This window comes from Eptatretus burgeri, chromosome 3 (assembly GCF_056783735.1).
Source record: "Eptatretus burgeri isolate ZD-2024b chromosome 3, Ebu_testis_v1, whole genome shotgun sequence".
Lineage (NCBI taxonomy): Eukaryota > Metazoa > Chordata > Myxini > Myxiniformes > Myxinidae > Eptatretus > Eptatretus burgeri.
Genome location: NC_140963.1, coordinates 110,119,035 through 110,263,213, shown reverse-complemented (window position 1 = coordinate 110,263,213; position 144,179 = coordinate 110,119,035). Strand labels below are relative to the sequence as shown.

At 43.0% G+C, this 144,179-nt stretch overlaps 4 protein-coding genes, 2 long non-coding RNA genes and 1 other non-coding gene across 10 annotated transcripts; 3 read left to right on the top strand and 4 right to left on the bottom strand.

Annotated features, from left to right (window-relative positions):
* Nucleotides 1-7,657: 7,657 nt before the first annotated feature.
* On the bottom strand, nt 7,658-9,642 carry LOC147030702 (uncharacterized). The gene is made up of 3 exons (XR_015055807.1): nt 9,473-9,642; nt 9,210-9,283; nt 7,658-8,242 (listed from the first exon to the last, which is right to left on the bottom strand). It is a non-coding gene; the product is annotated as an uncharacterized LOC147030702 (long non-coding RNA).
* Nucleotides 9,643-32,987: 23,345 nt separating this feature from the next.
* LOC147030701 (uncharacterized) lies at nt 32,988-48,056 on the bottom strand. Of its 3 annotated transcripts, XM_085872104.1 has the most exons (3): nt 33,990-34,058; nt 33,817-33,849; nt 32,988-33,736 (listed from the first exon to the last, which is right to left on the bottom strand). In XM_085872104.1, the coding sequence occupies exons 1-3, from the start codon at nt 33,995-33,997 to the stop codon at nt 33,154-33,156; spliced, it is 624 nt and encodes a 207-aa protein (XP_085728230.1). In that variant the 5' UTR covers nt 33,998-34,058; the 3' UTR covers nt 32,988-33,153. The 3 variants fall into 3 exon arrangements, 1 of the variants encoding a protein (XP_085728230.1); XR_015055806.1 differs by lacking the exons at nt 33,817-33,849; nt 33,990-34,058 and adding an exon at nt 47,921-48,056; XR_015055805.1 differs by lacking the exon at nt 33,817-33,849 and having other exon boundaries at nt 33,990-34,069.
* A 427-nt stretch (nt 48,057-48,483) lies between these two features.
* On the top strand, nt 48,484-63,883 carry LOC147030700 (uncharacterized). The gene is made up of 3 exons (XM_085872105.1): nt 48,484-48,737; nt 61,150-61,225; nt 63,193-63,883. The coding sequence occupies exons 1-3, from the start codon at nt 48,484-48,486 to the stop codon at nt 63,223-63,225; spliced, it is 363 nt and encodes a 120-aa protein (XP_085728231.1). The 3' UTR covers nt 63,226-63,883.
* An 18,553-nt stretch (nt 63,884-82,436) lies between these two features.
* On the bottom strand, nt 82,437-104,108 carry LOC147030697 (uncharacterized). 2 transcript variants are annotated; one of them, XR_015056475.1, is made up of 3 exons: nt 103,960-104,108; nt 101,564-101,641; nt 82,437-83,057 (listed from the first exon to the last, which is right to left on the bottom strand). It is a non-coding gene; the product is annotated as an uncharacterized LOC147030697 (long non-coding RNA). The 2 variants fall into 2 exon arrangements; XR_015056476.1 differs by lacking the exons at nt 101,564-101,641; nt 103,960-104,108 and adding an exon at nt 91,251-91,527.
* LOC147030699 (uncharacterized) lies at nt 94,786-95,845 on the top strand. Its single transcript, XM_085872103.1, has 2 exons — nt 94,786-94,876; nt 95,180-95,845. Exons 1-2 carry the CDS (start codon nt 94,866-94,868, stop codon nt 95,604-95,606), a joined length of 438 nt encoding a protein of 145 aa, XP_085728229.1. The 5' UTR covers nt 94,786-94,865; the 3' UTR covers nt 95,607-95,845.
* On the top strand, nt 103,699-103,771 carry TRNAR-UCG (transfer RNA arginine (anticodon UCG)). The gene has a single exon. It is a non-coding gene; the product is annotated as a tRNA-Arg (tRNA).
* A 6,483-nt stretch (nt 104,109-110,591) lies between the features above and the next one.
* LOC147030696 (homeobox protein DBX1-B-like) lies at nt 110,592-122,498 on the bottom strand. The gene is made up of 4 exons (XM_085875007.1): nt 122,154-122,498; nt 121,514-121,621; nt 119,830-120,020; nt 110,592-112,036 (listed from the first exon to the last, which is right to left on the bottom strand). Exons 1-4 carry the CDS (start codon nt 122,329-122,331, stop codon nt 111,839-111,841), a joined length of 675 nt encoding a protein of 224 aa, XP_085731133.1. The 5' UTR covers nt 122,332-122,498; the 3' UTR covers nt 110,592-111,838.
* Between the last annotated feature and the right edge of the window lie 21,681 nt (nt 122,499-144,179).

Here is a 144,179-nt window from a genome sequence, read left to right as displayed (position 1 = left end):
GTCGGACAACATCCACAAATGAAAATATAAATAAATGAAAAAAAAACATGAAAATAAATAAATGAAAAATCAAATGCAGGTGAGCGACCTGAGACAATGGGGAAACAGGTCATGTGCTGACACAATGTGTTACACATAGACAATGTGAAAGCACACTCCATTAGCATAATATATACATGTATTGGCAGTATAAGGGTGAATAAAATAAAAATTGGAATTAGACAGGTACCCGGATGCGTTGGAGATAGAGGGGCATTGGGTATTGGCAGGACTTGTCAGTAGCTTGTCTGTGGATGGGTAGTGGATTTTGGGTTTGATGCAGCACAGGCATGATGGGCCGAATAGCCTTCTCCTGCGCCAACTTTCCTTGCGTGGAAAACGTTCGAATAATACTCATAATAGTCTTGGAAGACTCCAAAACGTAAGTGTGTGTGTGTGTGTGTGTGTGTGTGTGTGTGTGTGTGTGTGTGTGTGTGTGTGTGTGTGTGTGTGTGTGTGTGTGTGTGTGTGTGTGTGTGTGTGTGTGTGTGTGTGTGTGTGTGTGTGTGTGTGTAGGGACTGTCAGACCCCGTGTATTCACAAGTCATAAATGTGACCTGCTATGACTTTCGTGCTTCGCGAATTAGCGATTTATTATTATTATGATTATTTTATGATTTTACACTTTAGGACTGCTCTCCAATATCCACCTGGGAAATTAGAAATCAGCCAACATCACAACATTACATAAAAAGGGGGGGGGGGGGAGATGTAACCCCTTAACTAAGGTCCAATTCAGTTGACAGAAAGTCATTCTTTTCTATAACAGCCTCATCTCAGATCATCAATTCAAATTCAGACCTGGTCACTCTACCTTGGACATGCTGCTTCCACTATCACAACAATGGTGGGGGCTCTCAATATCAGACATGAGATCAGGTTTGTCTCTCTGGACATATCTCGAGCTTTTGATCCAGTCTGGCATCCTGCCTTACTCTCCAAACTGTCTATCTATGGAATCAAAGGCCAACTCCACTCTTGGATTCCTGACTTCCCTCCCCTCTCGTAGACAACGCGTGGCTCTCAATGGAACCCTTTCATCTCCCCCCCTGTCAAGACTGCAGTACCTGAAGACAACGCCCTGATATTAGCGACATTTTTCAGGAACGTATCCCAAGCAAATAGAGGGGTCCGACATATATACATGGATATATATATATATATATATATATATATATATATATATATATATATATATATATATATATATGTTTGTTTGTTTTTCGTTGGTCGGTCTTGGCCTATTGCAAATGTCTTGTTCTGAGAACATTTTGCACACACTTAGGGCCTAAATGACAATGGTGCTAAAGTATCAGTGAAGTGGAATTCAGGAATAAAAATACAAAGATGTAACTGCCCACATACAGTGGGTTATAAATGCTGTTAACATTTCATTTTCTGCCTTCCCATGGGAAAACTCGATACGTTGGTCTGTATTGAAAAAAGTGAAACTCCTGAGTTTGATCACCGAACTTGTGCAAATCATTGGGTTTCTCTTGCGTTCAGGGTGGCTTTTAAATGTCCGTTTTTCAGTAGTACCAGTATTGTTATATGGAATGGGTACGTGCAGCGTAAATTTCCAATCGATATCTTGTAAAACAAAAACAAATTGTTGAAACATCTGGAAAGTTGATCAAACATGTTGTGCATAAACGTCTGCGTCGACAAATGTTTCGATCCTTGCAAACCTCATAGTTTGAAGAAAATTAGAATGTCGTCGACAAATCACAAATTTGTTCATATTGTTGTGTTGCTTTGCCTGTACGCAGGTGTTACGCATACAGGTGTGTGCCTTGGGACCTGCCACGAGTCCCACGGATTGTTTTCATCCATTTAAATGCTCAGTTAGACACCATTAGTGGTGATTAATCAGAGAAAACAAACGACAGTTTTATGGGCGATTCGCGTGACCAGCTGCTATTTTGTGCAGTTTACCTTTACCTTGAGAGGACCGTGAATGTTGTTAAGTCATTGCGCTGTATTGCGATGATTTCCTTGGGTGGAGCAGTTTGAAGTCGCACGATATTCACGTTTGTCTCATCACCATTTCACTGTTTCGAATCATTGCCCAATAACCATTGCCTAAAAGTGCCTAAGACCATTGCATCCACTTGTTAAGAGTCAGAAATGGGATGTCCACCATGATGGAGACGTGGGATAGCTCCAAGTTGTGGTCTGGTCCCTGGAGCCTCTGGAGTGGTGACCACTGTGGGGTCCTGGGAGAAAATCGTGGCGTCTGAGTCCGAAGGAGCTCAAGGCCTCTGATACACTTGTGATGACTGTGCGAAACATGAACGGTATTGGTGTACATCAGGCACAGCATCCATCCATCCTGTTGAATTCCATGGGAGGCATAAGCACCGTAAAGGTGTCACCCTGTTGAGAGGAAGATAAGGTCTTTGCATTGGCTCAGGTGTAGGCCAAATTGGCGTTTCATGGGTGTAAGAACCTCAATGAGGTAATGATAGGAGTGATCCTTGAGTATACCTCGAAGCATATCAAAGGGGAGAGAAGGTCAGCCATTCTTTCAGTAATATCATTGACGTTATTTTTTAGTCTTACAAAAGCCGAGTTGCTAGGATGATGAAGGGCTCAACCCAATTCCAACTGTGACCCTGCAGAGAAAGTAGTACTGTGTATTAACTAAATGGAAAGAATGATGGAAATGGAGAGCAATATCTAACTTTTGCGAAGATAACTTGCTAGCCCATTGCTGGCTAGACTACTTGGAGAGCTGCTCTCTTATGGTGTGTCATCCTACTTGGTTGGTATATTTGTCTGGACTCTCTACCCCTTCTCCTCTCTAGCATGTGTGAACCCTACTAGGAACTTAAGTGCCTGCTAACATAACACTTGGGGTCACAGAGACAAACAAGCTCCAACATTAAACATGCAGCTTTATGATAAGCCAAATACACAAACAGATTTGTAAACCTGCAGCTATACAAAGGAAAGAAAGCTATTATTGCAAGTTTAGTTTAGGTGGTCATACCTAAAGATGAGGAAACTGGAGTTCTTCCATGTATTCCAACCCTTCCATGCCTGACACATATACAGTAGGTCGTCATGATCTATCCAAACAGAGCACAAAGAGAGAAAGAGAGTCAGGATGCTTTTGCTGTTGCATGATTCTAGGTAGTCAGATTAACACGTGAACTTTGAAGTTAAGGTTCATGAATGAGGATTGAAGGCTGAGTGGGATTGCGACAGGAACAATTTTGAAGTACAATGAGGTGCAAGTCAATTTTGACGAATTCATCGTGTCATTTTCAAAGCATGATGATCATGATTTTTTTATTATGATCTTCAAAGTATTTATAGCTCTTCCATGAGGCTGGGCAATGTATACAAAAATGAAGTTCTTTCTGACTCAACTATTAAGATGTTGTCAGAAACAATAGATAAACCGAGGAAGAGATAAAACTAGGGAGAAAGCTTGGGCACTCGGTAGAGCGCATACCTCTGCCATGCAATGCCTGATCCACAAGAACATATCAAGCCCAATAAAATTTTGAGATATCATGCCATATATTATTTTTATGCTTTGTGTTGGCTTCATGGTAGGGTGGTGGGCTTGGGATCATAGGGTCCTGAGTTCAAATCCTGCTTGATCATTGACCTGTCCAGGATTGTGCCCAATAGTCAAGGAGACTGCTTCAGCAGCACCAATGCTTTGTACAAAGTATGATCCCAATGGATTTGGATCTTGTTTTTAAGCCCTATCTCTCAATGCTGAATAATCACTTAAAAAAAAAAATTGTCGAATCTGAATCTGGATTCAGATCTTCACCATTACCGAATCAATTCATCCTTGTCACCACCCAACCTGTCCACTAAGTTTCCTTTGAATCTGCCCACAACTTTTTGGATATCATGCTATATATTGGTTTAGCCCAATCTCTCAATGGTAAAGAACCACTTAAAAAATTATCAGATCCGGATGATTTGGATATTCACCAAATTTGAACTAGTTCTTCCTCATCGCACATCCAAAGTGACCACCAAGTTTCGTTTGAATCTGTTCACGACCTTTTGAGAAATCGTGTGATATATCGTTTTTGGCCCTATTTCTCAATGGCGAGGAATCACTTTAAATATTCTACTTGCTGGATCAGGATCCGGATCCGGATCTTCAACAAAATCTAATCATTTCGTGCTTGTCACATACCCAACCTCTCCACTGAATTTCATCTGAATTCATACAACCACTTTTTGAGATATCCTGCATGCAGACAAAGAAATAGACAAACAAACAAACAAGAAGACGTCATACAGAGCATTATACTTGCAAAATCCATAAAACAAATTTGACCTCAACAATAATTGGTGGTTGAATTCAGCGATCTGATAAGCAAATCCTCTTCAAATTTCAAGTCAATGAGATGAAAATTGAGGATTTCAGAAATACCTCCTAAGTTGATGACCTTGGGCCTATGTTGACCCTTTGTTCTATGTTGACCTCAAAGATAGTTCACTGGTTGAATTCAGTAACCTGAAATGTAAATCCTCTTGAAATTTCAAGTCAATCAGATGAAAATTGAGGATTTCAGAAATCCCACCTAAATTGCTGACCTTTGGCCTATGTTAACCTTTTGGCCAATGTTTACCTCAACAATAATTGGTGGTTGAATTCAGTAAGTTGATATGAAAATCCTGTTCAACTTTCTAGTCAATCGGATGAAAATTGAGGATTTTAGAAATTTGACAGATTTGTTGACCTTTTGACCTTTTGACCTCAAAAACAACAGACTTCTTGTCTATGACAAACTCTACCATGCGGTGAAGTTTCACCAAACAAACAGACAAACAAGACAAAAAAAACATGACGTCGTGCAGAGCACGATACTTGCAAAATGCACTCTCTTCTCCATCGGTTGCCACGAATACATCAAATTTTCCATTTCATTAAGGATACAATCTTAATCAAAGCTCAGGTCAATCGGATGAAAATTGATAGTTTTTTCAGATGAAATTTGATGATTTTAGAAGTTTGACCTTGAGTTGACCTTTGACCTCTTGACCTCAAAAATAGTTGCTTTCCCAATTCATCGTTGGACCATGCAAATCCTGTTCAACTTTCAAGTTAATAGAGTGTAAATTGACGATTTTTCAGATAAAAATTGATGATTTTAGACGTTTGACCTTGAGTTGACCTTTGACCTTTTACCTTTTGATCTTGCACAAGCGCAGTGCATGATGGCATGCACTTGCACCTCAATTTATTTTGCGATCTGATCTAAGATGGCCGACTGGTAGACTGGCAGCCATTTTAGTTGTAATAACTATTGGCTATCCCTTTAATTCTGTTCAGCAAAATTACTAAAACAATGGGGACTATGACATTTTGTCTGTTTTTTCTTGTATTATTTCAATTTAATTAGATACATGAACACTGGAGAATACAAATCACCTTTCTGACACTTTCAAAACCCTTTCTTTTAGTAGTACTTGATGCCTGGTGTTGGTTTAATGATTAGGGTGGCTGGTTTAGGATCTTCGGGTCCTCAGTTTGAGCCCCGTTGGTTGCTGAGTTAACACCAGGTGGGGTTCACTCAGCCTCTCATCCTTCTGAGGTTGGCGAAATGAGTACCAGTGAACTGGTATAGGGACACAGCATTAACAGCACAATGGCACTTCCAAGAAATGATAGCAAACCCGGCAGTCAATCTGCAATATGCAAGAACAGAGCAGCACTTGGAGATGCCCTGAGAGCAGAGTAATTTTGAGATTCAGCATTCATGTGGGGCAGAGAAACTGTGTGAAATTCTGCAGAGAAACAGACAAATATGCCGGCACCCAGTGCTGTTTGTTTTGTGCATCTTTTTTTTTTAATCAAAAATTGTTCCAAAATTGTAATTTTCTCCAGGAGGAGTTGGCAGAAGGTTTGTAATTGGGCAAATTCATGGATAAATCCTCAATGAGGACAAAAAAGATGCATCTCACTGGAGCATCATTAGCTCTGGACTGTTCCCGTTGACCCATCGTCTTTGTTTGTTTACCATCACGCCTGTTATTCAAACCTCACCAACACGACCATAGATCATGCTCGGAAACACAAAGCAAGAGTTTTAAGAGACTCTTCCCAAGTCCTTTTTCTCAACACTGCACGAAGTAAGGTGTTCTATGAACTCTACTTAGTTTTGCAACTCCCTTCCAGACTGTGCAAAACATTTACTGTTTCTGTGTTTTAGTTATTATCGCTGCAGATATAATAATCTGTTATTGATTTTGGTCTGTCATATAACTGCAGGTATAACAACCGGCAAAATGGGACTACCATCTTACGAGGGACAATACGCCATTCAAGTATCCTGTGTTGGAGTGATGTCCCATCCAGGACTGAGATTCTTTGCCAATGAAACTGCCTTGGAAACCCTATGTGCCTCATGGCATGAAAACAATGGTCATTATTACCTCCACCACCGACGGTGAAGGAGGTTATGTTTTCATCCCACTCTGTCTGTTTGTTTGTGTACAGGATATCTCAAAAAGTTGTCGACGGATCGAGATGAAATTATGTGCACAGGTTCGGTGTGTGACAAGGACGAACTGCTTCGATTTTGGTGAAGATCCAGAGCCGGATCCGACTACTAGAATTTTTTAAGTGATTCTTCACCATTGAGAGATAGGGCCAAAACTATATACAGTATAGCACGATATCTCAATCATTCGTGGACGTATTCGAACGAAACTTGGTGGACACGTTTGGGTGTGTCACAAGGACGAAGTGATTCGAGTTTGGTGAAGATCCGAATCCGGATCTGGATAAGAGAATTATTTAATTTTGTAAGTGATTCTTCACCATTTGAGAGATAGGGCCAAAAACGATATAGTATTATATAGTATGATATTTCAAAAATGTATTGGGCCCGATATGTTCTCGTGGATCAGGCATTACGTGGCAGAGGTATACGCTCTACCGAGTGCCCTTCGAGTTATTATTGTCGCTGCAAGTAGAACTAGAGTGATGTCGATAGAGTGCCATCGCAAATCCACATGCTTCTCACTGACAGCAAATTTGAAAAATGGCAAAAAGTTCCATGAGGAATGAAAATATCAAGTTTGATTTGTTTTGTTTTTTAAAATATTTTGTTTTGACCCTTATGGCTTTAACTCCCCACCCCCTCAGACATGAATGGGGGTCAAATCCCCCAAAATCGTTGCGTATTCCATGCATCCCATAATGTTGATGAAATATGCCGCGCAAAGTTTCATAAAATAAATGTTGTAATATGTGCCGCTAATTGCATTTTTTGGTATTTAACCTTTTGACCCTCCCAATGGGGTGGGGTCAAAACGATACTGCTCTCACACCTTGTTGCCATGTGGTGATCATAACTACCAAGTTTGGAGAATTTCTGCAAAGCCGTTTAGGAGGAGACAGTGTGATGGAAGGACAGACAGACAGACGAAGCAAATTACAATATCCCTCTGTTTTTTTTTTTAGCTTACCTGGAATATAGTTCAGGAGAGGTATTAGCATCGCACGGTGTCTGTCAGTCAGTCAGTCAGTCAGTCAGTCGGGTGGTGGGGGGGGGTGAGGAGAGAAGTGTACGTGTGGGTGGGAAATAGTCATAACAATAATGCAAAAAACTTGGACAGTTTTGTTTTTCCTTTTATTGCAAGTAAATGATGAACACAAAGTGCAGAAACAGAAGAGAGCGGGTGCTGTTTGTGAAGAACATATTGTGGGCGGTATTTATTCGATTAAATGGCAAAACATCAGAAAACGTGTTGGATCCATGAAGACCACAGAACCTTTAAGCTCCGTCACATTTAATGGCAGCAGCAGTGGTGGTGACAGCAACCGCCGTGGCCTCCCCAGCCACCGCCGTGGCCTCCCCAGCCACCGCCGTGGCCTCCATGGCCTCCACCAAGACCGCCGAAGCCACCTCCACCGAAGCCTCCACCGCATCCGTGGTGGTGATGGTCCACCTTGACGCAGTGCACGTGCTCGTGGCCGTGGCAATGACCGTGGGAAACGCAACCTCCGTGGTTCATGCAGTGACCGTGGTCGTGGCAGTGTTTGTGCCCGTGGCCGTGGTCGTGGCAGTGACCGTGCCCGTGTTCGTGGCAATGCTTGTGACCGTGGCAATGGTCGTGCTTATGGCAGGATGTGCAGCAACATCCGCAACCACCTGCCACTTCGGTCGCACCCTCGTCACGACGCTCAGGGACCGAGCTCGTTGGCATGTTTGCAAAACTGAAAATAAATTAATAATAAACATGACATAAACAAATACTTTGGAATCCTTCCTGTACAATCCCTTACGGTATAGTATGGATTGTACACTTATCCTAACGTATGTGATGTGAATTGTCAAGCCTTTAATAATCGGCCTCATATTAGCATCTCAGAAACACCTTGCAAGTTACGTTTGCATACATCACGTGACTATCTTTAGCTTCATGGTGGTTTGCTGGTGGGGGGGTAGGTGGATTTAGTAATTGTGGTTGTGGTGGAATTCATGACTGCAGAATGTTTCCTCTTCCTCTTCGAGTAAAAGCAGTCTGTGTTGGAATGTCAGACAATTGATTTCCCTTTTCAAGTTGGAGAATTTGTTGGCTTGCATATTGTGATCTCAGCTCATGCTCTCACTGACGTCGTTGCCATCATCTGTCTTCTTGTCATCAAAAACCACCTTCTTCTGGGATCAGCCGAGAGGACGGTTTTTGGCCCAGGTATTTTATCAACCGACTGGCCAGGTTTTCCACCAAGCATAACCACAAAGTAATTTGGCATCCATCAACTACAATGCTACAGCATACGGGACGCGGAGCGATGAACATCCATCGAAGGGGACGGAAAACCTCGGGATTGCAGCAACACCTCCGCCTGCGAAGCACCAATCTCACGGGTTATTAATGGGGTATGGAATCGAACCCACACTAGACAGCTCAGAGCTCTGCACAATCTTGATTTCAAGCATCGGCTGTACGTGTACGACGATATAAGTTACGAACTTATCTCTCCCTCTTATATCTCACAGTCAAGCAGCTGAGTCCATTACGATGTGTGTTAATGAATGAAATAATTTTACTCCATCAATATATAACTGGTGATGTGAGTCGTGAAAGTGCAGCACGTCATAATGTACTGTACAAACAATAATGTAAAATAAAAACATTTCAAACTGTGCTGTTACATATACCATTCGAGTAGACCTCACCTGGCCATTATTGTTCGAATTCTGAGGTTTTCCTTTTTTTCCTTGGTGTTGTGGTTCTCGCACCACGACGGACCCTTATATATGCAAAGACATATGAGGATAACCAACAACAGGGCATTTAAACGATTGCACTTTAATTGGAATTTAATGGAGATTTGTGACGCAATTCGGAAATATAACAACATCGTTAATAGCCGTCACAGATATTCCTCCTGTTTTTGTTCATCAATCATCTTTTGATCATATATTATGGTATACATTACCGATGACGTCTGATAGCAAAACCATGTGAACAACTTGTAATCAACAATATCCCCTCGAAAGATCTCGTGTGCGGATAAGGCAAGAAGTCAAAGGAAGAAAATTAAATTGGAACATACAATATTTCAATATCGTACACATGTCAGCTATAGGTATGAAAAGAAGCTACTGTCTGGACGGTGCACACCTTGTGACGTCATAATGGTACTCACGGAGTCGTTGGAGTTGATCGAAGTCACAAGTTCGATCTGATCTCCACCTTTGGGGTACTAGTATATGTACATATACTTTATACCATAGTTTGTAAAAAAAAAAAATAAAACAGTTGATTGCTTAACATAATTTATTTATACAATAAATCCTCATTGTCTATATCATTTGTAATCCATGTTTTAATTGTATTTGATACAGCCCAAACTTGCACCATGCTTCATACAATCCTAGTTCTATCAACGAGACAACGTACGTGTACAATAGTCTAAGTCAGTCTCTTCTATGAGTTGTACATTCGTAAATAAAATGTATTTTTCTTCCTAATGATGTTAACAGTCCTGATATGTGGGAAGAAATAAAGGTTGATGCGTCTTGGGCAGTATTACGATTATTATTATTGGTGAAAATTATTTGAACAACCCCTTGTCGGTGGAAGGGGGTTGAGAGTTCAATTCAGTGAAGATCTCAGAGCGATGATCTCAGATTGAAGATCAGAAGATATCAAAAAAATTATTGGCAAAGTTCTCGTCCCATCGGAATCTGATGGACATTTTTCAGGTGTGAGATTGGTCCACCTGTCCGAAACACCGTCTTTAAGTATGAAGACACGTGAGTGGCTGTACTCGTGCGCGTAGACGTGCGTAACGAGCTGGCACCAGACGGTGCACCCTGACGCCCTTTCCCCTTCTCAATCCCGTGGTGCTTGTCCAGATCGACGTTTCGGGACTACACGAAGGAATGCATAAACAAAAGGAATGAATTAGGGAATGAAAAAAGGAATGAATCAACTGACCGCGCAAGAAAGAAACGTGTCTGGAAACGTTCTTGTCGAGTCTCGTGTCTGCAAGCAATAATTGGACGTATTGAAATACAAGTAATTTGCGCTTTCATCTTGTGATGTAATTGCGGCGTGTTATTCCAATGTGCACGTTTTTCCAAACTGTATAAAAGGACATGGACGAAAGATTTTAAAGTTTGAAAAGAAAATTAAACTCAAGGACGGATCAACGCTCCACGATTGCCAGGTATCTATACTAACCTCTGCTGATATTTGAAAATGTACTTGTGTGCTATCATTCCCATGCAGGCTAATGTTAGGATTGGGGTGCCTCATAATTCATCATTGTGACGTCATAAGTAGTAGAACACATCAAGTGACGGCAATACTGCACTTTCAAAATGATGTAATCCGCCCCCAGAATGCTCGGTGTGCACGCGCAGAACCCCCTAGAAATAACGATCTTCGGGGCATGTGAACTGCTATCATGAATGCGCTGCAAGGATTGTTACATAAAATTGGCTCAAAGAGCTTCTAAAAGAAGTCGAAGATTCTTGGAAAGTTCCCGAGAGAAAGCTGGGCGGTGCCTCTGCAAAACCAGAGGGTTGTAGGGAGACACGGTATCTGGTTTGGGAGACACTGTATCGGTATTCAGAAACGGAGACACCACATCTAAATACTGGTGGGCACGTCATAGGTAGGGGCTTGTGAACGCACAGGGTATGTTTAATATCAACTTTTAAAATAAATACATTGTTTATTTGTTTCCAGCACTACAAGAGAAATGATGATACATTTTTTGCATCTATTGCTAAAAGGTGTGTGTGCGTGTGTGCGCACGCGTGTTTGTGTTATATTGACTGCCACCACTTGCGTGTTTTAATTTATAGGAAACGAGACGACCTGTGAACCGATTGGGTTCCCGTTGTAACAGCGGTTGATCAAAAAATCATTTCAAAAAAAAAGATAGCTCCAGCGTACTATACTGCTGAGGTTGTTTGCATTGATCAAATTATCACGAAGAGGACTTGACTGAATCGGGAATTGATTTTTAAATATTTTTTCCTTTACACGATTTGAACGAAACTTGACACTGCACACCGCAGGTGAATGGTCAGTAAGGTGGACTGAAAATTTTTGTGCTATCGTGTACCGTTTTGGCTGTATTTCGGGAACATACATACATACATACATACATACATACATACAAGATGAGAGTTTTAGTAATATACTACATGACCCGTGAACCCGTTGTGACAGCGGTTGATGAAAAAAATCATTTCAAGAAAAAAAAAGATAGCTCCAGCGAACTATACCGCTGAGGTTGTTTGCATTGATCAAATACTCCCGAAGAGTACTTGACTGAATCGGGAATTGATTTTTTAATAATTTTTTCGTTGCCCAATTTGAACGAAACTTGATACTGCACACAGCAGGAGAATGGTGAGTAAGTTTGCCCTAAAATTTTTGCGCCATTGCCCGATTTGAACGAAACTTGATACTGCACACAGCAGGAGAATGGTGAGTAAGTTTGCCCTAAAACTTTTGCGCCATTGCCCGATTTGAACGAAACTTGATACTGCACACAGCAGGAGAATGGTGAGTAAGTTTGCCCTAAAATTTTTGCGCCATCGTGTACCGTTTTGGCTGTATTTCGGGAACATACATCTGTACATACATACAAGATGAGAGTTTTAGTCATACATAGAGGATAGATAGATGGAAGGAACTCCTCTATTTCCGTGAATCCAATTTGCATCCCGGAACGCAACAATGATGTTTAACCATTTTGAAATTGCCACTCTTTTGTTTAAATGCCGAAAATTATGTTTAAAAGACGATTTGAAATACAGATTTCACGCAAGCAACGGCAAGTTAAAAGTGCCCGGAGAGCAGAACCGAGTCACTGAAAACGCAAACATACAGCACATGTGCAAAAGGCCTCGTTTCGCATTCATACATCATTTAGAGAGTCCTGAGTTCTCCATTCCTTTTGATAAAGTGCTTTATGTCAGAGTTAGGACTGCAATAAGGCAGGGATCTTTCAGTTCATGCCTGGTGTTGGCTTAATGGTTCGGGTAGTGGGCTTTGGATGTTAGTGTCCTGAGCTCAAATGCTGCATGGCTCTTGAAGTAATACCAGGTGGGGTTGACTTAGCCTGCCATCCTTCTGCAGTTGGCAAAATAAGTACCAGCTTGCTGGGATTACCTGTCCAGGATTGTGCCCAATAGCCCAGGAGACTGTTCTGGCAGCACTGATGCTCTGTACAGAGTATGGTCCTGATGGATGGATGGACCTTTCAGTCTGAGAGTAGTTACCTCTGTCAAAAAAGGTTATGTTTTCACCCCTATTTTCTTTTTGTCTGTCTGTCTGTTTGTTTATCTTTGAGCAGGATATCTCAAAAAGTTTTGGATAGATTCGGACAAAATTTGGTGAACAGGTTGGGTGTGTGACAAGGACGAATTTATTACGTTTTGGTGAAGATCTGGACCTGAATACTAGAATTTTATAAAGTAATTCTTCACCTAGAAACGATATATAGTACTGCAGGGTACAATATCAAAAAAAAGAGTTGTGCACGGGTTATGACAAAAAGAGCCTGATGAGTTATTTAGGTGACAAGAACCAGTCGATTAGACTTGGTTCTTGTCCAGATCCAGATCCAGCTTATCAGTGGGGTACAAACCGTAAACTGTTCAGCCTGATGGTCCTGGACTCTACCAAGTGGACTCTACCATGGACTCTACCAAGTGTCCAAGTTAATGCGTGGAATGCCCCCCCCCCACCCCCGAAAGGTCGTGGCAGCAGTGGCGTGGATAGGTTTAAATTTGAATTAGTAAATTTGAATTAGACAGATACCTCGAAGCATTGGAGATAGAGGGGTACAGGGATATTGGCAGGACTTTTGGTAACTTGTGTGTGGATGGATAAGAGTTTCTGGAGTAGGTGTAGTGCAGGCGTGGTGATCCAAATGGCCTCCTCCTGCTTCAAAGTTCCTTGTACGTCCTTATATGCCCATAATGCATTCACAGGAGGGGATTTCAATTCATTCGTGGAAAGGGAACCAAAAAGCCACAATTTTGGTTTCATCAGCTCATGCAGGAATAACCTCAGAGGAAAGAAGTTTGAATCATTTATGTTAAGAAATGCTTTTCAGGTTTCGTCGCATTTATTCCTTATCTTTACAGGTCTTGTGCGAAATCCTTTACTGCACGTAAGTTCAAGGATATGATTCGAATTATGATCCAAGTAATGCAAAGGGCAGGTTGTGAATGAGCACCTGGAACACTGGACCCTTCCATTCCATTGGGACCATACTTTGTGCAGAGCGTTGATGCTGCCTGAGCAGTCTCCTTGGCTATTGAACACAATCCTGGACACGTGGCCACTCCGACACAGGATACCAGCAAGTTGGCACTCATTTTGCCGACCTCGGAAGGATGACAGGCTGAATCAACCCCACCTGGTATTAATTAAACAGCTGAGTGAGATTTGAACTCAGGACCCGAGGATCCCAAGCCCACGACTCTCGCCATTAAGCCAACACCAGGCATACTGGATCCTGAAGGGAGTCAATGTGATTGTCCTATTCTTATAATTATTGTCATTATTATTGCCAATTATTATTAATTCAGTGTACACTTGAACAAGTATGATTATATAACCGAGTTTGTTTGCTTTATACAATTTCTGACTAATTACTTCTCTTTAATGATTAATTTTCTGGATAATAGTGATAATTCATAGTTTGTAATTTTTAGAGACGGTGCGACTCTCTTTGATGAGAACATTAGTATGAAAACTTTGGAATTAGGAAAGTTCATCAGGGGGAAACTTTCTCACCTATGGATCCCAGCATGTAGAAATTTTTCCATTCAGAAACATGATCCACAATGAGGAAACCTCTCCAGGTAAATCATTAGTTTTTGACACATGGTGCTAACAATTACCATATCCACCTTCAAAATCTACCTGAACAGAACTCATGAAGCTGCATTTAAGGATGCAGGAATCAGAGAATTCCATTACTTCATGAATCACTTTCCACATTTCACTTACTTACATCAGCAGTTAATGAATAATGATCATACCTGTATTGCCAGATGCATCTACCATTCTGTATTCAATATTACTACTACTTCTACCACTACTTCTTCTGTAATGACCCCAGTTAATTCCACCTCATTATGTTGTCGGCCATGGAAAGTTTTTGGCCCCAGCCTTTCACGAACTGGCCTGACATTCGACTGAATAAGGAAATTTGTAATTTGCTCATGGGAGATAGTGATAGCCCACCTACGCTTCATTAAACACACCGTGGGATCTTTAAAGTCCAACATCTATTACTCGCAGAAGGGACACCCGGCTTAACATCCATCAAAGGGATGGAATATTTTGTAATGCAACGCCCCACCTGCGAAGCACCAGATCCGTACATTAACAGTCGTCGGGTTGGGAATTGAACCCAGAATCTCCAGACAGCTCAGAGGTAAGTGTGCTTTGCATCTGCGGCAGCCTGACGAAGTTGTTGCAATTTTATTGTTCTGCACTTTATTATCTTTATTATAAGTGTTGGTTATAGCGACCCAGCCAAAATATTTAATCTATCTATCGACCCCGCCATACCACCTTCTATCCCCCCCCCCCCCCCCACATGAGCAAATTATGTCCATCTGGATCGAATGTGTATTTATTTCATTGGGATTTCATAACATATTCCATCTGTTGGTTGTGTCATAACTGAGGCTGGATATACAAAGGATACAGAGCTCTGGAGATTAGGGCAGGAATTAGAACTTGGCAGGGACACCAATGGGTACACAATGACCTACTCTTTTTGATTGGTATACAATCGCATTCTTTAACATCCATACATGAGTCTGGACAAAGGTCATAAAATACCCCGACGAGAACTCTGGGAAATAGTTAATAGCCATCACAGTTAGTCTTTGTCTCTCTTTCTCTCTTTCTCTCTTTCTCTCTTTCTCTCTTTCTCTCTTTCTCTCTTTCTCTCTTTCTCTCTTTCTCTCTTTCTCTCTTTCTCTCTTTCTCTCTTTCTCTCTCTCTCTCTCTCTCTCTCTCTCTCTCTCTCTCTCTCTCTCTTTCTCTCTCTCTCTCTCTCTCTGTCTCTCTCTGTCTCTCTCTGTCTCTCTCTGTCTCTCTGTCTATGTCTGTCTCTCTGTCTATGTCTGTCTCTCTGTCTATGTCTGTCTCTCTGTCTATGTCTATGTCTGTCTATGTCTCTCTGTCTATGTCTGTCTCTCTGTCTATGTCTGTCTATGTCTCTCTCTCTCTGTCTATGTCTCTCTGTCTATGTCTGTCTCTCTGTCTATGTCTGTCTCTCTGTCTATGTCTCTCTCTCTGTCTATGTCTCTCTCTCTGTCTATGTCTATGTCTCTGTCTATGTCTATGTCTCTGTCTATGTCTATGTCTCTGTCTCTGTCTCTCTCTCTGTCTCTTCTCTCATCTCCTTACTGGTCTTGGACCCTCTGCTCTTTCTGTGCTTTGTAAGGAATGTAATTAAGGAATTGTCGTTTATAGGATACTAGTATAAAAGCCCATCAAAAATGACAGCTTATAATTATTTTTATTCAAAATATTCAGAGACTGGAAGATATGATGTTTCGTCACAAGAAGCGTTATTTTAAAAACACTTCATGCACAAATGTGATCCTATTTTCTTTATCTTTTGGGATGTTTCATTTCAACAGTATAGCCTCATGAGCATGCCAAAGTCTGAAGCCTCGGTCTAGTGTCAGGTGTGCTTTTATCTTCTTTATTCATTAGACATCCTATGGATGTAAATGAACACTCATTTTACTCTGTGCCCATTACACATCACGTGCAGTGAGTTTCACCTCCCTGCGCCGTGTATTTATTATTTATTATCTTGCCAAAATGAAGTTTTTGCAAGATATGTTAGTCAGCCTGTATGTTTTTTTTTGTCTGTAATCACGTATAAAAAATTCTGCAGAGCACAGTTATCATTGGAAAATTTTATAACTTCGCATATCAGAGGCCTATAGAGGTCCCTTTCAGCGCATAAAATTTTTAAGGTCAAGGTCACTTTGTCGCAAATCAGGGGAGTCGACGAAACCCTTATTTTTTGAGTAATTTTGATCGGATCGTCTTCAAACTTCATGGGAATATAGTTCATGGTCTGGCGCTCAGCTGATTAATTTTTGGTGGCGATTGGCCTTGACCTTCATATGTTTGTTTTTTTTTTTGGTCTGCAATCACATATAAATCACTCTGCAGAGCACTTATCATTGGAAATTTTTGTAACTTCGCATATCAGAGGCCTATAGAGGTCCCTTTCAGCACATAAAATTTTGAAGGTCAAGGTCAAAGGTCAAGGTCACTTTGTCGCAAATCAGGGGAGTCGACGAAAGCCTTATTTTTTGAGTAATTTTAATCTAATCGTCTCCAAACTTTATGGGAATGTACAATATGGTCTGGCGCTCAGCTGTTTAGTTTTTGATGGCGATTGGCCTTGACCTTCATGGCTAGCGCCTGAGGTCAAACATATTTGACCCCAAGGTCAAATTTTCAAGTTTTAGGAACCATATCGTGTAGTACCTCAAATTGAACACCTCGATGAGTGCTTTCTAGATATGTGAAGCTTGAGACATTATGACGCAAACACATATTTTTCATGGTTACTCTGTAGAACAATTCTCATCGGAATCTCTCATAGGCAGATATTCCTCAAGGAGTCGCTCCTGGTGGATAGCAGCTCTTTTCACCTCAGTGTGACCTCAAAGAAGTCACACATGGTCACCTTTTGGCAAGATACGGGTCACCCTGCGGGTGACATAGGTTTATTTATTTATTTTTAATATTTCTGTATACCACCCTTGATGTCCAGTTGCAAGTCGCTGTCTGCAATTCCCATCGAAGAGACGTAATTACTCTGCTATGAAAAATATTTTTAGAGTTTTATTTATCCTGAAAAATAGACTGTAGTGAACACACAGTCATGTTAAAGGATTGGTCTTTGAAAGCGGACTTAACTCGTCCTTATGAAGGGGAGAGACAAATACACAAACACACACTGCGTTTGATGCAGGTAGATCAATTGAAGGCATGAATTCAGTCTAAAATAAATAAATAAATAACCCAGTCTTTTAAAAGCAGGACGAGACAACACCAATTACAGCAAGAGAAAAACACCTTCAGGCTGTTTCTTCATTAGAAATAATTATATTTTGTCCCATATGTGGCATTTTACTCTCAATTGCTCGACATAAAAGCAGCGACATACGACAAACCCTGCATAAAGACAAGGCGGGTGTGCTTCGAGCTGTTTTCCAGATAATTTCATCAAATATAGATAACAAAGTTACGAGCAACATTCCAGGTCAGTGTGGTTTCCTTTACTGGAGCCGACAGTCTGTGTTCTGTGTATTTCACTAGATACTTATTTTTTATCGTGATCTATGGCTTTTGAATGAATGAGCAGGTACATAATATCTGTCAGGTTAATGCCAAGGACATTAGTTGACACAAGGACAATTTAACACAATATATGGGATTTCATACCAGAACCCAGCATCATGATGTATTAAATGCTTCGGTGGGAATACAAAACGGGAAAACCCATCGTTATATATGTATATATATATATATATATATATATATATATATATATATATATATATATATATATATATATACATATACATATACATATACATATCTTCTTCTTCTTTCAGCTGCTCCCGTTCGGGGTCGCCACAGCGGATCATCCGTATGATCTGCATAGTGATTTGGCACATGTTTTACGCCGGATGCCCTTCCTGACGCAACCCTGGTCGCCTCTTACGACGCAGGGATATGGTACACCTATTTTAACCGGGGTATACACCGGCCCAGTATACTGGTACTCATTTCGCCGACCTCGGAAGGATGACAGGCTGAGTCAACCCCCTGGTGTATTAATTCAGTGGCCCAACGGGGCTTGAACTCAGGACCTTTTGGATCCCAAGCCGCTGCCCTAACCACTGCGCCAACACCAGGCTTTTTATATATATATATATATATATATATATATATATATATATATATATATATATATATATATATATATATATATATATATATATATATACATACACATATATATGCATAGACATATATGCATAGACATATATATATATATATATATATATATATACATACACATATATATGCATAGACATATATGCATAGACATATATATATATATGCATAGATATATATATATATATATATATGCATAGACACATATATATATATATATATATGCATAGACATATATATATATATATATATGCATAGACATATATATATATATATATATATATATATATATATATATATATATATATATATGTATGCATAGACATATATATATATATGCATAGACATATATATATATATATATATATATATATATATATATATATATATATATATATATATATATATATATATATATATATATATATATAGACATATATATAGACATATATATATATATATATAGACATATATATATATATATATATATATATATATATATATATATATATATATATATATATATAGACATATATATAGACATATATATATATATATATATATATATATATATATATATATATATATATATATATATATATATATATATATATATATATATATATATATATATATATATATATATATATATATATATATATATATATATATATATATATATATATATATATATATATATATATATATATATATATATATATATATATATATATATATATATATATATATATATATATATATATATATATATATATATATATATATATATATATATATATATATATATATATATATATATATATATATATATATATATATATATATATATATATATATATATATAGACATATATACACACACACACACACACACACACACACACACACACACACACACACACACACACACACACACACACACACACACACACACACACATATTTTCGATAAGGAAATGCAACCTGATGTCGAATTATAGTTTTGAACTGAATTGGAACAACAAATTCGATTTTTACTCTTGTCCTTAGAATTAGTCAAGCTGCTAATCCATTTAGAATACCATACAAAAAAACGTGAATATTGTTGCGGTATTCGCGCCCGCCGGCGTGCTAACGGCCACGTAACTCGAATCGCGGCACGTCGCCCACCGGACGGACAATCCAGTCGTGACCCTCTCGGACTAACGCCGGGAACCAGTCACGGGTGGACCTTTCGGTCTCACCGCGATCGAGCCAATCAGCCCCCGCGTGGGATAGGGTTGCTCGCCAAATTCGACCTACCTAAGTACCCACGCGGAGGGTAGACCGGGCGATCGCACCTCGCCGCAGGTCGACTTCGGACACGGGCCACTTAAGCGACCCGTTCCGTACTATCAGAATAACCGAGCGGTGTTATCGTCGACCTCGACGGTTCGATTAATTATCGGGCGTACTCAGCCCACTACCAACCCTTTACGTGAAGCAAGATGAGGGTTCAATGGGGGAAAAGACGAAGCGAAGCGGGAGAACAGTTCAACAATAAAGCACATTTATTCGCGGCACACGGGAAGCACACAAATACAATTCCACCAAATGCACACAAAAAAAAGAAAACACACTTCCATTTACACAAAAAGCAAATATAAAAGCGAAAACAATGCAGAGCTAATACCGACTACTGAGCACACGGCAACACTTATACAATTCTACTTCACAGACGGCGCCGACAACACATACCCAAAACCAAGGAAAAGAACATCCCCAAGAATGAGGCGGGCCTGAGGCCGAGACCGGGTCGCGCCTACCCGTCTGGTGATGAGACGCGGAGCGGCGATGGCCCCGCAACCCGCGGGCCTCGTGGACGGTGTCTGGTAGGGGGTGGGAACGGGGCCCCCTTGGTCGCACTATCTCAGCGCGGGGGGAAACAGGAGGGGGTTGCTGATGCTCGGGGTATAGAGGATCTTTATTATCCCTGGTGTGCGTCTCCACCTCGGCCAGGTCGCGCTGCCGGCCTCCCTCGGGCGTGCAGCTCCCGGCACCGACGCGAGCACCCCCTCGTCTGCCTTCGCCGTTGCCGCCTCTCCGCCTCTGGACTTTCCACCCTGGACTCCTCTTTGGGCTCTCCTCGTTGGACTCTCCGATCGACTCTCCCCTTCGCGACTCTCTTCAGCTTCTCCAGCTACTGCAGGCTTCGGGCTCCAGACTTCCACACTCTTCTCTCTCCGTTCCGACTCCTTCTCGTTTTGCTGACTGACGAACACCGTCCTTTTATCCCCCCATAGCTTCGCCTTTGACCCCCTCCCTTTGACCTTTCACCTCGCTCCCCATTGGCCCGAGAAAAAGTGGGCGTGAAGGCTTTTTGATCCACAAATTTGCATATATCGATCGTTCTGGAGGCGGGGCCAAATCGCCCCTCGCTCACCGATTGGACGGCAAAAAGTGGGCGTGTGTCGTTTTTGATCCGTTTTTGAAGCACAAAATCCGTGATTTTGTACACGTTGTTCAACGTGCGCTCTGCACGAATCCAACGCCGGTACCCACAGCGGGGCAAGAACGGTGGCGATGCTACGGTTGCGAGGTGTGACGGGAAGGTCGTGGCGGTTGTGGTGAAGCGGCGTTGTGGTTGGTGGTTGATGTTGTGGTTGTGGTGGTAATCATGGCGGTTGGTCCAAAATAAAGATAGTAAAAGAAAAACGGCTATCCTGAAGAGTCGCAGCTCGCATAAATGACATGTATTCCCACTAGACAACGGGTTCGGGCCTAACTACACATGCACTTACCGAGATACCTCACCTAAGGGACCTGAATGGTGGTTTGCGAATTTGGTAACCACAACAATATATTGAAGCTCAAAGGGAGTTTTGCAATGTCCTGTTTTGCTCTGTTTTCAATAGCAAGGTGGTGGCAGCACCAGTAGTTTTTTGGGGGTTGAAACACTGCAGGCTGCAGAAACGTTTCCTTTTTCAAGGCAGTTTATTGTCTTTACGATGTACACTTTACAATATGCTGAAAATTACTCCACTATTTTATGTTTCTCTCTAATCACACTGTCCCTTCTCTGCCACCTCTCCTAGATTTGCAAACATGGCGACGATCTCAGGTCCAATGCTCCATGAACAAAGTGGCATGGAAGTGGGCAGCTGCTGCTGCCATGGCCATGGACACGGTGGACACGGGGGACATGGGGGACATGGTGGTACTTTAGCTCATAATAAATCACATGAAAGCCATCAGCATCGGCATCATTACAAGGTGCAGCATAACCACTATGTGGACTGCCATCACGGAGGTGGTTGCGGTCACGGAGGCGGGTTTGGTCACGGAGGTGGTTCGGGTCACGGAGGCGGGTTTGGTCATGGAGGCTGGGGACATGGGCACGGTCACTGCTGTTGTCACTAGCAGTACCACTCCGATGACTCTTTCTTGCTCAAATCGACAAATAGAGGCACTTTCTTTACGATGCAACCCAATGACCAGGCTGCATAGCATGGTGGAGGGGCATTTTAAAAGACGATTGATTTTGTGCCTATAATATTACATACTGTCAATAAAGCATGTTGCAGTCACAAAGCGTTGTCGTCTTTGACGTTGTCGTTTCCTTCAAGGTCAAGTTTAAATAATTTCAAATGTTTGTGTGTGCATTTGTGTGTTTTTACGTTATTCTTTCATGGCCAAAACGTAGCACCGAGAGACTCCAAATTTTGTAAATCGGTACTTCAGAATCTGGGGCAACGTTTTAAGTGACCAATCGTTGGCCTTGACACCCATTTTCTGGCCACCGATGGTGGCTATAAAGTGTATATTGGGATGTGGGGTGAAACAATGCTGCCGCAGGCAAAAGGCAACCACCATTCGGCCCATAACTTCATGGCTTTTCATTGGCTAACACGTCCCGAAACCACAACAGGGAAAAGCTCGCCCAGCCGGGCAGCACCGGGTATTCCCCCCTTCTCACATCCCTGAGCAGCGCTGCCTATCCCCTGCTAGTGTGTATATCTACATATATTGACTCCTCCCAATGCTCTTCCAGCCAAAGAAGTTGCACAAAGCAACCACGAAAAGCTATGCAAGATAAGCCCCCTTTTTCTGCTTCAAACCCTTTCCAGAGTTCCTCCACAGCTGAAAAGACATTAACAAGTAGTCCATTCAAGAGAATCCCAATGCTCCACATCCCCTCAACTGCTGGACCGTTTTCATTGCTTGGTGAATAGTCAGTGACAGCACAGACAAAAACGAACACCACTGAGGATCTCAAGCAGGTACCACATGCAAATGTCAAAAAGCAGTCAACATAAACATGAAATAAAAAGGGTTGAACTTGGGTCCCCTTTTATGGTTGCTTTGTGCAACTTCGTTGGCTAGAAAAGCATGGGAGGAGTCAATATATTTATATAATCCAAACTAGCTGAGTTTACTTGATTAAGTGAGAGCTAATTGGTTATTTCCTCCCATCTCAGGTGAGCGATGTAAGTGGGTCTTTGTTTAATCAGTACTTGAAAAAAAACAAACTTTTTTGCCAAGTACGTTGGTCTGTCGCATTTGTCTGTCTGTCTGTGTTTGTCACACAATTTTTGTCCACAGTTTTCAAGCAATGGCTCTGAAATTTTTTGTTTATGTAGTTGACTGGCCAAGGACAGCAACGCTTCATTTTGGTGAAGACCCGAATCCGGATCCAGATCTGAGAATTTTTTAAGTGATTCTTCACCATTAAGAAATTGGGCCAAACGTATATATAGCACAATATCTCACAATATTATGGATGAATTTGGACGAAACTTAGTGATCAGGTTGGGTTTGTGACAAAGACAAAGCGATTCAATTTTCGTGAAGATCCGAATCTGGCTCCAGGTACGAGAATTATTTCATTTTTAAGTTATTCTTCACCAATAAGAGATGCGGTTAAAAACGATATTGCATGATTTCTCCAAAAGTTGTGGATGGATTGGCATTAAACTTGGTGGATATATGAGGAGTGTGACAAGGACGAATTGATTTAATTTAGTGAATATTCGAATCTGGATCCAGATACAAGAATTTTTCAAGTGATTTTTCACCATTGAGAGATTGGAACAAAACGATGTATAGCATATCTCAAAAAGTTGTTGACGAGTTATAACAAAACAAGGTGGATGATGTGGTTAGGTGACATTAACAAGCCGATTAGATTTTGGTTAAGGTCTGGATTCAGACCCGACCTCGAAGTGGGATAGAAAATGTAAACTGTTCAGCCTGGCAGAAGCATCAGCTCTACCGAGTGCCGTTACTTTTTGCCAAGTGTCACTCTGAGTGATTTTTCATTGATATGTTGACTGCTTTTGACATTTGCACGTGATACATGATTGGAAGCTGAAACCAGTCCAAAGCTGAGGGGGTGTGTGGTATTGGGATTCTCATGTACTGGATGTACTATTTGTGAATGCATTTACAGTTGTGGAGGAACTCTGGGAATGGTTTGAAACAGCAAAGGACTTACCTTGGGGTGCCTTTCATGGTTGCTTTATGCAACTTTTTCAGGTAGAAGAGCATGGGAAGAATCAATTTATTTATATAATCCTTGCCACCTGGGGTAATTGACTACGTGAGAGATAATTGGTTATTCCCTCCATTCACAGGTGAGATATGTGATTTGGTCCTTTGTTTTTCTTATATATTGTTACAGCCACCAGACCATGACAGTTTCCTGGTTGGAGTCCAGCATGTCGTGTTAAAACGACTGTCACAGTCACCCATTTCAAGGACCCCTTAGCGGATCCTCACATCGAAAACCGCGTTACCGTACAGGTTGGGATCCCTAAATCGGCCGAGCGTCGCACTGAAAGGCGATCACGTGACAGATCTAAATCTTCAGTCGAACAACCTCGTCAAGCGACACAAGTATCTCTAGTGGTGTCAACCACAATCAATTCGTCTTTAACAGGATTATTAGCTCCTGTTGGAGTTGGCTTGAAATTATGGATTTGTTTTCGATTTTCGTGTCCGTGCATGAGTGCGTGTGTGCGTGCATCCGCAACCATACCTCGGAGATGTATGACCAATTATATTCATACTTGGTAGAATGATAACAAATGATGGTATTCATATGCACATCATTTTGTTTCGCGATGTGATCAAAGATGGCCGACTGGAGGCCATTTTAGTCGTTGAAAAACCCGTCGTCGAACACGTCCTCAACCAATTCTCGGACATGCATTTACCGATCTTATTCAAACTTGGCACGCAGATCAAGAATAATTGCTTACATAAGCACGTCTCTTTTTTTTTTTTTCAGCATCATATCCAAGATGCCCGACTGGCAGCCATTTTGTTACTTAATGTGCCCCAACCATTTCTCAGACATACATGGTTCAATTTTATTCAAACTTGGCAAAAGCACAGGACATGATGGCATACATGTGCACCTCACTTTCTTTTGCAATCTGATCAAAGATAGCCGACTTGTAGACTGGCGGCCATTTTAGTTGGAAAAAACACAATGTTGAATTCGTCCTCAGCAATTTATCGGATATGCATTTACCGATGTTCTTGAAACTTGGCACACAGATAACAAATGCATGTATTTTTTTCGGGATCAAATACAAGATGGCCGACAGGCAGCCATTTCAGTTGTAAAAACCCTAATGTTGAACATGTCCTCAACCATTTCTCGAACATGTATTTACCGATCTTGTTCAAACTTGACACACAGATAACGAATGATGCATTGCATATGCACGTCATCATTCCTTGACATCAGATCCAAGATGGCCGACTGGTGCCCATTTTAGGTGTAAAAAAACCAATGGTGAAGACGTCCTCAACCATTTCTCGGACATGCATTTACTGATGTTGTTCAAACATGGTGCACGGATAATAAATGATGGCTTACATATGCGTGTCGTTTTTCTTCAACATTAAATCCAAGATGGCTGTTTGACAACCATTCTTGTTGTAAAAAGCCCGATGTCGAACACGTCCTCAACCATTTCTCGAACATGCATTTACCAATGTTTTTCAAATCTGGCACACAGATAAAGAATAATGGCTTACACAAGCTTGTCATTTCTTTTCAACATCGGATCCATGATGGCCGACTGGCGGCCATTTTGTTACTTAAATATTGTTCTGGGGCCGAATTTCGGCGGCGAGCACGACCGCTAGATGGAGCAGTACAGTCGGCTCCACCGAACACCCGGAATTTATAGGTCGTCACCCCGGATAACTCCGGAGCCGACGGGTCCCTCATCGAACTGAAGATTGCCAATAGGTCGACCGCGTGGGATCGGGTCGATTGCCAATTTCAATTTACCTAAATACCCACGTCATCCAAACTACCGGGGAAATTCACCCTCGGCGGAGCTCGAGCGGAATGAGCCATAATCGTGCTCAAACCGTGCGTAACCCAAGCGAATGGTTACCAAGATCCGTCGGTCCAAATGCACAATTTTCCACTTCCAAATTTCCCAACACGCACTGTGCTAACCCAATGAAAGAAACGTAGAAACGAGCTGAAACATTTAGCAGGGGATTTATCTATAATGGGGGGTGGGGGAGGTGGCGGGGGGGGGGAGGGAACACACAAAGAGCAGAGCTATCTGACTATAAGAAATGTAGTCAATGTACAAGCAAAAGCACTGAACAATTCTACTTAGACAAGACAGGCCCGCACACAGACATGCACACCCAAAAAGAAAATGGACCCGATGGGTCTTCAGTCGTTAAAGCCGGCCAGGGGTACCTGCCCCGCCTCGTGCGGTCACACCGACTCGAACCACCATGGTGGAACTCGAACCCACGACCCGAAGTCCACGACCACGACCGTCTGCAGAGCCCTCGTCGACAACCACTCACTGGCTTTGGATGCCAGGTTGGAAATGCCTGGACTGAGAATGTCCTCTCCCACCAGGAATGTCTCACACACGATCCTCGCTGCTTGGCAAAATGCCACGATCTCTCGAAATGGCGAACGCTCCTGCAACGAGCACACCGTCTTTCTCCTCGCTGGTCCAGACAACCACTTCTTCCTCAGGAAGGAGGGCTTCTTCTCCTGGCCACTCGCCTCCTCATTGGTCGGACCCATCGCGCGATTCCCTGGCTGTCCTCCATTGGACAGGCCCACGGTAGGCGGGGCAACTCCCACCGTTCTGGACGGAGTCCCGAGCAGAGGTGTTTTTGGCTCCGCCCACCTCTGGCCACGTGCATAATGGCGTCAGGATGGAGCGAAGGTGTTGTTGTAGTTGTTATAAGTGTAAAAATCCTATCTATAAAATAACTTCGCAGCGCATGCACACTTAATTCCCATTAGACATAGGAGAAAGGGAGCTATCTATCCACATTTACTTATCGAAATAACTGAGCTATGGGGACCTGAATGTTGAGTGATCATGGCTGCCAGATCCGTAACAATATGTCCCCATCAATTTCTCAGACATGCATGGTCCGATTATGTTCAAACTTGGCACAAGCATAGTACATGAAGGCAGACACATGCATTTCACTCTATTTTGTGATCTGATCAAAGTTGGCTGACTGGAACACTGGTGGCTATTTTAGTTGTACATAAATATGGGCTCGCCATTTAACGCCATACAGCAAGGGGGAAAATGGGGAAAATTCTGATCTTATGATCATAACGGTTTTGATCATAATTATTTGGACGTCTCAGTAATGCGAACTGTTGCACCACATTTTCGTATAATCTCGATCAAATTGCAGACATCGCATTGGGTATAAGGTAGTCGGTCCTGTCTTTGTACTGTAAATCACAAGGGAAACTAAAACGGCACTCAGTGGTACGCACATCTCCGCCTGGCTGAGCAGCTTATGTTTTGTATCGCACTGATGGTCCGGATCTGAATTAAAATCTAAACGCTTTGTTCTTGTCATCTCCCCAACTCATCCACCAAGTTTTGTCATAGCTCGTCCACAAATTTTTGAAATATTGTGCTATATATCATTTTTTTGGTCCTAGCTCTCAATGATGACGAAGAATCACTACAATCTTTTATGAAAAACTCTCGTATCCCCATAAGGATCCAGATATTCAGCAAATCTAATCAATTTATCCTTGCTACACACCCAAACTGTCCACGAAGTTTTGTTCGAATCCGTCCTTAACCCTTTGAGATATCGTGCTATACATAGTTATTTGGCCCTATCTCTCAATGGTAAAGAATCAGTTAAAAAGTTGTTGTATCCAGATCCGGATCCGGATCTTCACCAAAATCGAACCAATTCGTCCTCGTCACACACCCAACATACACCAACTTTCCACCACATCTATCAATATATTTTTTGAGATATTTTAATTATAGACAGACAGACAAACAGGGGTGGAAACATATCCTCCGTCCACAGGATTCTCCAGACTCTGGAGTCTTGACATTCACACACTATTCACAAAAAGATTCCTAAAATAAACACCAAGAATAAGTGTCATGAGCTGCTTTTGAAATTGTTCGGGGTTGGATTTGCCATCTTTGTTTAACTTCCCTTGAACACTTGGTCTACTTGGTGACTGCATGAGGACGACATTTTTTCAGCGATAAAATACCGAACATGAACTGCTGCTCCATCAGATCGATGCAAGACCTGTTTGGACCGTCTGCAGGCATTGGTTGGTGCATGTCAAAGATCCCACGGTATCCTTTGGGAAGAGTAGAGGAGCCATTGCAGGCCCCCTGGCCAAATTACAAATTCCTGGCCAAATCTTAAGGGGCACGACATTTATAACTGGGTTGAGAATCAAACCCAGGTAAGACAGCTTAAAGTTTAGTGTTTGGAATATTATTGTAATATTATCGTAGTATTATCCTGCCAGCTCTCTGTAATATTATTTTCTGCACATACTGTAGCTCCACTCTCGCATCTGCCTCAACGTTGTGAGTTGTCCAGAAGCTGGTGTTGGAGAATATAGACTGGTAAAGGGCCAAAATGATACTTGGCAGATGTATCTCAAAAACGTCTAGACAGATTCGAACAAAAACTTGGTGGACATGTTTGGAGTGTGACAAGGACGAATTGATTCGATTTTTGGTGAAGATCCGAATCCAGATCCGAATACAATAACTTTTTAATTATTGAAGTGATTCATCACCATTGAGAGATGTGGCTAAATCGATGTATGGCCTGATATTTCAAAACGTGGACGAGTAATGACAAAACTTGGTGGATGAATGGGTACAGTAGGTGACAAGAACAAGCCGATTCGATTTGGGTTAAGGTCCTGATTCAGATCCGGCTATCAGTGGGACACAAAATATACAATATTCAGCCTGGCAGAGGAATACGCTCTACCGAGTGCTGTTCTCGTTACCTGTACCACCGAAGGTGGACGAAGATTATGTTTTCACCCCTGTTTGTTTGTCTGTTTGTAACTTGCCAAATCGAAGATTTTTCAAGTGTATTGGTCAGTTGATTTTGTTATTCTGTCCGTTTGTTTATCAATCGCCTACAGGTCACAATTCCAAACTGATCTTCATGAAACTTTACCAAGTTGTGGAGGTAGTCTCAACTGAGAAGCCAATTGATTTTGATGTGAAAAGTCATCTTGAGGTCACATTTATAAAATCGTCATTTTTCATTCAATTGACTTGAAAGTTGAACAGAATTTGCACATTGCGTCACTGAATTGAAAAACCAACTATTTAAGGTCAAACGTTTAAAATCTTCTATTTTTTTAAAATCTGAAAACCAATACATTTTCATCTGATTAACTTGAAACTTAAGCAGCAATTGCATAGTGCATCACTGAATTTGGAAACCAACTATTGAAGGTCAAACGTTTAAAATCCTCTATTTTTTTAAAATCTGAAAACCAGTACATTTTCATCTGATTAACTTGAAACTTAAGCAGCAATTGCATAGTGCATCACTGAATTTGGAAACCAACTATTTAAGGTCAAACGTTTAAAATCCTCTATTTTTTTAAAATCTGAAAACCAGTACATTTTCATCTGTTTAACTTGAAACTTAAGCAGCAATTGCATAGTGCATCACTGAATTTGGAAACCAACCATTTAAGGTCAAACGTTTAAAATCCTCTATTTTTTTTAAAATCTGAAAACCAGTACATTTTCATCTGATTAACTTGAAACTTAAGCAGCAATTGCATAGTGCATCACTGAATTTGGAAACCAACTATTTAAGGTCAAACGTTTAAAATCCACTATTTTTTTTAATCTGAAAACCAGAAAATTTTCATCTGATTAACTTGAAAGTTAAGCAGCAATTTGCATAGTGCGTCACTGAATTTGGAAACCAACTATTTTTGAGGGCACAAAGTCAAAGGTCAACTCAAGGTGAAACTCCTAAAATCATCCACTTCAATCTGAAAATAATCAATTTTCATCAGATTGACCTGAACTTTGATTAAGGTTGTCAATTTTAATCTTAATGAAATAGACAATTTCATGTATCCATGGCAACCTTTGAAGAGGGGGTGGGATTTTGCACATAGTCATTGTCTTGTTACTTGCAAAATCGAAGATTTTTCAAGTGTATTGGTCAGTCGATTTTGTTATTGTCTTTTGGCCTGTTTGCTTGTTTGTTTGTTTGTTTGTGAACAGGATATCTCAAAACGTTATGGATGGATTTGGACGAAATTTGATGGAGAGCTTAGGGATATGACATGGACGAAATAATTAGATTTTGGTGAAGATCTGAATCCGGATCAGGACCCGAGAATTTTTTAATTGATTCTTCACCATTGGAATGATAGGGCTAAATGATATATAACAGGATATGTCAAAAAGTTATGGATGGATTCGGACGAAACTTAGTGGATAAGCTGGGTGACAATAACAAGCCAATTCGATTTTAGTTCAGGTCCAAATCCAGATCCAGCTTATCAGTGGATACAAAACATAAACTGTTCAGCCTGGCAGAGGTATGCACTCAACCGAGTGCTGTTCTCTTATTCAGCATGTTTTCAGTGACAAAATGGCATCATCTCAGGGTCAGTTCATATGGTTCAAAAGAAGGAAAACAAACATGGCAGTTCCACCCACACCCCAACTCATTACTCACCATCAGAATTTCCCACAATAAACATATTGTGGTGTCATTATATTTATAATGGGCACATTAGGAATGATTTACTTTCAATTGACTTTCTTTTGAAGTGATCGACATTGGTGGTTGTCCGTTTAAAATAGGTTTGCCATGTTTGCACTGACGTTTCAAGGTTGATTTATCATAAAAGGTCCACTGATGGAGGTACTCTGCAGATTGGGAAACGTATTTATGAACATCCTGCACCCATTTGTTGAAACACTGCACCTGCTTCAAGAAAGGGTTAATATTCAAGTGTGAACAGTAAGGAAAATTGACAAAGCACAAAAATGAGTTTTTTAAAAAAAAAGGTTTCTTCTTTTTGAACAGCCACAATTATTCTCACGTTCGTGTTGAGTTGGCTGGGGGTGGGGGAATTTTGGCCCAAGTTTCACAAACCAGCTGACCAGGCCTGACATTCAACTCAGTAATTAGGAGAGGATTTATCTCGAGGATGCAGGCTCGTTGCAAAGGACACCATGAGATCTTTTACGTCCACCAAGTAATGCCAGCAGACAGGACACCCAGTTTGACGTCCATCTGAAGGACAGTACACACATTGATGAATTGCTGTGCCTGTGAAGTAACGGGATGACAGATTATAGCTGCTTCAGGATTCAAGTGCACATACTGCACCTCTCAGCCATCCTGCCACCCCGTTTCTAAGCTTTTTGAGGTTCTGTATAAACTTACAAGTGTTCTTTTATACTTGCTTGCACGCTTCAGTGTCCGTCATCAACATCACCCTCACCTTTTGCTCCAGCACCACCCTCAGGTGTGCTGTCCAACTTGCTTCGCACATGCAACACCTGCCCTGGCACCTCGTTCACCAAAACATTCCGAGAATCAGTCCCATACTCTCTCTGTCTCTCCCTCTCTCTCCCACTCCCTCTCAGCCGCTACCCTCATTCAACTGCACTCAATTATACTGTAATCACCTCCTGCCTGGTGTCTCTCTCTCTCTCTCTCTCTCTCTCTCTCTCTCTCTCTCTCTCTCTCTCTCTCTCTCTCTCTCTCTCTCTCGTTGACTCCTTACAATCGATTCAAAACATCTCCACCAGGTGCAGTTCATCAGAGGACCACGTCCCTTCCTTCTTCTTTACCATTCACTCATGCACAACAGGATCATGGTGCAGAAGTAGCGCATTTGCCTTTGAGCTGTCCAGTCTGGATTAGATTCTCAACCCGAACAAAAGTTGTCAGATTGGTGCTTCCTATGCAGGGCATTGATTCTATCAATGAGCGTGCGTCCCTCGGATGGACCTTAAGCTGGGGACCCGTTTAACTGTTGCTGGTAGATGTCAAAGATTCTACTGGTGTCTAGAAGGAGCCAGGCACGCTTAACAAATTACAAATTGTGATCCTGATGTGCAGGGACACTGCATCGGCCACAGTGATGACACAACCAGCGGCTGAATTCGTCATTGATTCCAGGAGGTGGTCCAATTGTACATTTTCCAAAGACAACTGACCATTCACAGGTGAACCACATGTTACTAAATTGTGTTTTTTTTTTCATAATATCCACATTCTCCTTATTATCTCATCCCCTCTGCTGTGCCACTGTCTCCTTCCCTTTCGTTCCCTCCAGACACCTGTTGCACCCCATGAAGCACGCTGACACCTAAGGCATTGGCATGATAGCAAAAAGGACGATCACACTCACGAACGAGCAATTTGGATTGGGATTCGATTACTAATCTGATTCACCAGTTGAATCATTTTCAGAGACGCGGCTGTGAAGCTGATGCAGTGCCCCCAAAACATTCGGGAAGGATAATGAGCCAACACTTAACAGTTCGGTTCACTAGCGAATGCAATAGTTGGTTGGTCGCTAGACTACCGTTATTCTCAGGTTTTCCGTCTGTCTGTATGTATGTAATGGACAGCTCTGGAGGCCAGAGGAGCCAACCGATTTTGATGAAACTTGACTGGTAGCTTCATACCAGGATCTAGTTGTATGCTTTTGAGCACCGTTGCTATGGATGCCACCGTTGCCTAGCAACGGGACTTTGAAATTTTTGAAAAATCCTAAAAAAAAAATAAAAAATCGAAAATGCGCACTATAATCAACCTCTTTGTCAAAAAATTTCAGCCCGATCCGTCAAAAACTGTATGACTAGTATGCAATTATATAGCGACCACCCATGTCGCCTACCGGCTTGTTTAGACACTAGTCCATTTGAAGCAGGGCTTTTCGATACTAACTGATCCACTGCTCTGCCAAGGAAGCGCCGCGATGAGAGATCATCTTTGGATTGGGAATCGGACGCAGATGAGAGAAGTCAAAGGTGAGTACGCTACCTTTGAGCGATCTTGTCAACCTCTGCTGTTGCTGCTGGTGATGATCAAACCTCAATATAACACCATGATTATAAATCCACAAAATTAATAAACGATCAACAGAAAGTCAAGGAGGAAGCATGCATCATTTGTGCCATGTTTATTGAATCGTTATCAGGTACAGGGAGAGATTAGCAAAGCATTTCATAAGCCCCTCGTTCATCCCATAAAAGCAAAGCAAATAACTCTTGGTTTAGAGAATTTAGTTGTGGTGATACTAATGTAGTGTAGCACATCCCTTCACCTGGTATGAGCATGGTTTATTAGTGGCAGCAACACCCTCCCCATGAACCCCTACCTCCGTAACCTCCTGAGCCGCCGTAGCCACCCCATCCGTGGCCGTGACAACAGCATCCTCCACCCCAACCCCCGTGGCCCCAGCCGTTTCCCAAACCTAAGCCGTAGCCACCACCATATCCTCCTCCCCCGAAGCCTCCTCCCCCGAAGCCTCCTACTCCACATCCGTGGTGGTGATGGTCGACCTTGACGCAATGCACGTGTTCGTGCCCATGACAGTGACCATGGGAAACGCAACCCGAGTGGTTCATGCAGTGACCGTGGTCGTGGCAGTGGCAGTGCCCATGCCCATGGTCGTGGCAATGTCCGTGTCCGTGATCATGGCAGTGCTTGTGGCCGTGATTATGGCTATGACTATGGCTGCCACCATTTCCATATCCCCCATATCCAGAGCCTCCCTGACCATAGCCGTATCCGCCGCCATGCCCGAAGCCACCGTACCCTCCATGCCCGTGGCCATGTCCACAGGACCTACAGCAGCCGGCCAGCTCAGCACCACTTTCATCTCGCCGAGCAGGGCCCGGACTTTCTGAAGCACTTCCTTGCATACTGAAACATAAAACGGAAAACGTACAGACCTGGACCCACTTGCATCATCAATGAATTCATGAAACTGATATGTCTCAGACCTCTTGGAGATGTTGACGTGTGTTGCGCATGTCCTGTAATTTCACAAAGACAGGACGTACATGAGATGAGACGCACATCCATGACGTGCAAACCTACTTTCACAACTTCACTTCCTAATCTGTCACAAAGCTAATTAAATAACTAACATCAAGAAATTTCCCAGGTACCTTACCTTGCCATCGTGGGTATGTTCTTGTTCTCTATTCCAACTGAGTGTCGGTTTCAACTTAAAGCTCTCTCTCCTCTCTCTGCCCTTATATATATTGAACCGACGAGAGGTTGTGCTTGTCATTACTTCAATTATACGATGAAATTGGTTTGAAGCGTGATTTTTAAAGTTTACACAATTACATCAGTAGCACATACACGCCATTACTGTAAACACGAGTGCTGTTTGCATGCCAATTAATACGCCAAGATAATAACAAAAAACTGAGTTTTCATTGGAAATTCAACAACACATGCAACTATTCATGATTTTGAATTGTACGCAGTATTGTACACAGTTATAGTTTAGGATCTTATTACTTTTGCTGTGTGGATAAATATTATGGGATAACTCAGAGGTAACAAACTCGCTTTTGGCCATTCTCTTCTGGATTTGATTCCCGACACATCTATAAACTCTTATCCTATAGTATTGCACAGACAGGATGCTGTATCAATGAGTGTTCCATCGTCAGGTGGGACGTTTATCTGCATAGTGACCCGCTTGATAGTATCGATTGCAAGCATCGTTAAATATCCCACATGGTGTCTTCCACGAAGAGTAAACGAGTTTTCGCTGGCACAATGAAAAAAAATTGCAAATTTCTTCCTTGACTACCTTTTAAATTCATCTGTAAGTCACCCAATGTTAATCTTGCAATGAGACTGCTTTGACAACATGGAACCTCTCCTCGAGCATGTAGCACTTCATGTCAGACCGGATGAGGGACATTTGGAGCTGCCTTGATGATATTTCACCACGAATGTCTGCTCTGGGTGATATTGGCAGGCTTCTTCTCCAAGCTTGGTGGCAGCCTTCTTCTCCATTATTGGCAGCCGCCTTCTCCATTTCTGTTCACTTGCGAAATTGCTAACAGCTCGGGTTCATCCATATTCTCTTTGTGTGGGATCTCCCACACAGGGCAGGAGTTTCCCACACAAATACGATAACATTGAACTTATCTTATTTGTGTGGGAAAAGACAATATACGATCTTTAACGTCTCCAGCAATCAATGAAGGAGCGGTGAGGGGGAGGAGAGAGAGATATAAAGATAGACTAATATAGATGGAGATATAAATATAGATAGACTGATAGAGAAATAAATAGAGATAGACTGATAGATGCAAATATACCTGTATTTTGAGACATAATGATAGAGATATAGATATAAATCGAGATAGAGACATAAATAGATATTCTGATAGAGATAGAAAAATAAATAAATATAGAAATAGAGATATAATGAGAGATAGACATATAAATAGAGAAAAATAGAGATAGACTGATAGAGATAGATATATAAATACAAATAGACTGATAGATCTCAATGTATAAATAGAGATAGACTGTTAGAGATAGAGATATAAAGAGATAAACTAATAGAGATAAAGATATAGACTATTAGAGATAAAGATATAAATAGAGATGTAAATCGATATAGACTGATAGAGACGGAGATACAAATAGAGACAGAGATATAAATAGAGATAGAGATATGAATAGAGATAGACTGATAGAGCTCAAGATATACATAGAGCTCGAGACATACAGTGTCTATATAAAGTCTACACCTCCTTTCTTTTTTAATATCTTTGTTGGATAAGTGTCCACCCCTCTGAGTTAATAGCAATTGTAAATTAGCTCAAGTGTAACCAATCACCTTCAATATCACACACTAAGTTAATTGGCCTCCACCTGTGTTAAAGTATAGCGATTCTGCATATTTCAAAATAAAATCAGCTCTTCCTGTAAGTTTCCTCTGCTGGGTAGTGCATTTAACAGCAACGACTCAACCATGAGCACCAAGGAGCATTCAGCAGACCTCTGCGATAATGTGGAAAGGCACAGATCAGGGGATGGTTATAAACATATTTCAAAGGTGTTGAATATCCCTTGAATCACAGTTAAGGCATCACTACCAAGACCCTGTCTAGATCAGGCCATCCGTCCAGACCGGCTGACCAAGCAAGGAGGAGACTGATCAGAGAAGCCACCAAGAGGCCAATGCCAACTTTCAAAAAGCTACATGTCTTTATGGCATATACTGGTCACTGTGTACTTGTGACAACAATATCCCAAGCACTCAACGTGTCTGGCCTGTATAGGAGGGTGGAAATAAGGTGGCCATTACTCAAAAAAGGCCACCTTGAGTCCCATTTGAGGTATGCAAAAACCACTCTGGAGATTCTGAAGCCATGTAGCAAAATGTTTTGTGGTCTGACAAAACCAAGATGAAACTTTTTGGTCTAAATGCAAAACGTTACGTTTGGCACAAACCAAACACAGCATATCATCCAAAGAACACCATCCTTACTGTGAAGCATGGTGGTGGCAGAATCATGCTATGTGGATGTTTCACATCAGCAGGGACTGGGGGGCACTTGTCAGGATAGAAGGGAAAATGGATGAAGCAAAATACAGAAAGATCCTCGAAGAACACCTGCTGCCCTCTGCAAGAAAGCTGAGATTGCTATGGAAGCACACAGCCAAAGCTACACTGGAGTGGCTTAGGAACAAAAACATCAATGTCCTGATGTGGCCCAGTCAGAGCCCCGAGCGAAATCCATTCGAAAATCTGTGGCATAACTTGAAGATTGCTGTCGATCAACGCTCTCCCACACAATTTGACTGAACAGTTTTGTACAGAAGAATTTGCAAATATTGCCCAATCAAAGTGTACAAAAGTTGGTTGTGACCAATCCCAACACTCATAGCTGTAATTGCTCTCAAAGGTGCTTCCACCAAGTGTTAACTCAGAGGATGGACACTTATCCAACCAAGATATTCCAGTTTTGTATTTTTGATTAATTTTCTGAAACTTGTGGAATTTGTTTTTCACTTGGAAATTGTGGGTAACAACGTGTAAATAAAGGTGGAAAAATCTGATTTAATGCAATTTAATTCCAGGCTATAACAGAACAAAAGGTGAAAATTTTGAAAGGCGGTGTAGACTTTCTATAGGTACGGTAACATAGAGATAGACTCCTCGTACAGATGGACTGAGAGAGATAGACTGATGGAGAATATATATATATATATATATATATATATATATATATATATATATATATTAATGTGTTAGAAATAGAGATAGACTGATACAGACAGAGATATAAATAATGCCTCATGGTATTCTTGATTTGAACTCAGATCAGTAACTTTTTGAAGTCTCAATTAACCGTGAAGAGATCTCGACGCTGCTGACAATTTGCACAATTTATGTAATGGGATGAAACTCCTCCACAAACAATGATTTTTAAATGCATAATTAATCAGACCCATCCGAACCAGCTATAAAGGTGTTTACATTGGTGACTATGATTGGAAACTTGACTGACTTGGAAATTATATTCTGATATCGTTGAAAATATTCTTGAAAATAGAAAAAAAAAAAAGTGGAGTATGTACGTGTACGTACATTGTGTTTGTACGTACATTGTGTTTGTTTTTTCTTGTCCATTCATTCATCAGGACGTTATTTATTTATTACTCCGTGCGAGCGAAGCGAAAAGCACGGTTAAACAATTGGTTCTCTCTGTCTGTCTGTCTATCGACGTCAGTCTATGATCGAGGAACAACTTCATTTCAATTTAATTTTATATTTTGAACACCAGAATACGAATCGGAATATGGATCGGAACACGAACCTGCAGTTTAGCAATACTTTGGCTCTGAATTTGGCAAAATGTACAGAATCTTATCCCGATCGTGCATGCACACAGAAGTAAAGTAATTGTTTTCGTCTGTCTGCCTGGCAGTCAAACAAAATTGAAAAATTCCAAACAGGAAACTTGCTGCTTCTCGTGATGTCATAAAGGACACAAACAACAGGCACAAGGAACTAATTAAACGTGATAAATGAGGTGGTATAAAAGATTATGCATCAATGGTGGTAAAAATTCCAATCATTTCTTTTTTGTTTATTTTCTACAAGCTTTAAAACTTTTTTTTAATCCCAATTGAATTGCATACTTGGAAACTGTAGAACACAAATCGCCTTCACGGCACTTTCAAAAACCACCAGTTCCGCAGTACTTGGAAAAATAATTACGCTATATCATGCCTTGAGGGCAGAGTAACCACATGAGATCACTGACATTCAACATTCAGACAAATATGACGCTGCCCAGCACTGTTTCTTTCGTGCAAAATGCAAAGTAACAATTGAAAAGACCCTTCCCATGTCCTTTTCTCAAGACTGCGTTCTATGAAAGTGTAAAGAATAAAACAACTGTGAGTTCACGTGTACCATGTTGTTATTTTGAGCTCAACTCCTCTTTCACAAACTTTTTGACCTCCCTTAGTTCCCACCCCTTCCCCCACAACCCCACAAGTATATTAACTCAGGGTCATCCATCCTCTCTTTTTCCCACAAGCCACAATACACTTTACGTACAGATTGAGACTATTAAACTTGCTCCTGCAGTTCACAGTTCCATGTGTAATGAACATGTCTGATGTTGGCTTCATGATTAGGGTGGTGGGCTTGGGATCCTGGGATCCTGAGTTCAAATCCCACTTGACTGTTGAATAAATACCAGGTAGGGTTGACTCTGCCTGTCATCCTTCTGAGGTTGGCAAAATGAGTGCCAGCTTGCTGGTATCCTGTGTTGGAGTAGTGACCTGTCCAGGATTGTGCCCAATAGCTGAGGATACTGCTTCGGCAGCACCAATGCTCACACAGAGTGTGGTCCCAATGGATGGATGGCTAGATTGTTTGATGAATAAGTGCATGGTCTAACATAGAAGGATATCAATTAAAGAAGGCTGAATGATCTGTTTTGAAAATATGTTGTTGAAGAACGAAGCACAATACAAATCAAAATAAATTGCTGTGAAGAGTTAATACAATGTTATGTCAGGCCACAGACTTTCTGATCACCTTACACGTGAACTTTAATTTACATCACCTTTCAATTGTCTCCACCCTTCCCCCCTTAACACGTGCAGGAATACCAACGTCATTATTCCATTCTGTCGAGGTAATTAAATGACACACCGGTGAGTATTCATCTCCTGAAGGTTGTTTATGAAAGTTCAAGAAAATCACGACATACACATAAAGTTAACTTTTGCAGAGAACCAACTGAAAACAAACATGAAGTTTTATTGAGCGCATCGTTTATTTTGGACAAGTGTATAGAGCAACAAAAACACAGCGATGAAAAATCACTTCACTGCGTGGCTTAATTGAATATAATGATTAAATTAGAGGTGAGAAACTCTGAACGCAGTGTATATAACGCGCCTTAGCAGGTGAATTCATTTCAGGACGGAGTGTTTCCCCCTGGGTACCATCATCCGATCTACGCTTTACAGCAAGCTACATCAATGGCCAGGTATAACATGATCTTTCATCATTAGGATTCGTGTACAAGAGGTTTATTCAAGGATTTCGTGGAGAGAGCCACCAGGCAGACTGACTAACCATAAACATTTGGATGAGAACGAGCAGTGTACACACCTCCAGGTTCACCAGGAATATGATATTGGTTACACGATTTAAACACAATGGTTAATTCACATCGAACACTAATTTCATTCATTGATAATTTTTTTGGTGGAAACGCCATCCTTCAATTACAGCTTGAATTTCAAGGTCTCTTTTTATCGCCTGCAGTTTTCCCAACGTGCCGGCACGCTCAGGACCAGCACGCCGTGATGAGAGCGGTGCTGAGGTCGCCGGGGGCTGTTGCTGCACGACCTGCCATAAGCACGATCATTGCCATGGCAACAAGCATTGCCACGACCACGGCCATGGTCACTGTCACGACCACGGACATGGACACAGCCATTGCCATGAACACGGTCACTGTATGAGCCATGGTGGTTGCGTTTCCCACGGTCATAGTCACGGCCACGAGCATGTCCACTGTGTCCAGGTGGACCATCACCACCATGGGGGCTTAGGTGGTGGCTACGGTGGGAATGGTTTCGGTGGCGGTTTCGGTGGCGGCTACGGTGGGGGCTACGGTGGCTGGGGACATGGTGGCTGGGGTCACGGTGGGTGCTGCGGTCATGGTCATGGTAGGGGTGGTTTCGGTGGTGCAGGAGGTTATGGTGGCTGGGGTCATGGTGGTTGTTGTTGCTATTAAACATTCACAAGAAGGGAATTTAACTTGTTCTTCAGTTACCTTAATAATCCTGATCAATTGGAAAATGACTCAACAAAAATATTAAATAATTTTAAGGCAAGGGCATTCTTTTGATTTCATGTATTCATGTCTCAATAAATATCAATAAAGTCTTCTGCAAACAATTCAAGAATGAAGTATTATTTAATATCCTCCACACAGAGTCTGTCCTTCCACTTTTCTTGATTATCTCCCATGTTGAATTTGACATCATCATGAATGATAGAAGTAAAATGGAATTATCACGTGATGGGTCATATGATCACTACAAAACTATAAAGCAATAAAATTTCTCATTCTGCACCTGAAATTAGGACGGGCCAATTACCAGTCATATACAAAATTATGATATCTCTACTATAATGGAGCTAAGTGTTTGTTATCTCATCCTAGACAAGCGTCAATGGTCCACGGAACTCGGCTATATTGTACTTAGTATACATGACTGGATCGCTATACTTTTTGGCTCACCATCTGGAACGAATGAGCAAAAATTAGGAGTTGCTAAAGAGTGAATCGGAGGCTGCCGAGTATTAGCAATGCAGCCCGAGGTACATCACCAAACATGATTGGTCCAGTGCTATTGTTGTGGACCGGGGTTCGGCGGCGATAAACAACCACGAGGTGGAGCAGTGGAGTCGTCTCCCACCGAACACCCGGAATTTAGGTCGTGACTCTCGGACAACTCCGAAAGGTCACGGGTCACTTAGAGGACCATGGTCGCCAATATTTTGACTGCGTGGGGAAGAGTTAATTGCCTAATTTCAATGTACATAAATACCCACGTCGTCCAACTAATGGGGAAAACCACACCCTCGACCGACTTTGTCCGAATCGAGTCACTATCACCGACTCGGATCCAGCGTAACCGAGCGGAACTTACCAAAACTGCGTCGGACCAAATGAACAATTTACAGCACGAACGGCCTTAATAATTCTCAATACGCAGCTTGCTCGGCCAACGGAGGAAAGCACAGAAAACGAGCTGGTACATTTAACAAATACTTATTTACAATAATAAGACACAGTGCAGACTTAATCACGAATATAGGCAGGCAATGTATGATGAGCAAAAGCACTTAACAATTCCACTTAAAGACGGGGCCCACGGACACACACACACACACACACACACACACACACACACACACACACACACACACACACACACACACACACACACACACACACACACACACACACACACACACACACACACACACACACACACACACACAATAAATTGACCAGTGGGTCTTTAGTTCGGCCTTTCAGCTCGGAGGGAAGGTGAGCTGAGAGCAGGGGCCTATTCGGGAAACTCCCCGTCTCGTGCAGTTTCACCGGACCCGCACTTGTGGAGCTCGGAGTCCGTGATGGGAACGGTGATCCCAGCTCGAGCGCTCCAACGCAAACCACCACGACCCACGACCAGACCAAGCCGCACTCGCCACCAAGACCGCAGACTGAAATCGCCGCGATCCTGCAGAACACCACGCCCTGACCACCAAACCCCTCATCTTAAGGTGGGAGGGGTTTCTTTTCCTCGCCACTCACCTCCTGATTGGACGGTCGGTTGTCAGGCGACTCGGGGCGGCCCTTCATTGGTCGGGCCGAACACTCCATCTGGCTATGGCGGAGCCAGCCCCTGAGGTGACAAAACCTCCGCTCACATCTGTGGTCCCGAACACGTGCGTAATGGCGACCGGGTTGAGTGAGGGTGGTGTCGTTGTTGTTGTTGTTGTTGATGAGGATGTAATAAATCTGTCTATAAAAAAACTCGTAGCACACATGTAATTCCCATTAGAAAAAGGGGATGGATTCAAACTATAAACACATACTTATCGAAATAACTGAACTATGGGGACTCTGGCTGCTTGTGTGCACAAGGTTTCCAAATCCCTAACACTATCACATGCCTACCACAGAACAGACCAGTGATGGAAGATTTATGATATTGGCTGCTCTTCGAGCACCCTTATTCTGGACATTTCCATCTGTCTGTCCGCGAAACTTTGGTCAAGCCTCGGGACTAAACCACTCAACCGATTCCAATGAAATTTGGTAGGTAGGACTAATATTTCTGGGAATCGTGTGCTTTCGAATATGGGACCCCGGGCCCTAGCAACGGCCCTTAAAAGTGGTCAAAAAATCGAAAAAATATCAAAAAGAAATAAATCGAAAAATCGAAGCTTAGAGTTCTGTGCGCAATCTATCGAGCTCCCTTCATGCCAATTTGCAGCCCTAACAAAAAATATTTGTAGGAGGAAATAGGTTTTGGGCGAGTACATGTTGAACATTTCAGAAACGGTTAATTGCGAATATCTCTAAGAGAAAGAGTCTGATTTTGATGAAACTTGGGTGAAATGTGTACAATGTGGCGAGCATGTACACAAAAATGAATGGTTGCTATGCACACCTCCGTTGCTTAGCAACAGCTAAAATACTTTATCGTACATCGTACACTTATTGTGGACGGTACAAAAAAAAATCAATACCTCCGAAACTGGACCTCCGAGGGTCCTGTCTTTTTTTTGTGCCCAAGGAGAATGTCTTACAGCATCATATAAAAAATAAAATCTTTCGCGAATAGATCAATGGAATTACCAGGGCTGCCATTTGTTAGAGTCTCTTTGGAAACATGCCTGAAATTTCACAAGGCGGGTTTCTGGGCGCAAACTAAGAGGGCTGTGATAATCATATTTATTGTGCTAAGTTGATTGATAGCATGAACATGAATATCGGATAGTCACGTCGGCCAGCTTTCCATCGAGAGTGAGCAGCCATTTCGCTTTCTGGCTTGTCTGTATGTATGTCTGTCTATATGTATGTCTGTGTATATCCGCTCCTTACCCACTGGTTGGACAGTTAACCTGGTGTCACCGACAATTGTAACCTGAAATACTTAACCACAAGTACCCAAAGGACCCTGAGGACCTAAATGACCCCGAGAACCCAAAGAACCATGAAGACCCAAAATATCCTAAAGATCCTGAAAGACCCAAGATACCTTAAAGATCTTGAAAGACCCAAAAGACCTCAAAGACCCAAGAGACCCCAAGGACCAAAAAGATCATCAAGACCCAAAATATCCTAAAGAAGGTTTCCCTGAAGAAATACCCTGAAGACCCAAAAGACCCCACAGAGTCAAAATTTCTAAAAGACACTGAAAGGCCATGGAGACCCAAAAGACCTCAAAGACCCAAAAGACCTAAAACCTTAAAGACCCAAAAAACCCTAAAGACTCAAAAGACTTACAAGACCCCAAAGACCAATGTTACAAGAACCAAAATATCCCAAACACTGAGAAGACCCCAAAGACACAAACTTCCGGAAAAAAACTTTAAAGACCCCAGAGTCCTTGAAGACCCTTAAATAACCAAAAGACCCCAACAACTCAAAATACCTCAAAGACCCTTAAAGACCCCAATGACCCAAACACCCTTAAAACCCCAAAAGACCAAGAATACCTGAAAGACCAAAAAGATGCTAAAGAACCAAAAGATCCTGAATACCCAAAATACAAGAAAGACCAAGAAGACCCCGAAAATCTAAAAGACCCCGAATACCCAAAAGACCCAAAATACTGAAAAAAATCTTTAAAGATCCTGAAGACCCCGAAAATCTAAAAGACCCCGAATACCCAAAAGACCCAAAATACTGAAAAAAAATCTTTAAAGATCCTGAAGACCCTTAAAAAAACCAATAGACCACGAACACCAAAAATACCTAAAAGATACGTTAATGCCCCAAAGACCCAAAACACCTCAAAGACCCTTAAAACCCAAAATACCCCAGGTTACCAGCACAGGTTACCAGCAAGCTGGCACTCATTTTGCTGACCTCGGAAGGATGACAGACTGAGTTAACCCCACCTGGTATTAATTCAACAGGTGAGGGGGATTTGAACTCATGGCCCGAGGATCCCAAGCCTACCACACAAACCATTAAGCCAACACCAAGCATACCAAAGACCCCAAACACTCAGAAGACCAAAAATACCCAAAGATCTGAAAGACCTAAAGAGCTTGAGAAACCAAAACACCCAAAAGACCCCGAGTACCAAAAAGACCCTGAGGACCCCAAAGACCTAACATACCCAAGGACCCAGAGGATCCAAATGACCATGAGGATGCAAAAGACTATGAGGACCCAAAATACCTTGAGAACTCAAAATACCTAGAAGACCCAAAAGACCCAATAGGACAATCTGGAACCTATGGAAATTCTGCATCATGTAAAATGTGACTTCAGCTTGCCAACCACCCCCCCCCCCTTTTACACACACACACACACACACACACACACACACACACACACACACACACACACACACACACACACACACACACACACACACACACACACACACACACACACACACACACACACACACACACACACATCCCAAGTCCTCACCCCCCCCCCACCATCCAAACTGACCTCTCTCTGCCCTGCCCCGAGTACCATACCCAAACTCTGTGCTCTCCTCCCCCTTTCTTCAATCTTCTTCAATTCTTCAACCTTCAATTCTTCAACCCCATCCCAACTCAAAGTCTTCAACTCCCCCCACCCCCCATCCCAACCGCTCAAAAGCTTCATACCTCTCGATCCCAACTCTGTCCCCTCCTTGCCTCTGCTCCCCCAACCCAACTCTGCCATCCTCTCCCCTTTTCTTCTTCAAGTCTTCAACTGCCCCAAACCCAAGTACTCAACCCCCGTTTCCACACCCCAAGTCCTCAAATCACTCCCCCCTCCCAACATCTCAGTCTTCCTCTTCCAACTGCATGCATCCTCATCCCGAGCTCTCCGTCCTCCCCTCCCCATTTCTTGCTGTTCTTAACATTACACAAAGATACACAGGGAAATTTGGCGCATGAGAAGGCCATTCTGCCTATCATGTATGTGTATTGTGTATGCGTTGATCCTGTCCCCGTTTGCTAAGAACAATGTTAAAATTTAATAGTAACTAGCATAACCCGCGCTCTGCGCGACATGTTGGGGTGGGTGTGTTTGAGAAAGGAACTGATGCAGAGAATAAGTAGTAATTTTACTTTAATGCAGTAAGTGGAATACGATTTCACTGTTTCAGAACCATTTTATTTACTTTTTTTGTACCATGCACCTCATATGGTCTTTGAGATAATGTAAGCCGAATATCACGTGACTCGAGCGCAGAACAAAGTCGAAGATAGCGCGACACGAAACCACAAACTCAGAAATAATATACAAGATGGAACGTTAAATTCACAATCACTTCCCCCTTTCTTTCCTTATCCTAACGATAATTCACAGACTGGTGTTTGTGTGTTTGTTTATGTTTGTCCCGCTACTCCTTCTCCAGATGTGGACCGTTTACATCCAGACGAGCTACATAGGTTCAGCATGACCCCAATTAGTGCTGAAGGGTGTTTTTATTTTTGCTGGTGGTCTTGGGTGGGGGATAGAGGCAAATTGTCCAGTAAATGTGCTTCAAGTAGCACGGCCTCCAGATGGGGGGAGGGTATAACAAGACCACCATTTACAGGACAGTATTCCTGTCCCGACGTGCTCCTGTGCAGTGAGGTGTTTTGAATTATAAGCAGTAGGTTGGTTTTTACTTCATGCACATAACTTCATGGGTTTTGTTTTAAGATCATCGTGGAGGATCTCCAAGTCTTACTCACGTTGTTGTTCTTCATCTTCTTCTTGTGGACTTTTTCGTTTCACAGCCTACAGTTTTCATCAAAACTTCCTGAAACTTGGCATATATATATATATATATATATATATATATATATATATATATATATATATATATATATATATATATATATATATATATATATATATATATATATATATATATATATACACGCTGTGCAGACAGTAACCATCTCCGATTTTGAAAATTCCTCCCAGAAAAAAAAGTTATGACGTCAAAATATCTCCGCTAATGGAAATCGCCTAAAAAATTATCTCTGAAACTAGGCAAACTTTTTGAATTTTGTTTGCGGGAATCAAGCCGGGCAAATTAGCACAGATAATTTATGGCAAACCTGATATATCACAATGACGTCATATTCGTTTTTATGACGTCATCATTAAGACGACGAGGATCTTAGCTCATTTGAGGTTGTTTTTTTTAATTTTTTGTGTATACAGAGCTCTCAGTTGCCAAATAAAGGTATGCGTTAGAAGAACGTGTTGCATGTTTGGAACAAGATCGCCCATAGGGCCGGTACTCTGCTAGTGGAGTATCATAGTATAGGGCATGGGTATTGAGCAAAATCATTTTAATTCCAAGAAAGCAATATCTAGAAGGGCAAGGAATATACTGAAGTCCTCCAAGAGACTACTGCAGTTGTACATCCTAATGGTGACAAATCATTTTGACTGATGATCTCATAACAATCAACCTTGCCTAAATCATGTTTAAACTCGAATGACACGAGGTAGAGTCCATACCTCTGCCAGGTTGAACAGTTTACGATTTGAATGCGATTAATCTAATCGGCTTGTTTTTATTACCCACCCAACTCATCCAGAAAGTTTTCCAATAACCCGTCCACAACTTTTTGAGATATCATGATATACTGTATGCCGTTTTTGCCCCATCTCTCAATGGTGAAGAATGACTTGGGGAAAAAAAATAATTAAATTCTTCTTTCCAGATCCAGATCCATATCTTCACCAAAAATCGAATCATTTCGTCCTTGTCAAACACTCAATCTGTCCACCAAGTTTCTTCCAAAACCATTCATAAATGTTTGAGATCTGATCCTCACAGACAAACAAACAGACAGACAGATGTGTCAACATAACATCCGTCTACCTTCTGTGGCTCAGGTAATCATGGTGTGAAGAGAATCTTAGAGAAATCGTGCATCTTCCAGAATCCACGGAAATGATGAATCTCATTGTTCTTGGCACACGTTTGTCATTGGAACCCTTTTATCTTTATGCCGACCAAAAATCCCATGGAACATATTGTGCTCTGCCACAACTAGTTTAGCAGATTTTATATACATATATTGTTGTAGTATTCCCACCCGCCCGGCGTGCGAACGACCACGTTAACCAAGAGCAGCCGGTTCGCCCACCGAACGGACAATCCAGTCGCGACTTGCTCCAATGGCGTCAGAAACCAGTCACGGATGGGTTTTCAATCCCACCACAACCTTGTCCGTACCCTACCCGCGCTACAGGGTCTGATCGCCAAATATTCGATTTACCTAATTATTCGCGCAGGTAGGTTACCAAGAGGTTGTACCTCAACGGGACCGCTTGGAAACGAGCCGCTTAAGCAGCCCGCTTCCTTTTGGGATAACTGAGCGGGGTAATATCGCGCAGTCCCGTTGGACCCGATCACTTTACCGGGTATTTCAAAGCCAACTAATATTCCGCAATGCAAGATGGCATTTCAATGGGGGCATGGACCCAACGAACAGGTTTACATTTAAACCAGCACATTTATTTACTCTATGTCTGCAGGAACAATCATGCAGTCATTAAAAAACACCAACATGCACGTATACAGAACAAACAATGAATGCGGCACGGCACGTGGGCAAGACAAATCGCTACAACCGTCTATAAGTAATTATTAATGTACAGTCACTTACACAGTTTTACTTATGGGACTCGGCGCCACGATATTCATTCGAAAGAAAAGCAGGAAAAAGACTCCATCAAAGGCAATGGGGTCAGACTGGACCTCTTGGGTCTTTATGGCGTGGGACTTGGCAGACCGAACGAGTCCCACGAGACCGTTGCAGGTTACCTGCACCCTCGTGGTGTCTGGCTTGGGCGACCCGCGATGTCCCGTCCCCACAGCAGCTCGCGTAGCCGCGGTCGAGCTCGGGCCTTCCGTGCGGCAGGCGAGCTCTCTCCGGCTCTCTCCACACGAACGCGCTTGGGCGACCCGCGATGCTCCTTCCCCACGGCAGCTAACGTAGCCCCGGTCAAGCTCGGGCCTTGCCAAACGGCCGGGTGATTCGGGCCTCAGTCGGCAACTCGTTTGAGAGGAACGAACGGGTCTTTGCTCTCTTAGAGTTGATGCTCTGTAAGAACCCGTCCGTCCCTCAGTGATGCTCGAACTGCGCCGAAGCCCGATCACCTTGGACCGCCTGTCGCTGGCTGGCGAGCTCTCTCCGGCTCTCTCCACACGAACGCGCGGTTCCGCGCGACACAGCAGGCAAGGCCGCGCCTCCAGCTCGCGTCTCCTTGACGACGCCCGGACTCTCCACCGACTGCAAGCTCCAAGCTCCCGACTCCGCCACGAGCCCAGACTTCCACGCAGCTCCTTGGTTTCCGGCTTCCTCCCGACTCCCCGACCTCTCCAGAATGACTCAGACCAACCCGACTCAGACCGACCCAGCTCGAACGCGAGCTTGGCGCTCTGCTCGTCCTTTTATAGGGCTGGTGAGACGTGGTTTGGCCTCCGATCCTCGACCTCTGACCTCTGAGCGGAACCCGGACGTGCGCGAGATCACCAAGCTTGATCCGACGAGCAAACATCCCACGTCGGCCTGTAGCGGCGCCGCTCGATGCGGACTCGCTGTGGCTGGCGCAAAGATGGCGTCGTTTCGGAGACGAAGGTGAGGCGATGTTTGTGGTGTGGAGATGTTGACGGTTGCTGGCAAAGTGGTGAGGATGGCGTGGTTTGGTGAGAGGCAAGTGTGGTTGTGGTGGTGGAAGGCGGTTGGTCTGAAGCGGTTGTTGAGAGCGATGTTGGTGGTGGTGGTGGTGGTTGTTGTAAAGCGGTTGTTGAGAAAGATGCTGGTGGTGGACGTGGTTGGTCCAAAATAACGATAGTAAAGAATAACGGCTAACTCAAAGATCACAGCCCGGTTAACATGAATAGTTCACTTAAAACAACGGTGGGGAAATCTATCTGGACATGGACTTATCGGCCTAACTGATCTACGGACCTTTACGGTGTTCTGTCAATTTCCACAGCCGTAACAATATATACACACACACACACACACACAGACACACACACACACACACACACACACACACACACACACACACACACACACACACACACACACACACACACACACACACACGCAATGGTGAAGGTTCGTGTGAGAGATAACACACAGAACATATAACAAGGGGAGCAGGAGACAGGAGGGATAGGAGAAGGAAGTAGAAAACGGGCAAATAGACACATGAGGAGATCTGAAGAAGGGAGAGGGTTGGGGTGGAGCACACAGGGTAAACAAGATGGTCACTACAGGGACTTTCAGGAAGGAAAGCAGGGAATATGAAGGAAGTGGGTTTGGGGTGGATTAATGGGGGTAGAAAATATCATGGTTTTCAATGGGGGAAGATAAGAGATGGTGGTGAACAGCTGTTTTGAAGACCGGGAGGGAAGAGTGTGTGTGAGTTTGTTCCAAAGGTGGGAAAAAAGAGGAACGAAAGAATGAAGGTGAGCAGTGATTCTTGATTTTGGCAGACATAGCAGGGGGGGGGGGGGCTGGAGAAGAAATGGTAGAAGACAGAATGACCACCAACCTGCCTGTGATCAGAGAGTGAAAGACCCAACGACTCAGCCTCATCGTGGGAGATACCAATGATCTCAAAGATCATTCGAGATATCAATGATTCCCACAGCGTGAAGCAGAGAAAGTTGAGAGGCGGGAGCACCAGCCCAAAGGGGAGAGCAGCACTCCATCAGGCTGCAGATGAAAGCTTTGTACATAGTCAGGAGCTCAGGAGTGCTAAGGAAGTACTTTGCACAACGGAGGATGCCCAATCGGCGACTGGCTTTGGAGGCCAGCTTGGAGATGTGGCATTGCAAGGAAAGATCATAGCAGATAGTGAGGCCCAAAAGTTTGAATGAAAGGACCTCTTTAAGAGGATTGTTGGGGAAGTAGATGGGTGGGGGTTCCAAATGGTCCTTTCGGAGAGGCATAGTGAGAGTGTGACACTTGTCCGGATTGAAAGACATGTTCCACGTGTTGGACCTGTTTGTGATTTTACCCAGATCTGCAGTGAGCGACGAAGCTGCTGCTTGCCGTCTGAGGGATGACAGATGGTACAGCAGAGGGTGGAGTCATCAGCAAAGAGATAAAGAGGATTTTCCAGACAGTTGGAGAGATCATTGATGAAATCCAGAAAAAGAAGAGGGCCCAGAACGCTGCGTTATCGTTATAAATAAACCCCTGTTAAATGTTCCAGTTCGTTGTTCGTGCTTTCCTTCATTGGCCTAGCAAGGTGCGTATTGAGAAATAGTGCAGGTTGAGAAATAGTACATAAGAGAAATAGTATTGAGAACTCCAGCGTGGACAGGAAGAAGGGATGAGAGAACTCCATTAAGGGCCACACGTTGGCTACGACAGGAGAGGAAATCTGCGATCATGAGCGGAGATGGCCTTGGATACCATAGGAAGAGAGTTTGATGAGCAGGGTGGTTGCCAGACTGTGTCAAAAGATGAAACAAAACGTCAGAAACACAAACCGAAATCTGTAGCTTAAATTGCCGGTTGAGAGCTTGACATTATGGCTGTGTTTGATAATTTCAGGGTGAGAGAGGGAGATAAAAGAGACAGAGAGACAGAGAGACAGACATAGACAGAGAGACATAGACAGAGAGAGAGAGAGGGGGGAGAGAGAGAGAGAGAGAGAGAGAGAGAGAGAGAGAGAGAGAGAGAGAGAGAGAGAGAGAGAGAGAGAGAGAGAGAGAGAGAGAGAGAGAGAGAGAGAGAGAGAGAGAGAGAGAGAGAGGGAGAGAGAGACATAGACATAGACAGAGAGACAGAGAGACAGACAGAGAGACAGACAGACAGACAGACTCATCTCTCCAACTAATTAAGAATCATTAGCAAGTTTACAGATGGCCTCATTAAACCCATTTTCCTGAAAAAGTATTCAGTTAATCATTTTTATATGAAGAATATTCAAGTTGTCAGTTGTCATGTTGCACTGACAAGAACACTACCTTCCCCTCCCCTCATATTGCCTTCCCTTCCCCTGCCCTCACATTGCTTTGAATTTCCCTCCCCTTATGCTGCCTTACCTTCTCCTCACACTGCCTTCCCCTCTGCTCATGCTGCCTGCCCTTCCCCTCCCCTTATGCTGCCTTCCCTTCCCCTCGTGCTGCCTTCCCCTCCACTCAGGCAGCCCTCCCTTCCCTCTCCCTTCTGCTGCTTTGCCCTCCCCTCATGCTGCCTTCCCTTCCCCCATCCCTCCTAACTCCCACCTCCTTCCTCACTTCCCCTCCCCTTCTGGGGTGAAGGAGAGACATGGCTGGCTGGGTGGGGGCATGGCTTGGCCAGAAGCTTGGTGATTTGAGATGTTGTCTTCCCCCAGATTGTTATCAAGCATCTCCTACACCTCCGTACAATGCAATCACCTTTATCCCCAAGTGACCCCCACCCATGCTGGTGACATGGTTGGCCTCTTCTCCCCCAGCCGCTTTTGGTGCGTGTCACGGCCGCTGATTGGGGCGAAACCCTTTTTCCCCCAACTTCATGTCTTGTGGAATTATGACCAACAAGAGTGTGGTTAAGGATGACGCTTTCCCACCAAGATATAGTGCCTCAGGCCTTGCCAAATGCTAAAACGTCATATTTAAGACAGAAAACAGAAGTTAAGAACATTAAAAATGGGCTCGCAGGGATGTAGGTTTTTAGGCACAAACAATAAGGTGAGTTTGACGTCTCAAATTACACAAAATAGCGACGCGCATGTGACGTCACTTTTAATTACTTCTATGCTTATCCTAAACACTTAATAATGAAATAACTACACTCTATTGGGCAATACCCAGGTATGCAGTCCTGTCAATGAGGAAGGACCATCTGAATTATTGTCAGGTCAGGCCAGATTAGATCTGTGACTTAGTTCAGGTACCATGTAAACCTGTACTAACCTGTTCCATGGTCGGGTTGTCGGCGACTGAACCGTCTCACCCACCAGGTTTCCTGGTGAGGAGGGTGTTTGGATATGGACACCCAGCAGGGTTAAAAACAAAACCTGCCAAAGGGTCGAGGAGCTCCTTGTGAGCTAATGGCCATCCATATCTAGTGCCCAACTGTGTCTGCAGACGTCCTCCTACAGTTGCGTTACTTTTTTAGGAGGTTGGTGTCAAGATTTGCACTGTGGCCACCGTAAAAACCCTTCTCTCCACAAAAACACAAAAAAAAAACGCAAATAAAATTGAAAACCCACTCCGTGGGAGGACCTCCTATGCAGCTGCCCGACACAGGGTAGCTTACCGGGTGATAGGATTGGAGCAAAGCCTTTGTGTCCCCCACTCTTTGATGACATAAGGAAAACCACGGGGTAACCTTCCTGGGTCAGATTGTGGTCGTGTGTTTCGGGGTGGTGCTGAGGTGTTGTCCACCAGACGGCGGTCTCCTTGAGTTAAACTGGAATGTCCAATCCCCAAGAGAGGATGATCACCTCATAGAGGATGATTGGCACCACTTTAACGCTCCAACTGTAAGTCAGGACAGAAGCACTGTCCTGGGCAGTTGCTGCCTACAATGACTGCTGCACGTTTTGCCCCCGTGAACCTGTCTGATTCTGTCTGTCTTCACTCTCCTGTCATTCTCCTGCCAAAAACAACTTGAAGTGTTGAGAAGAGTACAGCAGCCTGGGGTTCCTCATTCCATGCCTGCTTTTTCATCTCACTTGTCCAATTCAGATTGCCTGACTGTTTAGTGTATAGACCAAACTTGGTGTCCAGTCTGCCAGCATTAGCTATCACTGCCACCAAAGGTGGACGGACGTTATGTTTTCACCAGTTTCTGTTTGTCTGTTTCTCTGTTTGTCTTTCTGTGAGCAGGATATCTCAGCAAGGTATGGACAGATTCAGACGAAATTTGGTGGACAGCTTGGGTGTGTGACAAGGACAAATTGATTAGATTTTTGTGAATATCTGGATCTGGATATGAGAATTTCGAAAGTGATTCTTCACCTTTGAGAGATTGGGCCAAAACGATATAAAGCACGATATCTCAAAAACTTGTTGACGGATTCGGCTGAAGCTCGTTGGATATGTTTGGTGGGTGACAAGGACGAATTGATTCAATTTTTGGTGATGATCCAGATCTGGATCCGGATACGAGACTTTTCTAATTTCTCAAGTGATTCTTCACCTTTGAGAGATGGGGCCAAAACGATATTGTTATGTTGGTGGGGTAGATGGAACTTCATAGTAAAGGTAGGATTGTATAGGGCAGCATGGTCCATGAACAGGTTGGAGACATTTTGATGTTGGTTTCGGGAAACTGTGAGCTGAAGTGTTACATGTCACCGCAAGGGGAGGGGGGGGGGTGGTGCTGTGTTAATTAGGTAGGGATTAAGGATAATTTGTATGTATGTGATTTCCCCATTTCCGATGTTTTTGCATTTCAAGACCGGTGATAAAATGGGAACTTGTCCTTAAAATAACAACCGAGCCAGATATTTGATACTAGTTCTGTGTTCTGTGCCCAATCTATCGAGCTCCCTTCATGCTAATTTGCAGCCCCAACAAAAAATATTTGTTGGAGGAGATAGGTTTTGGGCGAGTACATGTCGAACATTTCAGAAACGGTTAATTGCGAATATCTCTAAGAGAAAGAGCCTGATTTTGATGAAACTTGGGTGAAATGTGTACAATGTGGCTAGCATGTACACAACAATGAATGGTTGCTATGCACACCTCGGTTGCTTAGCAACAGCTAAAATACTTTATCGTACATCGTACACTTAATGTGGACTGTACAATAAAAACCAATACCTCTGAAACTGGACCTCCGAGGGACCTGTTTCTTTGTGCCCAAGGAGAATATCTTACAGCATCATATAAAAAAAAATAAAATCTTTAGCGAATAGATCAATGGAATTACCAGGGCTGCCATTTGTTAGAGTCTCTTTGGAAACATGCCTGAAATTTCACAAGGCAGGTTTCATGGCACAAGCTAAGAGGGCTGTGATAATCATATTTATTGTGCTAAATTGATTGAGAGCATGAACATGAATATCGGCTAGTCGCGTCGGCCAGCTTTCCATCGAGAGCGAGCAGCCATGTCGCCCACCGGCTTGTTTTAATAGATCGGAGTTCTATCAAAACAATACCAAAGAAGAAGAACGACCCTCCTATACAAAAAATATGGTCAGAAACAAACGACAACTCCCGCCCTGATATTTTGGGGCGGGTCTCGCAGAGCGGCGTAAACAGAAATGACGGTTACAAAAAGTATGGTGCAGAAAGAACGACAACTCTCACCCACCGATGTGCTGGGCAGCGCGCCGAGGGGGGAGGGGTTGAGTCATGCTGGAAGCGAGGCACACCCAAGAGAGATAAAAAGGAGTGAGAAGAGGACAGAACAGGGCAGAGTGAGCCAGCCAGCCAAGAGCAAGCCAGCCAGCCAGGAGCAAGCCAGCCAGCTAGGAGGGAGCCAGCGAGAAGGAGAGAGATTTTAAAAGGAGATTATCTTCACCGTCCACGTGGCCGTCCGCCCTGGTGCTCACCCTCATCCACCGCCTCCTCCTCCTCGATTCACATCAGCTGGGTTCGGCTGCGCTGGTCCGTCCGACGGAGACCCGGAGCTCCGGAAAGAAGGTGACGCCCAGCCGCGCGCTCGCGGCCAGGTAGCCTGCCTACCACGATCTGCAGCCCGACTATCCTGAGGGCTGGAGGTCCCATTAAAGACCATTGAGGTCCACTTCTGTCTGTGTGTGGGCGCCAGTCTTTAAGTAGTGAAACTGTTTAAGTGCTTTGTGCTGTATATATTTGCATTGCATTCTCAAATATTCAGTTTAATTCTTCCCTTGCGTGCTTCCCTCATTCCCCATTATTGCATTATAAATAAATCCCCATTTGTTGAATGTTCTCAGCTCGTCGTGTCCATTCTTCCATTGACTGAGCATGTCACGTGTTGGGAAGTGAGCAACCATTGCCGGAGGAACAAGGTAATCGGGACCGACGGAACTCGGCGATTAAACCGCTCAGGATCGCACACGGAACGAGCACGCCAAGCGGCTCGTTTTGTACAGGTGCCGTCGAGGGTGAATTTCCTCGGTAGATTCCCCGCGTGGACACTTAGGTATATAGAAACTTTGGCTATTCACACTATTCCACGCGGGTCTATCTATTGGCGAGTTCAGTCCAAAAGAAAGGACCCGTGCTCTTCGGACTTTTCCGAATAGTACGATCTGAATTCCGGGCGATCGGTTGAGCCGACTTGTGGCTCCCTCTGGCAGTCGTGTCGCGGCCGACTTCCCGGCCCCCCGCAACAATATAAGGATTGACCCCCATTTTTTGTCTGTAAAGTCATGGTTTGTGGAAGAACCAGAACATATAATAATGGATCAGGATGTAATAGAACAAAAAGAACAGTCGAAAGAGATTGAGAAACACACCAAAAGCAGGGTTGAGGGACAAAATAGAGGCAGACTTGGACAAATAATGGATGTGGTGAAGAAATAGGGCGAGGGACGGAAGCATGGGGTGGACAAGATGGATACAGAAGCTTTTCTGCTATATGAGGGTTGATCCCCAGCTTGTGTTTTTGATGTGTTGCTGGGAGATGGTGTTGTAACTTTTAGTATCTAGATAAGGGTAGTTAGTGTCCCTACTCTTTGTTCTCCCATGTCACAGGAGCTTTGTGAGAGAGAAGTGTAACACTGCACACCGTGTTGTGCCTGGCCATGTCACCCCTCCTCCACCCCTCATCCTGGGAAAGAAGAAGAGACTCTCCCCTCTGACGGCTGCCCAATTGTTGGAGAGTGAAGTGACACCGTTTGACGACGCTTTTGGACCATGACAAAAAACGTAGGGTATGACACTGTCACTACATGTGGGGCATTGGACCATTGCACCGTCACTAGACGTGGGGCAGCCTGGATTGGTGAGGAGGGCTGACATCTATGCCCAGGGATGAGGGCAGTGGAAAAGGGGGCATGCTCTCATGCATGTGAGGAGAAGCAGAAAGACTGAGAGAGAGAAGAGAGAGAGAGAGATATGGGGATGGCTCCATGGCTGGGCAGCTTGTGGCACATCTTACCATGTCTGCTAAACCTAAGAGACCTGCTAAAACCTTAAAGACCAAAGAGATTCTGGAGACCAAGAGTTTCTGCCTCCTTCATTGAAGCTCGCCCGTTTTCACCTGAATGCTCAGTGTGTGTGTGTGTGTGTGTGTGTGTGTGTGTGTGTGTGTGTGTGTGTGTGTGTGTGTGTGTGTGTGTGTGTGTGTGTGTGTGTGTGTGTGTGTGTGTGTGTGCGTGTGCGCGCCCTTTGGGAGTTTCGTTTTTTTTGTATTGATTGATGGTTTGTGATTATTTATATTTTTATCTTTGTTTGTCTCGTGTCTAAATAAAATGTATATTGATTTCCTCAGGCCTGCCTGTGTGTGTCCACCTGCCATTCTTCCTGCTCAAGAGACATTTGGAGCATTTTATAATCCTATTTTATAATCTTGCATGCGGTCTAAATTGGGATTGTTGCAATCCTGATAACGAGGGTTTCGACACACTTGTGAAAATACCACCATCTGAGGTTTTTCGTGGCAAATTTGGCCTTAAGCTGGCCATCTTATTGGCAGACGACCCCAGCGTGTTTGTCTCTATGCCAACATCGCTTGCGGTCTTCAGTCAAAAGGAAAATATCATTCCCTCGTCTTGTGAAGTTGTTTTATTTTGATCTATGTTTGTGACTGCCCTCACCATTGTTTTAAAAAAGTTTTGCATCCTGTATATTAAATAAGAAGTGAAGTAACGACACACAGCACACATCCTTTCCTTTGTATTACGTACCAGATTTTTTTTTTTTTGAAGCATTGAAGACAAACTTGTAAAATCATTCGCAGTTTATTGAATTTTTGCTTGTACATGTATAAAAAGTCTTTTAAAAAAAATAAAAAATCAAAGACATGCTACAGGTGTCTCCATCACGATTTCATGTTTGTCACAGCTTGCTCGTGCAGGAAGTAAACTGTTCTTCCAAAACTGTAGATGTGTCCAAAGGTCAGGCCTCAGCACTTTCTCTGGCAACTGTTGTGTCCACAGCCATGCCCATGTCCACAGGTGTGGTGATGATGGTCCACCTTGACGCAATGTTTGTGGTCATGTCCATGACAGTGTCCATGGGAAACACACCCACCATGATTCATGCAGTGCCCATGGTCATGGCAATGGCCATGGCAATGCCCGTGGTCGTGGCAATGGCAGTGTCCATGCTCGTGACAATGGCAGTGCTTGTTACAGTGGCAGTGCTCATGCTTATGGCAGCAGGTGTTGCAGCAGCAGTGGCTAGAGCATGGCTTGCAGCAGCAATGGCTGCTACAGCATGGCTTGCAGCAGTCGCTAGAGCATCCACCACAGCAGTGGTGGTTGCAGCATGGCTTACAGCAGTGGTTGCAGCAACTGGCGACATTAGTATCACTTTCGTTCCGGAGTCCAGGCCCAGAAGCGAGCATATTGTTTCCAAAACTGAAAAAACAAAATGTTAACAATAAATTAAATATACATATACTGTGTACATACATAAATATATACCCTATGTGTGTGTGTATACATATATATATATATATATATATATATATATATATATATATATATATATATATATATTACAATTTTATGAGCAATTGAAGTTGAAGATTTAAGTTTTAAAAAAAAAATTCACAAATTTTCAAAATTACGTGCAGCCCAGAGTTTGATACGATATCACAAAAGTTTGAGGGAGTAGTTCAGTGACAACACAGACACTGCACAGGTGTATATATATATATATATATATTTTTTTTTTTTCGATGCATTCAAGCTTATACTGTATGAGGGTTGTTCAAATTTGACCTGGACTCTTCTTGCGAACTAAACTGGCATATAATGTTCACAGGCAGTCATCAGCATGTTTTGCTGAAATTTAATAATCATTTCTTAATTTCCTCCTTCCTCGTGTTCCCACTTTCTGTCGTCTTGATGGTGCACACATGTATTAAAGCTGGTATCACCAATATATTATGACTATCTCTAGCAATTTATATATTTGTGACTATCGTTTATAGCAAGACCTTAAAAACAAATTCCGTCAAAAAATCTTAATCGACTGTACACAAGAGTACCTTACTCTGTCTGCCCTTTGTAAACAAAAGTCGAGGCCAAGTTCGAACCCCTTCTTAAATAGTCCTGAGAAACATTGGTGCATCTTAACCTGCTTTGAACATTGTAACCAAGGCAGAGTGGCCGGTTGGGACAGGTTATTGCAGTACAATGACGTCATTATGATCCCATCTTGCACACACACATTCCACAGAATAGAAATCCCACGAAATGGGTGAAGTTTTTATCAATGGGTACCCAGACTAGTCAGCAATGTAAGCTTCCCCAATTCAAGGAATCGTACCCGATGCAAGTTGAAGAAACAACCAAACAAGCAAGTTTTCATGCAACAGCTGAATCTCGAGCAATGGCGATCAAACACCTTACCTTGTCATTGCAGATGAGTGGTGTTGATGTTCGAGAGAAGTGGTTGTGAAATCTGGACTTTCAGTCACACCATTTATACCTTGGAGAAGGAGAGCAAAACGTCATCCAAAGTCACATTTTTGATGCCAACCTCCAATGGTATTAAGTAATTATATACATTATTTGAACTTATAATTGTGCAATCATTTGTGTTCCATAAACAATGCGACAATCACGTGATTCCGCAGATGATACGACACGTTTCTCCCCCTTTGGACCCAGAAAAGAACGGGAACCAAATTAGCGATCACGTGGGTTGTTCCAAAATGATTCGGTTGTTTGAAGGGTTTCAAGGGTCATAATGTTTGATCCTCGTGCAGAGATGTTGGAGATTTGGGGTTCGGATCAGATCCAGATGGTTATATCTTTATACTCTTGCATGGGATCTAAAAATCAAAATAGGAATAAAGGTAGGTAGAGAGGTCACCTGACTTTACGTTACCAAGGTAAAAGGAGCACGTGGCCAACCCTTTGCATCTGCATTTTTGAATCAATATCAATTTGAGCTAAGATTACAAACTCAGCGCTGGAAGGATAGCTTAGAGCTGTCGAGTGCCCTCACCTGTAAGTTATCTAGCCCAGGTTCGAATCTCGGCCCAGCTATTATCTGTCATCCTTGTATCTTGCATTCTGGGTGAGGAGGCATCAATGTGTGCGCACCGTCCATCAGATGGACATTAAACAAGGTGTCTCGTCTGCCAGCATCCGTTGGTGGATGTTAAAGCCCCCAATGTCTTTCTTGAAGAACATGCGAGCTATCGCCAGGACGCTGGCCAAATTACAAAGTACACCAGCAATCGATCGTTACACCTGACCAACCGGTTCGTGAAAGACTTCGGTCAAAAACTTTCCATGGCCGAGCCCACAAGAAAGTGGGAAATAATTGAGGCCGTTAAAGAACAAGAAGAAAAATAAATGTTAATATTGTTTAATTCATCCCTAAGTTGAACGGTAGGCTCTATCCTCCTCTGTACACCAACGCACAATGCACATCTTAATGGTCCTACAGAGAGATCTTTCTCTTTACGTTAATAATTCTGTTAAAAATGGATTGAGGGAGATACATTAGAGAATAAAACCTTTATTAGCAAATTAAACTCCTTCGTTGTAATTTAAACGTGACACAATAACATTCAAAGCAATTAAATAGGTCTTATTGATGTAAAAAAATTTTTTACCTCTAAAACATTTAATTTTTCCATTTACCTTGTGATGACAATGAATAATGTTGATTGGATCATAAAACTATGATGTTACAGTAGTGCTATCGATTTGATCAGTGCTTTTGTATGCAGAGGGTGGAGTAGTGTATTCAGATAAATAATGTTTGAATTTGTGTTTATATTGTTCATATACCTGAAAAATCACTTGTTACCTGCTTTAATACGTTTGCTGAAAAACAGGGATATCAGGGATGTGATAATTGCCGATCAGGGATATCAGGGATGTGATGATTGCTGATCAGGGGTATCAGAGATGTGATGATTGCTGATCAGGGATATCAGGGATGTTATGATTGCCGATCAGGGATATCAGGGATGTGATGATTGCCAATCAGGGGTATCAGAGATGTGATGATTGCTGATCAGGGGTATCAGGGATGTGATGATTGCTGATCAGGGATATCAGGGATGTGATGATTGCTGATCAGGGGTATCAGGGATGTGATGATTGCTGATCAGGGATATCAGGGATGTGATGATTGCCGATCAGGGATAGCAGAGATGTGATGATTACCGATCATGTATATCAGGGATGTGATGATTTCCGATCAGAGAGATCAGAGATGTGATGATTGCCTATCACGGATGCGATGATTGTCGATCAGGGATATCAGTGTTGTTATATACAAACTCAGCAAGAAATATATGGTGCAGGTCAAATCTGAACGACCTCTTACCTGCATTCATACACATGTGGGATCGACCATCTGTCAGGATAGTTTACAGGTATGCACACCTGCTTTTCAGCTGTCCAGCCTGGGTTCAAGTCCTGCCTGACACAGCTATCAACTGTTATCCTGGTGCCTCGCATGAGGCATTTATATGTGTGCTGTCCCTCGAATGGACGTTAAACCGGCTGTCCTGTCTGCCAGCATTAGTTAGTGGATGTTAAAGATTCCATAGACTATGCGAGTTATCACCGGCATCCTGAACAAATTACAATTTCCTACCCAAGCTCTCTTGTCAACCCACACTTGCTTCTTAAAGCAGGGTAAGTATACCATCCAATCTCAATGTGAGTCGAGAGAGACCTTCACTTGCAGTGAACTGAAACCAAGCTCAGTTGATGGGATCGATACAGTGTTTGATAAAGTCCATTTAGCATTTCCACATAGACTCCATCCTACAGGATAATGAGTCTATGACACGTGCATGGAATGACCAGGAAAACACCTCGAGGTGATGAAGTGTATTGGATGATGTTCATCGAATGTGGAAACACTTCAAATACACATTATTGGCCAATTACTTTAAATATTGCTGGTAATTTGCCCATTATTTTATGACTTGCTAATATATAGCTGCATGGCCGCAGAGCCAAGATTCAAAAGAAACCATCGCAGTGGAACCAACCAAATCTTCGCATCAGTCAAAATGTCAGCCTCGACCAAGTAAGTGTTGTTTTGTGTTTCCTGTGCTGTCGGGTCTTTGACTTTGTCTAAGTGGCAACGAGACTTCATTCTTTGGACAATGGACAATTATAGTAAGAGAAGATTCGTTTTTTAAAATGTAACCTGTACCATACTCTACAGAGCGTTGGTGCTGCCAACGTAGTTTCTTGGCACTGGGTGATTTGCCATTGCCTTTCCAGTGTCGTTTGTCCGTGCTCTGTCCTTAATAAAATCTGGCCACGTCACTGTTATCCCCAGATCAACTCATGTTGATCACTTACCCGAGCAAGCTGCTAATCATTTTCCCGACCTCGTAAGGATGACAGGCTGAGTCGACCCGTTTGGTGCTTTTATACCACAGCTGGGGTTTCAAACCAAGACCCTATATGATCCTAAGCCAACCACATTAACAACAAGGTGGTATTCTTAGAATATTTACCCCACGCAGTCTTGTTAGAGGTTTTAGGATGAATCCAATATGGCTGCCAAACCATGTGATGTACATCATATGTGGGGAATTTTTTGTTTCTCGTGGATAGGCGGTCATACCTGTAATATTTCTCCTCGATCTGTTTAGCCGTTTGGGAGAGGATATTTGAAGGTTTAGGTTTTTTTTGTCTTGAAATGGCTGCCGAATCACATGACCAACAATGTCATGAAGTTTTTTTTTTTTTCTGTTGCCCAATTTATCCTGACATGACCCCCAAAAGTTTTCATATTGACCGGATGTAGTGTTCTTCATATGCAATTATGATGTAATAATAAAGGCAACTATGACATCACAAAAGAAAAACATTTATTCCCCATGTGACTGGAGCCAAGTTTCAATCTGTGGTGACAAATTCGTGTCAATCCGACAAGCGGTTGCAGAAAAAAGAGAATAACAAAATGGAGACATGTACATTCTACATATTCATGTACGTGACCAACTGCTTAACCCCGCTTTTATCTTCATGAGCGCGAGCTAATTAAGCCACCACCAGGCATGACATATCATCATAAGTTTGGATAGTTCTGCAGTTCAGGCTGAATAAGTAGACAGGGGAGAAGAGTTTTGATGGGATATGTTGTTTGTGATCCGATATGATTTGGGCAAAAGATTATCGTTTTACGAGGGGTGTTCGTTATGTTCTCAGAACATAGGCCAATGCACCAGAAAAAAATAGATCAACAAAACATCGATCTACTTAATTTTTTTTAAACAGACAAAGTCTCCAGTTATTCCCACCTTGTGGGGTTGGCCAGGGAACGTTTTTGACCCAATTCTTTCACAAACAAGCTGGTAGGGTCTGATGTTCAACTGAAGGTGGCAGGGATTTGGAAGTTGTTCAGGGAGCCAATGATGTCCACCAATGACCAGTACTCCAGATTAACGTCCATCCGAGGGACGACACACGCATCGAGGTGGTGGTTGCCTTGGCTCATGTGATACACCACGATAATGGTTCTGAGTATGGTTGAGTTCGAACCTCGGACCATATAGTTCAGAAGGGAGAGGGTGTATGCTGCTTGGGTATCCTTCACTGAGGTTAATCAACACTTGCACTGAGCTTGTTTGGCTGTCCTCTGTCCTTTTTGCTTTTAAGTGGTTGCTGCTCATCCTTAAATGCTGAGGGTTACACAAGGAACCAGCATATTCTTTGGTACGATTTTGGGGGCAAGGGAGGGGGTTTGAACCACCAACCGTCCAAATTAAGAACCACCAAACTCGGAGCATATGTTTTAACTCTGAGGCCATCGAGTCTTCGACGTAAAGTTTGCAGTGCAAGTCATTTCCAAACTTAAAACAAAGATTCCAAGAAGGTATTTTGTTTTTCTTTTCTCGATGTGATCTATTTGAAATGGTTCAGACACCATAGTGAAAGCATTATTAGAGTTCATCCTCAATTGTGTATCACTGCATCTGAAAACTTTAAATAGTATATTATACTGTATTCGAAATATATTTTAACGTTTTTTTCTTCCAGTTTCTCACGGATGCCAACGAGCTCGGTCCCTGAGCGCCGTGACGAGGGTGCGACCGAAGTAGCAGGTGGTTGCGGATGTTGCTGCACATCCTGCCATAAGCACGACCATTGCCACGGTCACAAGCATTGCCATGAACACGGGCACGGTCACTGCCACGACCACGGCCACGGGCACAAACACTGCCACGACCACGGTCACTGCATGAACCATGGAGGTTGCGTTTCCCACGGTCATTGCCACGGCCACGAGCACGTGCACTGCGTCAAGGTGGACCATCACCACCACGGATGCGGTGGAGGCTTCGGTGGAGGCCATGGAGGCCACGGCGGTGGCTGGGGAGGCCACGGCGGTTGCTGTCACCACCACTGCTGCTGCCATTAAATGTGACAGAGCTTAAAGGTTCTGTGGTCTTTATGGATCCGACACTCTTTCTGATGTTTTGCCATTTAATCTAATAAATACCGCCCATAATATGTTCTTCACAAACAGCAGTATTGGGATGTGATGATTCTCTCTCTCTCTCTCTCTCTCTCTCTCTCTCTCTCTCTCTCTCTCTCTCTCTCTCTCTCTCTCTCTCTCTCTCTCTCTCTCTCTCTCTCTCTCTCTCTCTCTCTCTCTCTCTCTCTCTCTCTTCATATACACTTCGTATTCATCATTTCCTGGCAATGCCTCGCAATGCTTTATGTGTGTATACATTTGTGAGCATATTATACATTAAATAATAAAAAAAAATAACATACACTGCAAAGCCATTGTCGTAGTCCCTGATTATTATTTCATCGATGAAGTGCAAGACGTCATGCCGGAGGTAAATTTGAAATTCCAAGTGTGAAAAAACCCCCTATGTTTCATTTTTACAGTTTGCCTTAATCGCATTCAACATTGGCTCAACCACACCAAAATAATATAAAACATGCACACAATCACCTACATGTAATTACCCCGCAACCGCTACGCAAAGTACTGGGTCAAGCAATTGGTTCACTTCTGTCTGTCTGTCCCTCTGTCTACAAACGTCAGTTCATGATCAAGGAAAAACTTCTTTCAACCGAATGTTATATTTTGAACATTAGTCAGAGAACGAACCTGTAGTTTAACAGTACTTTGGCTCTGAATTTGGCTCGATTGCACATGCACAGAGAGGTAGCTGTGGGATGATTTTCTTACTTGGTCTGCCTGTCTGGCAGTCAAACAGATTTGAAAATCATTCCAAACAGGAAACTTGCTGTTTTTGAGGACATCATAAAGGACACAAACAACAAGCATGAAAAAACTAATGTCACGTGTTAAATAAGGTGGTGTACAAGACACTGCATAGACGGCGCTAAAATTCTGAAAATAAATTTCGACAACCTTTACAATCTTCATGTTATTTCAATTGAATTATATACTTGAATGCTGTCAAAAACAAATCGCCTTTTTGGCACTTTCAAAAACCTTCCGTTTAACAGTACTTGGACCAAAATATATATATATATATATATATATATATATATATATATATATATATATATATATATATATATATATATTAATGCCCCGAGGGCAGAGTAACGATGAGAAAAGCCATGAGAATCAACATTAACGCCATCTCATGCCCTGAGTGCAGCCTAACTGTTTGAGATTCTGGTTTCTAACAAATATTCCAACAATACCTCGTTTGTTTCGTGCATCGTTTTCTCAAAGATTGTTCCAAAATCGTCACTTTCTCCGAGAGGAGTTGGCAGAAGGTTTGTAATTGTGCAAATGCATGGATAAATGTCGATAACGATGAAAAATGTATCTCGTTGGCGCATCGTCAGCTCTCGTCTGTTCCGTTTGACCCATCGGCTTCGTTAGGTTGCCATCACGCCCGTTCAGTGTGACCACCCCTCATTTTCATAAATGCCAAGGTGAGCCAATGAAAAAAGCCAAGAATTCACAAGGTTTCAGAAAAGCGATGATTATAGAAAACCTATACACCAAGAAAACGTATAGAAAACCAAGACGCCAAGGTGAACAACGAATAGCCAAGATCTTGTGAAAAAGCCAAGGAGTGGTCACACTGCGCCCGTTATGCAACGTTCACGAACAAAACGAACATAATATCGTTCTCGGAAATGCAAAGCAGGAGTTTAAAAGACTCTTCCCACGTCCTTTTCCTTTATACTGTGCGGGGTAAGATGTTCCATGAACTCTCTTGTTCCATTTGAAGTGAAAAGGTTAAAACATTTTTCAAAGACAAAAATTGTTTTAAAAAGTTTTCAGGGCACATAAAAGGAAGGACACCATATGGATGGCTGAGTTAATCGGACAAGTACATGAAGTGCTAGTTACCACCTTTAACGATGCAAAACAATATCACAACTGCACACACAAAGGTTCAACGTGTCCATTGTGCCTGGTCTATGCAAATCTTCAACATCGCAGGTCCCTCAATAAATCGTGGAGGCATGACCCACAACCAACGATTGATGATGACAACGTAATGCCAACGTCTGACCTGCCAAATGAAAACCATGCGAGCCGTTAAAATACTCTTCTTCTGACGCACCATACTGTCACAGAGCATCGGTGCTGCCGAAGCAGCTTCCTGAGAAAGGGTTATATTGGGTGGTTTGTCATTGTCTTCCCAACATCAATTAGGGCAGGATTTTGGAAGTTGGTCATGGTGCCGGTGATAGCTCACCTACTGTTCGCAAAGGACACCGTGGGATATTTTACGTCCACCAACTAATGCCGGCAGATGGGACGCCAAGTTTAACATCCACCCGAAGGACGGCACACAAATTGATGAAGCATTCTGGCGGTGAGACACCGGTCACAGCTGAGACACCATTCTGCCGATTCGACACTGGGACTACAGTCACAGCTGGGTCGGGATTCAAACCCAAGAGCTTAGAGGTGAGTATGCCATCATGTCAGGCCTAGGTAAAATACTAAGTACTAGTAGTTTGGAAAAAAAAAAGAGGAAAGTTTTCCAAAACTTTTTGATAAAAGTATCAGTATCCAATAAATTTGATCTATAGAGGTATCAGAAAAACATGAAATGTGGGCAAGACAAGTCTACCCAGACTCAGAGACCACACGAAGAGAAGTTGGATATTGAAGAAAATTGACCAGTGATCATCAAAGCTATGAGAGTCATTAAATATCCTTGCAGATAATTTCAAATAAATAGCAGGAGACATCCATCACACCAATCGAGCTGTATAAAACTGGAAGCTGTCCAGGTTTCAGTAATAATCTTTAAATATAAAGCCCTCAGAATAAAGATGTTAAGACATGGAACCGCTGGAAATGTTTTTTTCTACATATCATGAGTAAGCAATTGAAAACATCACAACTTCATCTTCAAAAGGCAAATTACTCAACAATGGGGATAGATATACTTTTGGCCCTGGGAGGATTTCGTTTCTTTTCCGATACCCACTTTCGGAGATTACACCAAACAGAGAGGGAAACAAACACTTTGGGTTAACATAGTTGGCGTTACAACCTGAACTTACGATTCACAATGGTTACGGGATTATCTCGGATGGACCACAGCCTCAAATCCCACTAATACTATGTTGATTTGTCCATTGTCTATTCCATATAATAATGTACTTGGATATAATCATGGACAATGGCGTTTCCTTCCTTCCTACATAACCAGCCATGCCTACCCATCGCTTTGCTGACAAGTTTACTAAAAGAGAGCATGTTGTATTTCACAAACATATTGCATGTCTGTGTGTGAGTCTCAATGAGGATGTAAAATTAAGTGAAACACAGAAAAAGGGTCATTTATAACACGTAGTTGTCGTTGTTCAATAGCCCTGGTGAGTTCTGCTCGAACAGGCCCGCAGCACAGAGATAGCCAATCTATTTCAGAAGCTATTTCGATACTATTTCAGTGTTCCCAGGGCCCTCTCGGCATCCTTGGGCATGAGTTAAAATCATTTCTGCTTCGCTGTGAAGCTCAGAGTTGGAAGGTTTGTTTTGAACCTCCACTTGAAATGAGTGAATTGAAACATTTTGAAAATTTCAACGAATTCTCACTCATATTTCAACGTCACCGTAATGCTTATTATCAAGTTGTTTAAACTTTTTTTTAAATATAAGATGATTCGTAATACCGGATACCACCGGGTGGCGCTATACGATGCACATTTTTAGAGAGAGAGAATTGGGGTCTTCCCATCACCAGGAACCCCCTCCCCCAGATATGCGACCCAGACAGAAACCATACTTTTGGTACCCTGAAGCAACATGAAAAATTTGGTTGGATTGAGTTCAGTAGTTTTTTCGTTTTTGAAGCATATATAAACAAATAAACAAACAAATATACAATTTCACTTTTATGCTATAGATGCCCATGTCCTCCTGTGCATACTCGATGGATACAAAATACTGACTTACACTAGTTCAGTATAAGAAGAAAAAAATCCACAAGTCCAAATTATAATCCGTCATCCTCATTGCATTGTTAAGAAACAACAATTAAACGCAAACAACTGAAATAACAAATAACGATGTATAATTACAGGAGGTCGTTAAAGAAAATCGTTTTGTTTTCCTCTCCTTGTTTTGCAAGTGCATCCTTACAAGGTATCGCCATCACAACAGACACTATAACGTCTACACTTAAAGCAAATTAGAAGCTAATTGTATGTTGCGGCACTCAATTTCCCTGAAATGTACGACATAACAAATTTCATCTTTGATGACACCAACTGTTGACATCTTGGAGATACATTCGTTCATGTTCTGTGTACTCTACAGAACAAGCTCTGTAAATTTCACATATAGCTGGACATGTATATCTATAGCAAGTGGGGGAGGGGGTCTCAGCAGTTAGGCATCTTCTGGGGGGGGGGGGGAATGGGACTCTTTGGAGGGAGCAATTATACAAGAAAAAAAGGGGAGAGCGTGACACGCCAAGCAGAGGACGGGGGTGAGGAGGAGCGGCAGAATTGGGAATCTGGAGGGAGTCATAACCATCCTCGGCCGGAGCCTCGCCTGTGAAGGTATGCAGGATATCAATGGACCATAGCAAGGTGGTTATAGATAGTCTAACTGCTACCTGGGTTAGCCTTTACACCCCTAAACTTTCTAAGGCCTTGCTATTCCTGAGAAACCATTTACCCTTAGCTCCTGTAGGGAATCCCTGCACTTTACATCTATCTTGGCCCTGTCCAATTGTTGCTGCAGGAGCTCTCTAAGAACCCCTTTTTTCTGATTCTTTGGCCCTGTAGGCTAATTCCTGCAACTGGGAGTTTCTCTCGAATACTATATGGTTGCATCCAACACTCGAGCTGGGCATCCCTCTCTTTGCTGAGAACGATGTCTGGTGTATAAATCTCTCTATGCTTACCCATATATGTTTTCACCCACACTCAGCTCACAGCTCACCCACACTTTCAGAAAGCTCACACTCCCAGCCACAATATCTAGCAATCCCCTCGAGCATCCCACATACTGTACCTCATGGTGCCTTCCAAAGGGAGCTGGTATCAACATGATCTTTTAATCAATGTTAGTTCAAAGATTATGGATCATTTAAAAACAAAATATTACAGTTTGGGAGCGAGAACATGCAACGTGTAAAAAAAAAAAGTGAGATTAAAATAATTACATATTTGTCCGCACTTGTCATCATAATAATTAATTAACTCATTTCATCCCTCAGCTTTATAAGCAAGATGAGCAGAGCCGACCCGTTGCTTCCCTGATGGATCAATTAGTCGTCGTTTTTGCCAAAAAAAAGTTTGCGAGAAGGAGAAGGACATGAAGACAAATTTACCCGTGCATATACTGCTTTAACCCCCTCTCTGTCCCCATCCGACATCTTTTGCCCCCAGTTCTTCCTGACGTCCCTTTAGATGTCCCACTAGAAATGTCTCACACACCATGACAGGCTTTCACAGCCCACTCCGTTTTGGGTGGTGGGAGAGGGGGGTGAGGAGGGAGAAGGGAAGGAGGACAAATTTACCCAAATGAAGAGTGATTTAACCTCAGCGTTGCCCAGGAAAAAATGAAAATTGTAATACCCTCTGCCACAACCACCAGATGGCGCGACATGGTACACATTTACACAGATAATTTACACACACCCCACCCCACATCCTCATGTGAGGCCGCAGACACACACGTAGCCTAAGTTAACCCCACACAAAGTTGAATTTCCACCCCGAGTTGGAGTTTGTAACTTCAAAGATGTGGCCGTGCATTAGGAACAAAGCCACAGAAAGAGAGACAATGGCATGTGTATGTGTATATATATATATATATATATATATATATATATATATATATATATATATATATATATATATATATATATATATATATATATATATATATATATATATATATATATATACATACATGGAGGCCAACCAAGGGGGTTTTTGTCATGGATGTTGCTGCTGGAATTCGAAAAGAGAAACCTTCTCCATTGAATCTATATTTTGTAGCTTAATCGAGAGCTATTGCTGGTGATGGGCAAACACTGTACCTGCTCTGCTATTTCCATACTTGACCTCTGATGTTCAATAAAACGGATATGTGTGACAAATGTGATCCATTTGCTTGTAATCATTCTATCTTTTAAATCAAGCATTTCTTCACCTGAGACCATGATCACATTTACCTTAGGACTGGATTTTATCTTCAAACATCAATTATCTCCAACCATGCAAAACTATACTCTGAAGATGCAACGGTTGCTTCCCGTAACCCTAACCCTAATCATAACCCGAACCCTAACCCTAACCATAACCCTAACCCTAACCCTAATCATAATCCGAACCCGAATGTAATCACCTCCACTATTTAGAGGTATCTGCTATCTACTCACTCTTTGGGACAAATCATCTCATCTGTGCTTAAATATTTTATGATGTAGCATTACCTCAATAGCCATATACTGTATATGTGACATGTGTCAGTTTCAACAAGAAAGACAAAATTAATGTTAAAACGAAATAAAAAGAAAAATACAAAATTCTCGAAAAGGAACTGGAGTGGAGAAAGTTACTTTTTATACAAGGTCAGGTCGTTATTTTTTTGTTTTTTTTTCAAATAGAATGGGAAATTGGCATAGAGTTACATTTCAACCCCTAGAGGGCATAGCTCGATTAAATCATGGCCAGATGGGAAAAACTGTCTGCCATCATCGGTCCGGGCAAAATTTCATTTGAAATACTTGAAAGATGCCGGAAAGCTGCGCTTGCTCCAGTTGTACCAACTGAAGGAGGAGAAACAGTGAAATATCCTTTCATAAGTGAGTAGTATAGTAGAGTACATGACGTCATTGAGTACATAACGTCTAATGAGAATGAGTAAGTCGTACTTGACAACGACACCATAACCATGTTAAAGTTAACTGCAGTTGTACACTGACTAACATCAACATTGTTTAATCCAAACTATTCATCATTAAATCATCAATCACCAGTTCAACATTAAAGTGAATAATCTTCGAAATAAAAACGAGTTTCATTTGCTTAGTGAAAAGTTCAGGATTCAAACCCAGAATATGGATAGCTTAGATTCACTTCGTGAGGGCAGGGTAATTGCTCCCTCAAATTGAGTGCTATATCACATAATGGCAGATATGATTTTACACTGATCTTTTCACAGGGAACCACTGGGTTATTGGATTCGATGAAACCCATGATTTAATTAATAATTTACAAACTTTCCTTCATTCCCACTACTGTGTACTATACTGGACCTTTAACAGAGAATGTGAATACATGTAATAATGAAAAAGGCAGGGAAACCGACCGAGTTAATAATGTATAACTCGTGGATTAGAGCAAAACCTTTATTCAGGGTTTTCATGTAAAACCACATCGGTACATTCGGGTTATCCGAGCTCCGAGTGCCCGGAATAGTGATGGCGGACAAGCTTTGTAATGTAGCCATTTGATTTGTACATGCTGAATGGGGAGCACGCACTCGAGTTGGTGGAGGTGGATGTAAGTCTATGGAAATTGGGAATATGAGATACAATTTAAGAAGACGGTAGAGAGCATGAGTTTGAACGGTAATTCAAGTTCTGGAGTGTTTTCCATTACATTACCAACTCCAGAGTTTAAAGAATGGGATACCTAAATCAGTGTTAAAGTATATAGTTCAATTTTAACATAATATTGATTTAAAAGAATGTTTAAAAAAATCCGCAAGTTTATCACTATTAAACCAGTTTTACACATCACCCTTAAACACCAACTTATTTAACATGTCCAAGTATTGCAAAACTAGAGGTTCTTGAAAGTGCAAATAAGGTTGATTTGTGCTCTGCATTCTACAAGTATATACTTCTATTTAAATAAAATAAAGATTGCAAAAGTCATACAAAAATAAATTCCAGAATTTACCGCTGTTTTAGCACTGTTGATGCAGCGTCTATTACACCACCCTATCTAACACATTCCATTAGTTCTTCATGCCTGTTGTTTGTGTCCTTTATGACATTCTCAAAAACAGTAAGTTTCCTGTTTCGAATGTTTTTCAATTTTCTTTGACTGCCAGACAGGCAGACAGAGTAAAAAAAAAAATCACACCCATGTCTGAAGGAAGCGGTTCAGTTTGGCATTTTGAATACGAAATAGGCAAAGCCAAGAAACGAACAAAACCCATTAGAATTACCCTTTAGAATTACCATTCAGAACCCTTTAGGAGCCTTTAGAATTACGCTTTAGATCTACCATTTAGAATTACCATTTAGAACCCTTTAGAACCATTCAGAATTGCCATTCAGAACCCATTAAAATGATGCACTATAATTCCCCTCTTATAACCAATTACAATTCCCTTTAGAATTACCCTATAGAATTACCCTTTAAAATTATCCATTACAATTACCCTTTAGAATTAATTACTCTTTAGAATTACCTTTTAGAATCACACTTCAGAATCAACCGTTAGAATTAACCTTTAGAATTACCCTTTAGAATTAACCTTTAGAATTACCCTTTAGAATTACCCTTTGAAATTAATTACCCTTTAGAATTAATTATCCTTTAGAATTAACCTTTAGATCACCCTTTAAAATTAGCCATTACAATTACCCTTTAGAATTAATTGCCCTTTAGAATTATCCATTACAATTACCCGTTAGAATTACACTTTAGAATTAATTACCCTTTAGAATTACCCTTTAGAATTAATTACCCTTTAGAATTACCCTTTAGAATTAATTACCCTTTAGAATTACCCTTTAGAATGAGCCTTTAGAATTAATTACCCTTTAGAATTACCCTTTAGAATTACCCTTTAGAATTAACCTTTGGAATTACCCTTTAGAATTACCCCTCAAAATTACCCTTCAGAATTAACCTTTAGAATTACCCTTTAGAATGAATTACCCTTTAGAATGAACCTTTAGAATTGCCCTTTAGAATTAATTACCCTTTAGAATTACCCTTTAGAATTACCCTTTAGAATTAACCTTTAGAATTAACCTTTAGAATTACCCTTTAGAATTACCCTTTAAAATTACCCCTTAGAATTAATTACCCTTTAGAATTATGCTTCAGAATTACCCTTTAGAATTAACCTTTAGAATCACCCTTTAAAATTATCCATTACAATTACCCTTTAAAATTATCCATTACAATTACCCTTTCAAACCCTTTAAAATTACCCTTTAGATCCCTTTGGAATTAACCATTAGAATTACCCATTAGAATTACCCTTCAGAATTACCCTTTAAAATTATTCATTACAATTACCCTTTAAAACCCTTTAAAGTTACCCTTTAGAAGCCTTTAGAATTAACCTTTAGAATTACCCTTTAGATCCCTTTAGAATTAACCTTCAGAATTACCCTTGAGATCCCTTCAGAATTAACCTTTAGATTTACCCTTTAGATCCCTTTGGAATTAACCTTTAGAATTACCCTTTAGATCCCTTTAGAATTAACCTTCAGAATTACCCTTTAGATCCCTTTAGAATTAACCTTCAGAATTACCCTTTAGATCCCTTTAGAATTAACCTTTAGAATTACCCTTTAGATCCCTTTAGAATTAACCTTCAGAATTACCCTTTAGAACCAAAGAAAAATTCCTCTTCATAACCCTCTAGAATTTTAGATGGGGGAGGGGGGGGGAGAGGGTTGGAAAGGTTCCTCTTGTTCCTTTTTGATGGACAGATTGAGGGACGGATGGAAGGACTGGCATACACAAATGTTGAAGCGACTTCACCACTAAAAAGAAAAATACCTCACTCCTCTCTGCGCATGCATGCTCAAGACGAGTTTCAGTACAATTTGCCAAATTCAGAACAAAAGGACTGCTAAACTGCAGGTTCGTGTTCCAATTTGTGTTCTGCAGTATACAAAATATAAAATTCAATTGGAATTCAGTTGTTTGTCGATCACAGACTGACATCTGTAGACAGACAAAGTGAACCAATTGCTTCACCCCACTTTTTGCTTCACGCACAGGGGTAAAACTCGATATCTGCGATTCCAAATCGTTCTCCAGAAGTAAGCCTCCCCCAGCATCCGCAATACAGTGATGGCCATATATTTCTTGGACCGTTGTATGACCTTGACCTTCAACATATAAGGAAAGAGTGTAAATTAAGAAAATGTGTCCCCATCTACAATCCATACAAAAATTCAACATTGTGAAAATTGGAGGAAAATTATTCAAGTTGTGATGAAAAAGGTGTTGTTTGTTAATTAGGTCACTATCAGAAAAAAGTAGGTCAAGGACTCTAATCAAATAGTATGCGCCCAACTTCTGTGCAGGTTCACTATTATGATGTAAGAACATCTTGGAAGGCCATCACACCTTAATGATCAAGTTTGGTCGAGATTGGATAAGTTTACAAAATGGATCCAAGATTTTTGAAAAGGGGGGGGGGCTCTAGAAATCAAGTTAATGGGTACATAATACCCCAGATGCTGCAATCGAGAAGCCACAAAGCCTGTAGTCTAATGGACTCCGGATGCTTTGGATTGTAGATGCTCTCGGTTGCATTCTGAGCATCTACTGACCACATTGGTTACACTTTGTGAGAGCAAAAAAACAAATCATTAGTTTCTTTTATAAAATAAATTTTATTTGCCGTTTTATTGTTAATTTTGTTGTGATTTAGATAGAACCTGTAGCTTTGTCAACTTAAAGAGACACCAGTTACTCAACAATCCTTTTCAACAATTACTCTGAATTGTGTTTTTGATGTCTGTTGTGCTTGCCTGTGAGGAGTATGGCACAAAATCAAGTGTGATATGTAAATATGGGCTTCACCCAATTGGTGAACTTTCCAACCCTGATTCCTCCGAATAGCGCACTCCTCCCTTTAGGACTTAGTAATGATAAATTTTCCTAGAAATGTGATCAATGAGTCTCCTGTTCTTATTCCGCCCCAACATGTTCATCTGTTCATGTGCTTTTGAGAGTCAACATCTCTCTGGCTATAGTAAGAGTCTGCCAGTTCACTCAAGCTGACTAGCAGGGACTGGAAGCTGCACTCTCACGTCGAAGAGGTCCTTTATTTCCACCTCTCTTGATAATAATACTGCCTGGAAATCCATCCACACAAGCTTGCTTTCCATTGTGTACATATTTATACCATCTTGGCTGCAGCTATCTTATCTACCTCTTGTCCCTGGTACACAGAGAAATGTGGTGAGTTAGTTTCCTTCAAACATCTAGCCTTCTCTTCCAAGATAGCAAATCCAACCAAAGGCAACCTCAGATAATTCCACAAAGCATGGAATAAGAGTGTGCCTATTCTCAGTAGAGCCAGAAAACAATGTCTGGCCAACCTCAAGGGTGAACTCTCAAACTTGTCTCCCTCCTCTAAAACTAGGCAGTGCCTTCTTAAGTCTGTCTCCGGAGAATGCTCCCCTTCCATCTTTTCCCTCTTCAAATGGCAGCACAGCCGACTCCACTCACGTGAAGGCCGAATACCTCAATTATATGTTTGATTCCAAATATTGTGTCTCTAACCCCTCAATCTCAGTATCTACAATACCCAGTCACAACCAACTGCTCCTGGAATCTATGGTATTTGCATCTGAGAAGGTGGAATAGTTTCTGGCAATCATCGATTCTGATTCGGCAACTGGACTGGACGGCATCAGCTCACATATCCAAAAAGCCTGCTGTGCTATACTTGCACATCCTCTCTCTGCCCTTTTCACCCTATCATTTGCCCTAGGTCATCTTGTATTTGCTTGAAAAGCACCTGAAAACACGATATCATATCAAAAGGTGACAAAAAGATCCCATTAAATGCAGATCTATCGGCTTACGTCCAATCATCAGCAAGGTCATGGAATTTGATACGAAATCGAGACGAAAAAGTTAATACGAAATCCTTCCCTTTCTCCAACGGCCTCATCTCGGATCACAAATTTGGTTTCAGACCAGGACACTTTACCTTGGATATGCCTACCCTTCCATGAGAATTCAAGGTCCATGAGAACCATGAGAATCCCATGCGAACCATGAGAATCCTACCCTTCCAACAATGTATGGATGCCCTCAATGTCAGTCATGAGATCAGGGCTGTCTCTCCAGACATATCCTAAGCTGTCGATACAGTCTGGCATCCTGCCTTGCTCTACAAACTCTCTGACTGTGACATCCAAGGCCAACTCCACACATGGCTTACTGACTTCCTCCACTCACGTAGAAAAATGTGTGGCACTCCATGGAATCCTTACATCTCTCTTTGTCAAGGCTGAGGCAGTGTTCTGGGTCCAGTCCTATTCTTCATTGTCATTAATGATCTCCCTGAATTTCTGTAAAATCCTCTTTATCTATTTGCTGATGACAGTACCCTCTGCCATGACATCCCTCATCCTAATTCACACAGGTAGACTTCAACCTCTTCCCTCTCTTCAGACCTTGACAAAATCACAAGCTGGTCAAACACTTGGAATATGTCTTTCAATCCTGACAAATCCCACACACTCACTCTCCTCTCCTATTGAACCGTATGGCCAAACCCTTCAATGTGCTTTCCTAACAATCCTCTTGTGGAAGTTCAGTCACTCAAACTCCTGGGTCTCAAGATCAGCCATGATCTTTCTTGAGCAAACTACTTTTTAAAGGTGGCCTCCAAAGCCAGCCACCAACCGGGCATCCTTCGTCATACAAGGTCTTTCCTTGGCCAACTTGAACTTTAGACAACCTACAAGGCCTTATTCACAGCTTCATGGAATACTGACTGCTCTCCCCTTTGGGCTCTGCTTCACATCTTGCCCTTCTTGATGTTATGGAAAGCAAGGCCCTCAAAGTCATTGGGATGCCCTGCGACAAATTTGAGTGTCTTGGCTCGTTGCTTTCGCATTGCAGTCAGGCGGTGACCTTTCTGTATTCTACCTCCTCCTTTTTTTTTTGGACACCTTGTCGAGGCTCATGTGAGAGCTAACACACAACGCACAGCAAGGGGGGCATGAGAAAAGAGGGGTGGGAGTGGGAAGGACAAAACAGTAGGGAACAGAGACATTAGGAGTTCTGTGGAAGGGAGAGGGATGGGGTGGGGAACATGGGGACATTACAAGGACTTTCAGGAAGGAAAGAAGGGAATTTGAAGGAGGTGGGCTTTCGTGGATTATCGGGGGTAGAAAAGATCGAGGAATTGGATGGGGGATGAAAAGAGGTGGTGGTGAACAGCTGTTTTGAAGGACTGGAGGGAAGAATTGGATTGAATAGAGTGAGGGAGTTTATTCCAAAGGCGGGAAAAAAGAGGAATGAAAGAGTGAAGGCGAGCAGTGACTCATGATTTTGGTGGTTTTACCAGAAGGGGGTTTTTGGCGGACCGTGAGCGCCCTGTGGAAATGTGGTGGGGACAAATCGCAGAGAGAGCAGGGGGGGGCGAGGCTGGAGAGGAGACGGTAGAAGACAGTAAGACCACCGACCAGCCTGCGGTGAGAGAGTGAGAGGCCCAAAGACTCAGCCTCATCGCGGGAGATGCCAATGATCCGAAATGCCTTGGTTTCCACAGCGTGAAGCCGAGAAAGGTGAGAGACAGGAGCACCAGCCAGGAGAGGAGAGCAGTACTCCATCAGGTGATGGCAAAGGCTGTGGTTGAAAGCTTTGTAAGTTGTCAGGAGCTCAGGTGGGCCAAGTAAGGACTTTGCATGACGGAGGATTCCCAGTCGGTGACTGGCTTTGGAGGCGAGGTTTGAAATGTGGCTTTCCCAGGAAAGGTCATGGCAGATAGTGAGACCCAGAAGCTTGAAAGAAAGGACTTCTTCCAGAGGATTGTTGAGAAAGTGGATGGGGGGGGGTTTCTAAACTGTCCTTTCGGAGAGACAAAGTGAGAGTGTGAGATCTGTCCGGATTGAAAGACAGGTTCCACGTGTTGGACCAGTTTGAGATTTTACCCAGATCTGCCGCGAGTAAAGAAGCTGCTGCATGCCGGTCTGAGGGATGACCGATGGTACGGCAGAGGGTGAAGTCATCAGCAAAGAGATAAAGAGGATTTTCCAGAAAGTCGGAGAGATCATTGATGAAAACCAGAAAAAGAACAGGGCCCAGAACGCTACCTTGAGGAACTCCAGCCTGCACAGGAAGAGGGGATGAAAGAACTCCATTTAGGGCAACACGTTGACGACGACAGGAGAGGAAGTCTGCGAGCCATGAGTGGATATGGGCTTGAATACCATCGGAAGAGAGTTTGGTGAGCAGGGCAGGATGCCAGACCGTGTCAAAAGCACGTGATATATCCAGGGATACGGCTCTGATCTCATGTCCGGCATTGAGGACCTCCATCAATTGTTGGGAGAGCAGAAGCAGCATATCCAGGGTAGAGTGACCTGGTCTGAAACCAACTTGAAGATCGGAAATCAAGCCATTTGAGAAGAGGAAGGATTTGATGTCTGAAGCGATGATGGATTCCATAACCTTGCTGATGATTGGGAGAAGACTGATTGGTCTGTAGTTGCAGGGATCTGTTTTTGAACCTTTTTTATGCAGGGCAGTGATGTTTGCTGATTTACAAGCAGATGGCAGATGACCCTGAGCAAATGAGAGGGTGAATAGAACGGAGAGAGGGTGAACAAGAGCAGAAGAGCAGGTTTTTCGGACACGTGGGCTGATGCCGTCTGGACCGGTTGCAGAATCTGAGTCGAGGTTTGACAGGAAAAACTCCACCTTGTCAGGGGTAAAGGACTCAGATTCCAGGGACAGTTGGGTGTGACTGGGTAAGGTGGGTAGAAAAAGTGATGAGTTTTGGTCACAAGATTTATCTTATCTGCAAACACCGAGTTTAGGCATTCAGCCTTTTCACGAGCGGTATCAGCAGTGCGGCCATTTGAGGTAAGGGAGGGTTGGAGGGGGAACATACACCAGAAACAGATTTCATTAGATGCCACCAGCATTTTGAGGAGGGAGAGAGGTTTGAAAGTTCAAACTTGAGCTTTGAAAGATGTTGTTTTCTGGCTCTCCTGAGGGTAGATACACACTTGTTCCAAGCTCTATGGAAGGAACTGAGATTACCCTCAGTTGGGTTTGCTTTCCTTGAGGAAAAGGCAAGTTGTTTCAGGACAACTGCCTCACCACAAGCTTCTGTGAACCAAGGGCAGGTGGAAGGGTTGGACAACTGAAGACGAGAGGGGATAAATCTTGCATGAGGGAGAGCAAGTTTCTATGAAAGAATTCCCAGGATGAGTTGATGTTTGAGAAAGTAGTGATAGGAGACCAGTCTATAAGTTTGATGGCTGCTTGGAGACCTTGCCAGTCGGCTTGAGTGAAACGCCAGACTCGACGGCAGTGAGGTGGTTCTCTGATAACAGCCAGAGAGATGTCCAATTTGACAAGGACGTGGTCAGAAGAACCGATTGGAGTGGAGGAAGAGCAGCAGATATTGTCAGGGAAATTTGTCAAAATCAGATCTATAATCAGATCCTTTTTGGTGTTGCACCCTTTCCCCTCTCTTGGTTTTGCCCCTCCCAGTTTTCTGCAGGGTGCACATGGTCTGCCAGTAATCTTCTTCTTTTTGAACTCCCAAAATCCAGGCTCACTGCTCACCTTCACTCATTTGTTCTTTTTTCCTCTCTCTTGCCCATGGAACCAACTTCCCAAGTCTGTTCAGTCACATTCTTTCTTCCAGGGCTTCAATCCCCCATCGATACACATGATGTGCAATACTCATAATGACCCCATTGCCAAGCACTCCATTTTCCAGTTTATTGTGCTGTTTTTTTTCCCCCTCTCCATCATCTCTTTTTGGTTGTTAGTTGTCTGTTGATTTGTTACCTCTGCCACTGAAGGAGGATGAAGGTTATGTTTTCACCCCTGTCTTTGTTTCTCTGTGAGCATGATATTATCTCAAAAAGTTGTGGACGGAGTCAGCCGAAACTTATTGACAGGTTTGGTTTGTGACAAGGACGAATCAATTAGATTTTGGTGAAAATATGGATCCAGATACTAGAATTTTTGAAGTGATTCTTCACCATTGAGAGATCAGGCCAAAAACTATAGATAGTCCGATATCTCAAAAAGTTGAGGACGGGTTCGAACAAAACTTGGTGGACGAGTTATCTGGGTGACGAGAACAGGCTGATTGGATTGAGGTTTCAGGTGCGGATGCTGATCCGCCTATCAGTGGGATACAAAATGGAAACTTCAGCTTGGCGAAGGTATGTGCTCCACCGAGTCTTGCAGTTCAGCTTATTCACCCCCATGCGTCCTTCTCCCTATCCCCTTGATCTTATTCTCACTTCTGTTCTGCTGGTGGTGTTTCCACCTTGCCATCTTGTTACCATCCATACTGCTCGAGCTCCTCCATGAGCCTCGATCATGTACTTTAATAATATATTTATTTATTTTGCCTTTTGGTGATTTGGTCGTGATTTTTTTTCACCCCCCCCCCCCGCTTAATGAGAGGGGGTTCAGACCCCCAGAACTCCCTCTATAAATGGGCCCCTGATGTTTTTTTTAATACGACTGAATGTATCACGTTGAGAGAGACAGACACATGCAGACAGCAAGTTGCTATTTTAGTATGATCATACGAATTAGGGGCAAGACATTAGTAAAAGTTCAGAAAGCCAGGATTGAAGCCTTTATTTTCCCCACATGTATATTTTACATCACATGGATTTTCTTTTGGTTGGGAAAACTCAATCAAAACAGGCGTTTTGCAAGTTGATCGCTGTGTTCAAACCCAAGATTCTCACCATAGAAAGTGTAAACATTTTTACATCATAAATATTAATTACACAAAACATGATTAGAAAGGGGATACCCTCATGTACGGCATTCCTGCTCATGGTGGCAAATCGAAAGTTCAGTTCATCATTTGGGAATACACTGGACATTATGACGTCATAAAGGAAGAATGGCGCCCGCCCCAGGAATAGCGCGACAGGAGTCTTACGTCCAAGAGGACACGGTGCATGCCCCCCATGTTTGCAGCTTCAGTGGTAGTAGTGCCGGTGATGGACCTTGACCTGGTGCACGTGATTGTGACCATGGAGATGATTGTGAGAGATACGACCGCAGTGCTTCGCTTGATGGTCGTGCTCGTGCCAGTGTTCGTGTCCGTGCTTATTGTCGTGGAGGTGTCCGTGGCTCTCCGCGTGGCTGTGCCCGTGGCATTGGTCGTGGCAATGGCTGGAGGAGTTTGGGCAACCCTTGCAGCAGCATCCAGGAGCGGCGGTCATCACATCGTGGTTATGTTTAAGTGAAGGTTGTGACACCGGCGCCATGATGGATGGCTCATTGACACCAGCAGGAGCTGCAGGACATCTTCAGGTGCATTTGCCCTTTTGACGTATGCACCTGTTGCAGGCCTCGCTCCACGTGTGAGTCCGACCCCCGTGTGTACCATGTGCAGTTGAAACGCAGATTCTTATATTTCCCAACAGTATTATAATTAAAGTACAATCATAATTAGGGGACCAAAACATCCAATTAACGTTGTTTACAAGACGCAGACAATTACAGCTGTTTCATTTTGATTAAATTGACACCGATGGGGGGAACTCCTGTTTGATGGTCCTGTACACGTGGAGCTATCACACTGAGGTTACACGTCCTGGGAGAGTGAAGACCATTTGACACCACACCTCCTAGAGGAATCTTTTGGACCTTCGATGAATTACGAGACGAGGCATGTCTACCTGTCTCTTCGCTGACATGTTCAATCCAAAGACAGCATGTTGTACTTCACGAACATGTCCACCTGTGAATCTGAATGAGGATGTAAAATGAAGTATATAAGTCATAAGTGTTGTTGTTGTTTTTTTGTTTTTTTAAACCTCCATCACGAAGGTGGGCGGAGGTTGTGTTTTCACCCCTGTCTGTCTGTCCATCTGTCTGTGAGCAGGATATCTGAAAGACTAGTGGACGGATACGGATGAAACTTGCTGGATGAGTTGGATAGGTGACAAGAACATGCCGATTCAATTTTAGTGTGTGACAAGGACAAATGGTCTGGATACAGATCCGGTCTAACAGTCCAAAACAAACTGTTCAGCCTGGCGGAGGTATGCACTCCACTGAGTGCCGTTCTAGAATATTTCAGATGGTTTCAAGAAATTTTAGTACATACTGTTTATGTAATTTTATGAGCCTGGCTCGAATCTTCATGAACCGGCTGGTCAAGCCTGGGGTAGAAATTTAAAATTTGTTCAGGATGCTGGTGATGGCTCGCCTGCTCTTCACGAAGGACACCATGGATCTTTAACGTCCACCAGGTAATGCCGACAGATGGGACTGTCGTTTAACATCCATCCGAAGGACGACACACACATCGATGAATCACCCTGCCTGTGAAAGGAACCACCAGGATGACAGTTTATAGGTGGGTCGGGATTCGAACCCGGGCTGGACAGCTTGGAGTTAATTAGAGAATTCGAGGCGAGTGTGTGTACCTCTAAACTCTTGGCAACCTGTTACACTGCAATGTCCCAGTACTGTGAGTAATTGTGAAATAATAATGAATAGTCCCAGGTGGGACAGGTGCTCGTCTCTCGATGGGGGCTGGCGGTTGTAGTCGGGGTTCATGCATAAGGTGTGATAAAATTAAGTTTATTAGCTCGTTATCATTGTACGTGATATTCATGTAATTACATTTTTAGTTATCTCATCACCTGGATGGAAATTAAATAAAAGGGCTTCATTAGCTTTTGCACATGACGTCATAAATCATCATGTCGAGTTTCAAACCGATCGTGGAGCCCCCTCGGAGGAGGAAGGAAAACGTTAACGGATCGACCCACTGACGACTGACTGAAGGATGTGGTTGTGGTGTTAAGAGGTCGACGACGAGTTAAAAAGGAAGAACACACGTACATGTGTCAGCCCAAGGTTGCTTTTAATGAAATATTCAATAAAATGCACGGATATGGAAGAAGCTGTCCGTGCAGTGCATGAAAGTGACCACCACCTTGTACACACACCGGCCACCACCCATCTTAAATTAACCGACACAAGAAATAAAGATTGGAGATGATGGAGCGTGTCCATGTCTCCTCCAACTCGAGTCGCCTCAAACATGCGCGACCGGAGTCATCCCTACATGTCATTGATGCCTTCAGCACTTCCTTTGAGAGCAGCTGTGGATCTGGCCACAGGAGTGACCACAGCCGTGGCCGTGGCCATGGCCGTGGCCATGACCGTAACTGCACGGATCGACACGGTGCACGTGCTCCACCTTGACGCAGTGCACATGGTCATGTCCATGGCTGTGACCGTGGGAAACACGGCCGCCGTGGCTTAGGTCGTGCTTGTGACTGTGCCCGTGGTCGTGGCAATGCCCGTGATCATGTCCGTGTCCGTGGCTGTGGCTGTGACCATGGTCGTGGCGGTGACTGGTGACTGGGCATGATGGCGCAGGGATGCACGGTGTGCAACAATGAGCGGCGACCTCAGAATCACCCTCATTGAAACGCGCAGGGTCGGCATATCCGGACGGATTGCTGAAAAAATAAAATAAAGAGAAAAGGAAAACAAAATAATCAAATCAACACGAGCAAGACCATGGGCGCATGTCCAAAGACCTTGTTAAAGCATGGTACGTGTTGCGTCTTTGCTTGATGCTCAGAATTTAAAAAGGATCGAGTACGGACAAACGACCAAATGTTGGTAATAATAGTGAAGACTTTGAAGGGCCTAATGGCCTCCTCCTGCGTCGAAGTTCCTTGGAAGGGAACTCCATTTCAAGAGTGTGGAGAGAACACTGCGCCGGCATCCCAGAGGTTGGGGGTTCAAATCCAAATTAAAGCAAAGGTTTCAATGATTTGAATTTTAAGCTCTGGAAACAGAGCTCGCATAAGAAGACATGAGCATGTCACCAGGAATTGTGAGAAAATGTCACTGGATTATTAAAGACCTTCTGGGAGGGGATAATGTGCCTGACCCACTTGCTGAAGTTGAAAAGTGTGACGCCAGTTGATGCATTGTGGTTGACTCTTGAATGCACTCAAAGGGAAAGCATAGGAGGGGCACTAAAGAACCAAAGAGAACAAAGTTCCACCTGATTACTAGGTGTTTGTATATATGACAAAACTTTGTTTTGTATGTATACACACACACACACACAATTGAACCCTCCCACACTCCTCCAGCCAAAGAAGCTACATAAAGCAACCCAATAAGACCTACACAAGGTAAGCACTATGCCGTTTCAATCATATATATATATATATATATATATATATATATATATATATATATATATATATATATATATATATAAAACCAAGTCGAAAACACCAGGGGGTTGACTCAGCCTGCCATTCTTCCGAGGTCGGCGAAATGAGCACCAGTTGTACTGGGTCCGGTGTATGCCCCGGTTAGAATAGGTGCACCATATCCCTGTGTGTCGTAAGAGGCGACCAGGGTTGCGTCAGGAAGGGCATCCGGCGTAAAAACCTATGCCAAATCATTATGCGGACAACAAAACGAATTTCCATACCGGATCGGTCGAAGCCCGGGTTACCAACAACCGCCACTGGTACCGGTGGTCAGCAGGGTACCAGTGGAAATTGTGCTACTGCTGGGCGAAGGAGGAGAAGGAGACGGGGAAGGCGAGTCCGGAGGCAGTGGGAGAGGGGGAAGGGTAGAAGTGTGGAGGTGAGAGTTGGAACTCTGAATGTTGGGACGATGACTGGCAAAGGGCGAGAGTTGGCTGATATGATGGAGAGAAGAAAGGTGGACATATTGTGTGTACAAGAGACCAAGTGGATGGGGAGTAAGGCGAGGAGCATTGGAGGTGGTTTCAAACTGTTCTACCATGGTGTGGATGGGAGGAGAAATGGTGTCGGGATAATCCTGAAGGAAGATTATGTCAAGAGGGTATTGGAGGTGAGGAGAGTGTCTGACCGAGTGATGAGTGTGAAGTTGGAAATTGAAGGGGTGATGATGAATGTCATCAGTGCATATGCCCCACATATGGGGTGTGAGATGGAATATAAAGAAGATTTCTGGAGTGAGTTAGATGAAGTGGTGGAGAGTGTATCCAAGGATGAAAGAGTGGTGATTGGAGCAGATTTCAATGGGCATGTTGGGGAAGGGAATAAAGAGGATGAGGAGGTGATGGGGAGGTACGGTCTCAACAAGAGAAATGTGGAAGGGCAAATGGTCGTAGAGTTTGCAAAAAGAATGGAAATGGCAGTGGTAAATACATATTTCAAGAAGAAGGAGGAACACAGGGTGACATACAAGAGTGGAGGAAAGTGCACACAGGTGGATTACATCTTAAGTAGGAGATGCAACCTGAAAGAGATTAGTGACTGTAAGGTTGTGGCAGGGGAGAGTGAAGCTCGACAGCATCGATTGGTGGTCTGTTGGATGACTTTAGAGGTGAGGTTGAGGAAGAGAGTGAGGGCTGAACCAAGGACCAGATGGTGGAAGCTGAAGGAGGAAGACTGTTGCGTCAAATTTAGGGAGGAGGTGAGACAGGCGTTGGATGGTGGTAAAGATGGGTGGGATGATTGGGCAACAACAGCAGAAGTTGAGGGAGATAGCTAGGAAGGTACTTGGTGTGACATCTGGACAGAGGAAGGAAGATAAGGAGACTTGGTGGTGGAATGAGGAAGTACAGGAAAGTATAAGGAAGAAGGGGTTGGCGAAAAAGAAGTGGGATAGTCAGAGAGATGAAGAAAGTATGCAGGAATACAAGGAGTGGCGTTGAAAAGCAAAAAGAGAGGTGGCAAAGGCCAAGGAAAAGGCATATGACGAGCTGTATGAGAAGTTGGATACAAAAGAAGGGGAAAAGGGTTTATACCGATTGGCAAGACAGAGGGACCGAGCTGGGAAGGATGTGCTGCAGGTGCGGGTGATAAAGGACGTAAATAGGAATGTGCTGACGAGCGAGGAGAGTGTGTTGAGAAGGTGGATGGAGTACTTTGAGGAGCTGATGAATGAAGAAAATGAGAGAGAGAAGGTTGGAAGAGGTGGAGATAGTGAATCTGGAAGTGGGGTGGATCAGTAAGGATGAAGTGAGGACTGCTATGAAGAGGATGAAGAGTGGAAAGGCGGTTGGCCCAGATGGTATACCAGTGGAGGCATGGAAGTGCTTAGGAGAGATGGCAGTGGGGTTGTTAACCAGATTGTTTAATAAAATCTTGGAAAGTGAGAGGATGCCGGAGGAGTGGAGATTAAGTGTACTGGTTCCGATTTTCAAGAATAAGGGTGATGTGCAGAGCTGTGGAAATTACAGAGGGATAAAGTTGTTAAGCCACACCATGAAGTTGTGGGAAAGAGTAGTGGAAGCTCGGTTGAGAAGAGAGGTGACGATCTGTGAGCAGCAATATGGGTTTATGCCAAGAAAGAGCACCACTGATGCAATGTTTGCTTTGAGAATGTTGACGAAGAAGTATAGGGAAGGCCAGAAAGAGTTACATTGTGTGTTTGTGGATTTAGAGAAAGCTTATGATAAGGTGCCAAGAGAGGAGTTGTGGCATTGTATGAGGAAGTCGGGAGTGGTGGAGAAGTATGTGAGGATCGTGCAGGATATGTATGAGGACAGTGTGACAGCGGTGAGGTGTGCAGTAGGAATCACGGACCGGTTTAAGGTAAAAGTGGGATTGCACCAAGGATCGACTCTGAGCCCTTTCCTGTTTGCAATGGTGATGGACAGGTTGACGGACGAGATCAGACTGGAGTCTCCATGGACTATGATGTTCGCGGATGACATCATGATCTGTAGGGAGAGTAGGGAGCAGGCTGAATCGAGCCTTGAGAGGTGGAGGTACGCACTGGAGAGAAGGGGAATGTTAGTCAGTAGGAGTAAGACGGAGTACATGTGCGTAAATGAGAGGGAGGGTGGTGGTATGGTGCAGTTGCAAGGAGTTGAGGTGGGGAAGGTGGATTGGTTTCAATACTTGGGATCAACTGTCCAAAGTAACGGAGAGTGTGGGAGAGAAGTGAAAAAGAGAGTGCAGGCAGGATGGAGTGGGTGGAGAAGAGTTGCAGGAGTGATTTGTGACAGAAGGGTAGCTGCAAGAGTGAAGGGGAAAGTATACAAGACGGTAGTGAGACCAGCTATGTTGTATGGTTTGGAGGCGGAAAGAACAATAAGACAGGAAGTGGAGCTGGAGGTGGCAGAGTTAAAGATGCTGCGATTCTCGTTGGGAGTGACGAGGATGGATAGGATAAGAAATGAGTATATTAGAGGGACAGCGCAGGTAGGACGGTTTGGAGACAAAGTGAGACAGTTGGAATCCCAATTCAGATGTACATTCCTGGTGGAATTGTAGTATAGATCGATTAGAACAAACTTTTTTGATTGACATTTTACTTGTTAGAACACTTTCGCTTGACTTGGGTTTCTGTTTCCAATGATTGGCTCCCCTAGTTATGAATGCTCTCCCAAGGTGCTTGTTTTGAATGCACACACACACACACACACACACACACACACACACACACACACACACACACACACACACACACGTGCATGGAAACACGCACTCACAAACAATGAAGCTGTTCCTCGCAACAAATTCATGAACAGTAACTGCTAAAATAAGAACTTTAGTGACTTATCAGCTTAACCTAAAATAAGCGTTCTTTTCTTCTCCAAATGACCCCATTCCCAAGCAGTCCCTTTGCCAGGTTATTGTGATGTTGCCCCCTCTCCCTCACCCCTTTTCGTTTGTTGGCTGTCGCTTGATTTGTTTCTTTTCTCTTTCATCCACACTTTCCCCTTTCTCTTCTTGCTGTGTTTCATGCAGCTTGTTCACCCCCATATGTGCTTCTCCCCCCGCCCTTGACCTCACTCTCACGACTAATCTGCTGTTGGTGCCCTCCCCCCCCCTTTCCATTTTATTCCCTTTCACCATTCCTTTTATCAGTCGAAGTTTCGACCATTTAATCCCTGGTTTTTACAGGCCAGAAGCTCTCCAAACGGTGGGTAGAAACCCTAGCTGTGGGTCCACATAAGCAGACCACAAACACACACACACACACACACACACACACACACACACCCGACATTAAAATCTAATTTGGTCTAGATAAGTGTGCCAACTGCACATTCATACAAGGTAGACCAACAAAAACGGATAACATAAAAATCGACCGAGATACAACACATGATCGAGACAATGAAGCATCTTACAAGTACCTTGGAGAAGAAGAGGGCCACCAATTATGTCACAAACAAATGCATAAAGCAATTTCCAAAGAACACCTGTGTCGAATGAGGCTAATCCTGAAAACATACCTCTCCCCAAGGAACAAAATCAAAGCCAAAAACCAATTATCAGGACCAGTGTTCCAATACAGCTGTGGAATAGTAAACTGTCCACAAGTGGAAATGAGAAGACTAGATAGCAAAACAAGAAAACTCCTCACTATCCACAAAATGTTCAACAAAAATCAATGCATCCTGAGAATGTACCTGCAGCGGAAAGGAGGAGGTGACGGCCTTGATTGAACTCAATAAAGTGCACAGAGTGACGACTGTAGGATTAGCAGAGTACGTGAAAAGTTCAACAGACTACCGAATACAATTTGTACACAGCATGAACACAAGAAGCCAGAAAAGGTATCGCTCACTCAGCTTGAAAAAAAAAAAAACTTCCAAAAACAAGTGTGAATGGAAGACGTCATGCACCAAACCAAAACAACAAGTGCAGCCCCAACAATTGCAAAAAAAAAGACAAAAGAAAAATACAAGATGAAATACAAACAGATAGTGACAACTGGTAGAAAGGCAAAAAAAGCAGTGAAATCTAAAAATTAAAAAAAAATAATAACAGAGTTGGAGAGATTTGGGATCGACAAAGAAAGATCACTGGAATGTCTAAAAAGAGGTCAGCTCAATTAGGATGGAAAACAAATCATTATAAATGCCCAAGATCAGGGACACTACACCAATGGCTTTTTTAAATGTCAGAACTGAGCAAATCGAACAAGTGTAGGTTCTGCAAGGTAGAAACATAAAGCATGAACCACCTCATATCGGGATGCAAAACACTCATGTCAGAACAGCAGTACACACGAAAGCACAACAAGGTATGTAGAGTAATCCACTGGCACATCTGCAGAAATTCGAATATCCCAGTTCCGCAAATCTTGTGGAAACACAATCCAAAAGCAATCATTGAAAACAAGGACATAACACTCATGTACAACCTAATGATCCCATCCAGTGTGAACAGAGAATACAAAAAGGAAAATAAGGCATTGCCAATTTAGGTTCCAGTACCCAATTATTTTGGTCGAAATAACACACAAATCAAGAAAACAAGCAAATGCCAAGACCTCAAGAATGAAGTGATAAGATCCTGGAAGCTGAAGAATGTCAAAATTGTACCATTGATAGGTGGAGCACCGGGAATGATAAAGAAGAACCTCACAGAGATTCCACAAACCATCCCTGGGAACATTACCACAAACAAACAACAGTTGGAGGATGTCAGGGGCTCAGTGACGATCCTGAAAAGAGACCTCACAACAAAACTCTGAACAACACGACTTCACAACTTATGTCTTAGGCCATGAACCACGATCCTTCACCGAACCAAAGGTGGATACTTCGAGTCCTGGAATGGGTCCATTACACCTTATGAAACCTAAATTATGGAGATAACGATCAACAACAACAACAAACACACACACACACACACACACACACACACACACACACACACACACACACACACACACACACACACACACACACACACACACACACACACATCGAGTAACTAAATGAAAAGGAGCTTTGTTGTATTGGGGCTTTCAAGCATTTCAAGCTTCTTGCACCTTAGAAATAATATTAGGCAGAACAATAACAGAAACACTATAATGAATGAACCAACTAAGTAAGTTTATGAAACAGCTCAATTTGCTCCACTGGCCTTTATAAAAAGACATTTGTCACTTTATTACGTCATAACTACTTCATATTTACGTACAGCATTTATGAAGAGGGAAAAGGAAAAAAAAATCATAATTGATGGAGGATGTTCTTACAAATGCACATACAATGGGGTTTCAAAACGACAGAATAATCTGTGGAATCTCCCATGATGAAACAATGGATTTGATGGATTCCAAAGCTCTCAACATGGTGGACATATCCCATGATAGAAGAATGGATTTTGTGGATTCTGAAGCTCTCAACATGGTCGACATCTCCTATGATAGAAGAATGCATTTGGTGGATTTCAAAGCTCTCAACATGGTGGACATCTCCCATGATGGAACAATGGATTTTGTGGATTCTAAAGCTCTCAACATGGTAGGCATCTCCCATAATGATCCCGAAGCACAAGGCCAGTTCATCTCAAATTGCGGGCAGATTGGTTGTCTCAGTTTTTATTTCAACCACCTCTCTTCCAGTCTACCACCTTTTACCCCCTCTCCTCGGAACCCAAACCCATCTGACCCTTCCCAGGTCCACCAGGATGTATGCGTTCTTCCAGTAACCTCCTCGGCGTTGAACTCCCAAAGTCCAGGCTTACTGTCCACATCAACTCTTTTTGTTCCTCTTTTCTCCCGTTTGTGGAAATGCCTTCCTTCCAGAGATGCTTCCATCTCACTCTTCCCCGCAGGGCTTCAGGCTGGCGGTGCACGTGCACCACGATCTGACCTCATCCCCCAACCTCACCAGTAATTCTCTCTACCTGCATTAACCTGTCATACCCAAACCCTCTTTCTTACAGGTTACTTCGTTTCCTCCCATCTACTCTGTCCCCGTTTCCTGTCCATTCATTCCCTTGCTTATTGTGGTCCCGCTGCCTGGCCATTTTGTGTACCTTCCACCACCTTGCTCTTTTATATGAGCCTCGATCTTGTAAATAAATGGATAAACTATGACATATCGCTTGAACATTTTCAAACATCTCATTGATTTCTTCCGTTTTTAATAAAATATCTCTCAAATATTAATTCATAAACCGGAGCACCCTCTAACGAAAAACGCTACCCGGGATATGACGTAATCCGTTCCAGACTCACAGTAGAGTTTCCAATTTAAAATACCTATACGTGTCCCATTACGAACTTCTCAAGAAATATCTATGTTTAAAAAAAAAAAAAAATTCACCCTCAATCGAATCAATCAAATGTTGTTTCATGTGCAGCCTGTGGCTGCTGATTGCTGGGAGTGCAGTTGTGCCACTGATGCAGTGGCCCTCATCACCAGTAAGCAGGCACTCATTTTGCCGACCTCGGAAGGATGAACTCACCTGTTGTTATTTCAACGGTCCAACAGGGGCTCAAACGGAAGACCCTAAGACTTTAAGGCAGCCATATTAACAGTTAAGCCAACACCAGACTCATCGAATGAATAATATCATTGAAAGCGGTTTCCATCCTGCCAAAACGGTGGTTTCTTAACACAACAACCGCTTGTAAAACGCTGCGATTCCATTTAGTGGGGCAACTTAGCTAAATATAGCATAACAATTGTGCATTTTGTGAGGAAAGCACCAAATTTGGCACACCAGTAGCCTATCATATTATGAACAGATTTGGATATTGGGACATCTCAAAATTTTTGATGGCAGTGGAAAATGGCTGACACAGCCATCAGTGGCTGAATTTGAGATGGCCTAAATCTAAAATAATCGAAAACAGCCGAAGCACCTTGATTAGTTTACACAAAGACCCTTTACACACCTGATTTTAATCGATTTAATTACACATCGGGTTACCTGGTCATGGTTGAGACGAATGGTCCTCTCGTGGAGATGAATGGATCGCAAGAGAAAACGGAGTGTTCGCAATTAACTAAAAAAAAAAATCACTTTTATACCCCCAACATTCAATTAAATTGATTAATGTATAGCCTGCCGTGGGGCGTGAGAAGAAAAATAACAATTAGCAATTCAGGAGGCGTGAGTGTATTTATATAAACAGATATAACTATTATTAGAGAAGTATGCAGCGTTTCGGTTAATTAGAGGGCCTGAGAGATTACAGGATGCTTTTCCACTTACAGATACATACTGTAAAGTGGGGGGAGTTTGTGACGTCATTTGCAGGAGATGTGATCACGTGTGGAGCATCAGGTGATACGGAAGCGACTATGACCACATGACATGCACAATGAAAGTGCTTCATTGTACCACAGCATCGCATTGTTGTTATATAATTCAAATAAGGGTCCACTCGAGGCCACCATCATTGTCGTTATTCTGGATGCAGCCTGTGGCTGCTGGCTGCGTCATTGCTGGGAGTTCAGCTGCATTGCTGATGCAGTGCCCCTTGTTCTCAATAAACCGGCACTCATTTTGCCGACCTCGGAAGGACGACAGTCTGAGTCAACTCACCTGGTGTTATGTAACGGCCTGACAGAGGCTCAAACGAAAGACCCTAAGATCTTAAGCCAGCCACCTTAACCGTTAAGCCAACACCAGGCTTCCGGCCCATATAAATCTACCAAATAACTGTTGTACTTTTATAGATCTGTGCAAATTATTTCCCCAAGACATTTACATTCCATGTGCTGCAATGCATATTATTTCAAGACCCTGATCGAGACTGAAGGGGAGGGGGAGGAGTAGCGGTGTTGGAGTGGGGAATTAATTGATGATGTAGCTGTGCTTTCAAAAATGATGCAACCAGCAGATACCCTTGTGAGAGGGCATTCAAAATGACACACAAACACCGTTTTGTGTTTTTTGCTTGTGTCTGACCCTAGATGCATCATGACACTGATGCCAGTCATTTGACTAAATTATGCCAAAACATCATCTCCAAACTGGGATAGCATCTGCATGGCACTCAGGCCTTTGAAAACTAAGATTTATGGTCACAAATAAATGAAGGAAGAGCCAACGATCCAAATTTCACCCTTGTTATGGGCTCATCAGGACGGCATACTGCCAAACCATTTATTTGTGACCATTTTAAGCTAGTTAAATAAAATTCAAACCCTCTAACTTGACGAGGAAGCAAAGCACAAATCGAGTCCCACAACAGCAAATACTGCACGACCTGTTAGCAACAACTATCATCTGCCACATGAACACATTGTCTTTGCTCTGTTGATCACGTTAGGATGGGCATGCCCAAGGCTTTATAAAAGCCAGTTAGGTAAGTGTTGCTCTTTTCATTCAATAAATCATTCCTGACTGCAACTCCACCTGCTGACTCAGATCAACAGGGCAGAGACAATGTGTTCATGTGGCAGATGACACTTGTTGCTAACAGGTCATGCAGCATTATGTTGCTAACAGGTTTCTGTTATGGGACTTGATCTGTGCCTTGCTGCCTCATCATGTGATTCAAATTTTACATGCAATACTGTACATCTATATCCACATCTCCATAATTAGTAAGAACATATTTTTTATTATAAAAAAAATATATATATATATATATATATGTATATTATATATATATATATATATATATATATATATATATATATATATATATATATATATATGCACGTACAGTATAAATAAAACATTATTTATCGGATTAGTGTGTAATCTCATATTCCGATAATTTTTAAACGCCCAACATGGGTGTTTCACACTCTGGGAAAAATCATTTGTGACGTCATTTGCAGGAGATATTGTCAAGTTTGGAGCTTCTGGTGATAATGAAGCTTCACCTCAGAATGAGAAACGGAAGCGACTGTGACCAAGCAAGACGTCGAGGAATTACAAAATATACAATGAAACTGCACAACAAAATAACACATTAATAAATATGTATAAATATGTATATATATATATATATATATATATATATATATATATATTTTAAAAATTCTACAGGTTATGCTATTTCACAATATCTTCACCTTATCTTTCTCTTCCCACTGCTGAACCACAGCTCTCTACCTTTTTCTATATGTTTGGCTGGATGTTGTGCTTCTTCCATATTAAGCTTCCATTAGATCATTATCCACTGATTGCTTCCATCTTGTTCTTGTTCTACCCACTGGTGTTGAAGTGTTCATCCTACTTTGGTATATTATTAGTCCCTTACTGGTTTCATTGGAGGGGACTATAAGTTTGATCTTCGTCTGTCTATCCATCCCTCCATCCCACCTGTGGTTTTTCAGACTTTTCCCCCATACCCTTGAACATATTCAACTGAAACTTGGGACACGGATTTATTATGATAAGTTCGACTTTCAAGGCGTTTCGTCAATTTTTCACAGAGCTATACCATTTTTACACTTGGAATTCTCAATTTTTAGACTTAGAAAATGTAAATCAATTCTCGTTGTTGTTCTCACTTGTTTATCCTCCTCCATTCTTTCTATATATCCAAACCATTTAAGTCGATATTTCAGTATTCTCTCACTCACTGGAATTTGTTCAAGTCTTTCTCTGATATATTCCTTCCTTGTAAAATCATCCATTTTATGTTTAGCACATTTCTCAACAAGTGCATTTCAAAGGAATTTGCTCTGTTTTATAAGGGTCAATGGATGATCCCGACATCGAAATTGGGGTCACCATTGCATTGAATATCTTCAGTTGAACCTTTTTTATACTGCATGTCCATCCTTCCCAAAAGTGACTTCAGGGTGTTGTAAGATATCGCAGCTCGTATCTGTTTGATAATGAAACATAAAAATAGTTATCTTCCCGTTTCCCACTGCAATAATTTTCACAAATCACTGCGATATAAATCTATAGCATCCTTTTACAAATACAATGCGAGGAGTGTTCGAAAAGTTAGCAGAACGAGATACTCACAATTTATAGCCCACGAGGAAACGTTAACTATTTTTTTGTTCATTCTAGTTATATACAATAAATAAGAAAATATTTTTATTATCAATTATATATGCTTCGATATTGAGGACAAAAAGTAGAGATTATTTTAACAATACTGTTAACAATATTCTCGTTCATGGAGAGAAAGAAAAGTTTGCATTTCTTGGGCAATTGTGAGTTCATATCTCGTTCTTTTTTAACACCCTAAGTGCAAACGTACCTTTACCCAGAATTTTTTTTAAGTACCTGTTCATCACACTGTGCACGTGTTACGCTTTATATCAACACCTTTGGGTCACACGTTTGCTGGTGGGAATTGTTTCAACCTTAAGCCTAAGGGGCCGCGTGTTTTGGAGGAATAACTAAGCAGGGGATTTACAATCAGCAAATTACTTGTCCTGACCATTTTGAACATGACGCTTGTTTACCAAATGATGAACCAGTGGGATTTACAGATAAACCATCGAAATGGGCCAGCTCGTGTATAAAAAGCCCACTGGTTTGCCCTGAAGCTACATCTGTCTCTACTTCAGAGAAACAAGATAACTGGAATCAACGAACCCTCCTGAAAAATATCACAGAAACATGGCTGCCTGGTAAACTTTTTTTTATGTATATATATATATATATATATATATATATATATATATATATATATATATATATATATATATATATATCAATGATGTACTCTAATTCTGCAAAGTTTTTTCAAGATTTTTATTCTCTTTATGTAATGAATTGGCATAGGTGGTGATGTTAGCGCCAACCTTTTCTGGTTTTGCAGAGCACTGTTTGCTATAGTCTACTCTCCCCCCTCCCCCCAATTGTCCTGAAGATCTTCACGAGTTAGTTTTGAGGACCAGGTGGTCTTAGTGTGCATATTCGTTGTTTTACAGTAACGAGAATGCCCCAATGGTCGGAGAGAGCTCCGAGGTCGGCTGCGGAAGTTGTGGCAACCCTTGCGGTTACAGCGGATGCGGCTACAGCAGTTCCTGCAATCCCTGCAGTTATAGTGGCCGTGGCTACAGTGGCTGTGGCTACAGTGGCTGTGGCTACAGTGGCTGTGGCTATGGTGGCTACGGTGGCTACGGTGGCTGTGGCTCGAGTGGATACAGAAGCTGCGGAGTTAGCTCCTACAATCCCTGTGGCAGTCGCAGCTGTGGATACAGCGGATGCAACCGCTCTGGCGTTCTTAGCGGTGGTTATGGCATGAGAAACTCATGTGGGATCGGAAGCTGCGCCTCTCCCTGCGGCTACAGAAGCTCTTGCTCCAGAGGCTGTGGCTATTCCGGTGGTTGCTATGGTGGCAAGGGCTGCTATTAAATAATTTTGGTTGAACCCGTCACATGCATTTGCCACCCAGGTCCAACTCTTAGGGACCTGATGCTCTGGCCACGAGAAAAAATCCCTCTCGCTGCTACTTAACTCGTGTTGCATGAGGTGGAAGCATCCCACTTGTTGCTGTGTGTCATAAAAGTGGTGCTGATGTCGACTGGTGAAGGGTCTCTTTGAAATGTAAATGCACAAATGATCCAGAATAAACCTGAATAGAAAATTCTGAATTCCTGCTTTTTGATAATAGAAAGGAGACAAAATGTTTTCAAAATGGTTGCACTGTTTTCATGCAAGAATGAATTTCACAAATATCTATTTGCACCCGATGTTGGAGCGTGTACCTGCTGACGTCACCACATAAGTCAGGAAGGTGCACTGGAGCTCTCAAAAATAGGCTGCCAGGGCTTATATACACTTTTTTGATTTACACCGGTAATGACGAAGAATCCGTACAACAACTGGAATGGCACTCGGTGAAGCGCATACCTCCGCCTGGCTGAACACTTTACATTTTGTACCCCACTGAAAGAGGCCGAATCTGCATCTGGACCTGAACCAAAATCGAATTGGCTTGTTCTTGTCACCTACCCAATTCATCCACCAAGTTTTGTCATAACCCGTCCACAACGTTTTGAAATATCGTGCTATATATCGATTTTGGCCCGATGTCTCACTGGTGAAGAATCACCTTTAAAAAAAAGAATTCTCACAGCCAGATCTTCACCAACATCTCATCAATTCGTCCTTATCACACACTCAACATGTCCACCAAGTTTAGTCCAAATCCGTCCGTAACTTTTTGAGATAATGCTGCTCACAGACAGATAAACAGACAAACAGGGATGAATACATCACCTCCATCCACCTTCGGTCACGAAGGTAACTATAATGTTATATGAGGAGAATGCATGGTGTGTACATAGTACCACTTATAAGCAAATGCACGGATTCAATAGTCAAGCCGAAGATCAAAATATGGTACAAATTAGCTGTACAGTGTAATTACCTTTCCATACTCGTCAAAAAGAGAGATCCGCCACATCCACCAACTAATGCTTGCAAACAAGACACTCAACTTAACATATATTTGAGGAATTGTGATTCTCCTTGATGCAACACCTTGCCTGAAAAGTACCAACTCAACACTTGAAATCATCGTGGTGGAAATCAAACTCAAGCTACAAAGCTCAAATGAAAGTGTCTTACATCTGCACCATCCTGTAGTCAGGCCCAATGGGCTAGTCCCACTTTCAGGAATTGTGACACTCCCCAGGAATTTTTGAGTAAAAATTGTCAGATACTGTTTTCCAAAGGATTCGGGATTGTTGAATCCAATTTTGCTTTCTGCCAAGCTGAAAAATTGGTGGTTAAGATTTTATAAGCAGAAATTCGAAATGTGCACCAGAATCTAGATTGAAGGCAGTCTTGGCATTTGTACAATCAAAATCCATTACAACTCCCCAAAACACTTATGGGTACTTCTAATTTTTGGGTGATGATTCTTTATTGGAATACCCATTGACAGTGAAGCAAGGTTTGACGATTATCTTACATGAATTGAAAATGGCCACCTTAATATAGCAAATATAAATCATCAGTCTGAGATACCGTTGTTGCGTAAATGTACTGTGCCTCTGAATGGAATAAAATCTACTTTAAAAAAATATATAACAATATGTTTAGTTTAGCATGGTTTGTATATGCGGTGATTGACTAACAATGCACATTTATTTTATTGCAGTAAATAATCACTTTAGTTCACATCGATAATGTAAAACAATACCAATATTTGACATTTTTCACGTTAACTTTTGCACATTCTGCATATGGCTGGTGCACACACACAGGGAATATGATTGACAAAAGTACAGGGTGTGTCAATAAAAGGTTAACCGCTTCAAATGACCTTTGTACTTTTAGTAACCTTAAAATTTTTTTGTTTTTCAGGAGTGATCAATGATCTTTGGAGAAGTCATTCAAACATAACCAAAGTATTCTAAGGAAAAAAATGACGTTTTGACACAAAGAATAAACATTGTCCAAGTGGTATTTTGAGAACAAATGAATTGTTTCCGTCCAGACGAGCTTCTGTACTGAATACGGAGTACATCCCAGAAACAAACCAAGCAAGCCAGCCATTTGGAAACTTGTGAAGGTTTAGTGACGAGGCACACTTTCACGTCAATGGTGCTGTCAATTCACACAACAACATTTTCTGTGGGAATCAACGTCCAGATGAGGTTGAAGAGAAGTCGCTTAAGGGTCGGAAAGTCACAGCTTTTGTGGCTGTCATCTACACAGGTGTGTTTGGGCCGAATAGGTTTGAAGATAAAAACAGAAGAACGGTTACCATCGATCAAGAATGATACCTGTTGATTGTCAACGCGTTTTATGGAGACTTGAAACAATCGATGAGCACTCCAGCCCTCTGGTGACAATGGTTCATGCAAGACGGTGCTACCCACAAACAGCCAATGAAACAATTACCTTTCTGCGTCAAAAATTCGGACAACGAGTCCTGAGTTTGGATGTGGAAAATGAATTGTCTCCATAAAGCCCCAACCTCAATCCGCTGGATTTGTTCCTCTGAATAGCTTGTAAGGATACCCTCTCCAAAGAACATCCCAGATCTGAACCTGATATGAAGACAGCAGTTGAGGCATATGTGCAGACAGTCACCGTCAAAACTTGCAGAAACGTCATTGAAAACTTCGCACTTCATGTGAATACTTAATGTGTGCGTGGGGGTGCTCACATCGACCACCTCAACTATAAACGCATTCACGCATGAGTTTCATTTCTCCATGATTTGGTTTTCATTTTCCAAGTTAATTTCTTGTTTTATTTCTCAATGTTTTGGTTAATAAAGTTTTGAAGTGAGAAACCTTTTATTGATCACAACCTCTATGTAACAATATCATCAATATGGAAAGACAGTGTGTAATCGTGTCAGGAATCTAACCCAGACCAAACAGCTCACAGGTAAGTGCACCACACCTCTGCACAATCCTGACAGCGTTTAGAGCCATATGTGGAAGTCTCCAAAGAACTTCAGGAAAATTAACTCCTCACTTAAATTTTTCACTCTTGGCTCTTTCGGCTGCATTGAAGACCGACATATACTTCTGATCTTTGGAGTCTGGACTAGCTCCTATCTCTGTTCAATACTACCAGGGTAAGGAGTTTATATTGAATGCTAGTGGTGCTGATATACACGTGTGCACTTATGCATCTGTAGCCGGGGGATCCTGCCCCTTACACCCAAAAAAGATTGGTCAACAGTCATGAACAAAATAATGCACTGCCTGAACAATCAGGAGAGATTTATATGGATGCTGCAGCCTGCAGGATGTGGATAGGGAATGCTGTTATCACCAGCACTGAGGTTTGGCTCAGGGCAGGGTCACGTAGAAGTCTTCCCTGGGGAAGATGAGAGTGGGGTGGGCTTCACGAGTGCAAGAAACTGATAAGGGGCTGCTCACATATTATGAACCATTATAATGACGAAGTTTGGCTGGGGGTAGAACGGAGGGTTGAACAGATTAATAATAAGGGAATATGAGGGAGGATATGATTGGATAATAAGAGAGAATAAGAAGAGGATATGAATAAGAGGGAGGATAAGAGGGAGGATCTGAGTGTGAGAGAAGTAATGTGGGGAGGATGGGAGTTGTGGGAGGGATAGAAGGCCCATGCATGGTTAATTTAGGATCAAAACGGACGGGAAGGGAAAATCCAACATTTTTTGGACATATTATAGGGATGAACCCTGAAGGCAACTTACTGAATCGTTACGGCTAGTTGTGACAGAAATGGTTAGCCTGATCTCTTTGTCCTTCTGGGAGATGCGGCCCGATCCATACAGAATTGTTGGAGATTTCATACAATAGAACAAATTACTCTATGAATTATTGAAAAAGGACATTGGTGGGGTCTGCATGCAGAAAATTAGATTGGTCGTGATGACGTAAAATGCCGAAATATTTTGCACAAGTACTGATAAACGGAAGGGATTTGAAAACACGAAGAAGGCGATTTATGTTCTGCAGTGTTCAAGTATACAATTCAATTGAAATAATAATTAAAAAAAAACTTTTATCGGAAGTTTACCGCCGTTGATGCATCGCCTTTTTTAACACGTTACATTATTTCTTCATGCTTGTAGTTTGTGTCCTTTGTGACATCCTTAAAAACTCCGTCATACAGATACAACGACTGATTAATTATATTGTTAGTACTGCACAATAAAACCTGTATATTAAAAGAGTTTAAGAACAAATTCTTCACTGGGGAGGGGTAAAGCGACTTTCAGACAGCACAGGAAAAAGTATCCCAAAATGCAAAGCCCATCCACATCCGGTTTGCACTAAAATTGACGAAAACAACAGATAAAAACACCAAAAACTGTCAAATTTATCAGTGTTCTTCATGTCGTCATAAAAATGGTTTGTTGAAAATTTGATGACAAAAGCTCAAACGGTAAACCAGGTTCATGTTCCGTTCGCAAGCAGCTTGCGAGCACTTTCCGAACCAGTCGTTCCATATCAACCTCTTTGCAATCCACGCGGCAAACGGAGAAGGCGATGAAGAGAATCGCTTTGTTATGTTAGCAAAAATGGTCGCCGGATTGGGATTCAAAACGACACCACAACCAATGAAATGTTCGGAGGCACAGTGTTCTACAGACTCATAATCGACACGATAAAAAGCCATTCATATCTGTCTGGCACCTGTGGGAAAAGTTACACGATGTACTTTTGTCTCTTAAAGGAGAATCAGGAAATAATGTGAGCAGTTCCACCTGTGACATTTGCAGTTTCGCCATTGACATCCACCTCACTTCTGTTGGGCTCAGCTACAGTAAGTTATTTTTTGCCCAAGTCCTGCATGAACCGGCTGTCCAGCCCCCTCCCGTGCATAGCACGGGTACCTCGCTCGAATTGAATCTGTACAAATAAATGTCAGTGTGTGTCCGTCAGTCTGCTAGTCTCCTACATAACTCCAAAACCTGAAACCTATGAACCCCAAACTTTGCATTCATACAAAGGGAACTCCAAGGTAGTGAGTGAACGAATGAAAATTTGGTGTTTGGGTGAGATAAAATCCCACATCACCCTGATAATATGCACCCCTCTTGAGGATAATTAACGGCGTCATCCTTGGTCGCCTTGAGTCATCTCCCTGTCAGCTTGCTGGGTTCTTAATTCGCCATTTTGCTCGGTCTGCTCAACAATTCCTTTATTTGGAACAGACGGCAACGGTTTCTTTCCGACAAAGCGCTCTTTTGTTATTTTTTTCGCTTTCCTCTCTCGTATTATTGAATACCTGATCATCATACCGAGAAACTGCTGGATACATTACAATGCTTATAAACGCCCGGAGATGCCATCGTTCATGACGTTATTGCGTTTCCGCACATGCCATAACTTCCGGAATCTCTAAACCTCAGCCAAGTTTCAAAATTTAAACTTCTTTATTGACTTCAGCAGTAATGCTGACTGCTCAAAAAGTGTTCATTTGTCCAACTCGGACATCGCTTGACATTCCCGTTATCTCCAGTTGCACGGTGTTTATATTACCGATCGGCGATCGCCAATTGCTTGCCAAACCAGGCGTTCCTTTTCAACCATTTTGTTGGAGTGCTTGCATGGGTGCTTAAACCCCTTGGCTTGAGCTCTACAATATTAGCACTGTCCCTGAATACATCTATTGACTTGAATAGAGTTTAGGTCCCATTCGCCTGTGTTTGGTCGTGCAGTGCCTCAGGCGGAGCTTCTGGTCGTGGTTCACTCGCTGAAAATGTGCAATTTTATTTTACACCAGGTTTCCCCTTTTTGAAAGATCTTTCATTTTACGACTTGTCACTTCGGCATTGATAGATACACATGGAAAATGAAACATTGCATTTTTGAAAGTTTATTCTACGGTTTTGTTGGAGTACTTACTTGAATGGTTTGCCACTCAGGTGAGCACTCTTCCAGCTTCATTGGCCACACGGTGTCTTGGTTCTGCATGGGACATTTCTGGAGTGAGGAAGGCAAAATAAATTATGTGACTACAATGAGTAAAAAATGTTTTCAGTCGTTACAAAGTAATGAATTGCCACATCACAGCAGGATAGAAGAGAGGAACACACGCTCGCACTGAGCTATCTAGTCTGGGTTTGAATCCCAACCCAGATATAAACTGCATTCCTAGAGTTTCACAGGCAGGGTGCTTCATCAATGTGTGTGCTCTCTGTCAGATGGACGTGAAACTGGATGTCACATCTGCCGGAATCCCCCCTCTCCTCTCCCTTCCCCCTGCTCAATCTTCTCTGTCTCTATCTGTATGTCTGTCCCTCTCTCTGTCTCTCTCTGTCTCCCTCTCTCTCTCTGTCTCTGTCTCTATCTATCTCTCTCTCCCCCCTCTCCCCTTCTCATCCCCTCTCTCTCTCCCACCCCTCTGTCTCTTGCTCCCACCCCTCTAACTCCCACCCCACTTGCTCCCACCCCTCTCCCTCTCCATATCCCCCTCCCACCCCTCTCCTTCTCTCACCCTGCCTCCTGCCCCCCCACCACCAAACTCCTCTGTTAAGGGGACTGTTAAAGACTGAGGTTGAGCTTTGAATTTAAAAATACTTCCCCAGAGTGTAACATGTACGAATCAGATTTGGAGTGAGATGACCGGAAGGGTACAAAGGTCGCTGCACGTGCGAGTATGCCTGCGTGTGGGCAGGCCTTTGCCACGATAATAGCGTGGGTTGCAAATGCTCTCTCCCGGTTTTATTTGAAACCCAATGGTTAGGAGGAAAATGGTGCTGTTTGTGGATGTTTTATCACCCTTCCATCCTGACTCTTCTCCACAGGATTCTCACGCAACCCAGACTCTCCCTCCACGGGATTCCCACACCATCCTGACTCTACCTCCATGGGATTCGCACACCACCTTGACTCTCCCTCCACGGGATTCCCACGCAACCCGGATTCTCCCTCCACAGGATTCCCATGCCACCCTGACTCTCCCTCCACGGGATTCCCACACCATCCTGACTCTCCATCCATGGGATGCCCACACCACCTTGACTCTCCCTCCACGGGATTCCCACGCCACCCTGATTCTCCCTGCAGAGGATTCCCACGCCACCCTGACTCTCCTTCTACAGGATTCCCACACCATCCTGAATCTCCCTCCACAGGATTCCCACACCACGCTGACTCTCTCTCCACAGGATTCCCACACCATCCTGAATCTCCCTCCACAGGATTCCCACACCATCCTGAATCTCCCTCCACAGGATTCCCACACCATCCTGAATCTCCCTCCACAGGATTCCCACACCATCCTGAATCTCCCTCCACAGGATTCCCACACCATCCTGAATCTCCCTCCACAGGATTCCCACGCCACCCTGACTCTCCCTCCACAGGATTCCCACGCCACCCTGACTCTCCCTCCACAGGATTCCCACGCTACCCTGACTCTTCCTTCACCGGATTCCCACACCACCCTGAATCTCCCTCCACAGGATTCCCACACCACCCTGAATCTCCCTCCATAGGATTCCCACACCACCCTAAATCTCCCTCCACAGGATTCCCACACCACCCTGACTCTCCCACCACGGGATTCCCACACCACCTTGACTCTCCCTCCACAGGATTCCCACACCACCCTGACTCTCCCTCCATGGTATTGCAGCGCTACCATATCCCAGAGCTTCAATCCCCAGGATTCACGGTCTGCACTGCTAAGTGTCGTGGGTCCTCTGTTGACACTCGTCCAACCCCAGGAGAACGAACCCTTCATGGAGAACGATTGACTGTGTGATGCCTCGGATCGTTCTCCCTTTCTCTCGCTTGTTGCACCATTCAGACCTTGGACCATACCTTCTTTCATTCATATTGCACCATCCAGACTTTGGATACCTTCTTTCTCCGACATCCTCATAACAACAGCGCTTCAACCACGTCGTCGTAATCAAGAGATTCCGTAAATGTCCTCTCCTCACGTCTTCTCCATGAAACCCCAAGGATCGTCAGATGTTTAACTGGGATCCATGCACAGATGATAGATGGTAAATCCCTAACACATCATAGGTGGCCGTGTGGCCTAATGGATAAGGCGTCTGACTTCGAATCAGAAGATTGCAGGTTCGAATCCTGTCACGGTCAAATTTTTTTTTTTAACCACACATGGTGGTGTCGTGGAAACAGAGCGTTGGCTCGAAATCTTTTGAAGTCAGTGGTTTGATTCCAATCCCGGCGGAGTGGTACCAAAGGTATGTGGGCCTTGCTTGCTTGACGTTCATCATTAAAAAAAAGGATAGAGTACAACCGACAAACAGCCATAGGTTGGTCACCATTTCGCATCTTTGATGACACTCATTCCCTCCTCCGATGTTTAAGTTCCTTGAAAGGGATCCTCTTGTTATCGCTGCAGCCCGAATCGTTCTCACAGTTAATGTCGAGTCAGCGTCGCGACGAAGACATTCCCGTTACGTCATCAGTTTCACCTGTCAGGAAATGACTGTTCACCACTTTCTCGCTCGCGCCACGTCAATGTTTGCATCAGGTGACACGGATCGTCCAATCAGGTGACGCCGGCGTTTCACGTGACCGCGCAAGTCCAGTCGCTTGTGGTAAAAACATTTACTGACTGGACCAAAGCACCAAACTTGGTACAGGGCTTCTATATGATGTACTAAACAATTCTGGAAGGGGAGCCAAGCACAAAAATTGCATTGGCAGCTTTCATAGGCCTTCAAATTTTCGTGTTTAGCAACGCCCAAAAATGCTCCTGTTGCGGAGGAACCACTGGAATGCGAACAAAATGGCGGCACTGGCGGCAGTAAGTGTGTTTTTCATTTGTAATCTGCTCGGAAATTTGTGTTTTCAGTCATTTGTTCTCATTGATATGACAAAGAAAGCATACGACCAATTAAATGAGAGATGATGGGCATCATGTGTGATATTGTGGAGTGAATTTTGACATGATTGGAGGACAATATCGATCGTCAATTGCTGCTCCGATTTGACCTTGGAGGAAGACGATCGATCAATCGTCATCGATGATGATGATAATAAGGCCAGGAGGAGGGCTGGGTAGGCTTGCCTTCATTTTTGTGTTCAATCAGATGAGAGAGAACATAAGCCTTTTAATGTAGTTGAACGTTTTATGATGGGGATAATTCTCAGCAGGAAGGGAGGGGTGTAGTAAAGAAGGGCAAGAAGCCCAAAAAAGGGGCAACAAGGGGATCGACCCCCACGACACAGAGAGTGTGCCAGTGTGGAGACCTTTTTTGAAGTCTTTTTCTAATTACCTGGCCTGTAAATATGCCACAGAGTTGAAACTTCCATCAAATAAAGGTTATCCTTGACCTTTATTTAGATGTAAAGCAGCTTTTTATGATCGCCTATTTATTCCTGAGAGGGAGCAGCAATCCTATTGTCATGCCCTGAGGGCCCAATCAAAACAAAGTGTACCAGTGCTGAGACTTTTAATTTGACATGATTTCACCTTATACATTTGCTGATTTTACTACTTTTGACCATTTTGTGAATGATTATTTTCAAATCTAATGGCTAAGCAATGTTTTATGAAAAGTCAGTTCTGTGCATATACAAATAGAATCAATCATAATGAATAACAAGCATGGTGATTTCAAATAGTGTGTAAATTTTGTGCTCTAATTTTTAAACCAACTTTTGATTTTTTTCAATTCTACTTGAAAGTGTGACTTTAAATAATTTCAGGTAGGTTATAAATACTATAATTTCAATTGTACCAAGTTAATTCCTATATTTTTTTCAAAAAACTCCGACATTTTTGTGTCGGGGAGTCCAACCTGATGATGAAATCAGCCTGTTGGCGTAATTAGGGCTTGCTGGATGTATATTTTGACAATATCCTAATTTAGTCCCAATAGGTACAGATAGACGACTCCTTTATTATAACTCTTCTTATTTCCAGGTCACGCGTCGGGTTGCTTGGGACCTTTGTGTCGTGTGCCAGTCACTATCTGCAGAGGAATTACGTTGTCCCCTCGATTCCAACTCATGGGATGGAAATGGTGCAGCATACACCAATTTCCTTCAGAATGTTGGGCTGTTCCAGGAAATGAATGCACTTCCCGTCAATGTGGGGTATGGTAGTTCTGGGACAGCAGAGTGTTTCATCCGAAACAAGGCTCGTTGGCACAAATCTTGCCATGACAAATTCGATTTGGCGAATGATCCGATTTGTGGTTTCCCATATGCGTCTCGCGAGGGGACTGGAAGAGGAACCTACTGTCGCCGAGATTCGACTACTCATCCAAATCTCAGGGGTCGTACCTTGTTTGTATGGGGTACAATAAACCATCTTTACCCCATTGCCGGGGTCCCGCAGATGTGCCTTTTCGAGGTTTGATATCGATCGGACAAGCAGTTCCCAAGTTACGGCCATTTATCTGTCGGCCAATGACAAGACACGGTGCTATGACGTCACGAATGACGTCACAATTAATGTTTATTAATTAATTAATTAATTTATTTTTTGCACGATCGACGGTCCGATCTGACTGAAACTTGCCAGGAATATTGCCGGGGCCCCGCGGATGTGCTTTTCAAGGTTTGATATCGATCGGACAAGCGGTTCCCAAGTTACGGCCATTTATCTGTCGACCAATGACAGGACAACACAATTCTTCTTCGTTTGATATGATGTCACAATTGACACTGGGGACCTGAGTATGTTTGCCAAGTTATGGCCATTTATGATACGGTTGGTCCAATCTAATTGAAATAATGCCCCGATCCAGTCGTCGTTTACGCACCTACGGGCCCGCCTCTACGGGCCCGTACTAGTGCTACTAATGTGGGAAAACCATCTTTTTATTCACTTAATAATACGATTTGAATATATTTCGATATTAGTGATGCATATAAAATGCAAATGAGGGCGACTAACTGATTTGTAACAGAGTATTTTGATAGAGCTCGGCGTGCTTTCTGGAAATACAGAAATTGTCATTTTTGACCTTTTGACCTTGACCTTCATCGATGACCTTGAAATTGGCTCCCCTTCCCAAATTAGATCTTATTAGCCAAGGAAGTTGTGTACCAAATTTGGTGCTTTTGTCCAGTCAGTAAATGTTTTGTCGAATTTATACCTTAAGTGACCGTACTCCGCTGTGTTATCCTTACGGAGAACGAACGTGTTGCCCGTATAAAGTGTCATGATGTTAATTTCATGATTTGAAGTTCCCCATGAAGGTTTATATTGTTCTCGGAAGTCGGAACGATGTGTAAGATCGTCCGACACAAAGGTGAGTCGAACGGCACTCGGTGAAGCACATCCCTCCACCAGGGTGAACAGTTTACGTTTTGTATCCCCTGAGAGGTCGGATCTGGATTCTGACCTGAACCAAAATCGAAACGGCTTGTTCTTGTCACCAAATAAAATCATCCACTGAGTTTTGTCGAAACTCGTCCACAACATCTTGAAATATCTTGCTCTCACGCTTTTGGCCCAATCCCTCAATGGTGAAGAATCACTTTAAAATTTTTTTAAAATTCTCAGATTCTGATCTTCACCAAAATCGAATCAATTGGTGCTCGTCACACACTCAACCTGTTTACCAAGTATCGTCGGAATACATGCACAACTTTTTGAGATATCTTGCTCACAGACAGGGGGAAGACATCACCTCTACCCACCTTCGGTGGCGGAGGAAATGAATCGTCCCAAGTGGGACAATCACTCGTCTCCCGATGGAGGTCGGTCGTAGACGTAATCGGACTGCATTAGGGGATAAAAGGGGTCTTTGGGTTTCAAAGGGTCTTCGGGTTATTTGGATTTGAAATGGTCTTAACGGGTCTTCTGGTTCTCAGGGTTCTCGGGGGTCTTAGGGGTATTAAGCGGTCTTAGGGGTCATTAAAGGGTCTTCGGGTTCTCAGGGGTTTTAGGGGTCTTTGAGGTCTTAAACAACGAAACATCTCGTGAGATGATGGACTCACGATATGTGATGGACACACAAACATGGATTACATTATGAGTTAATTAGCTAATTATCTCAACACCTGGACATGAATGTTAAAAACGTCTTCATTCGTTTTTGCACATTGACACCTTCAACCATCAAGCCGAGAGTCAAAACAATCCATTGAGTCACCTTGGAGGAGTGGGGAAACCGAAAATATGTCAATGGGCCCATTGACTGATGGAAGGACGAAGGAAGGACTGAAGGACATCATCATGACTTTGACAGCTCATCTCGACTTTGTCATAAATGAGATGAAAACAAAAATGTTTTTTTTTTTTTAAATGGAGCGATTTGTACAATTTTGTGAATAATCTCTTACCGGGAACATGTAGAACGGCCCTCGTACACATGCAGTGACGTTGGGAATAAAATAATAAACCAATGTCACCCGCAGGGTGACTCGTATCTTGCCAAAAGGTGACCACGTGTGACTTATTTAAGGTCACACTGAGGTGAACAGAGCTGCGATCCACCAGGAGCGACTCCTTGAGGAATTTCTGCCGACGAGAGATTCCGATGAGAATCGTTCTACAGAGTAACCATGAAAAATATGCGTTTGCCTCATAACGTCACCAAATGATGTCATAATGTCTCAAGACCTTCAAATTTTGTGCACTGAAAGGGACCTCTATAGGCCTCTGATATGCGAAGTTACAAAAATTTCCAATGATAACTGTGCTCTGCAGAATATTTTATACGTGATTACAGACAAAAAAAACAAAAAAAAAAAAAACATACAAGCTGACAAACATATCTTGCAAAAACTTCGTTTTGGCAAGATAATAACTTTTAAATAAAATATAGAGATCGAGTTTAACAATGTACTGTTTGAACTTGAGTTGCAGTCTGACGACCTAGACGACCTTGCAGCGACCTTACGTCTATTAATTACATACTGTTGGAACATAATTTTAAACATTTGGACTCTTTAGACATCTTAAGACCGTTTAAGACCCTTTTTTTCACTTTAAACCTCTTCGACCCCAAATACTGTTGGAACATATCCTTCGGGTGTACCTTTACAACCATCAATACCCTTGCAGACTCCTCGGACCCCTTTTACCTCTTTGTCCTTAAGAAATCTTTGACAGTTTGACTCCTTTAAAAACACACAGAAAGATTGGACTGTGTATCCAGATTAGGTTCCGGAACACCGATGGGAAGGTCATATCTTGGGATTGTGCATGTACAGGGAACGTTTACTCTTACTCATGTTGGGAAGGGGGCGGGGGAAGAGGCGGCTTCACAGGAGCTGTGAGGTCTGTCATAAATCTATTGTTTGTTTGGTTCTTGGGCCATAACAAAAATTATTCTTGATTTTTGCATGCATTGGTAAAAGATGAACCATCCTTGTGTGTGTTATATACACTGTCGATACCACAATGTACCAACAGTAAATGGTACGAACCCATCAACTCTCAGTCAAGGATATTTCTCGTGCTGTATTCCTATATTTCCGCAAGTTCGATTTTTATTCAGGAAAAGAACAATTATGGCTAACCATTTTGAAATTTCCACACTTTCGTTTAAATGCTGAAAATTGTGTTATAAAGATTATTTGAATGACAGATTGAACGCAACTCCGGCCCATTTGTGAGATACAAAACATAAACTGTTCAGCCTGCGAATGGTTTGCCCTCTCCCTCGTGCCGTTCTAATTTTCTATGATTTTCAGATGTACACACACACACACACACACACACACACACACACACACACACACACACACACACACACACACACACACACACACACACACACACACACACACACACACACACACACACACACACACACACACACACACACACACATACACATACACATACACATACACATACACACACACACACGTTTGCCTTATTTAATACAGTAGGATTGTTAAAGTAGAGGAATGAGTGAAGGTTTATCCATGCTCTATCCTGTAAAAGCAAGGAAGCAGCACTTACGATTTATGTCGCCAAGATCAAGAATCAAACCACTGACCTCCCAGTCAGTGCTCCCAGTAAGAGCAGAAGAGCAGACACTCTAACCCTTATGCCACCAATGTATGTCACAAGTAGTTTCTAACTGGGTTGATAAGGGAAAAAAATGCAGTTGATGTGGTATATTTCGACTTTCAGAAAGCTGTTGACAAGGAACCATGTAGAAGGATGTTGGCTGAGATGAGGGCATGTGAATTGATTGGTGGAGCAGCCCACTGGATTGGAAACGGGCTTCGGGATAAAGACTGATGTTCAACAGAAGGATATCTGATTGGGAAGACGTAAGTGGTGCGGTACCCCAGGGATCTGTACGCTGACCAATATTATTCATAATCTACATCATTGACTTGGAGAGTGGGGTTAAGAGTAGGATTTCAAATTTGCAAATGACACCAAGCTTGGAGGTAAGGCAGATAGCAGAGAACGGAGCAGGGGGGTAATCTGATTTAGAAAAGGCTCGATACTGCAATTGATTGGGTGAAAGATTAACAGATGCAGTTTCACATAAAGAGATGTAAGTTGCTGAGGATGGGTAAGAATAATGAAAATATAAACTATACAATGCAAGGAGCAGTTTTGGAGCACGGCACACAGGAGAAGGATATGGCAGTGGTAATAAATACGTGAGGCAAGCAAACATCACAGTGCCACGTCGCCATAGGTATAGCTAACGAGGTTTTAGGATGTATTAGTTCGGAGATAAATTATAACTCAAAAGAGGTAGTGTAACACTGTGCAGGAATTTAGTGAGGCCTCATCTGGAATGTTGTGTTCAGTTTTGGTCGTCACATGTCTACATCTGAGGAACGACATAGTCGCCAGAGAGAGGGTTCAGCACAGAGCGACTGCATTTATTTTGGGCCTAGCTAGACTTAGCCATGAGGAACAGTCGAAGGAGATAGGACTTTCCATCCATACATTGGGACCATACTCTGTGCAGAGCATTGGTGCTGCCTAAGCAGTCTCCTTGGCTATTAGGGACAATCCTGGATAGGTCACCCCACAGGATACCAGCAAGCTGGAACTTATTTTGCCGACCTCAGAAGGATAACAGGCCGAGTCAACCCCACCTGGTATTAATTCAACAGCCAAACGGGATTTGAACTCAGGATCCTTGGATTCCAAGTGCACTACCCTTACCATTAAGCTGACACCAGGCATACAGGACTTTACACATTAGAAAAAATGCGATTACGAGGGGATCTGATCGAGATGTTGAAGACGATGAAGGGTATTGAGGTAATAAGTGCAGAAAATGATTTTCAGCAGAATGGACGGCAGCGATTGTACCCGAGGCCATCACCTGAGAGTGAAGAAAAGGTGAGTTGGGATGACACTAAGTCAGGCAGAGGTCTTTAATTCAATCAGAGGGTAGTTAATGCATGTAATGATCTCCCTGGAGCAGTGGTGGCAGCTGAAACGGTGTAAGGGTTTTAACTGGATTTGGATAGGTACCTGGAAGCATCGAGGATAGAAGGTACATGAATATTGGCGGAAATGCGTGGGCATGATGGGCCGGATTACCTTCTCCTGCGTCGGATTCCTTGTCTAACACTCTTCATAACTTATTCAGATGTAAATGTTTCAGGTAAAGAAAAGTAAAGTGATATAATAAATGATTGGTCAAAATAAGGGATCATAGTGAAAGCACGATACAGTAAAAGTCTTCAGCATTCATTCACTGCGATGAGGATCATTCCAATCAGCAATTCCAAGGTCGAATTATATAATTTAATGTCGCAATGCCATTGCATGATTCATTGCAGGGACAACTATCAAAAATGTGTCTGCATTTAACGGAAAAAATGTCTAAGCCATAGAACCTTTTTGAGGTGATCATATTGTGCCACCTATTGGTCGTTCTGAATTCAGTTTATGATAAATTCTTATAAACTACACAATTCTTATATTTTTGCGTCTCTGACCACTGCTGGCATTATAATTATGTCGTCAGTGTTTCTAAGTAAAAGTGTAACCAGTTGTCTCTAAAATACATACATAAAATGGAATCAGCCGGGTTCCGATTATAATCGATCCTATGAAAATATATGCACACCTCATTACATTGCATCATATATTAATTGACATGTTTTCAGTCTGGATGGAGATTGTGAGCTTTGACATTCCCATTAAAATTGAATTCCAACTAAAGAAGATGTTGTCTGTGTGAAAGTAAGTGGTTGCACATCGTTCACACCGGGTGCCATTCTCCATGCGATTGGTGTGATTGGTCAAACGCATGCAGTAAAACGATTTTGCTCTCCACTGAAGTTATGGCTTGGCTGGGTAGTGAAGGTAGAGAATAGGCCTTCATCCACGACACCTTCGTCAAGTCTGGATTCGGATTTGGTTCCTTTCTCAGGCTCCCGCTGCCGTCTTTCTTGAGAATTCCTCCATTTCATCCGTCGATTCTGGAACCAAATTTTGACCTGTGTGATAAGGGAGTGGAAACAAAGCAAAGTGTATTGTAAATAAACGGAGATGGGAAGGTGAAGAAATTCATCACTCAGCACGATAAGCCAACTTGGTGCTTTCCCAACATTTTGTGGTAATGATCCTTCTGAAGCACTTATGCTTCAGTTATATTTGGCTCGGCGGCCGTAGGGTCTAAAAAATCTACGGCCACTAGCAATTATAGGGCGGCCGCAGTATTTCCGCGGTCACACAATCTAGCAGTCACATATGTTTTTATTTTTCGGGTAGGCGCACGGGGTATTTAGAAATTGTGGAGACCGAAAATGTGGGGGTGCCGTACGGTCTTTGATTTGATGTCGCACGGTGACCTTAGGGCGTCCCTGCGGCGGCCATAGATTTTTCAAGGCAGACGCAAGGTAGCCTCAAGGTGCCCGCAAGGCGACCGCAGGGGGCCCTAAGGCGAACATGGAAATAGTGCGGCCGCCGTAATTTTTTGGGGTTGGCAAAATTCATTTTTCATTGATAAGAGCCTACGCAAAACGCATGAATAACGCAAGCCCACCGTACGCCCTACGTACGGTCGACGTGAAAAACATCTACGTCATGGCTCCGGCTTGTTGAATTGCTATGGCCAACCTGGAAATGAAAAAAGTTATTACTCCGCGCTTTAATTCCACGGAGACCCCTACGGCCTGTAAAAGATAGCCATATGGCATAGGGCCACCCTGAGGCCACCTCAGAAACTCTGCGGCCGCCGCACGTTTCTGTCAATTCAAGGGGGGGGGGGTACGGCCGCCGTATCCTAACCGTAGAGCAAATGTGACTCATGCTTTACAAGCAGACAAGCAGAAATTAATATTCTGAGTCTTTATCATTGGTATCCAAGGAATGGCGAAGTACATTCATTGCTTCTCTATCTTTCTTGAAACTCTGTATGTTTACTGTGAACATCAAGTAGCAGAAGCTCATGGTATAAAAAAAGGAAAACTATAAGAAGCCACAATATAAAAAAGGAAGCCTTTTATTCTTGTGCTGGTTGAAAGAGCTCAAAAATGGGAGGTTATATATTTCTTAACAGCAAAGAAAAAAAAATAATTCAGGAGCTATGGAGGCAGTGATCACTTGCCTATACACCTTCAATAAATGTATGCAGAGCTGGGTGGTATGTCTGTTAGCATTACTTGGTGGATGTTAAACATTGTAAGGTGTCTTTTCATGAATAGTAAGCGAGTTATTGCTGGCACCCAAGAACAAGTTATCGCTGACACCCTACGTTTGGTTTTGGGGCATGGCGTACATTGAGCCTCAATGCTCTGAATACGCCATTCAATAAAGAAAAGAAGGAGAGCAAGTACGGAAGAGAAAGCAAAGCAAGAACTAGAAGAGAAGTGAGCTTCCGGTTCCATGCTCTTTCACGACCATACTTGATCTTTTTTTTTTTTACAAAGATTCATAATGAAATTAAACACAGGGGAAGGCTATTTGGATCATCAAGGCTGCACAATCATGCCAACATCGTTGTACCTCGCTCCCGGCCACCCCATCCAACCACACCCCCACACCGTCCTCTCCCATACCCACTACTTCTAGATACCTATATTAATCAATTTTAAAACTATCCACTGACTCTGTTGTCACCACCCTTGCAGGGAGACCATCGAATGCATTCGTCACTCTCTGAGTAAAAGACCCTTGCCTTAATACTGTCATAACTCCATTACTCTTCAAGTGTGGCCACTTGTCTGGTCAGTGTCCATTCTCCTGAAAAATTATTCCACCGTTATATTGTCGATACACTTCATCTCCTATAAATGGATGAGGTGTGTGTGTGTGTGTGTGTGTGTGTGTGTGTGTGTGTGTGTGTGTGTGTGTGTGTGTGTGTGTGTGTGTGCGTGCGTCTACCTCCCACCACCCTGGCCCAAGCACATCTGGCCTTGGTGAAAGGCAAGCTCATGCTCAAGCAGTACAGCAGGGGGGGGGGTATGCTACAAGGCCATGAAGACCGATGAAAATTTTGTCCAATGAACCAATGGGCCCACTAGTTATCTTAAAGGGCTGACAGGATGACCTCGAGGTATTCACACTCACCTCAATCCTGTCTAGCCTGGGTTTGAATCCCGACCCAGCTATAAGCTGTCATCCCAGTGTTTCGCAGGCAGGGTGATTCATCAATGTGTCATCGCTCGGATGGACGTTAAATGAGCGTCCCGTCTGCTGGCATTAGTTGGTGAACATTAAAGATCCCATGGCGTGCTTCACGAAGAGGAGGCGAGCTATCGCCGTTACCATGAACAAATTACAAATGCCTCCCTAATGAGCAGAGGGCATTGTGTCAGTGGCACAACCGTGCCCTCAGTCAATTATGCTACCTCACAGCCTTGTGCTGCATAAGGACTAAGAAGAACATTATCTTAAACATCTCCATTGGATCCTCTCGTAATCATCTCCTTTCTCATGTGAAAAGTCCTGCCGCTTTCAGCCGCTCCTCATATCTTAGGCGAGCTAGGCCTGGAATCAATCTGGTCTCTCTTTGCTGGACCCATTCTGAGGTAGCTATGTCCTTCCTCAGATGTGGTAACCAAAAGTGTACACAATATTCTAGATGAGGCCTCAAAATATCCCAATACATTGTTTATAATACCCCCTTTTGATTTATAATCACAGGGACTTTGGACGTGAGAAAGGAGATTATTACCTGCTATGAATATGGTACAACGTGAAACCCTATAAGCTTTCTTTATCCATAGTTGCTTGGGAGTGTACTGTCTACTTACCACCCTCACCTACCAATCCTGTGCACATTGCCACTCCCAGATCCTTCTCGTGTGTGACACTCCATGACTAATCCTTGCATTATATAATCCCTATTTTCATTAAATTCTAACTTAACCCCATCACCTTACATTTATTTCTGTTAAACACCTGCAAATCTTTTACCCGATCAATGAAACTATCTAGACTTTCCTGAATATGATCACCACCCTCTCTGCTGTCTACCTTACCTCTCATCTTTGTGTTTTATGCAGATTTGGAAAGCTAACTCTTATCCCCACTATCCAAATTATTGATGTAAATTATGAATAATAATGGTCCAGGTACTGATCCCAGAGGAACCCACGACTTACATCCTCTGAGCTCGACATCCTCCCACTCACAGCCACTCTTTACTTCCCATTACTAACCAGTTTCCAATCCAGTTCGCCACTCTACCAGCCACTCCACATGCCATCACCTTTGTTAACACCTTCCTATGTTGTTCCTTATAAAATGCCTTTTGGAGGTCCAGATAATTCCATCCACTGTACTTCCCTCATCAACCCAATTAGAAACTGCTTCATAGAACTCTATTTGTTAAACATGATCTCCCTTTAGTGAATCCATGCTGACCACATTTAATTTGTTAGAAAATATTCAAATGGTTCCCCAGCGCTTACTTAATGTCTCCATCACTTTTCCCACAACTGAAGTCAAGCCAACAAGTCTATATCCCGGTTCTGTGAGCTTTTCTGATCAACGATCTTCAAAGGTTGAGCTTGCCCTTCCGAAATCATCTTCTTTAACCCTTTAGTTAATGTTCATCACATTGTTGAGTAGCCTGGTGGTGGTGCTGGCTTGGGATCTTAGGGTTCTGAGTTTGAGCCCCGTCGGCTGCTGAATTAGCACAAGGTGAGGTTGATTCAGCCTGTCGTCCTTCTGAGTCAGTTCATTATTATTGTCAGGTCAGGTCAGATCTATGACCTGCTACAGGTACCATGTAAACCTGTACTAACCTGTTCCATGGTCGGGTTGTCGGCGACTAAACCGTCTCCCCCATCAGGTTTTCTGGTGAGGAGGGTGTTTGGAAATGGACACCCAACAGGATTAAAAACAAAACCTGTCAAAGGGCGGAGGAGCTCCTTGTGAGCCAACGGCCATCCATATCGAGTGCCCAACTGTGTCTGCGGACGTCCTCCTGCAGTTGGGTTACTTTTTTATTAGGAGGTTGGGAGCAGGATTTGCACTCCGGCCACTGTAAAATCCTTCATTCCGCAAAACACACAAACGCAAAAATATCTGAAAACCCACTCCGTGGGAGTACCTCCTGTGCAGCTTCCCTTCGCAGGGCATCTCATTGGATGATGGGATTGGGGCAAAGCCTTCGGGACCCCCAATCTTTGATGAAAGGAGGGAAACCACGGGATAACCTCCCTGGGTCAGATTGCGGGAGAGTGTGCCGGAGAGGTGCTGAGGTGTCGTCCACCAGACGGCGGTCTCTTTGGGTTAACCTGAGGCGGTCCCTTCGGGTGGTTGCCTGGAATGTCCTATCCCAAAGAGAGGATGATCACCTGTCTCTGTTATCATCTGAGCTCAAGCGTTTGGACATTGGTATTGCAACACTCTCTGAGGTTCAGAGACCGGATTGCGGAGAGATAATGGTGGGTGGTTACACCTACTATTGGTCTGGTCGCTCTGATGGTTACCATACTCAAGGAGTTGCTGTAGCTGTGTCCAATAAGCTGACCCCAATGATAATTGAGGTAACACCGGTCAGCGAGCATATTATGAGATTAAGGATTCGTCACTCCTTAGGTGTCATTTCCCTGGTCTCTGTCTATGCTCCGACTGAGGCGAGTGACCTCACCGTGAAGGACACATTCTACGCCATGCTCGAGTGTGTGGTTGATCAGTGCCCCAGACGAGATACACTTATAGTCTTGGGGGATTTCAATTCATCGACTGGAACTGATAGGGATGGTTATGAGACATGTGTTGGTCCCCATCGGCCAGGAACTATGAACCAGAATAGCACTAAGTTCCTTGACTTTGCAAGAAGTCATGGACTTCGGGTGGCTGGTTCATGGTTTCAGTGCCCACAAGCTCATCGCTGGACTTGGTGTTCCAACGTTGGCGGTGTGGCAAAGGAGATTGACCATGTCCTCGTTGACGGTCGCTGGAGGATGATCCAGAACTGCAGGGTCTACCGGAGTGCTCAGTCCCTCAATACTGACCACCGGCTTGTTGTAGCAACTCTAAAGTTGCACCTTAAATCCTGGAGAATGGTACCATCTCAGCCTTGGCTGGATGTTGGCAAGCTCAAGGATGAGAGAGTAGCTGAGGAGTTTGCGAACAGGCTGAGTGGACATGTGGGGTGTTTGGGTGCTTTGGGGGGTCCTGAAGAGTTATGGATTACCTTCAAGACCACCGTCCTTGATGTTGCCGGTGGATGTCTTAGAACTCACCGCAGGGCAAAGAAGAATTTTGTCTCTCAAGGGACACTGGATACCATTGACCAGAGTCGCAGGGCCAGGCTGAATGTCAGAGCTGAGCTGTTCAGGGAGCTGAGGCGTAAATCTGTACGTGCACAAAGGGTGGACAAGGAGGCCTATGTGCAAGGAATCTGTGAGGGGGTAGAGCATCACATGTGGACAGGTGATTCTCGTCCCGCTTACAGGGGAATTCGCGCATTGCGTTCATCCAAGCCCATCACTCGGAGCACTGCAGTTAGAGCAGAAAGTGGTAGGCTCTTGACAGAGGAGTCTGAAGTGAAGGCCTGCTGGGCCGGTTACTTTGAGCGGTTGTACCAGGTGATCCACCAGCTGTCGAGTTGGACGTCAAGGGTGTTACAATCCCTGTTGCTGACCCTCCAATCAACTGTGGTCCACCTTTGCTTGTGGAAACACGGGCTGCGGTGAACCGGTTGAAATGGGGTAAAGCTCCAGGGATCCGTGGCATCCATGCTGAACTTCTCAAGGCTGGTGGAAATGCTGCACTCGTGTCGTTGCTTGCAGTTTTGTGCTCTGCCTGGAACACAGGCATCATCCCAACTGATTGGAAGAGGGGCCTTGTTGTCCCTCTCTGGAAAGGGAAGGGTGATCGCCAAGACTGCAACAACTACCGAGGGGTGATGCTGCTCTCAGTGCTGGGCAAGGTCTTTGCTCAGATAATTCTTGATAGGGTTCGCCACCATCTGCTTGAGCACCAGCGTCCAGAACAGTCAGGCTTTACACCAAAGAGGTCAACGATTGACCGTATCCTTGCTCTTAAGTGTCCTCACCGAACGCAGACAAGAGTTTCGGCAGGGGCTGCTTGCAGCCTATGTTGATCTCTGTAAAGCGTTCGATTCAGTGAATCGGGATGGCCTCTGGAGGATTCTTGGTCTTCGTGAGGTGCCACCAAAACTGATCGATCTGATGTCTGAACTCTACTCTGGTACTGAGAGTGCTGTGAAGTGTGGTGGTACCATCTCTGACTTATTTCCAGTTGTTACTGGAGTTCGTCAGGGGTGTGTACTGGCCCCCACACTTTTCAGCACTTGTATGGACTGGATTTTAGGGAGGATGTCGGAAAGATCAAGCTGCGGTGCATCGTTTGGGAATGTCACGATCTCGGACCTTGATTTCGCAGATGATGCAGTCATCTTTGCGGAGACTTTATATATCCTTTTGGGGGCCCTCGAGGTGCTGAATGAGGCGTCGGAGCCCCTGGGATTATGGGTTTCTTGGGTCAAAACTAAGATCCAGGCTTTCAATGACATCTTGGATGCTGCTGTCCTGTCTGTGTCTGTTTGTCGTGAGGATGTTGAGGTCGTGGAGAGATTCACTTACCTTGGCAGTGATATTCATGTCTCTGCTGGCTGTGAGTCAGAGGTCAATAGATGTCTGGGTCGGGCCTGGGGAGTCATGGATTCACTGGATCATGGGGTGTGGCACTGCCGGTACCTGTGCGGGAGGACGAAAGTCTGAGTCTTCAGGTCCTTGGTGCTTCCAGTCTTGCTCTATGGATGCGAGACTTGGATTCTGACCAGGGATCTGAGACGGAGACTTAATTCCTTTGGTACCGGGTCTCTTCGGAGAATCATTGGCTATCGCTGGTCAGATTTTGTGACCAACGAGCGGTTGCTGAGAGAGACTCGGATGAGATTTCTTACCTGCATGGTCCGTGAGCGTCAGTTGCGGCTGTACGGACATGTGGCTCGTTTTCCTAACGCTGATCCTGCCCACCAGATTCTCTCAGCGAGGGAGTCTCGTGAGTGGAGGAGGCCAATGGGCCGATCACGTGCCTCATGGTTGCAGCAGGTTGACCAGCATCTCAAGGAGATGGGGATGGGCCTGGCATCTGCCTGGGGGAAGACCAGACGGAGGCCCCTGGAGTTCTGGCGGAAAGTGGACGCAGCGACGCGCTGTTCTGGCACATGCTCCCATACCTGACCTGGCCTGATCCTTCTGAGGTTGGTGAAATGAGTACCAGTGTACTGGTTGAGGGGCACAGCATCAGTGGCAAAGTTGTGCCCAACCCAAATGATAGCTCCCTGGCAGCCAAGCTGCCATATGCTAGATTGCTAGAAGAAGAAAAAGAAGACATTGTTGAGTGCATTCATAAGTCTCACTGACTACTTCATTCATGCTTTGCACCGAGTCTGTTTGTCAGTTGAGGTCCATTGTTGCTGTGGCTTTGTTTAGGTCTTTTTATTTCTAATCTCTCACTCATTTCCTGTTTATTCATTCCCTTGCTTGTTGTGTCTTGTATATTCAATCTCTCTCTGGTGATGTCCTTTTTTCTGTCCCACTGTTATCCTCAGCATATGCAAGGCTCTGCCTACAAAGCATCAAAATGAGAGTATAGAGTTGATTCAGGAATCGAACCCAGACTAGATAGCTCAAAGGTGAGTGCACGATACATCTGCCACAATCTGTCGGATCTACAAGTACATAGCTTGGGAAGTAAAGTTGGATAGAAATTTCAGTTTCCTGCCAAAAAGCAGCAAAAGCAGAGCAATGAACAATATTGAAGAGGTGGTATAATGGAGAAACATTGAAGACCTGCTCACCTGTGTGTCCCGAAGGCCAAGACGCGTGGCGAGTCTCTGTCGCTCTGGTGGACAAACATACGGCGTTTTCTGGAATGCGAGTTCAAGACCCTGACGTTGGTCTTCAGAAAATACGGCACGACGCACAGCTCCTCGACGTCTCCTGGACCCTCCGACTCCTGAAGGCAACGTCCAGGCTGGAGAGAACACCACTACAAACGAGATGAAGGAGAATTTACAATCATTTTCACACAGTTGTATGTGTGTCAATGGAGAGGCATCTGTTTATTATGTAGGTAAATATGGTGAAATTTTAGAACCCACCCCCTTGTCATCCTCCCCCCTCTCCCCACTTTCATCCTTGTCTCCTCCCAAACGTCTTTCTCTTCTCTCCCCACTCCTACATGCCCTCATAACATACTTTATATCTCTGATCATCCTATTCCCTTTCTCAAATTGATTTTTTTTTCAATTCCGCCCCTCTGCTGCATACATTATAAATACATAACCTGGAATAGCAAGTTTTCATCCGTAGACGATATATATATATATATATATATATATATATATATATATATATATATATATATATATATATATATATATATATATATATATATATATATATATATATGGAGTCAAGGCGCGTGGAAGAGCGAGAACACAGAATGCGTCCGAATGCAACAGAACAAATGGAACAGCAGAAAGAGAAGGGGGAAAGACCAAGAACAGGGCGGAGGGAGAAGATAAACAGAGATGGACAACAAGTGATGTGAACGATGAGGGGTGGGCAGAATGCAGGGGTTGGACAAGATGGATACAGAGGGAAAATTTGTGGGGGAGATGGTGGGGTGGTTTAAAAGGTGTAGAAAAGATCATGGTTTTGGATTGGGAGGGGGGCTATTGATTCGTATGCAGCCTGGGGAAGCCTGGCTGCATCATTTTATGGGGGTATGGATGTGCTGCTAATGCAATGCCCCCACAACCAGAAGCTGGTACTCATTTCGCCGACCTCGGAAGGATGACAGGCTGACTCAATCCCACCTGGTGTTAATTCAATGGTGCGACAGAGGTTTGAACTCAAGACCCTAAGATCTTAAGCCAGACACCTTAATTATGAGGAGGTGAGCAGCGATCCTGGATTTTGGGGAGTAAAGGTGTTTAGTGGTGAACACCTTTAGAGATTAATAGTTATGCCTTAATAAGCGGTTTTTTACTGCATGTACAAACCCATCGGATTTGTGGACAAGCAAGTTCTTCTTCTTCTTTAACGGCCACAATTACTTCCACATTCTTACGGGTTTCACCGGGGGGGGGGGGGGGGTTTGGCCCAAGTCTTTCACGAACCTCCTGGCCAGGTCTGACGTTCGAATAGGTGGTTAGTTTAGGAATTAGTTCATGGTGCCGGCGATAGCTCACGTCCACCGACTAATTCCAGCACACAGGATGCTCAGTTTAACATGCATCCGAGAGACTGCACATCCATTGATGAATCATCATGACTGTGGAACACCTGGATAACAGTTTCTAACTATGTCTGGATTCAAACCCAGGCTGGACAGCTTCAAGCACATGTGCGTGCCTCCAGGTTTAGGTCGTCCCGTCAACCCCCGTCGGCCACTCTAAACAGATATAAAACGATAATAATGCTCAAGATTGCAATCCTAAATCCTGGAGTTCATCTGGTTGACCCATTCCTACTCACCTCGATCACAATGACAGCGGAGAAATGGTCCCAAACAGTTTCCCACACACAGAGGGACCCATGCCTGGGGGCTTTGGGACGTGCTGTCCTTGTGCACGTGAGACGAATCTGTTTTACAATCCAAGGAACAAAAATAGAAAAATAATCTCAATACACACTCTGATTATTATGGAACTTCAAGCAAGCCAACCGTCTCGTCTTAAGATGGAAGATGGAATTTCCACATGGAATCCTTGCCAAGAGGATATCATAGGGCTTTCGGTGGGCACCACAGTCATAAAGACCCTGATGGATATAAATGACCTTTTCTTGTTGAATTCAGTGATATGAAATGGAAAGGGGATGTTAATAGTGCGTGGTGGAGGTGCAGCATCTCGGAGCACGCGGATTGTTTTCGGAGTGTACGTCAAAGCGTATGAATGAAGAATGAATGAATGAATGAATAAGCCATCTGAACACCCGACCGATGCTGTTTCACGCCGAGCTATGTGCAGAGCGTGGGTTTAAAGGCCATTCCATGCCCGTATACACAATCTAAAAAACTGCCTTAACATCAGTTTTCACATGACCGGCTAAAAACTCAATTGGAAGAGCAAAACAAAACTGGAATGAAAGACCAATAAAAACAGATTTCACTCACCGTCGGATAAGATCCAATCGATGCCGAACTTGAGACCTTTATTGCTTGTGAGTGAAGATGGAGGGCTATGACCTGATGTCCCATGAGGAGGCCACTCGGCTCTGGGGTGTCTCTCAATTGCACCGGACGGTGCAAAGTAAGGCCACAGGTAAGAGTACATGGTGTTAGGCAAGTGCATTCGCTCTGTTTTCTAAGTCTCATTTGGCTTATATATTCATCACCGGTCTGCTGATTCATCCAGCCCCTTCCCTCCCTCGGAAAACCTCGACTCTTGGCTAACCCACCCATTCAAGCAGGCAGTGCCCCTCCCCATATAGTCATGGACAATCAACTTTGTCTATCATTGGTCTCTTTAAAAATTTCACTTTTATCGTTGGGCTTAGGACAGCAGCCATACACATGGTTTAGAAAACCTTGGTGTGTTTGTTTTTGTAATACACTCAGAATCATGTTGATTTGTGCATCATCAGTATCAAAAGATTCCTTTTCTTTCCTCCTTCGAATTGCAGCTGCAACAATTTAGTTTTAAAGTGACCACATCCACATGATAAAATTGTTTTTTAGTGTTTCCATCGACTTAAAGGAACACAAGTTATATTTACGTTATGTGAAGTGCATCACAAGAGGAAAAGCAAAATTCCTTCATTGCTACTACGCTCGTCGAGATAGGTAGACACACTTCGATGTCAGGTCTGGCCAGCTCGTTCGTGAAAGACTTGGTCCAAAAACGCTCCCTGGCCGACCACACAAAAAGGTGGGAATAATTGGGGCCGTCAAGAAGTAGTAGTTAGTAGTCGTCTTTAATATTTTGTATGCAGCCTGTGGCTGCTGGTTGTGTCATTGCTGGGAGCGCCGCTGTGCTGTTGATGCAGTGCCCCCTGTTTGCAGTGAGCTAGTACTCACTTTTTGACATCGTGATGAAAAATCATGCAAAGATTTTGACAAGGACCGATCGACCATGTATGTGTATTGCAATGATCATTCGATGATCAGATGAAATGGTGGCTTGGATGGATTTGAAATGATTACTCAATTTGTTACAAGATGATGCTTCAAGATATTCGTTATTCTTTCTCCCGGAGTTAAAACCACTTTTGATTAATTGTTTACCTGAGTCTGTCGAATCAATAGCCTTGTCGGCTATGACGGAATAAAATCTGTAGAACTTTTCCATCAGCTCCTCTTGCAAGTGCCGAGACTTTCCTGAAACGTCAGTAGTCAGTTAATGTATGCCAAGAACGATTCTACTATCACAACAAGGCACACATGATCTTGCATTGTGCCATGATAAACCATTTGGGAATAAGGTGATAACAAGGAGTGGTGCATTCAAAGTACACCGCCACAATGCCAAATAAATAAATAACAAATCCTCCAACGTGTGACATTTGTCGGGGCGATGCCGCCATGCAGCACGTGGGCAAGGAATAAGGAGGGAGCGGTGCACTTCTGAGATAAATGTGTACAAATGATACTTGGTTTATGTGTACAAATGTACTTCTGAAGTGAATATGTAGAAATGGTACAGACTCACCATGCAGCATATGGAGACTGAATTGTGGTGGAGAGGTGTACAATTAATCGATTGATTCATTAATTGCATAATTAAAATAAATAATAATCGTAAAATAATTGATTTCTCAATCAATTGCCTAATACCATACTTAAACCACTACTGTTTCATCTGAATCCACAACCTCATTTGAAAATGAAGTGATTAATCGCAAATTAAATAATTAATTGATTAATCAATAAATCAGAAATACCCTTTTAGTCAAATCACTTGTTAACTGTCATGTCCAAATATAAGATTCCTCACTCAAAAGGTGCCTGAGATATTGCCAGGATGAGAAATAAAATAAATTTCAATTAAATTATGAATAAATAATAAATAAATGACAAATTTATGAATAAATTATGAAGAAATAAAATCAAATTGCCAGGATGAGAAATAAAATTAATAATTGAGTAATTAATCAATTAATTGATTAATCTAAAAATATAAAATAGTGATTTTGCCAAAGCACTTCTTCACTTTTGTCCAAAAACTTCAGCTTCCTGTCTCAAAGCATGGCTGAGATATCACCTGACCAAACAAACAAGAAGACGACGTCGTGCGGGGCATGATACTTTCTCTGCAGAGCATGATACTTTCTCTGCAGAGCATGATACTTTTATGGATAAAATCCATCAAACAAATTTGACCTAAAAAATTAATGGGTGGTTGAATTCAATGATCAAATATGCAACTTCTCTTCAAATTTCAAGTCAATCAGATGAAAATTGAGGATTTTAGAAATCCCACCAAAGTTGTTGACCTTTGGCCTGTTGTTGACCTTTTAACCTCAAAAACAATAGGCTTCTTCCTTTTGACAAACTCTACCATGTGGTGAAGTTTCGTGAATATTGGTTTAAAATTCTAACCTGCAGGCGATAAACAGAAAAACAGTCAGACAGACAGACAGAATAACAAAATCAACCAACCAAAATCACTCTGGAGAACAAGTCTGATACTTGAAAAATCTTCGATTTTGCAAGTAACAAGAAAAAGAGCAATCGGAGAATTGCAGTCCCTCACCAAGTCTGATTTTGTGTGGCGTTTGTGTACTGGTGTGTTATGTAATAAAATAAGAGACATAATTATAACTGCCACTTTATAACTGCTGGCAGTGATGACTGGATACCAAGACTTCCCTCTTTGATGCAACCCCGCTTTAATCGGACACCTGACCCTGACTCATGACGTTTTTATTATTATTAATATTATTATTCATCATTCAATTGAAATTAGAATGGGATTAAAATAAATTCAATTAATCAAATGGAAGACCAAATATGTACATGCCTGCATTGGAAAAATCAGAAGGAACCCAAACAAGCAAAAACTCAGAGATGAAGTCATCAGGAGGAACCCGGATAGGATACACATTTCAGCTGCTACTCCTCTCCCTCCAAACCCATCCAGGCACAGCCTTATTTTTTTTTAAATCAATAAAAAGAAAAAAAGAACCTATATCAAAAAACATAAATAATTCTGGCTGCCAGACCACGCATCCGATAAAGTTGAAATTTAAAACTTTTATTCCCCATCACTACTAGATCATAAATGTGAAGTTTCACATTGATTGATTAAGCGGTTCCAGAGGAAACATTATTTAATATTTTTCTTCAATCCAATATGGCTGCCAAACCATGTGACCTATCAATTATTCCTCAACAAACTTGTATACCCATGACTTGGGGAACATTTGTGTGAAGTTTCCCCTTAATTTGTCCAGCAGTTCTGGAGAAAAAGATTTTTATCGGTTTTGTATAAATCCAATATGGCTGCCAAACCATGTGACCTGTTATAACGTCATATGTGTGAATGTTTTGTTCCTCATAGATAGGCCTCATGGATAGGCCAATCATACACGACATAGCCAAAAGTATGTGGACACCTGCTCGTCCAACATCTCATTCCAAAATTATGGGCATTAATATGGAGTTGGTCCCCCCCCCTCCCTTTTGCTGCTATAACAGTCTCCACTCTTCTGGGAAGGCTTTCCACTATATGTTGGAGCATTGCTGCGGGGATTTGCTTCATTCAACCACAAGAGCATTAGTGAGGTCGGACACTGATGTTGGGCGATTAGGTCTGGCTCGCAGTCGGCGTTCCAATACACCCCACAGGTGTTTGATGGGGTTGAGTTCAGGGCTCTGTGAAGGCCAGTCAAGTTCTTCCACACTGATCTCAACAAACCATTTCTGTATGGACTTCAGTTTGTGTATGGGGGCATTGTCACGCTGAAACAGGAAATGGCATTCCCCAAACTGTTGACGCAAAGGTGGAAGCACAGAATTGTCCATTATGTCATTGTATGCTGTAGCATTTAGATTTCCCTTCACTGGAACTAACGGGTCTAGCCCGAATGATGAAAAACAGCCCCAGACTATTATTCCTCCTCCACCAAACATTACAGTTGGCACTATGCATTCGGGCAGGTAGCGTTCTCCTGGCATCCGCCAAACCCGGATTCATCCGTCGGACTGCCAGATGGTGAAGCGTAATTCATCACTCTGGAGAACGCGTTTCCTACTGCTCCAGAATCCAATGGTGGTGAGCTTTACACCACTCCAGTTGATGCTTGGCATTGTGTATGGTGATCTTAGACGTGTGTGCGGCTGCTCAGCCATGGAAACCTATTTCATGAAGCTCTCAACGAACAGTACTTGTGCTGACGTTGCTTCCAGAGTCAGTTTGGAACTCGGTAGTAAGTGTTGCAACCAACGACAGATGATTTTTCCACGCTACATGCTGCAGTACTTGGCAGTCCCGTTCTGTGAACTTGTGTGGCCTACCACTTCGCGGCTGAGCTATTGTTGCTTCTAGATATTTCTGCTTCACAATAACAGCCCTTACTGTTGACCGGGGCAGCTCGAGCAGAGCAAGAAATTTGATGAATTAACTTGTGGGAAAGGTGACATCCGATAACGGTGCCATGTTGAAAGTAACTGAGCTCTTCATTAAGGGCAATTCTACTGCCAATGTTTGTCTATGGAGATTGCATGGCTGTGTGCTTGATTTTATACACCTGTCAGCAATGGGTGTGGCTGAAATAGCCAAATCAATGAATTAGAAGTAGTGTCCACATACTTTTGGTCATGTAGTGTATGTGTAAAGTTTCGCCTGATCTGTTCAGCCACTTCAGAGAAGGAGATTTTTGAAGGTTTAAATAAAACAATATGGCTGCTGACCGAATCATAAGGAAGGCACCTATGACATCATAAAAATCACAATCCCAATGAGTACTTGCCATGTGCCAAGTTTCAATTTTTTCCTTGGTGCGGTTTCAGACATCCAGAGGTCCAACTTTTTTCTATTTTTCCAACATGACTGCCAGACCATGTCAGCTATGATGTCATAATTATGATTAATACATTCTACACTAGCAGTCGCACTGGTGATGAAAATCTCCTCTCAATCTGCCAATCGTTTGCATGGAAAAACACGAAAGTTCGCTGTGGACAGATAGACGGACAGACGGACAAATGGACCCAAACGCAATACCCTCTCCTTCGGCGAGGGTAATAAGAAAACAGAGTAAAAACTGAGTACTCCCTTCCCTCCACGCCCGGCGATGACATTATGCTTCACCTGGATATGGAATTGTGGTGGAGTGGTGTACAATACAGTATATTACATTTTGTTTGAGGAAGTACAATTATCTTCCCTTATTATTCAGAGTGGGGAATTGGGTGAGGTGAGGGGAGGGAGTCAGAAGAGGAATTTGTAGGTTGGGGGGGGGGGCATATATGTACAAACACGTGTCGTTTTTTTTCATTTTCTGTTTCTAACAATACTCTCTCTCACTCTCTCTCACTCTCACTCTCACTCTCACTCTCACTCTCACACACACACACACACACTCACACACTGGCTTACAGCCTGAGAGAGGTACTCTCACATGCTCTTGGCTTCCAACCTGGGCTCGAATATCGACATTGGCATTGCGTATGGCATTGTGAACTATAAATTGTCACCTTGATGTTTCACATTCAGCCCGGTTACATCATCATAATCCGTCCACAATTTTCTGAGCTCATTGATTTGGATGTTCACCAAAATTCAACCAATTCGTCCTCATCAAACACCGAAGCTCGCCACCAGATTTCGTCCGAATCCGTCCACAACTTTTTGAGATATCCTGTTCACAAACACAAACAGACACACACGGGAGAAAACAAAACCTCCGTCCACTTTCCAGTAACGGAGGTAACGAGAAACAAGTTCTACATCAGGTGTGTTCATTTATCAAGCAGCGAGCGAGCACTTTCCAAGCCAGCCGTCCCTTCTCAATGGTTTCCAATGGAGTGCTTGCTTGAGTGCTTCAAGAGGAACCCAAACGCTCAGACCACCTCGACACTAATCTATCGCTTGATACCAATCAAAATAGATACGATGTGTCTTTTTCCGACTTGCGATTAAAAGTAAGCATTTTCTTCTTCTTCACGCCTTGCCGTGACGTCACACTCAAAAGTAGACCACCACATCGGTGTTGTCTCCGGGTTACATCATGGTATGATTTAACTCCAACGGTGAATAATTTTCGATTTTCCACAAATATGCCGAGTCGATGCTACACCTTGGTGGTCATACAAACTGAGATGGGTTCAGGCTACACCAATGGACAAAAGACCCGAAGTTTGCATGAAATTGGACGAGGTTTGTCCGACATACCCAAGTGTTGATCGGGCCTATGAAATGTTTGCTTTTGTGCTTGGAATAATTTACAGAGAACTGTTATCAAACAACAGAGATGGCTAGATCTTGTGGTTATTTACCACAATTAAGAGAGAGGAGGCCATCCCCATGATTAACTGGAGCACCATCTCCACCCAACTTCCAGTACATGTACACGGGCGATTTGAGCGGTGACTCAAACCCCTGTTGCCATTACCCGGCAGTTACCACAAGAGCACCTGAAAATAATTATCTATTATCCACACACATTTATACAAATCAAATGAATCACCATCTATTTATCGTGGAGAGAAACTATGGATGTATCATCGTCTACTCCGCTGGGAGGATTTGTCCGAGGACACTAAAACTTTCAGGGAACCCCCCTTCACCTCCCCTACAATCCCCCATCAACCATCACCCCCACAATACCCATCACCACCTCACACCTCCCCACCACAATACCCACCAACATCCCACACACCCTCCACCATCATCACCCCCACAATACCAACACCCCCTCCTCCACCCTCCACAATCTCCCATCCACTGGGGTGGGACATCGATATCTCACTGACACGACAGTGGGACACGGAACGGACACAGATAGCATCCGGGAAAAGTATGAAACGAGACGATCCCACAACATACAAGACACCCGGTCAGCCTGCGATGGGAGGACAAAGCATTCGTCGCCCATTTTGTCCACAGTGTCTGAGTCTACCTGGGCAGTCTCTATGCTGTCAGGTGATGACGGGTATTACTGCTCGACTAATATATAAGACGATTTATCAATGAATACAAAATCCCTCCCTTATAAACAGTTAATTGAACGGATAATCAAACGCTACCTAGCTGCAGTGATCATGTGACCAACATTTTCATCTTCATGAATACTTCTGCCTTCTTTATCTGAATCGCTTGCACAAGGCTCAAAATGATCTGGCTCCACAATTCCCCCGAAAGCGTTTCCATCACTAATTTTGTCTCCAATCGTTTCTTAAAAATCCCAATCATTACTTTCAATGTTCTGAGAACCTTTAGATTTGCTAATTAACGGTGGAAGCAGTGTCTGAATCCGAACTCGACATGCACCATCTCTCCATGTAAGCCACAGTTTGGATCAAGGTGGCTTCCAGATGTGATTTCAGTGGCAAAATCAAAAATTAACACTCTCGGGCTTTTAAACTTCTTTATTGACTTCAGCAACAGTTCGGACTGCTTAAAAAACAGTGTTCATTTGTCCAATTCGGACATTGCTTGACATTCCAGGTGCCTCAGGGTGCATGTTGTTCATATGACCGATTGGCGATCGCTAATCGCTTGCCAAGCCAGCCGTTCCTTATCAAACATTTTGTTGGAGTCCTTGGTTGAGTGCTTAAGCCACTTGGTGAGTGCTCTACAATATTCGCACTGTCACTGAATATATCATCGACTTAAGCAAAGGTCAGGCGCTACTCGCCTGTGTTTGGCCCCGTGTTGTTGTGTGCTTCCTCGGGTGGTGGCTTGCTCACTGAAAATGTGCAATTTTATTTTGACATTTCCCCTTTTTGTGCAATCTTCTTTCATTATACGACCCATCACTTTGACATAGATATACATATAAAAAAACAAAAATTAAATGTTCTGTTTTTTAAAGTTCCTTCAGCTGTTTTGTTGGAGTGCTTGCTTTGAGTGCTTATGCCACTTGGTGAGTGCTCATCAAGCTTCGATCTCTTCAAGCTTCCATGGTCATACCGTGGCTCTGTTCTCGGTGGGGACATCCCCGGAGTAATGATGGCAAAATAAATTAATATTCGCAAAATAAATTAATACCCCATTTCATTCAATCCTGTAATACCCCCCCCCGCCTCCCTTTTCTCCACAATTTCCACCACCTAACGAAAGTCCAGAACCCCCCCCACCCTTTGTGCTTACCTCCTCCCAAACTCCCTCCCCCCCCTTCTTCCTCGCTCCCACCCTCCCTCCCAGAGTGTATGGCGACATTTGGTGAGGCGTCACTCTCCCCACCCCCTTCCTCACTCTTCTCCCCCCTTCCTAGCTCCCTCCTTCGTCATGCCCTCCTACCTCTCCCCCTTTCACTCCCCCACCCCTCCTTGCTCCCTCCCCCCTTCCTCTTTCCTCTCCCCCTTCACCAATCCCATCAACGAAGCGAAAGGTTGTATTTGCTGGTTGTATTACTAAATAATGCTAAATTAATTGTCTTCTTCATGATGCATAAATACAATGTTAAAATGAAATAATGACGAAACAACATTTATCTCCCAATTTCGAAAGATGACGGAATCTCATAATATGTGACCGAGGGACAGACAGATTGATAAATGTATTATTATTATATACATATTTCCCCCACTTCAATGATGTCTTTGGGTTTCATGTAGAGAATTGCGATGAACACTTCAGATGAACGGAGGTTATGTAATCACCCCTGTTTGGCTGTCTATCTGTCTGTGAACAAGATATCTCAAAACATTACACAGATTACACAAAACATCTTCACCATTGAGAGATTAAGGCAAAAAAACGGTGGGTAGGTGAGGGTTATGACCTTCAGGGGCAAACCTCGTGTACAACCTCAGATTAAACTCAATCCACCTCAGCGGTTCAGGAGTGTATATAAGTCTAACAGACAAAAAAGCCCACAAATAAAACAAAAAGCAAACGAGAAAACAAACAAAACAAGCCCGTAAATAAAACAAAAAAGTCCACAAATAAAACAAAAAGCAAACAAACAAAACAAGCTCACAAATAAAACAAAAAACAAACAAGCCCACAAACAAACAAACAATCCACAAGTAAAACAAAAAACAAACAAACAAGCCCACAAATAAAACAAAAAGCAAACAAATAAGCAAACAAACATGCCTACAAACAAACACACAACCCACAAGTAAAACAAAAAATAAACAAAGAAGCCCACGAACAAATAAACAAACAAACAAGCCCATAAACAAGAAAAAGCCTACAAAAACACCAAACAAACCCACAAACAAATAAACAAACAAAAAACAAGCCTACAAAAAAAAACAAAAAACAAACAAACAAGTCCACAAAAACAAACAAACAAGCCCAGAGATAAAAACAAACAAACAAACAATCAAAGGGATACTTCTCGAATTATACGGCACGAGTATTGGATGATTAATATTATCATAATATTTATTTTGATTAGATTATTCTTCTCGACAGAGGCAAAGGGATAACAAGGAATGCTTTGCGGGGAAGCACTTGCTTGTGGAAAGCAAGGGAGGCGGGAGGTTGGTGTAGTTGGGAATAGACGGGGGGGGGGGTTATGTATTGATGTGAAAAAGAATGGAAAAATGAATGGATCAAAGAATGATGTCAGGAGTAAACTAGAGGGGCAGCACTCGGGAGAGTGCAAAACCTCCGCCACCAATACAGCTGAGTCACTCAAGTGAACCTTATATCTTATTCATTAAATATGATGTCAACAGTGCTGACAGAGTTATAGTTCTTTTCTCTAACATTTTTTTTGGGGGGGGGGGGTTGGAAATCACTTAAAACATGTAGAAATGCAAAAAAAAAATAAATCAAAATTTTGTTGAAAAAAAGTTGCAATTTTTTTTTTCTGTAATATTTTTTTTGGGGGGGGGGGTTGGAAATCACTTAAAACATGTAGAAATGCAAAAAAAAAGAAATCGAAATTTTGTTGAAAAAAAAGTTGCAATTTTTTTTTCTCTAACATTTTTTTGGGGGGGGGGCGGGGGGGTTGGAAATCACTTAAAACATGTAGAAATGCAAAAAAAAAATAAATCAAAATTTTGTTGAAAAAAAAGTTGCAATTTTTTTTCTCTAACAATTTTTTTTTGGGGGGGGGTTGGAAATCACTTAAAACATGTAGAAATGCAAAAAAAAATACCTTTTTTTCTCTAACAATTTTTGTTTTGGGGGGGGGACCAAGTCCAAAATCTAATGGCATGATCCTTGGACCATACCGAACACCCCACAAAGATTCGTCGAAATCCGTCGAGGAGTTTTTCCGTAATACTGTTCACAAACAAACAAATAAAACCAATGTCACCTGGTATCTTGCCAAAAGGTGACCATGTGTGACTTCTTTAAGGTCACACTGAGGTGAACAGAGCTGCTATCCACCAGGAGCGACTCCTTGAGGAATATCTGCCTACGAGAGATTCCGATCAGAATCGTTCTACAGAGTAACCATGAAAAATATGCGTTTGCCTCATAACGTCACCAAATGACGTCATAATGTCTCAAGCTTGACATATCGAGAAAGCACTCATCGAGGTGTTCAATTTGAGGTACTACACAATATGGTTCCTAAAACTTGAAAATTTGACCTTGGGGTCAAATGTTTGACCTCACGTGCTAACCATGAAGGTCAAGGCCGATCGCCACCAAAAATTAATCAGCTGAGCGCCAGACCATGAACTATATTCCCATCAAGTTTGAAGACGATCCGATCAAAATTACTCAAAAAATAAGGGTTTCGTCGACTCCCCTGATTTGCGACAGTGACCTTGACCTTTGACCTTGACCTTGAAAATTTTATGCGCTGAAAGGGACCTCTATAGGACTCTGATATGCGAAGTCACAAAAATTTCCAATGATAACTGTGCTCTGCAGAGTGATTGATACGTGATTACAGACAAACAAAAAGAAATAATAAAAAAAAACAAGAAAAACCATACAAGCTGCCTAACATATCTTGCAAAAACTTCGTTTTGGCAAGATAACAAACAAACAAACAGAAAGGGGTAAAAACAGTAACCTCCGATCTTCGATGGCGGAGGTTAACCAGGTTACATATTTACATACCCATTCATCTTGGATAATTTCCAATTTTGGTGTAAAAATGTGATTTTGAATGTGAATTATGAGTAACACTTGTCCGCAAGGATGGTCAAATTTCCAGGGTGTGTTCGGTTACCAAGTTTCTTGGAGAGTGCTCTCCAAGTGGCTTAATAACTCTGGCAAGCACTCTATTGGAAATCGTTGATAAGGGACAACTGGCTTAGCAAGTGCAAGAGAGCTGCTTCATAACTGAACACACCCCTAGTGATTATTAGGTGACTACCAGGATGTGAAGAGGTTTGCCACCAGCATTTAATGACTCGTGTCACGTGAATCGGCTGTCTCCAGAGAACTCAGCACATGTCGTTGCCCTATGGATGGTCTATGTGGACCCCGGAAGAGAGGCTTTATTTTATAGAGGTTTATTTTCAGTACACTTCAATATTTCAGATTTTAAAAGAATAACTCCACATCGTAAATAATTAACCTCCGCCATCGAAGATGGATGGAGGTTACTGTTTTCACCCCTGTCTGTTTGTTTGTTTGTTTGTTTGTGAACAGTATTACGGAAAAACTCCTGGACGGATTTCGACAAAACTTGGTGGGGGGATTAGGTATGGTCCAAGGATCATGCCATTAGATTTTGGACTTGGTCCAAAGTCCAATATGGCCGCTATGGCGGCCATTTTGAAAAAATATTTGAAATTTTGTTTTTGTATTTCTACATGTTTTAAGTGATTTCCTACCAAAAAAAAATTTGTTAGAGAAAAAAAAAATTTGCAACTTAAAAAAAAAAAAATTTCGATTTTATTTGAAAAAATTTGAAGTTTTTTTTTGCATTTCTACATGTTTTAAGTGATTTCCAACCCCCCCGCCCCCCCCGAAAAAATTAATTTGTTAGAGAAAAAAACCCAGAAATTTTGAAACTTTTTTTTTCAAAAAAATTTTGATTTCTTTTTTGGGCATTTCTACATGTGCGTCGATCTAGTTTAGTTTATTCAATCGTGGTTCAGTAGAGTCTGATCCGTTTTGACCTACAATGAATAGGATATCAGGTTCACTTAAGTGACCCAGCAGTATTGGCGGACGAGGTTTTGCACTCTACCGAGTGCTCCCCCTCTAGTTTATGCTGTGTTTGCAGTAACTTTCAGATGTATACTGTAATAGGTTGTGTTTTGGGTGAAATGTAACCATTTTGTGTTTCTTTTAATGTCATATTGAGCATAAACAGTGAAATCTTTCATCGGACGTTTGTGATGCCATTTTTGAAGAACCTGGCAGCGATTATATTCATCATGATCCTCAAAATCAGCCTGCGTTAAGTCCACTGCAGGAAGAACACCTCGTTAGATGTGTTGGCATATTCACCACGCTTACCAGTTTGGGCTGGGATTTGTAATTTGTTCAACTCGCCAATTCTTCAATCACATCGTGGGATTTTCAACATCCACCAACCGATACTAGCGGATGGGTTCTTCGATTTCAGGTCCTTCCAAATTTATGGCACGCACGTTGATGCCTCGCACTGCATGCGAAATAATAGGATGACATTCTATAGCTGAGTCGAGATTCAAACCCAGACAAAGCAGTTCAAATGCCTCAAATGCTTGTGCACATCCTTCTCAGGTCCTAGGCTATCCAGCCAGTCTAACTATCATATTATTATGGTGTAATAATTACAAAAGGACAGTCTGGAGCATTTGATGTGGTTTGAATTAGAGATGAAGAATAGGTCTTGATAATCCCATACTTCTTTATTTATTTATTTTATTATTGAAAAGGTGGGTGTGTGTGAGCAGAAGTGCATGGGGCGGGGTAAAGGGGTCGTTATATAAGGTGTGTGACATATGCAAATCCTCGTTGATTTGAGCAATACCATTAAAACTTTCATGAAAAGAAAATGAGAGATTGAAAAAGTTTGAAGAAAAACAACGTGCGAAAGTGAAGCGGAGGGAAAGGAGGAGGTAGAGAGATTGGCACCTGCATTCAGCGTGAAAGACAAACCAGGCTAAAGTGGTACTTTGTTAACGGCACTGCCATAAGCCCCCTGTTAATGCTATCAAATAGGAAAGAAACGAGACGTTTGGGAGCAGCTGCTGGTGCCTATAGCCATCTAATTTCGGTTTATTTAGCTTTTACACTCCAGCACAGATGCCCGTGACTGATGGGATCGTGGCGAGGCAGAAGCGGTGTTGTTTTGTTTAACCTATCTCGGCGGGGCCTAAGCAACCCCCTCAAAAGCAGCCCTGCCTGGTCGACCCCACCTCACGGCGGCGCAAAGCTCCCGTCGTGCCTACCCGGCCATTCTGAACCAACACCTGGCCGACCAATGCTGAATAGGCCTTCCCTGGTTTGTGTTTTGAAGGGGGGTGACGAGACTGAGACGGGCAGGCCTTCAGGGAGAAAAGGCCTTTCCTTGTTTGCTGTGGTTGTGAACTCCTCTCACTCTCCTGTTTCTTCCTCTTCTTCCTCACCTCCCCCATCGTATTTTCCTACACCTCATGTTTTTATTTATTTATTTATTTATTCTCCGAGATAATACCATGATTTTCCTCTTCCCTTATTTCCTTGTCCTGTTGGAATCCTCAATGTATTTTTGTGAGATGAGGTGTTGAGTGCTCACCTGCCTGTGAGCTATAGAATAAACGTTTGTGGACTTGTTTGACTTCCTTGACATCACGACCCATAATGTAAAATAAAAATAACTCTAAAGTTCAGAGAACACCTTACCTCACACAGTCTTGAGAGAGAAAAGGACATGCGAAGGGTTTTTTTTTTAATTTTTGCTTGGTGCGTTTCCGAATATGATCTTTATTTCACACCGTGGGATCCAGAGAGAGAGAAAGAGAGAAAGAGAGAAAGAGAGAAAGAGAGAAAGAGAGAAAGAGAGAAAGAGAGAAAGAGAGAAAGAGAGAAAGAAAGAGAGAAAGAGAGAAAGAGAGAAAGAAAGAGAGAGAGAGAGAGAGAGAGAGAGAGAGAGGAAGAGAGAGAGAGAGAGAGAGAGAGAGAGAGAGAGAGAGAGAGAGAGAGAGAGAGAGAGAGAGAGAGAGAGAGAGAGAGAGAGAGAGAGAGAGAGAGAGATATATATATATATATATATATATATATATATATATATTGTGAAATTTTGTCAGTACTGCTAACTTGGAGGTTTTTAAAAGTGCCAAAAAGGTGATTTGTATTCTATGGTGTTCACGTATATAATTAAATAAATATTTTAATGGCTGTAGGGGGAAAAAAAAAATTCAGAAATTGACCGCCATTGATGCAACATCTTTTACAGCACCTTATTTATCAGTTGCATTAGTTTTTCATGCTTGTTGTTTGTGTCCTTTGTAACGTCATTAAAAACAGTAAGTGTCCTGTTTTGAATGATTTTCTATTTTAACTACCAGACAGGCAGACAGAGTAAAATTGTTTTCTTACTCCTCTCTGTGCATGCTCGATCGGGACGAGATTCCGTACATTTTGCCAAATTTAAAGCCAAAGTATTGTAAACTGCAGGTTCGTTTTCTGATTTAATTCTGATCCATGTTCTACATTGTTCAAAATATATAATTCAAGTGAAATTAAGTCGTTCCTCGATCATAGACTGATGTTTGTGGACACAGAGACAGACAAAGTGAACCAATTGCTTAACCCCACTCTTCACTTCATGCGCATGGGGTATGAACTTTGACTCCTTACTAAGGGAGTCAGAAATCCATAGAATAACACCCTCAGGGCAAGAGATTCGGGTCAGGTTTAAGGACCCTTTGGGGGAAGTAAAGAAGCAGTCAAAAGAAGAATGAAGATCAATACATGCCTGCAGCGAACCATCCAGAGAGTGATGATAAGGAAGAGTTATTCTTTGCAACATCTTGCACATGCACAGAATGGTGAAAAAACCCCAGAGCTATATGCCTGTGATGCTCTGTGTGTCTTTGTGAACTCTGTGTCTCGCCATATCGCCATATTGAAAGATAGCATCATGGCCATAAATTGAACTAGAATCATGACCATATATTGAAGTAGTGTCAAAGCAATATATTGAACTAGCATCGTAGTCATATATGGAACTGATATGACCATATACTGAATTGTTGTCATGACCCTGTATTGAAGTAGAATCATGGTCATATATTGTGGGTCTGGATAGGGGGTCAAAGGGTGAGGAATGACTGGGAGAGGGTGAAGAACTGAGCAACCCACTGCTTTGTGCTTACCTATCCCATCCCTCTTGTCTCCTGCTCCCCTTGTTATACGTTCTGTGTCTTAGCTCTTCCACAAGCCTCGACATTGTATATAAAAAAATAGAATAAAATAAAAACTCATCCATAAGATATCCCATATGGTCTGTGCCTCAGAGATAGCCTCCCTTAATCGAACTCCGACTGCATGGCTTCTCGTGCCGACCCCTGTTTTAAACTAAATGCGGAGGTGTGAAAGGCGGGTGTCTGGCACTTTTAAACCAGGCTTGCTCTGGGTAGGTGGAACTTGTTAGCCTTGATTTGCAGTCTGTCTAAGAGCAGGACAACTCTGATTTCAAACCTGAGCAGGTAGAGCTCGTCAGCCTTGGCCAAAAGTCTCCCACCAATAGGGGTCGAGGTACCTCCTGTTGCCTCGACACGGACTAGTTTATCCCTTCCAGTTCCATTTGCACTGTGAAGAAATTCTGGTTTCTCATGTTTTGTTTCAGAACAAAGGGGTGGTTGTTTTATGTGTTGGGGTCTGGGTTTCTGTTCATTTTCCCAATTTTACTCTTCTTTTCTTCTTCCTTTTCATTTTTTTCTTCTTTTATTTTTTTCTCTCCTATTCTTCTACTTTCAGTCTCAGCTATCCTGTGTCCCACTTCATTGGGACCTCCTGTGGAATCTGATGAATTCTGCCTCTCTCGGGTCCCATAAATAAACATGTCACAAATCATGGCCGCCTGGTAGTAGAGGATCCCAAACCCATTGGTGATGCTATGGGAGGCTGATCTATCAACGGGTGTTAAGTGTCAAAGTGGTTGTACTGCCACGGACATGCATGGATGGTGATCCGTGAAGCCACTTTCGGTTCCATTCCTGAGGCGGAGTGGCATTGTTATGACAATATGTTTGTTTGAGTTCCTTGGACACCTATGGAATGTGTTGACCTGGTTTTGGACTTTCTCGTTAGCTGTGACTGATGAATGACTGGTCTGTTAATCATTTCTAATTAAATGATGTTAAGACTACCTTCACGTGTCAACCCACCAACTTGTGCACCACGCTCAACTTACTTTCGTATAGTTTTCTCCAATATTATGGATTTTCGATCAAATTTTACTTCTGTTCAATCATATATTCATGTCAATTCACGTGGTCTGCTGGCTGTGTCAGAAAGTAGATTGGATGATGACATCTCTTGCGATGTAATATTTGGATTGGATGATGACATCTCTCTTTTGTAATACCAGTACCTGGTTACATCTTTTATCGACTTGATCATCCTCCATCTCGTGGCCTTGGTATTGATGTCAAAGACTCTTTGCCTGTAGCTCGTGAAAACTACTTTAAATGTAGCACTCATGAGTTTATGTGTTTTCGTCTTGCTCTTCTCCATTCCACACCATATCTGTACTTTCTATGCCATTCACCTTCATCATCCTCCTGCGCAGTGCTTGATGCCATCTCGGACAGCACTGACCATGCTACTTTATTGCATCCTTCAAGGCCCTGTCACACCTTGACGATTTAGCCAACGTATGCCTGACGTATGCAAAATTGGGCTAAAACACCGGCACACGTCGAATATGTTATGGGTAAGTTTGTACACATTAAGAGCACGCTGAAAAACACTGCCATATGTCGTAGTACGCTGGCTTTCATCGTTGTACTTTGCGGTTGTCTTCAAATTTTAGCATGCTTGAAATTTTACGACGTATGCCAGCGTATGGCTCACATGTTCCGCTACGCTGGCCATAAGTTGTAGGCACGTTATGCCATCGTTGACACACGTCGACACACGTTACTTGTAAGTTACTCATAAGTCGAAACACTTCGAGGTAATGCTTAGCGTACCCAAAACTTATTTCTAACCTTTGAGTAACGTGCTTTGAACCTATGTGTAACGTACCTCCAACGCATATTGATGTATGTAGACGTATTTGATTGACGTCTTCCGGATGACCACAGAACTTACTGAATGTGTTTCTAATTTACAGGTACTGTATAATAGCGTATTGGCAGCATTTAAAAAAAAAACAAAAAAAACAATAACTTCCGATATTTCGTCACATGCCGTTACGTCACGTCCGATTGCCTCTTCAGTTTGCTCATGTCTTATTCTTAGTTCCTCCTCTGTGAATATTTTCTGTTTGAGGATATTGTCACGTCGACATCCAAACTTAAAAGCAAATGTCCGAATATATTTTAAAATTCGTGATAGACTAACAACAACAAAAAAACAACAACAACAACTTCAGATATTTTGTCACGTGCCTTCACGGAGCCAAGGAGAAAAAAATAAAATGTGCCTTGACGGAGAAAATAAGTTTCGGGTATGCTAAACATTACGTCGACGTGTTTCGACTTATGAGTAACTTACCAGGAACTTGTGTCGACGTGTGTTAACAATTGCATATCGTGCCGACAACTTATTCCCAGCGTAGCGGAACGTGTGAGCCATACGGCGAGTACGTCGTAAAATTTTCAGCATGCTTGAAATTTTACGACGTACTAAACGTACCACGAAATACGACAGCGTACTTCATCGTTTTTCAGCGTGCTCTTAACGTATACACAACTTACCCATACCGTATTCGACGTGTGCCAGCGTTTTAGACACATTTTTCAAAGGTCGGCATACGCTGGCTAAATCGTTAAGGTGTGACTGCAATGTTGACACTTCCAATTCTCAGGCGGTTATGATTTGAATCGGCGAGCGTCAGGTTTTTAACAGGCTCGCCACATGATCGTCGGCGATACGTGCAGCGCGCTATGCCTAAGTTAAACTATCGTTGGGCATAGGTTGTGAACGCCGACAACAGGCTAAGCATTCGTTGGTATAAATTATCTACAAGACAACGAAACGTTCTGTGCCCATTACTAATATGTTATGCATACGACCAACACCTTATGAATACGACCAAAACTTTAAAAAAAATACATCAAAATTTCAGCGTACGCCAACGTTTTACATACATTTTTATACGTTGCCTTTGCTGGCTAAATCGTCAAGGTGTGACAGCGCCTTCAGCACGGATCATCGTATTTGGCGACTTCGACATTCACCACAAGGAATGGCTGATATATTCTCATAATACTGACCCTCCTGGCATTGAAACTTGTAATTTTTCTGTTTTTCAAAATCTCACCCACATCATATCATGTCCTACTCATATCCCTAATCGTGATTCTTATGAAAGGTACTTACTTGATCTCTTCATGTGTTCCAACCCAGATGAATGCGTTGCCAAGGTTTTGTCTCCAACCAGTAAGATGGACCACTCAACTGTTTATATACATCTATACCTATGAAAAGGAAAAATCTCTCAATCTCTATCTCCATCTCTATCCCTCTCTCCCTTATGCACGGCCACAACTTTCAAGTTACAAACTCCAAACTCGGGGTACAAATACAACTTTGTGTGGGGGCCCAGGGGTAGCATAGGCGATGTGGTCGCAGCCTCAAGTGGAGGTGTGGGGGTAGTGGGGGGGGGGTGTAAATTCTCGATGTAAATTAATCCCCACTGTTACATACCAAGGCAGCATATCGTTTTGCCTGCCTGGGGGGAGGGAGGCAGGATAGCCGATGATGTGGGGGAGGGGGCAGGAGAGCTCCATGGAATGAGAAAGAGGCAGGAGAGCTGGCAGGGTGGGGGGGGGGTCAGGTCAGGTCAGGTATGGGAGCAGGCGCCAGAGCAGCATGTCTCTGCGTCGACTTTCCGCCGGTACTCCAGGGGCCTCCATTTGGCCAACAACCAGGCACATGCCTGGCCCTTCTCCATCTCCTTATAATGCCGATCAACCTGCTGCAACCACGAGGAATATGGATGGCCCATTGGCCTCCTCCACTCTTGAGGCTTCCTCGCTGAGAGAATCTGGTGAGCAGGATCAGCATCAGGAAAACGGGCCACATGTCCATACAGCTGCAGCTGGTGCTCACGGACTATGCAGGTAACAAATGTAATTTGAGTCTCTCTCAGCAGCCACTCGTTGGACACAAAGTCTGACCAGTGATAGTCAAGGAATTATCTGAAAAGACCTAGAACCAAAGAAATTAAGTCTCCATCTCAGATCTCTGGTCAGAATCCAAGTCTCACATCCATAGAGCAAGACTGGAAGCACCAAGGACCTGAAGACTTGGACTTTCATCCTCCCGCACAGGTACCGGCAGTGCCACACCCCATGATCCAGTGAATCCATAACTCCCCAGGCCCGACCCAGATGTCTATTGACCTCTGGCTCACAGCCAGCACAGACATGAATATCACTGCCAAGGTAAGTGAATCTCTCCATGACCTCAACATCCTCACCACAAACAGGAACAGACAAGATAACAGCATGCAAGATGTCATTGAAAGCCTGGATCTTAGTTTTTACCCAGGAAATCCATCATCCCAGTGGCTCCGACTCCTCATTCAGCACTTTGAGGGCCCCCAAAAGGATAGCTGGACTCTCCGCAAAGATGACTGCATCATCTGAAAAATCAAGGTCAGAAATCTTGACATTCCCAAACGATGCACTGCAAATTGATCTCTCTGAAATCCTCCCCATAATCCAGTCCACACAAGCAGTGAAAAGTGTGGGGGCCAGTACATATCCAGGATGTTGGAGTACAATAAGTTGGAGATGGTATCAGCACATCTCACATCACTCTCAGAAAGAGAGAATAGTTCAGACATCAGATTGATCAGTTTTGATGGCACCCTATGAAGACCAAGAATCCTCCAGAGGGTATCCAGATTCATGGAATCAAACACTTTACAGAGATCAACATAGGCTGCAAGCAGCCACCACTGAAACTCTCGTCTGCGTTTGGTGAGGACCCGAATGGCAACGGTACAGTCAATCATTGACCTCTTTGGTGTAAAGCCTGATTGCTCTGGACACTGGTGCTCAAGCAGATGGTGGCGAACCTGATCAATAATTACCCGAGCAAAGATCTTGATGGGCACTGAGAGCAGCGTTACCCCTCAGTAGTTATTGCAGTCCTGGCGATCACCCGTCCCTTTCCAGAGAGGGATAGCAAGGCCCCTCTTCCAGTCAGTTGGGATGATGGCTGTGTTCCAGGCAGAGCACAGAACTGCATGCAACAACATGAGTGCAGCATTTCCATCAACCTTGAGAAGTTCAGCATGGATGTCACAGATCCCAAGAGCTTTACCCCACTTCAACCGGTTCACCGCAGCCTGTGTTTCCACAAATGAAGGTGGATCACAGTTGATTGGAGGGTCAACAATGGGGATAGTAACACCCCTGACATCCATCTCAACAGCTGGTGAATCAGCCTGGTGTAGCCGCTCAAAGTAACCAGCCCAGCGGGACTTCATTTCAGACTCCTCTCTCAAGAGCCCACCACCCTCCGCTCCAACTGCAGTACACCAAGGGACCTGGCTTGGAGGAACGCAATGCACGAATTCCCCTGTAAGCAGGATAAGAATCACTGAAGCAAAGGTGATGCTCTACCCCTTACAGATTCCTCACACACAGGCCTCCTTGTCTACTCTCAGCGCACGTACAGTTTTATGCCTTAACTCTATAAACAGCTCAGCTCTGCTATTAAACCTGGCCCTGTGACTCTGGTCAATGGTATCCAGCCAGTGTCCCTTGATAGACAAAATTATTCTTCACCCTTCAGTGAGTTCCAAGACATCCACCGGCAACATCAAGGATGGTGGTCTTGAAGGCACTCCACAACTCTTCAGGATTCCCCAATGCACTCAGACACCCAAAATGTCCACTCAGCCTGTTCACAAACTCCTCAGCTACCCTCTCATCCTTGAGCTTGCCAACATCCAACCGAGGCTGGGATGGTACCAATCTTGTGGATTTAAGCTGCAACTTCAGAGTTGCTACCACAAGCCTGTGGTATTGTAGGAACTGAACACTCCGGTAGACCCTGCAGTTCTGGATCACCCTCCAATGACCATAAATGAGCACATGGTCAATGTCCTTTGCCACACAACCAGCGATGGAATACCAAGTCCAGTGATGAGCCTGAGGGCACTGGAACTATGAACCAGCCACCCTACCTCCATAACTTCTTGCAAAGTCAAGGAACTTAGTGCTATTAAGGTTCACAGTTCTAGACCCATAGTGGCCAACACATGTCTCATAACCATCCCCGTCCGTTCTAGTCGATGCATTGATATCCCCCAAGACTAAAAGAGTTTCTCACCTGGTGCACTGATCAACCACAGACTCGAGCGTGGCATAAAATGCGTCCTTCACGGTGAGAGCCCTCGCCTCAGTCGGAGCATAGACAGAGATCAGGGAAATGACACCCAAGGAGTGACGAATCCTCAATCTCATAACACGCTCATTGAACGGTGTTAACTCAATTATCATTGAAGTCAGCTTATTGGGCACACCTACAGCAACTTCTTCGGCATGGTAACCATCAGAGCAACAAGACCAATAGTATGTGTAGCCACCCGCCATGATCTCGCCACTATCCAGTCTCCGAACCACAGAGAGAGCTGCAATACCAATGTTCAAACGCTTGAGCTCAGATGATAACAGAGACAGATGATCATCCTCTCTTAGGGAAAGGGCATTTCAGGCACCCACCCGAAGGGTTCGCTCCAGGTTATCCCAAGGAGACCGCCTTCTGGTGGACGACACCTCAGAAACACAACAAAACACACTACCGCAATCTGACCTGGGAAGATTACCCCGTGGTTTCCCTCCTATCATCAAAGAGTCGGGTCCCGAAGGCTTTGCCCCAATCCCGTCATCCGTTGAGTTGTCCTGCGGAGGGAAGCTGCACAGGAAGTACTCCCACGGAGTGGGTTTTCAATTTTGCTTGCGTTTTTCTTGTGTTTTGCAAAATGAAGGGTTTTACGGTGGCCGGAG

What these genes read in the sequence shown, in the direction of transcription:
- LOC147030701 (XM_085872104.1), bottom strand. An exon ending in CACGTCAACATCTCCAAGAG is followed by an intron (nt 33,737 to 33,816) that starts GTCTGAGACATA and finishes TTTATGTTTCAG; the next exon opens with TATGCAAGGAAGTGCTTCAG.
- LOC147030700 (XM_085872105.1), top strand. Translation starts at nt 48,484, where the DNA reads ATGACTCAGACCAACCCGACTCAGACCGACCCAGCTCGAACGCGAGCT. An exon ending in GCGTCGTTTCGGAGACGAAG is followed by an intron (nt 48,738 to 61,149) that starts GTGAGGCGATGT and finishes GCATGGCCGCAG; the next exon opens with AGCCAAGATTCAAAAGAAAC. An exon ending in AAAATGTCAGCCTCGACCAA is followed by an intron (nt 61,226 to 63,192) that starts GTAAGTGTTGTT and finishes TTTTTCTTCCAG; the next exon opens with TTTCTCACGGATGCCAACGA.
- LOC147030696 (XM_085875007.1), bottom strand. Translation starts at nt 122,331, where the DNA reads ATGCACTTGCCTAACACCATGTACTCTTACCTGTGGCCTTACTTTGCA. An exon ending in CGATTGGATCTTATCCGACG is followed by an intron (nt 121,622 to 122,153) that starts GTGAGTGAAATC and finishes ATTGTAAAACAG; the next exon opens with ATTCGTCTCACGTGCACAAG. An exon ending in CCGCTGTCATTGTGATCGAG is followed by an intron (nt 120,021 to 121,513) that starts GTGAGTAGGAAT and finishes TCTCGTTTGTAG; the next exon opens with TGGTGTTCTCTCCAGCCTGG.